Source organism: Eumetopias jubatus, unplaced genomic scaffold (assembly GCF_037043125.1).
Source record: "Eumetopias jubatus isolate StellerSeaLion01/CBP00866 unplaced genomic scaffold, mEumJub1_p1.0 scaffold_6, whole genome shotgun sequence".
NCBI lineage: Eukaryota > Metazoa > Chordata > Mammalia > Carnivora > Otariidae > Eumetopias > Eumetopias jubatus.
The window spans coordinates 29789210-29933388 of record NW_028274812.1 but is presented as its reverse complement, the minus strand read 5'-3'; the positions used below and the strand labels follow the sequence as shown (position 1 = coordinate 29933388).

Below are 144179 nucleotides of genomic sequence, written 5' to 3'. Positions count from 1 at the left end.
CCCTGCTGAGCAGGAAGCCCGATGTGGGACTCGATCCCCGGACTCCAGGATCATGACCTGAGCCAAAGGCAGTCGCTTAACCAACTGAGCCACCCAGGCGCCCTTAGCCATGGTTTAGATTTACTTTTGCATCAAACTCTTCAGCCATGCTACGTGTCTTTCTTTATAAATCAGCCTCGATGATGTGTACTAATAAAAGCCACTTAGTCAAAATCTGTTATTCCGAGTACATGGCTAGGCTCAAAGATCTAAAGTGTCCTTTAGTTCAGACTCCATTAATCAATCAACCAACCAGTCAGATCTCCAAATCTCCCTCCAACTCTAAAATTCAGCCTCCTGGAGAAAATCATGTATCTGTTGAGTTCTATTGAACATGGGACATTTCATATACTGAGAGCTAGAGGGACGTGTAAGACACATTCCTGACCTGTCATTGTGGAGAACTGGCATGAAAATATACACACGTAAATAGCAATTATAACAAGTAAATAATCATGATGGTCAACAAAGAAAATATGTCCCAAGGTAGAATGGACCATAGTTCCTTTGTGAGCCAGGACTTTGGGCAGGCAGCCAGAGAGGCTTTTATAGAGGAAAAGTGTCTTGTGCTGCAGCTGCAGAATTACTAGGATTTGGATAAATTCAGGGATGACGGAAAAAAATGGGCAAGCGCAAACCATGGAGGCAGAAAACACGTTAAAAGTTTCTGGCTAAAAAGAAAAGGAAAAACCATGAAATGCCAGATACTTGAGAAATACCAGGAAGATTAACTTAACCTGAGTAAGACTTTTCAGAATAGAATGAGATAAGGCAGGAAAGGGAAATTGAGACATGATTAGATATTTCGTAAATGCGAGGATAGGGAGTTTGAGCTTGTTCCTGTAAGCAATTGAAAAGCACTGTAGATTTCTGGGAAAGAAAATAAAACGATCAGAAGTGTGTTTTAAGAAGACTCCCCTCGCAGTCAGATGCAGGGTGGAATGATTCTAAGATGTGAGAAGATGCCCTGAATGTGCAAAGAACACAGAGCTGAAGAAGGAGGGTTTTCAAGATCACAGATGTGTACCTACAAGCAGAAAAGGAATCCAGCTCTGTGATAGTTTTCTGTATCAAGGAATACATAATAGCTTAAAATTATTCTGAATATCAAACCCAGGGGATGCCCACTCTATGGTAAGGAAGAAGAAAAGGAGTCACCGCACACCAAAAAAAAAAAAAAAAAAGCCAAAAAGGAGCTACTGTAGAGGGAAAAGGATCCCGACCCAAAGCCTAAGACAAGCAACAGCAATGTTAAGGTTCCGGAAATATCTAGAAGGATAAGAACTGGAAAAGAATTGGTTAAACATGGTTACACATTGTAGATAGAGCATAGATAATGAATGAATTAACTGATGGGTTACTTGTTTAATATTTTTTCATTATTGGGGTTTGGGCAGGAAAGAAGCTTAGAAACTATCTCCCTCTTGAAGCAGTCACAATTTGTGCTACATCCTCCCAAAAAGCTTTCCAATTTCAGGGTTGTGTCCAGTAACCGGAGCTCACTCCCATGCTAGGTGAGCCATCCAGAGATTTGTGTGAACATGTGAGCACTCAGACGCAGGTGTCGGATCTCACTCCCATACCTCCTGATGCCTGTTCTTTTCCCTAAGGCTAGATAACCACAATCATTCCAGATAGTCTATTTCTAGAACACTGAGCACACTGCTCTAGAAATGCCCTAAAAATCAGAGCGCTGAACAAGACAGTAACATCTCCCTGCTTCAGTCCACAGAGCAGAGCCTGCGGTATACTCAGCTGGGGTCTGTGCTGGACTCACGGCTGGGATTCTTTTTATTAGCTCCCGCAAATGAGCAAGGTCACCTTAGTCCTGTACTTGGGCCCTTGACTGTACTAAACCTCCAGCATATGCTGTTATGTTATTCCCTATAAAGTTTTTTTTTTCCCCTTTTAGACAGCATTTCAGCTCAGACCTAGCACTGGATTTGGTACCTGGTAAATATTTAATAAATATTTAATGTTCCAATTTAGAATTTTAAGTTTGGCTGCTTTGCAATTCCACCAATCGCTAACTTTTTTCATTTCTTCCCCTTACATTCTATCTCCCCTTAAAAATCTGAGTTTGTTTAGGGCAACGATTATGTCTTAGTATGCCCATTTCACCAAAACCTGGCACAGCAATTGACGTGAGCTAATGAATTCATTTTTAAAATAGTAGTGCAAATTCTTGATGGATTAGACAGCATATTATAAAATGAATGTTCTATTTCCATTAGAAATATTATCTCAGAGATATATTTTTATGGTGCTACTAAAATGGCAGCAGGTAGATTTTCTTCTTGTTTGTATCACTTATTGAAACTATAACCATACTTAAGAGGCAATTTATTTGTATCTCCATACAATGGAATATGATTCAACAGTTTAAAAAAAAGGACAAACTACAGATATGTGCTGTGCCATGGATGAGCTCCAAAAATACTATGCCTAGTGAAAAAAAGCCAGACAAAAGAGACCACATGTTATGTGATTCTATTTATACAAAATATCCAGAAAAGGCGATGCTATGAAGACAAAAAAATAGATTCATGGTGGCTTGGTGGGGGCGGGGAGGGAGGGGGACAGTGGCGTTAGCAATAAATGTATATACTGGGGTGAAAAAAGATTTTAAAACAGACCCATGGTGCAGGTTGCACAACTTGGTAAATTTACTAAAAAGTAACTTGAAGGGGGTGAATATACCATTTGCAAAATATTCCATGACAGTATTTTTTAAGTCAGTTTAGGTCTCTAAAAGTTTTTCAACATTCTTACAGCTGCATGAAGTTCCAAGCAGACATGAACATCTTTTATGGGCAAGGTGGTTTTTTAATGCAGAGAGCACGGAGGCATTTAAGGAGCACAGTACCCCATAAATAAATCATTAATGGACCCTCTAATTTATCTAGATTGAAATTTCCAAGCAGCATCTGCAACACTATAAAGGTTTTGTCTCCATAAGGCCCAAGTAAAATGTGCTCTGGGTTGGGGGCGCCTGGGTGGCTCAGTCGTTAAGGGTCTGCCTTCAGGTCAGGTCATGATCCCAGAGTCCTGGGATCGAGCCCCGCATCGAGCCCCGCATCGAGCCCCGCATCGGGCTCCGTGCTCAGCGGGAAGCCTGCTTCTCCCTCCCCCAGTCCCCTGGCTTGTGTTCCCTCTCTTGCTGTGTCTCTCTCTATCAAATAAATAAATAAAATCTTTAAAAAAAAATTGCTAGTTAATACAGTGGGTCCCCAGGGCATAGAGACACAGCGTTCTAATTTTGATTAAAGGCAAGTACAACATTTACAAAAACAAGAACACCATTATAAAACTAGATCTCTTATTAGTAGTCCAATGTGACTACTTCTTAGCATAATTCTTACTTGTACTTGTTAGTATGCTTGAAAGACTTTCTCTCTTCCTACTCTGAGTTCCGTTATAAGGACTCCCTTCTGTTATGCTTTGTGTATGTCCTGTCCCTCGGGAGAGACAGACATGCTTCAGGAAGGGAAAACTGGGGAGGAAAAGCCCAAATCATCATGCCACCGACATAAATAAACTTAGGGTGTTCACACTGTTTGGTTGCCTTATTCGTTTTTCACATTACACCACAAACATCTTTCCTTGAATCAGAACTCATGTTTTGTTTTAGCAGTAGCTCCCCCATCTAGAATTCACACCATTTTGCTATTCTGGATGGAGAGGGGTGTGAGGTGCTGGGATCCCCCCACCTCAGGCTGCCCGAGATCAAGGCATAAGACCCCTGAGCCTCTGCGGAACACCGTTGGAAGGGTGAAGATCACAACATCCACATTCGTGGCTGAGTAGCATTTATTTGTGGATGAACAGTGACTTTTCAAACCTATTTCCTCTGTAGGGCATAGAGTTTATGCCCAGTTTTCATTATTTTAAATAAGATTGTAGTAAGCAGCATGTAGCTAAATCATTATGCATATTTAGGATATTTTCTGAAATAAATTCCTAAAAGTGTTACTGCTGGCTCAAATATATGCACCTATGTATACAGATTGAAAAATTACACTCTAAAAACTTTGTGCTGGTGAACTCTTAGCAGCAGACTATGCAAGTGTTTGCTTCCTTAGCCATTGAAGAGTGTCTTTTTTAAAATTCCTCTCAAAAACTAAACTGAACTAAACTAAACTAAAATAAACTAAACTAAAATAAAATAAAATAAAAATCCCTGTCAATTTGAAAGGTGGAGAATTATATTCAATGTTCAAATTCACAACTGTTCAAATACTCATGAGGCTGGATAATTTTTCTATATTTAGTAGCCATGTGTGTTGCTATGTTGTTCTATCTTTAACTCTTGTTTTTGTTGTTTTTTTTTTTTTCTCAAAATCTTTAAGAAGAAAACTTGAGCTCACTTTCTACTCTCCTGGAGCTCAGTCTCAAAGTAGAGTTTGTTTGTTTGTTTGTTTGTTTGTTTTTTAAACATTTTATTTATTTGAGAGAGAGCAGAAGTGAGAGAGATCACGGAGGGAGAGAGAGAAGCAGACTCCTCCCTGAGCAGGGAGCCCGATGCGGGGCTCGATCCCAGGACCCTGGGATCATGACCTGAGCCGAAGGCAGGTATTTAACCGACTGAGCCACCCAGGTGCCCCTTAAAGTAGAGTTTGGAGCCCAAATACCAGCCAGCAAAGCAGACCGCAGGGTCGTAATTCATGTCAGGGACAGTTCTGGATCATTCTCCATCACTTTCAAGCAGTTGACGGACTCCTGAAGCACAATCAGATTTCTTGTACAGATAGCCCTTGGAGATATAATTTCATGGAAAACTTCAAAGAGTTCTCTGTGCCATTTCCGAAGAGAAAGACAAGCTCAGAGGTCTTGGAGGCTGTAATCAGGTAAGTACTCCCTATTAAACCAAGTGTCACTCTTGCAATAGAACTTTGCAAGATACATTTAAATCACAATGAAGTCTTGTGTAAAGTTAAAGAGGGGTCTGGAGAATGTGGCAGCCAGGCTCACCTCTGAGCAGTCCTCAGGATTCCCTTATCACTGACTACTCAATTTCCTTCCCTCCTTCCTTCCTTCCTTCCTTCCTTCCTTCCTTCCCTCCTTCCCGCCTTCCTTCCCCCCTTTCTTTCTGCCTTTAGCCTCCTTGGGAATACCTGTGCAAGGTATTGTGGGATTTCAAAATAAGAAAGTAAGACAATAAGCTCTGTTCCAAAGGTGTGCATAGGACATGCATTCAGAAAATAATTAAAAAATTAGCCCTTTCCTTTTGAAAGAAAAATCTTTCAATGTTTTGATACCTGTACTTTCTACAACCTAGCAAAAAGATACTCAGAAGTGAATTATTAATGTTTAAATTTTTGTGTACACAAAAGTAACAATTGTTTTAAAAACTTAAGCAATATAAAACAAAGAGTAAAAGTGGCCCCGTGCATACACAATAACATGGAAAAAAGACACAGATGCCCCATTCCCCAGAGTAAGAGCATGAGCGTGCCCCTGCAGACATGTTTCCATGTACTCACACATCTGTTAACATATATGTAGCAAAATGCTGCATGAGCCTTCTCCTTTAGTCTTGACATCTCGGCTAAACCTCCAAAGCTAAGGCCAGTCGTCTCAACAAAGCCACACATTGTAAATAGTGTTGAGGAGCTGCCCCAACTCCCTTCAGCCTTGTAGAGTTGGCCAAACTGGTCCTTCTACCCTTGCCCCACCACTCCATCCATCCTCCAGGAGCAGAAGCTCAGGCTCATGGCAGGAGAAAGGTAGTCGTCATCTGGGTCATCAAGCATAAGCCTGGGGAAAGGTCCTTTGGCAGGAACAGGGATATTGGCCTCCAGTCCCCACCCCAATCCATATAAGGGGGGTTCCGTGAGCACCAGTCCTAAGGAAGGAGCTTGTCAACTTGAATGCTTACTCAGCCATGGGACCGCATGAAAAAGCCTGCTCGGAGTCCCTTGGCCTGTGAGCACACAAAGCCGGGAACCTGCTTTTCACCTCTTATCTACTGCTGAGAGGCCACTAAGCCTGCCGGTGATGGCAGAGCGAGGAGGGAGGACAGAGCGGAGCAAGGGGCCCACCACCGTCAGCACAGCAGTGAGATGTGATCTGAGTCCCTGGGGATTAGGAAAATACAGGTGCAAATACTGAAACACCATCGTTTAATGGGTTGGCAAAAAATTTTTTTAAAGATTTTATTTATTTATTTGACAGGGAGAGAGAGACAGAGAGAGAGAGCACAAGCAGGGGGAGAGGCAGAGAGAGAGAGAGAGAGAGAGAGAGCACAAGCAGGGAGAGAGGCAGAGGGAGAAGGAGAAGCAGGCTTCCCACCGAGCCGAGCAAGGAGCCCGATGTAGGGCTCGATCCCAGGACCCCAGGATCATGACCTGAGCTGCAGGCAGACGCTTAACCAGCTGAGCCACCCAGGCGCCCCCCAATTCTTTTTTTAATTCAGAAAATTTTGTGTTGACAACAGTCGGTGGGAAAGGGCATTCTCAGCCATCATATCTAGGACTGCAAATTTAAATATCTTCTTTAGAGAAAAATTAGTAGAATCTATCAAAATCTTAAAGACATGATGCCTTTTCACCTGGTAACTCCACTTCCAGCACTCTATCTCACAAAACAACCACAATATTCTTCCAAGGCTGTTGGGAGACTGAAGATATCCAGACAAGGACTTGCACTAAGGGAATGGCAGTGGGGGTGAAGAGGAGGAGATGGGCATGAGAGATAGCTAATAGGTAAATTTAACAGGATTTAGAGGCTGCCATGGATTGGATTTTTGTCCCTCAGAGAGATATACTGAAGTCCCGAGTACCCATGAATGTGACCTTATTTGGAAATAAAGTCTTCGTAGATGTAGTCAAGTTTAGGTAAGATCACACTAGTTATGGGGAGTCCTAAATCCAGTATGACTGGTGTCTCATAAGAGGAGAAGAGACAGAGGCAGAGGAGAATGTCACGTGATGACGGAGACAGAGGTTGGAGTGTTGCATCTACGAACCAAGAGATGCCAAGATTATCAGAATCTAAGAGGAAGGCATGGAACAGATTCTCCCCTAAGCCTTCAGACAGAACACGGGCCTGGAGACATCTTGATTCTGGACCCCTTCAGATTCTGTAAGAGAATAAATTGCTGTTGGTTTAAGCAACAACGTTTATGGTCATTTAAGGCAGCCCGAGAAGTTAATAGAGGCCAATTGGCGTAAGTGGTCCAGAGGACGGAGGAATCATATGTGACTTAGACGTGTCAGGTTTCAGCCAGTGGGTAGATGCTGGTGCTGTGAACTGAGGCAATGGGTGTAGAACACATACAACAGGAGCAGCTGGGTCGGGGCATGGCATGAGTAACGGGGTCGGTGTTTTCCACGGTAAATCATCGCCTCAGGGTCCACCTACCTGGATATGTCTGGTCAGCATTTAGAAAGAAAAGGCGAGGAGATCAAAAACAGCCTGAAGGTATAGGTGAGCGAGTCTTGAGAAATGTCAAATTTGTTTGAAAAACATCTGTATTCAGAATGGAACCAACATGGGGAGTTCTGGGAACCAGGTCCATTTCCTACCCAGCCTGAAGCTGACTCTCTAGGGCTGATGTGGGTCTGCTCTGGCTCTCTGGGTGTGTGTGGAAGCCAGACAGCCAGCACCCCAGAGTGTGTGGAATGTCCTACGGGAAGAGCAAGTGGCAAGATGGGGGTGAGCCTGCCCTTAATGAGTGGGACAGCACCCACCAGGGTGCTCACACCTCAGAGCCTCCCTTTCTCACTGTGAAGCAGCAATGGGAGATCCATAAAGGAATGTGAGAACTGAAGTAAGCTCAGTCAGTTCAAGCAGTTTATTTTACAGAGAAGGAAAATCAGACACAGAGAAGTTAAGTGATTTATTCAAGGTCACGAACAATTGGGTTTCAGAGCTAGAATTGGAAAGTGCTCTTTTCATTACACATTTCTAAGGTCTCTTTCAGCCTTTAGATCCTATGCTTATAAAAGCAATTTATAAATAGTATGGGGTGATAGAAGTTTCTAAATAGCACCACTCAGCAAACATGGCTATTTAAAGAGAGAACTAATTAGAATTCATCAATCTCACAATTCCAAGGTCCCATGTTAATTTTGTGCAGTGGAGCAAAACCCGTGTGGCAAATCATTTGAACGCAGGAGGTCGGTCAGGTAGATAGCTTCTTCGGTTCTTCGGGAACATTCAAGAATATTGTCAAAATCCTTTCACTACAAACATTTGCATGTTGGATTTTCACCGATGTTCCCTGTCACACAGCAAGTGGTTGGCTGAAAATTTTCCCTAACATGCCCCCACCCTCGCTCAAAAAGGAAAACGTAGCAATAGCAGCCTTGCCCTCAAGTCAATACCTAGAAACTGTGGAAAATAGCAATGGGCTGCTTTGCCAGGTGATGTATTCACCGAAAATGAGCATCCCTCAGGTCAAACTAAAGCAGGCTCCAGGGTCTGAGCTGGACTTTGAATGTGCCTGACAAATGAAGGGGAGGGACTAGAGAGGACATGCCTGAGGGTACATGCACCTGCAACTGCCACCTCCAGCTGTGATCATAGACCAAGGCTCAACTGCTGCGGGAAGCTGCCAGCTGTAGGGCGGGAAGCTTATTCCTGGACAGAGGAAGGCAGTATTCTCCCTCTACCCTCTCCCACTTCTCTTCCTCTCTTCCTCTTTTCTTTCCCTCAGACCATCCAGTGTCCCCCTCCTGTGCCTTTTCTTTGTCTTCATTCTTATTCTTCTCTTTCTGCTCCTCTTTCTATCTCTTTCATAGTTTGCCCTTTATCATACCTCCTTCCCTGAATCCTCAACCCCAGCTCTGGTCTACTACTGGATACATGGAAATGAAGTCACTTTAAATCAATATAAGTCAATCATTTCAATGCCTTAAAAAGACCAGTCCCATGGTAATGAGCGGGGTCTGTCCTTTCCTCCTAAAAGGCTGTAGTGAGTCTAAATGGTCATGAGCTGGCCACCAGGAGATCACCAGCGCAAGGAGACACCAGGTTCCATAAAGGCAGCACCATCTTGATTCCCTGGTTCTGTGAATGTCCAAGTATCAAAATCATCAGAATTTAGTAACAGAAATTCCCAACTCTATTCCCAGTTGAGATGGTAAACTAAGCATTGTAAGGAAGTACCCCTTCTACTTCCAACACATAGAATGGGTAAAAATACCAGAATAAAAAAATATATCAATATCGATATCGATATAGATATATCACAGCCAAATTCAAAAGAAGGAAAATCTTGGGAACAAGACCTTTGAGGACATAGCTGTGAGAAGGTATTGAAGCCAGGTTGTGTGTTGGGAGGAGATATGTCCCAGAGGACTGAAGTTCTAGAGGTGAATCCCCAAGACCCTACTCAGCGGGTGGTTAGAACGAGGCTCCTTACAGACAGCCAAGGGTGAAAAAGCCAAGTGCCTGTTGGGTGCCCAGAACACTCTACCCAAAAGTTTTAAGGTACCTACCAGCATTTCTTCCAATAACCTTTAAAGTTGATCAAGTTTTAACTCCAGTGGACTCTCTCTGAAGGTTTTCATCTAGAGAAATGACAGAACCAGAGGAATCTTGCAACCAAACCTGCTTTAATCCTATTTTTTTACATCTCAGTCTAGAAAATAAGCAGTTGACATAGAAATAGATGATTGGCTTCTAATGCCAAATCTTTGGAATTTGGCCTGAAGTCAGTCATCCTTTTATTTGCCCAAACCCTGTACCAGACATAGGTCATACGTATCCAACAGGCACCCCTTGTTGGTTTTTATGAACATCAATAAGAGCTCCATTGTTGGTAGGACATTTAGAGACTCCCAGCTGGAAACACTGGCTGCTTCATTGGTTAAGGATATGTCTGAGCCCTTCACTGAGGGCTATGAAACATTAATGGAGGAGCACCCCAGAAGGGTGATCCAGCCCCATTTGGATTCTGTAGCATGTATATAAACAGCTGTCCTGGTCATCTTTTTATTCTGACCCTTGCCTTCCATCTGCGAGAGCCACCTCCTGACTACTTACTAACCTAAGAAAGTGGTGGTCTTCACCTCTCACCCAGATCATGGAAATATGGACTTACAAAGGGCTTTTCATTCCCTCACATAATAAGTCTGTCGTCTGTGTAGAATCTTATAAGCTCACAAAAATACTTTCATAGGACAACCCAGTTCCTACGTGATAGGTAATGGGGCCAGGGTTTTTATCCACCAATGAGAAAAAGAGGTTCAGGAGGTTTGGTGACCTATTCAAGGTTACACAGAAGAACTCGGACTTGAGTCCAGCTTTCTGGTCCCTATACCAGGTGCCCAGGTGGCCTTTCCTTCCAAAGACCATGACCTTCCACTCTCCCTGTCTTGATACTGGTTGATGTTAGCTATCTTACACTCTTTTTTTTTTTTAACTGGGGCAAAATACACAAACCATAAAATGTATCATTTTAACCATTTTTAAGTGTACAGTTCAGCAGCATGAACTATATTCACATTGTTGTGCACCATCACCACCATCCACCTCCAGAATTTTTTCCCACCCAAACTGAAATTCTGTCCCCATTAAACAATAATTCCTCATCTCCCCTTCCCCCCAGCCCCTGGCAACCACAAATCTACTTTCTGTCTCTGTAAATTAGACATAGGACCCTCATATAAGTAGAACCGCACACTATTCACCCTTCTGCATCTGGCTTATGTCACTTAGCAGAATGTTTTCAAGGCTTATCCATATTGTTGCATGTATCAGAATTTCAATCATTTTTAAGGCTGAATAATAGTCCATTTTATGTAAACACCACATTTGGTTCACACGTTCATCTGTTGATAGCTCTCTGAACTCTTACTCCCTTCTTTGGGAAAGAGCACTTTGATTTTCCTTTGAGAAATTTCCTCTTCCCATTGGGTAAAGTCTGCAGGAAGCGAAAAGATGCTCTGCACCGGGGGTACCTGGGCAACTCAGCCAAGCATCCCACTCTTGATTTCTGCTCAGGTCATGATCCCAGGGTTGTGAGACTGAGCCCCAGTTTGGCTCCACACTGGGCATGGAGCCTGCTTAAGATTCTCCCTCTCCCTCCCTCTAAAAAAAAAAAAAAAAAAAAAAAAAGATGCTCTGGGCTGGGAACAACTAGCAAGCAGCTGCTCTCTCCTAGAATTGAAACCCAAGCAATATGATAAATAGAATAAAAATGGAATGTTTTTTTTTAAAACATAGCTATCACCAAGCAAAACTAAGTAGTAGTTTTGGCTACATAGAAATGTTTGTTTGTATTTATTCCCAAGCCCTGGCTTCCAGCTTTCCCTCTGATTATGTGACTTACACAACAGCCAACACTAGATTCTGCTGCTAGAAACCAAAGAACCCTAACATTCATCGAAACCAAATGACCGGTACCCCACTTCCACAGCCTCCATTCTGGCTATGGGAGTGAGTTATTTTCCCCTAAAAGAATGTGTTCAGGGTTTATGTTTATATTACTTATTTACATAGATTTGTGTGGACAAGCTACAGATTGTAGGGGGTAGGGAGAAGGAATAACAGGCTAGGGTTTTCTGCTATGTTTTTGCCCAATAGACGAACTTGAGTTTCCTTCAGGAATCGAGTCATCTTCATTTTCACTTATTTTTATGTCAAACCTGGGCCTATTGTGTAAGGATTTGATCGTCAGTATTCAGAGGCATTATAACTCCCTCCAATCTGGTGTCCCCGGATGCCCTGGGGGGCATTGATACGTGTTTACAGAATGATCTCTTTTCATCAGTGCTCTACAATGCCAAATACGACAGTCATGCTCCCGTTTTTGCCTACCAAAAAAACTCCTATTTCTCTCAAAACATCCATTCACTCAATAAATAATTGTTGAACACCTGAAATATACCAGACACTGGGGTTGCTAGGGTCTAGGGATCCAGCAGCTAACAGGACAGACGTACTCTCTGTCCTTGTGAAGTTCACCTTCCCGTGGGAGAGAGACCAGAGGTAATGTACTAATCAAGCAAACCTCTGTAAAATTCTAACTCAGCTAAGCGCTCTGAGAAATTCTGAAGGAGGATGTCACCTAGTCAGGGTTGCAGATAAGGCTTTGGCGGGTGGTGATTGAAATGAGTTTCAGAAGATGCGTAGAAAAAATAGGGGCTGCCTAAGTGGAACAGCAGGGGGCTGAGGGTTTGGGCAGAGGAATAGGCAGCACAGGCAAAAGTTCTACGTTTGGAAACATCCTGGCATCTGTGTCTCAGAAAATGGCAGTTCTTCCATTCTTATTTCACCTAATAGTTTTCACATGGATTTTTTTTTTTAATGCTTTAATGTACCCTATCTAATGTTGAGCTCACAACAGCCGTGTTAGACTGGTTTTGGCTGGGTTCCAGCTTCTGCAGCCCATTTTGTCCATCCACTTCCTTCCTGTCTTCCACGCATGCGCCATCTACTGGAACCTTAGCTGAACAGGCCCAGCCCCGCTGGGAAGAGCATCTTCTGGGCTGAAAAATAAGGGATTAAAGGAGCTTCCGGCTCAAGTCAATGGGGTGGCTCGTTTCACCCTGACCTTGTGTCTCAGTTCTGATAACCAGGTCACTGAGATAAGACTGCAGGCCTGGTGACGGCTCCCCTTCTGGGTAACCTTCCTGCTGCCCCCAGCACTGTCTGGCATGAGGGTTCTGTCTTGTTTTTTCCTACCTCCCTGTTGGGAATCAGAGGCCTTCTTGGGAATTCCAGGAGGGCCTCCCTGTCTATAACATGCCCTGAGGCCACTTCCGGCTCTCCAGAGTTTGGGAACTTGTACTCTGCATTTCCAAAGATAACAGGGGAGCCCAGGTAGGACAGGTGCCTTTCGGCTTCCAGGTGCTTGCAGTGACTTCCCCCTGGTGGTCATTGCCACACCGTGCTCTCACTTCCTAGCCCAGCGGTCCTGGGCATCTGGCCCTTCAGCACCAGCCCCGCTCCTTTTGGGGATATGCAGTGCAGGGTCCTGGCTCTTTCTAGTCTCCTGCAGTTAACCAGGCCATGCCCCAGTCATACCAGACCACAGACTGAACCACAGCCGGGCCACCACCCTGCCCTCTCTAATCCAGAGCTCTTCATACTCCATCCACATCCTATAACTAGTAAATAAAACTAATCTATGTTAACTAGCACTTGTGAACTCTGACTCATATGTAAAAACTAACTTGTGATTAGACAAGGATTTTCTTTTCATTACTTGTGGAGCACTATTATCATCACTATGCATTTCCTTCGCTGGTCAAGAAGCATTTGTAACGACGCCATCTTCAGCCTGATGTCATTCACACTGTCTACAGACCGACGGAGACCGCGAGCCATAAACCAAGAGGCCAGGATCCATGATGATTAGATCAGTGTGTACAAACAGATCCCAAATCGCACGCACACATGTCCCCTCCCTGAGGTAGGGCCAGGATTCCAGTGGGGAAGGTTATAGATGGCTGTAGTTCTTCGCTCAGCACTCAGGGCATGGGTCTTCTGCCTAGGGCTCTCCCATCCCAGGACACTCAAGGTGGCCGGGAGGGAAACAGCATCAAGTCTTCCCAGCACGGAGCAGCCCTGTGGAAGGAAACCCCTAGCTCACAAGGAGCTCGTATTTCCACCCCGTCCCCCATTTTAGCAATCCTTGCTCCCAGAGAGCACGTCAGTGTGTGTTAGCTCATACACAGGGTTGACACTAAGGATGACTAGCCAAGCTGGACTTTTCCCCTGTCCCTGCTCCCTGGCACAACTTGAAGAGGAGAGGAGTGTTTCCTAACATGTCCCCCTTCCCTGCCACCTGACCAGAACAGCCATTTCCTTGAAAACTGCACAGGTTGCAGGGAGGCCAAGCTCCGAAAATGTGCCAGGGAACATTAACTGTCACCCCACCTCGCATGATGTCTCAGAATCTGTAACCTAACACACATCCCCATACTCTTAACACTTCATCTTGCTTAGCAATCTTCCGTGACAGAGATGCCTGCACAGATCGCCAGGGAGCCTATGATAGGAGCTCTGAGGACAGGCTGTTCTGACCATATCTGAGAAATACCTAAGGGTGGGGGAGGTGGAGGGAGGTGAGGTGGGGAATGTTTGATGATGCAGATATATTAAAAAAAAAAAAAAATCCAGAGTTAGCACATTATTAAAACATGCCCCGAAATAAAAAGAAGATGGAGGGAGAAGGCTAAGGAGGAAGAGGAGGCGAGAAAGGAATGCCAATGAGACCAAGCAAGGAGCCCCCTCCTCCGCCCTCCGGGGTGAAGGGTCCACGTGGGCCTTACACTCACCGTGACAGTTGTCACTGCAAGCCCTCAACCTGGTTCCACAGAGTTTAATAATGTTTTCTTTTTAAACGATCAACCCCCACCTGCTCCTCTCTGGTCAGCAGATGTCACCAGGATGGGCAAAGCTCCGGACGCAAACAAACATGGGAGCTGTGGTCCTGGTTCCCCCCACGGAGACCAAATGCAGCCCATGCATGGCATTCGGCCTGGGGAGGACTGGGGGCTGGGGATAGCTAGTCTAAATTCCGGTTTCCCTTTAGCTTAAAGCTGCTTGCCTGTTGTTTCAGCAGTGCCCAGACCTTGGTGAAGGACTCCCTCTGAGCCGCCGAGGGTGCCATGCAGTCTCTCCAAGGCAGCATTTCCATCCACCAGAAGGCACACAGCACGGACAGCCCAGTGTGTCTGCAAAGGCCCGAATAGGATCAAACAGGATTTAGGCACAGTATGCCCCCAAATCTGGCGGGTTCAAATATGTGCAGCATTTCACCACTCAAACAGTGGGCCGTAGCTTTAGAAACATCTGCACTTTGAAATTCCAGGCTGACATTTTTAAGGTAAACCCTGCTGGAGAAATGTAACAGTTTGCCAACGTAGTAGGCTGGAAAGGATTGAAGACATTGTTAAAAGAAAGGAAGTGTTTCTTACAAAACATTTGCTTTCAGGGATGTGATTATTTAATCCAGGAAAGCTACGCTCCGTTAAAATCAAGCCAAGAATACATACCTGAATGGGGAAACTCCATGCTATAAAATAAAAATCTAATAGGGCAACCAAAGGTGAACAGGAGATTAGAAATACCTGGAAGAAGGAAAATAAAGCTGTGAAATTCATCGTGCACCATAGCTCCACCAAAGAGGGTGAGTGATACCAAATTAAACAGAGATTCGGAGGACCAGGATGCATTGCTTCTGTTATCCCCCCTCAATGCACTTGGCATCTTTAACGCACTGGACGCAGCTCGCTCCCAGCAACCTCACGCTCCACAGAGACACAAGATGTATCTGTTTAGAAGCAATTCTCTTTTGTAAGTGCTAGAAAGGTCACCTATGCCTGAAGAATGGAGTCATCCTCCAGAAAAGGGCAACATCATCACAATAATGTTTCATTAAAAGTGCCTCCATGCTCTGGCGCCTGGGTGGCTCAGTTGGTTAAGCGACTGCCTTTGGCTCAGGTCATGATCCTGGAGTCCCAGGATCGAGTCCCACATCGGGGCTCCCTGCTCGGCAGGGAGTCTGCTTCTCCCTCTGACCTTCTTCCCTCTCATGCTCTCTCTCTATCTCATTCTCTCTCTCAAATAAATAAATAAAATCTTTAAAAAAATAAAATAAATTTTTAAAAAAGTGCCTCCATGCTCAAAAATACATTTCCTTCCCTAGATTCCAGTCTGCCTCTTTCCCAGCGGTCAATGGAACTCTGTGCTCTTTCGGACCGACATTTTCCCACGAGGAAAATACCAACACGTGATAATTTCCACCTTGCGTTATATGTTATTTTATTATCCGAGTTTGCGTTATGTAATTTTCCTTCCATTCTTCAGTTGTTCTTCTCTCATGTGCCCTCACTTGGAAGCTCTGGGAAGGGACACGCTAAGAATCTGCTTTTCTTTTGTGCTCCATTGTGTGATCCTACAAATACTACGGGCCTGTGAAATACTCATTGGATAGTCTACGTATCACACATTAAAAATGAAATGCTTTAGGAAATCTTTGCTCTAAGCTATTATTGAGCAGATTCCTTTCAGATTCAATACTTTGAGGAAAATACGAAAAATGTCCATTTCCATTCTACACTCATGACCTGAACTTCCTGTCCACTTTATCATGACAGACTAATAAGAGTTGGTAGAGTCCTGGTGGGTTAGTGCCGTCTTTTTCTATAGACCTTCTTAATAGGATAACCCCACCCACCGGAGAGTTCCTTTTTCATTTCTTCTCTAGAATAAGCCTGGAACCCCAAAGTGGGGAATTTAACCTGGCACTTACATTTATCCCCGTTCATACACTGCTCTGTGAGTACATAGTCTTGAGGATCCTCCTGGGGGTTAGAAACCCCAGTTACCCACAATATCTCATCATTTTTCCTCCAACTGAGCATGTTTTTCTCCCAAAACTTTCTTACTCAAGCACAACATCCAAATACTCACTTAGACTGTCATGGTTATTTTTTTCTTTCTTTAAGAGGTGGGAAACATATGAAATAAAGGGGATCAAGATATGCCACCCTCCTGCCATAGTCACGGGCATGTGTAGATTCAAGGAAGGAAGCATAGACTTTGAGGTGGGCAGGATTCTGAGATGATCCCACTTAGTCAATCAAACATGAACCTAGGTACTGCCGTGAAGGGACTTTGGAGAAGTAATTAAGGTTTCTAATGTGTTGACCTTAAGATAGGGAGATTATGATTATGGTGGACCTGACATAATCACATAAGCTCTTTAAAAGCAGTTTTTTCAGGCTGGTCATAGAGGAGGAAGTCAGAGATCTGAAGCACAAGAAGATTTTGACATGCCATTGTGGCTTGAAGATGAGGGGCATGTGGCCAGGACTGCCAGTGGCCACTAGGAGATGAGAGCCACCAAGAAAAGGGGGACCTCTGTCCTCCAGCTGCAAAGAAGTGAATTTTTCCAAGAACAAAGAAAAAAAAATGGAAACAGAATCCCCCCAGAGTCTCCAGATTAGAAGTCAGCTGGCTGACACCTTGATTTCAGCCTTTCGAGACACTTCCTAGAGACCCCAGTCACACGTGCAGAGCTGTGAGTCAATAAAGGGGTGCTGTTTTAAGCTTCAAAAAAAAAAAAAATACCGCTTTGGTATAATGATTATTTTGGACTGAATGCACTTGAGAAAAAGCAGACACAGGAAGTGTTCTCTGCCCTCCTCCCATCCACCTAAAAGCGGACCATAAATTCCCCTTTTGAAGGTGTCCCCTGCCCTTGCGCATCCCAGGAAGACGAGAGCAACCCTTATCACTGGAAACAGAGACTGGACCTAGGCGAGTCTCCATAAATGAACTTTACTAAATACCCCTCATCTAACATTAGTTTTCTCCGTTTGTTTACCTTCCTATAATTTATCATCCCTAGAAGCCCAAACCCCCTCTCCTGCATTTAGTCTCTTCTTCGCAAGGTATTACCCTTTATTTGAATGGTATATAATTCCCCCAACCCCAAGTCTAACTGCTATTTTGGGTTTTCATTTGGGGGAGCGGGGGAGCCCCCATGCATGTAAAATTAAAAATAAAATCTGTAGGGGCGCCTGGGTGGCTCAGTCGTTAAGCATCTGCCTTCGGCTCAGGTCATGGTCCCAGGGTCCTGGGATCGAGTCCTGCATCGGGCTCCCTGCTCCGCGGGAAGCCTGCTTCTCCCTCTCCCACTCCCCCTGCTTGTGTTCCTGCTCTCACTACGTCTCTCTCTGTCAAATAAATAAATAAAATCTTTAAAAAATAAATAAAATCTGTATGCTTTTTCTCTTGTTAATCTGTCCCTTGTAAGTTTAATTTACAGGCCGCAGGGACAGAACATAAGAAGGTAAAGGAAATACTTTCCTGCCTTACAGAAATAAGATGAAAAACATGTTCACCTAATTTTTGTTTCTTGGGAGTGGATCAAATTCAAAACTTTATACCTGCCATAATAACAGAACTACCACAGGAATAAAGAAAAAAAGGGGGGGGATGGCTTCAGGGTTTTTAAGAACTAAAGGTAGAAGTTGTAGATGACATGTCCAAGCAGTGGCCCCAGAGACTTTTCTGGCCTATCATGTCATCTCCTCATTAAATGGCCAGATCATCCCACTAGAAGGCTTCATTTTATAAGATATGAATTCATTGCTTTAGTGAGTTTAATCCAAAACACACAAGTCAGTACATTTCTGATTTTAAATTCCTATAAGAATGTTCGTTCTTGTTCCTGCCTGACTTTTTTCTTATTAGATTGATTTATTGACACCTACTGTCGCTCTCAAGTTTTCAACTGTGAAGTGTTTTCTACTCTTTCAGATCCCAGGCACACACTTTGGAAAGCATTTAAAAAAGTCTAGAATTTATTCCAGAAGTTATAAGGCAGTGACACAAGCATTGCCTTCCAGTCACACTTGTAGCCTAGATTTCTGAGGAGTGGTGCTCAAGGGGTCACATTAAATGAACTCTGAATACGCTAGAACAGTGGACTGGGCCAGGCCGCACCTGTCTGAATGGTACCTGAGGGCCCCGATTCCATTCCTCACCACCTGGGCCACAGCCCTCAGCCAAGAAACAAGAACCTGGCATCAGATTCTGTGCTGTCTGATGAGCCAGGACACCTGGCTTTTGTACTCTTTCTTTTTTTTTTAATTTTTAAGTTTTTATTTAAATTCCAGTGAACATACAATGTAATAGTAGATTCAGGTGCATATTGTATTTTTGTTTGTGGGATGAACGTGCTACTCAGAAATCAGTAAGACTAGCATGATTATTACCACTTGGCTTCAGCCTCATCATAAACAAGTGTGTTATATCCCCAGGACACAAGACAGTTCAAATTAAGCTTGGTACAGCAAATGTGTATTTACTCTCCACTCTGTCTAAGGCACTGATCTGCCATAGGGATCAAAGAAATCTTGGCATGACTAATATGAGAATCCAATCCCTGATTTCCAGGAGCTGGCACTTTCTGGAGAATGGAAGAGGGTTGGAACTTATTTTCGGAGCACTTTATGTGAAGCATGGAGATGATGTTTATATGGGTTTCAAAATATGTCAATCACTAAAAAAGAAAAAGAAGACTGGGCCACCCAAAACCCTTCAGAGCTTAAAAATTAGATGTTGCTCACTGTGTGATTGACCTCAATCAAAATAGGATGTAAAAAGCTATCTATTGCTGCCAAGATTTAAATCACTTTTCCAAAATGGGTTTGCCAAAACAAAAGGAGGTGTTTTCTACAGCAATGTGCTGAACAATCCCAAGTAATCATGGTATTTTTTTTTTTTTTAGGTCTCTGCAGCTATCTGCCTCTCTGCTTATGATAGCAAAGCATAATGAACAGTCCAAAGGCAAAAATAGCAACACTCACCTTATCATGCCAAGGGATGTCATATTCTTTCTATAAACAATACGGTGCAAAGGTTCAGGAAGAGTGCGAAATCTGACCTGCAGCGATTTTTCCACAACTCATCATTTTGGATAGTTACAAGAAATCAAGAGAAGGGATTTTCTTGCCTAATTATTTCTAACCTTAAGTTCAGGGAGTGAGTCTTTCTCAAGATTAGAAGGCACGAAACACATCCTGAGGAAAGGGTGCAGTACATTTTCTGCAAATACTGTCCAGGCGCGATGAACTGTCTCCCTTTATTTAGGATATCAGAGGAAGGAGCAGAACAGGGGAGGAGGCTCAGTCCGCTCAGCTCAGAGGAGTTGCTTCCAAAAGCACTTTTATGTCGCTGCCGTGAGGACCAGGACGATAGCCATTCCGATGATGGAGCTCAGTCTGACTGCAGACCACAAACAGCCCAAGTCTCAGCCGTTGGCCTCGGGGCCCCAGAGAGTTATAAATAACCCCTCAGAACCACCAGCTTTCTGGTGATTTATTACTACAAACTGAGAGAGTGCCTTTCCCCGAAGACACCGAAAATTAATGCAAAGAGGACACGAGAAATGTGTATTTTGGTGCACTTCACACAGCAGAGAAATAGTTCCAAAACCTCCAGAAGGGATAAATAGGCTGATCGTCAAGTTTTTATCTATGAAAATCTGATTTCTCCTATTTAGGACTTTGTGCACTCCGGGAGCTTATTTCCCAGCGGCAGAGCCTGTGATCTGATATGTGGACACCTTGATGGGATGCCGGCCCAGAGATCGGCTCCCACTCAGACAGGTGGCATGTGGCGCAGCAGAGCCCCCAACAAAAGTGACACAGAATCAGTGACTGCTCCCGCACCCCTCACCCCGCATCCCCTCGCAGGGGCACCACCTGTGCTTGGAGTCCTCTGGAAAAGGGGTTTCCACCCTCTCCCCACCATCCACTACTTCTGAGCTTGAAACATTAAAATAAAGTACTTCTAATTTTACATATAAACTCAAATGGTAATTAAGACCCTTTTCTCCCCTGTATCTTGTCCTCAGTGGATATAGAGGCCAGCTGCTTACTATCTGTGGGAGGGAAGTCCAAAATAGTTACTAGAATTTGCAATTATCTTTCATTGTCCTCAGAATACCCCTCTCTCTCTGATGCTTGTCTATTTCTGTACTTCCAGTTCCCCTCCGAGGGAGTGTTTGCTGTAAGATCTTTGGCAATCCATTTAACCTCTTTGTGCCTCAGTGGCCCATCGGGGAATGCGGAGTTGCACAGGGTAATCTCAGGATCCCTGGCAATGCTACCTTGCTATGATTCAATGACCTCACCGGTCCTTCATATTCCGAGGAGTATTTTTCAGTGCGTTGTTGGAAATCATTGAGTCACACTGGAATGGCAATTACAAGATGAGGTTGGAGTATGATGATACCTCCTGAAAAAAGATCGGCCTGAGGAATGTGGATGAGGAATGCAGTGAGGTGTGGGAAGGGAAAATGCAATCTGAGTGAGGACATGACATATCCTTTGCTAACGAGCAACATTAGGCAAATTCCCAATGCTTGATGAATGGCCGGGTGCAATCAGAAATACGACTCTTCCCAGAAAACGCTGCCTATCATATCTTTGGCAGAAGCCTCAGAATAGTGAGTCTGATGCTTTGCACAAGCCCTGGGGTGAGTCAGCACTGATTGGGGTCCTGACAAGCATGGCAGCCGAGATTGACGACGTGAATACTTGGACATGTTAGGCCAATGACCACGAGGATACATTCCAGAAGGCTTGCTTTAGACACGCATGAACAAAATGTCTTCCTAAAACTACACCCTGAAACCCTCATCAGAAAAGCCTGAAGGGAGGGTCTTGTCCCTGTGACATCCTAGGGGTGGGTCCCCCCACCTTTAATGTAGGTCACAGGCAGCCACAGGCGTCTCCGGGAAAAGGACACAGGCAATTCCCAGCAGATAAGCAAATCCAAAGCAAAAAGGGACTACAGGCTTTGGCATTTTCTTTTAAAAGTCTCAGCTCAGGCTTAGGGGAAATACAGTATGGATGGCCTGAGGCAGGTGAATTATCCTGGACTGCCCCTCACCCTCTATGCACAAGCAATGGGAAGGAGGTTCTCCTGGGGTCTGCCTCTCTGGAACACCCTGCTGAGCAGACTGGCCACACTAAGGGCACCGGAGGAGTCTTCCTCCCTTGACCTGACCTGGGGCAGGTTTCCCAGGTTCTCCGCAATCAGGATGAGCCTCCAGGACACCGGGGGGAATCTCAGATCTCCTAAGGCAACCAGGGCTCAGAGGGTCAGGGGCTTAGAATACCCTGGACAGTGTAGAGCACATTCTTCCTAATTCCCACATGTATAAAAAAGCATCGCTCGCTGGAAGAGCTTTTAAATATATATGCTATTATTTACAAAAGACTGTTCATAACATGTTAAAAAAAATAAACTCTAAGGGTACCTCGTGATTTAAATGAAACTCTCTCCGTTATGCTAAATACCCCTTTGCCTGGCCATAGTTCTACTTCTCAGAAGCAATTTTTTTTTTTTTTTTAGGTCAGAGAGAGAGAGAGAGAGAGAGAGAGAGAGAGAGCACAAGCAGGGGGAGGGGCAGAGGGAGAAGAAGACTCCCCACTGAGCAGGGAGCCCAATGCGGGACTCGATCCCAGCACCCTGGGTAATGACCAGAGCTGAAGGCAGACGCTTAACCGACTGAGCCACCCAGTTGTTCCAGAAGCAACCATTTTTAAACAGTTTTGGTTTGAGGTCTTCTATACCACAGAGCTAATCCGTATGTGTGTGCCTGTGTTTCTGGCCTTATCAACATCAAATAATACATATCCGCTTCCTATGAGGAAAGGTGTGTGCATTTAACATACTTTATACTCTGAGCTCACCTGCATTTCACCTTCCAATTTTTGTTAGTGACATTAACATTCTGAGATCTTGAATGGGTACATGCATCACTTTAAATAATCTGCCTCAATCTTTGCTTCCTGATTCACTGCCTTCTGGCATCATGGACCCACTCCCCGTGCTGTAAGATGAGGAAAGTAGATCCCCGCGGGCTAGCCTCTGGCTCACCCTTTTCCTCTTCCAGACTTGTCAGCTGATTAATATCATCATCCGGGCTTGAACCTCTGTACTGTTCTGTCATTTTAAGTTAGTTTTCTGTACTTTGTAGCTCAACTTTATAAAAACGGAAAGCCAGTGAGAGACATTCATAATATTAAGATTATATAAATACTAATTGCAGAACCAAGTAGCATGGGGATGCCTGGGTGGCTCAGTCACTTAAGCCTCTGCCTTAGGCTCAGGTCTTGATCCCAGGGTCCTGGGATCAAGTCCCACATCAGCCTCCTTGCTCAGCAGGGAGCCTGCTTCTCCCTCTGCCTGCCACTCCCCCAGCTTGTGTGCGCTCTCTCTCTCTCTGGAAAATCAATCAATAATTTTTTTTTCTTAAAAGAACCAAATGGTATGTAAGGCCCATAAAGATAGAAATGTGACTTTATGTCACCAAAAATATCCATCCAAAAAATAATGGAAAAATGCATTCCCTTTATTTACACCCTTTCTCTTTTTCCAAGTCATGTTACACTTCGGTTCGTTTCACCTTATCAACACTTCTGAATAGTTTTAGTTCCCTTTATTCGAATGGAGAGGATAAACATAGGTAGACCTTTTGACAGATTGAAGATCTTCCAGATTGTTACACATTTTATTAATCAGTGTTCATCAATCACCACCTCCTGTCTACTGTGTTCTACTTTGGGCCAACTGCTTTCTAGGTCCATTTGCGGCTAATAATTTGAAATTTCTTTTCATTTTGTTCCTCAGCAGTTCTGCTGTTTGTTGGATTCATTTTTCCTTCTCCTGCGGTACATCCCAAGTCACCCGGGGAAGAGTAAACAGGAAAAACTTCCTGAGTCATTGGCTCATTTTGCCTGGATCCTTGAGTAACAGGCTAGCTGGCTATAAAATTTAGGTTCAAAACAATGTTGCCTGAGAACTTTGCAATCTTGCTCTACTGTCTTCCAAAATCAGTATTATTAATGGAAAATGTATGATGACAACCTTATGCTTGTATTTGTGGTTTTGGGGGGTTGGGGGGCGGAGCTTGCGGGTATCCTGGTAATTCTCTTTGCAAACTTTATGTTAGGAATTTTTAAATTTCAGCAGAATAGTTCCAGGCACATGCTGAGTGTTTTTCATCGGAAAGTTTTTTAGTTCAGAGATATTCATTTTTATCATTTATTTGCTTCTCTACCTCTGTTCTCTCACCTCAGATGAATTACCTTATTATCAGCTTTCTGGATCTATCCTCCATCTCGACTTCTCTCTTATATTTTCCCTTTCTGTCACCCTCTGCACCCTGAGCTACTCTCCCAACTTGACCTTCCAGATTAGTACGTTAGCTGTCAGCCAAACCAATGATACAATTCTTTTGATTTTTCATTTTATGTGGGGAGCCAATGTTTAATTTTCAAGGCCTCTCTCATGCCCCTGGCTCCCTCCTTCTGCATAGCCGCGCACTGTGGTGACTAACGCGCTGGGCGCTCAAATCTCTTGAGACGAATTCAATGTTCAACATCTTCTTTTATCTTTCTCCCGGGTGAGTTGCTCTTTCACCAAATTGTTCATGATCCTTGACTGACCAGTAATAATGTTGAATAAAAAGCGTACTGGTTGATTATTATAGGTAGTCGGCAAAGTTATTTTCTGTGGTTTGGAAGAGCAGTTTCCCTGCACCACCCCTCCCTGGATGGGGGGCTAACCCTACATTTCCGTGTGGGCGGGACAGACACTGGCTTCTTTTGAGGCTGCGTGGACGGCTCAGTGCGCACCCGCCCAGGGAGCGATCGAAGGAGGACTTTCTTTACCTGAGCAGGGAAATGCTTTAGGGGATGTCTCTCCTGGGCGGAGCTGCCTTTCCTTCTACCTTCTCCGAGCTGCAAGTGAGGGTCCTCTAATTCCTTGACACTCCAAGTACAAGCAGGCCCACCCAGACCTACTGGATCTCAATCTGCATGTGAACCAGAGACCTCGCGGACTGCGCAGCACCGCTAAGCACATTCCGAAGGTCTGCTCCCCGAAGTCCCCGAAGTCTCCGCCCCCTCAGCGCCGGCTCTCGCACGAGGCCACCTCGGAGCCGGCACCCCCACGGCGCGGCCAGGAGGAGGGGCTCTACACGCGCTCATCTTCCTCCGCGCAGGCGCCAGGCTGTCCGTCACTGCGATGCACTTTCCCATTTGGGCATGTAGTTCCTACGCGTGAAAGACTATAGCAAACACCCGAGCACCCATCACCCAGCTCAGAAATAAAACTCAACAGATATGATCGTGCATCCCCTCTGAGTGTTTTCCTGAGCAGCCCTGAGTCTGGCAGGCCGGGGACCCAGGGCCTGGCAGCCACCAAGGCGCTCCACTGCCGGACTCTTGTCGTCGCGCCGGCACAGACCCACAGGGCACCCTAAGCTGACGTGGGGCCTGAGACCGTGTGGGACGGCCTGGGAGGGGAAGGTCTTGGAACTAACCACCCCCCCCCCCCCCGGTAGACTAGAACAAACGAAAAAAGGCCCCGTGGGGTGCTAAGACATCAAAGGCACTGGTGTTCACAACTGAGAACTGGGCCGGTGTTGGCGTGATGAAGAACAGCATCTGCTCAAACACGCGTTAATGAGACTGCCTCATGAGCCCGGGAGAAGCTTCTGAAGATCCAAAGAGGCACATACGAGGGAAATGGCATCCAGAATGTCTGTCTGTCAGCAGGAAGCAGTCTCCTCCACAAGACAGGATCCAGAGCCCAGACAAGAAGGGACAGGAGCAGGGCCAGCTCCATGTCCTAGAGAACAGTCTTGGAGGCAGAACACAAGGGGTGGGGGGCGCGAGGCGGGTATTGAGGCACAGGGAGCAAAGACCTTCAGTCAGCAGAATGTGGAATCAAGACGTGGCTTAGGTCTCAGAAATAAGGATGATCTTGGGCTAGACCAGGTACAAGAACAAAGATGTGGGTTCTTAGAGACTAGGAGCTGCTCAAATTCCTCCTACTGACTCTAGGAATTGATCCTAGATTTAACTAATGAAGACTCCGGGGCCTGAGCTGGAGAACAGGGCAGGTGAGAAAAGGAGAGGGGAGGGGAGGGAGAAGCTAAGAACCAGATATGATCCAATACCAGTGCTTGACCTCAAAAGGGCTTATGTTTTTCAGCATTTGTGAACAAGCCAACATATCCGAAAACCTACACAAACGGTGAAGACTATTTTGTCCCCCTTCTGACCCAACCCCTATCCCCATACACCATGCTACAAATAACCCCAGAGCACCGGGAAGACCTCATTCCGTTCCTGGAAATTGTTTTGTGCACCTTCTGTGTGCCAGGCACTGTGCTGGGAATGGAGACTTCGGGGGGGATTAGCACCTGCCTGGGCCTTCAGGCAATTCCTGTCCAGCTGGGCAGTCAGCCATGCAGACAGATGGTTTCAGTTGGTGTAGGAAGGGCTGTGCCCGAAGAGTTCCTGGCTTACATGGATGAGTGGGACAGGGGAGAGGGGGAGAAGGGGAGAGGGAGGGAGGAGATATGGAGAGGAGACCCAACACGATGTGTTCCATGAACCAAAAGTATGTGGCTACTTCTGGAGCATGAACCCAAGGCAAGTGTGAGGTAGTCAGAGATCATGGTTTTGGAGACTGAGAGCCAGCCCTGGGTTCAAATCCTTCCTCTGCCCCATACCATTCATGTGACCTTGAGCATGCTACTTTAATCTCTGTAAACCTTGGTTTTCTCCTCTGATCATTAGGGGATCCAGAAAAAAGCCATGAGAAACACCTTTATTACTTTGCATAAAGTCCATACCCCTAAGAGGATGGGGATAAAGAGCAATAAAGGATAATTCAAGAAGAAGGCGTAGGTCATACCGGCTACCGAAACTGCCTAACATCTATTCTTTTAGGATTAGTGGGTCGTAAGCCTCATGAGAGACAGACGCGAAGAATTGGAATTGATTAGACTCCAGAGTCGAAAGGGATCAAACTATTTCCTCTTCTTGCTTCAAGTTTCCTCCAAAAGTAGTCATTGTTTTAATTTTCTTTGTCCTCGGACAGATTTATTTAGTGGGACCTACCATATAGACCTCCTCTGACAAATTCCATGTTATGTTTATCATTGACATATATATATATACTTAAAAATGAAAAAAATTATTATCTGTAAATTTCCAAGAATTTGATCAAAACGATGAAAAAAACTAGAGCGAAGACACAACAGAGAAGGAACCTGACGATTATTTGGCTTCCTTTTTGTGACTTCCTGCTCAGAAGTCTCTTCTTTGACTTCACAGTGAAAACAGACATCCTCTCTGACAACGAATAAAAGTACAGACTACTGAGGATAGGGTAGAGAAAACCCGTGGAGCCAAGATATGGCTGGATTTTATGCCGGCACATCTGCTCACTGCATTGGACGACTGATCCTCTGCAGCCAGGAATGGACCATAACAGCTTCTCCACCGGCCAAGGTCAGTGTTTAATGGTGATGGTTTTGATTTCCGTGAAAAATTCATAAGAGTCCTTGGCTCCTTCTCGACCTACCCCAGAACTCTTCATCCCCCCAAAAGGCAGGTTGAGCTCTCTGATGAGCCAGCAGTTGGTCCAGACCAAGCCTGACTGCAACTTCTTAGCCACCCGGTGGATACGGCCCACATTGCTGGACCACACTGTGGCTGCCAGTCCGTATTTAATGCTGTTGGCTCTTTGAATCACTTCCTCTTCACTATCGAAGGGGACAACACATGTCACTGGCCCAAATATCTCTTCCTTCATGCAGCAAGATTCATCCTTAATGTCTGTTATCACTGTGGGAAGCATAAAGTATCCTGCTTGATTCCTGCGGGGGAGGTTCAATGTGTCCACCCCCTCACCACACAGAATCTGGGCCCCTTCCATCTGGGCTTTTTTGATGTAACTTCTGACCTGCGTGGGTGAAAACCAGGATTAGCAACATCTTACCATTTGGATTGACACAAAGCAGCAGAAAATTCAATATTTTTTAATCATCTAGGAAATATGTAGAAGGCCATTGCTAAGAAATCTAAAGTTGATTATCTTATTGCTCAGCTGCTAAGCCTGAGGGCAGAAGTGCTCTGACCATCATTTGGGCATCCAGCCCTCATACGGAAGAGGAGAGTAATTTCTTTACTATCTAAGTTCCAGGCACGTAGATAAATGCTTTTCATACATTCTCATTTAATTCTCTCAGAACTCTATTAGCTATGTATTATTATCCCCTATTTGCTGATGATAAAATTGAGCCTCAGAAAGGGTAGATGGTTCACACAATGAATAAACAGGAAAGCTAGAATTCACACTCAGGTATATTCAGTAGTTAAATACACAAAAGAATAGTTTCTCACTTTTGGGGGGACTCTGTCCATTGCAGAACATGGGAAGTTGAATGGTGCATAAGATTTCATGAAAGGCCAAGATGCCCTTCAATAGCTAGGCTTCTAGAACAAATCATTTCTAACTTCTAGTATCATTACTGATTATGTTCTGAAAATATGTCCAGTTAATATAGAATAGCTAACTATAATGGGAAATAAATTATGTAATAAGTAAACCCAATAACTCAGAGACAGTGACAGATGTTTATTAACCATGGTTGTAGAAATGACCTATTATAAAATGATATGTACGTTTATATATGGAAATTTCATTGCAGTCACAATGATACATTATCCTACCCCTCAGGGGTATTATAAGTATAGGAAAAGTAGAAAAGTCATCCCAAAAATTAAAAGTATAGAACAACAGTTAAGCAGTACATCAAAGGCAGGGTAAATTTTGAAGTCATACTTTGGCTCCCTACTTATCAAATATTTATCTGAGCATTCTGCCCCAGGATTAGATAAGTTCTCCATTGTAGAACTATAGTCAATGTAGAGCTATGTGTTTGCCATGTAAAAATAAAAAAGTAATGTTGTTTTATCATTGATTTTGCTCTAGTTTATAGAACACTTAATAAGCCATGAAGTCAAAGACTTCTAAAAAATATATTATTTGGAACAGGTTCGTATTCTGCTCTGTTATACATTTTCCCCCAACATGACCAATGATCTCAAAGTTTTCCCAGAAAAGCCCTTGTCTAGTTTGTGGTTAGAGACTAAATTAGGTCTGGACTTCTCTTTCCCCTATTCTCTTACTCCTCTTGAAACAATCCACTCAGATTAATTAAAAGATGCCAAAGGCAGCATAGCGCGTGAACAGGGGAAGTCGAGGCAGAGATCTCCAGGGGCGCCTGCTGAACACAGGACCAGAACTTTTTTCCGTGATTCAAACATGGAGTGGCTTTAGATTATCTCGTCTATATGGAATCTCATGATTATCTCTTAGAGACTCTTGGATAATAAAATATGAAGGAAAGTATCAGTTTTCAAACTGTGAACTTTTCAAAATTTTTAATACGTAAGCTGACTCACACTAAACTAAATATATTTTCTGGATGATAGAATGATATCTATACTAGCAGCTCAGGAACTGAGATTTTCAGGAAAATATGGAAAAAAGAAAATGTTGTGACTGGTAATATGCCATAAAATGTAATAAATTATTACTACAAAACTTTTTCTGAGAGCAGAGAGCAGTTAGTACTTCGGAGCTTTGCCCATAAAATCTGAGCACAGAGGTCAGATGAGCGGGCGGGGGAGCCCAAGTGTTCAAATCTCAAGAGCCTCCACTTGCTCACTGAGGGATTTTCGATGCTCAGTTTCCCCTCTGAAAAATGGGATTAACATTCCCACCTATTCGCAAGCTTAGATAAAATGTATGTAAAATATTGAGCATAATGCCTGGCTTGCAGTAAGTCTTTTGAATGCCAGTCACCAACTGGTGCTGTTGATGAAGAAGGTGATGGTATAACACACCATCTGACGCTTCCAAGCTGGGAGACTTCAAAGACGCGCCCACCCGACAAAAGAAGATAGCAACCTGCAGAAGTGGACCTTTGCTAACAGCCTGCAGCCTGCCCCATTGGGGAATGCACCCGCGAACGTGCCCTGCGCTCTGCCAGCCTCACTGTAAACACTCAGAATTCCATCTCCGATTTCCTGCATCTTGGGGCAGGCTGGCATCTAGCCCGAGGCTCTAGACAGTCACGTGGAAAAGCATTCGAGGGGGTAAAAAGAAAAACTAAAGCAAAAACAAAAAGCAACCTGTGAAACAGGCAGAGAGCCTTTTCTTCACTCCTTGAGGACAGAGTCACCTGTATCACTGGGAGGCAGGCGCGTCTCTCACCCACGCAGGAGCAAGCTGCGTCTCTCTGAGGTTCTGAGCCCTCTGCCATGACGGAACAGCTTCTACATATTCTAACTGGACTCTTCTGGCTCTGCCTCACCATCTGTCATGACCACCACACAAAAGTAAGATGGACACAAAGACCCCAGACTCTGCAGGGCTAGTTTACTTCAAAGAAGACACAGACAAACTGCAGAGGAGAAGTGGAATACAAAGATGGCCGCCAGGCCTCCCTTGGACACAGCCCCCACAGCTTTTTTGGTGAGAGGCGAGGAAAGATGACTACCAGTGGATCGTGTCCACTCCCTCCTTGATCTCCGAAGCATCACACCAAACTGAAAAGAGTCCCACTGGGAAGGCCACACTTACAGGGCCCTACTAGGCTTCCATTAGCTCTCTCTTTCTCAAGCGCTGAGATACCCAGGGCCTCCCCACAAGAATGGATCTGCAAGCCCCCCATCGTGGGTCCACTTGGTGGGAGACTCAGAGGGGGAAGCTGTGACTCCCTGCATCTGGGCACTCGTGCTCAGGGTGGAGCAGTGAGGATGGCAGATGTCGAGGAACCCTCGGAGCCTCAGCAGGACAGCCCTGGGGCTTCACATGGGGGAGGCAATGTACGCCCACCTGACGGGCACTCTACTCTAGCGGGGAGAGATCCAGTCAGTAGGACCACAAAACAAGAGAGCTGCATGGACCGCAGCACGTTTACATGTGGTGGGGTAATGCGAATACATCTTTAGTGTTCTTCCCTAGAAAAAGGAAATACATTGGCGAATGATAAACTATTTTGAAAATTTTAACTGTGTGTACAAAATCTTTCTCCTTAAAAGCAGTAGAGCCATGGAGATTTCTGAGATGAGTACAGAGTAATTAATTGTACTTTATTTTAATAAGCAAGTGGCTGAAAAATTATTTTCTATAATGATCAAGAAGAAAGTCAAGAGAAGTTGATTGAAAAGTCTGCAGTTTGGCTCATAGTCAGGTGCTACCGTTGGTTTCTTAGTGTGGACAATTGTATTGTGGACATGGAAGATGTTAATAAAAGGGAAAGCTGTGTGAGTGGATATAGAAAGTCTCTGCCTTATCTCTGAGATTTTTCTATAAATCTTAAGTTATTCCAAAATAGAAAGTTTACTTCTATTCTTAGTTATTTGACCGAGATGGAAAACACATGATGGTAAAAATACATGGGAGTTTTAAAAACTTCTGTTTGAAAGATAAATCTGGGATTATGTTTGAATATGGTCAGAAAAAAACCTGCTAACTGTAAGCGTCACCATTTTCAGAGTTATTCATGGCACCTAAGTATACTACATTGAAATGACAGTAAGCAAACAAAGTCCAACCAACATGTTAAATAAACGCTTGTCTTTCCAGCGTAATTTGGTTTCATAAAAGATGGCATCTCTGGGCTAAGATACGTGAGGGAGAGGTTGACACCGGGCCTGAAACCTTGTCAATGTTTCAAGTCTTAAAAAAAAAAATCAAATATCATTTGTGGTTTAGATCTATTAGGATTCTTGGCTTTTTTTTTTTTTAAGATTTTATTTATTTGAGAGAGAGAGAGCATGAGAGGGGGGAAGGTCAAAAGGAGAAGCAGACTCCCCGCTGAGCAGGGAGCCCAGACACAGGACTCGATCCCAGGACCGCAGGATCATGACCTGGGCTGAAGGCGGTCACTTAACCAACTGAGCCACCAGGCGCTCAGGATTCTTGGCTTTTGTACACGCCTACAGGAGTGTTTCACACCCTCTCCTCCCTATTGAACCCTCTGTACCTTCTCCCCTCCTCACCCTGCTTCCTAGTTCACTGAGAAAACAGAATAAATAGACCCCCCAAAAACTGTTAAAGTTAAAATATAGTAAATCTCCCAAATCTGTGCAGTGTCAAAGATTTCTACAAACTAAAGTAAAGGCTCTGTCCCTCACTGGCCAACTGATGGGGGCAGATTTTCCTTGGTGGGTCTCAGTTACCACCGCTAAAAACAAGGTCCTCCAGCTCCAACATTCTATGACTTATCTTAGGAGTCACATCAGGTAATACATTAAGATGACCTTAAAGGCCTAAATTCCACAAACCAGCCAGAGGCCATCAATGGCTTCTCCCACATAGACCACCACTAACCCTACCCACTAAGGACCACATAATCTGGATCATGCCTGTTGGCACATCCAGAATTCCATTTGCTGTAAGCCACAGGCAGAACCCTTTCCACTGGGAACTTTTTTTTTTTTAAGATTTTATTTATTTATTTAAGAGAGAGAATGAGATAGAGAGCATGAGAGGGGGGAGGGTCAGAGGGAGAAGCAGACTCCCCGCTGAGCAGGGAGCCCGATGTGGGACTCGATCCCGGGACTCCAGGATCATGACCTGAGCCGAAGGCAGTCGCTTTACCAACTGAGCCACCCAGGCGCCCTCCACTGGGAACTTTTATCAATGGAAATTCCTGCCACCCTTAGTCCACATCATTCTTATCAGCTGACCCTTATGTTTTGAAATTTGTCTTCCTCACTCTCGATGGGATCTCCATGCTGACTTCTCAAATTCATTCATTCCATGTAGATGCTGCTTTAACCTGGATTACATTTGTGTATTCATATCTAACATTTGCAGACTCTGTATCCAGAGGCCATTTCCTACCAGTCAGAATTTTTTTAAGAGTAGGGTGGTAATTAACAACATTTCAAAGCATGACTGTGTGCTATGCCCTACACTGAGCTTCTCCCCAAACTTCCATCACGGAGATTTACTTACTTTCTCCAAATGAGCTTTACTTATCAGAGCTCCCATGCTGGCTGACGGATCAGAAGGAATGCCAACTTTCCACATTCTGGTAGCTTCTACAAACTTCTCCAAAAATTCACTATAGATGCTCTTCTGGACAAAGATTCTGCTGGTACAGAGGCAGATTTCACCCTGTCAAGAATGACACATGAGGACGACAAGACACACTCCTTCATGGGCAGGTCACCCTGCATTTCTGAGCACCTACCTGCCCGTAGTACAGGTCTCAGCCATGGGAAACACTGATCAACAAAACAAAGTCCCACCACAGGGAACACACATTCTTGTGGGGAAGTCAGACAACAGCACAAGTAGATGTGTTCAATCAATATAATTTCAGGTCATGAGCAAAACGATACAAGAAAATTAAGCAGAGGATGGGAATAGAAATCAATGGAAAAGTGCCACTTTTAGTCCCTTTTAGTAGAGGGAGTTCTGGAAGGCCCTTGTGAAGAGGAGGTATTTGAATTGACACTCGATTGATGGGGAGGGCCTAGCTGAGCTCCAGGCAACGCGGAGGAAGGCAATGCTCAGCAGGCGGGGTAGAGCGGCTTCTTGCAACGGGAGCGTGCTTGCAGTGGTGTGGTGTGTGAGGCAAGGCAAGAAGGCGAGCAGGGCTGAGCCCGGGAGTGGAGACAGAATGAGGGGAAGGAAGGATAGGAAAGGAGGGCAGGAGGTGAGGAGCAAGGCCACACCACGCGGAGTCCCACAGGCTCACAAAGGAGTTTGCATCTTGCTCCCGGTATCATGAAAAGAGCGTGGAAGGCTTTAAGCTGCAGCATGATATGATGAGATTTCCATTGTTAAATGATCGTTCCAGCAGCTGTGTGGAGAATAGAATGGAAGAGAACGAGAGTCGGGTCTACGAGAGTAGAGTTCAGAGAGTATTCCAGAAGTCCAGGTAAGTGGAGGTAGCTTGGACCAGGGCGGGAACAGTGGAGATGAGCAAAGTGATAGGTGTCCACCAACGTCACCAGATTCGTAAAGGGACTTGGGAGCCCAAGGTGCAAGAAAACTGGTATCAATGCTCTCAGAAGTGAGGGATTCCAGGATATATTAGAATAATGGAGCCAACAAGATGGGTTGATGGATTAGTGAGACAGAAGGCTGGGGGGTAAGAACAAGGTTGAGTCCCAAGTTTTTGATGGAGCTGCAGAGCAGATGGTAATGTTCTATCCCCGAAAAGCAAGCCCAAGGGAGAGGAGTGGTATTGCAGGGAAAGGAGAGGGAGGGAAATCAACAGTTCTGCTTTGCACAGGTTAAGTTTCAGATGCCTAACAGACATCCGAATAGAGATACTTTAGGTTTTGAGCAGAGGTGCTAACAGGAGCCTGAGTGAAAAATGATCCTTACTATTGTTTGAATATAGCATGCGATCATTTACAAACCACAGTCTAGACATCTCAAAGCATTATGTATGTATGGTAAGTATATATATCTGTGTAAGTAACAATTTTCACCACATGTATATTTGATCTTCACAACCACCCTAAGGATGGAATATTTCTAATTATTTTGACAGTTGGGCAAAGGTGTATTGTCCAAATTAAATCATCATTGTTTTGAAACAAAAAATTCTCTCTGCAACCCAGGATCACTGTAAGAACCATCTGCATATCTAGCTTGGGAAATCTCCAGACACAAGTGCCCTCTGCCGTGTGGGAAGGGAGGGTGTGGTAAAGAGAGTTGAGGGGTTACCCAGTCAGGTTTTTCCAGCTTACTTGGTGCCAGGAAAGCATAGGTAATGCTAGGATCTCTAGTGGCATGACTTTCAAGGAAATGAGAAAAGGGAAATTATTTATTGCGTGTCAGGCACCGTGCAGGGTGCTTTTCTCATGATAATTCTGTGGTCCAGTAGTTTTCCCAGCTTACAATTAGGAAATGGAGCTTTGAACAAACACAAGCCCAAGGCCACCAGACACAGGAAGTTTCAACTTCAGTCTGAGTGATGTGGAAGTCCGCATTCATTTCTTCTGTGTCCCACAGCGTGTTGAAGTGTGAGTGTGCCCCCAGCCAAAGGAGACTACGTGTGACAGAGATGTTTCAAAGTGGCCCATTATGTTCAACTGAGGAAGAAGTGTTCACTACGTGGGACTCATCTCTCGGTTAAGGAAAAAGAAATGAGCCCCTCTAGTTTGCCTAAAATCTGCTTGTTGTCTTGAATTAGCTAGTTGGGTTCCAGTCCTCTTCCCCACTGACATTCAAAATACCCCCAAGAGGAAGGTTCTCTCAGCAATTTCAAGTCCTGGCACAGTCCCGGTGGCCAAGAAGCTACAGTCCATCTCCACGCTCACAGTGCATTTTCTTTCATGCAAAGTTCACCTGATTCCTCTCAGCTGATTCTCAGTGCACAGCTTGTCCCCACTCCCCATGTTGTCACTATAAGCCACCCAAATGCTTGATTTAATTGTTCATTTTGATACTTGATACTTGTTTATTTTAATGATTAAAATAGCTGTATCATAAAATTATAAATCTATTTTCTAAAATCTAAAATTTAAGTCTATTGATCCAGAAAAGCTCTCTCTCTAGATACAGATGTACCTGTATATAGAGGTATACAGAGAGATACAGAACAAAGCCACTTTCTCTTAAGAATTACTGTGAGAGAAATAATTAAAATTATAATGATCACAAAAATAACCACTGTCAAGAATGATTTTCATTCTACAACTCACAAAATCGTTAATGGAAAGCATCATTATTACTTTCATGATTTCACAGGTAAAGAAATGAAGGTGCAAAAGGTTATGGCAACTTGGGCAAGTTAAATATATATCTCATTTCACTCATCTTTCTTTCTATGGTGGTTCTAACTCTTTAGTTAATTCTTTGTTTGCTGCTAAAATTTTTAAAAAGCAGACCCTTTGGAGAAAATCCTTCAGTATTTGTGCACACCTGCTCTACCTACCCTAAGCCTGATCCTGGGCATTGAAGGTCAAACGCGGCCCCAAAACAGACACAGGTGCCCTTTTTGTGAGGCTTACAGTTTGGTCTACCTGGGTCAGTGTTCCTAACCCTTTGGGATACCAGACCTCGAAGAATCTGCTGAGAACTGCGGCCTCCAGAAAAAACATCTGTCACATAATTTCGGGAGATGCGAAGTTGCCTGTGACTCTATGACATCCATGATTCCAACATCAGAAACGTCCTCTAGACTGGTTTAGGCATTTATTTCTAACTGTGTGCTGCATTTGGGATGTTTTTGGGGGAGCACAAGATTTACTGGAGATAAGACATTTAGACAGCAAGAAGAGAATGGGGGTGACTCTATGAATAAAGGGACGAAAAAGCTTGGAGAAGCAAACAATCAATCATTTTACCCATGGCTGGTACCTGATAAAGCTCAAGAACTGGAGCTTGCCCAACAGAAGCTATGATTCTACAAGAACCACAGGTGGACACTGAGACAAAACAGAGTCAGTGGAATAACACAATGTCACAATCTCCTTTCCCTGAAATAGGGAAAAGAGGGAAACAGATTAACCCACTCACTCCTGGCTTGGCACTTTAATGAAACAGATCCAGCCTAACTGGGTCACAGAGTTTAAAAACAAACAAACAAACTCAAAACAAACCAAACCAATACAGAGGACACACCTGGTTGGCGAAGCTGGACTTGACAGTCGTTGGAATGCACTCCTCCAGGTTGGCGTCCTCAAAGATGATAGCAGGGTTCTTGCCCCCCAGCTCCAGGGACAGCTTCTTGCAGTGGGGAGCACTCAGCTGTGTGATCCGCTCAGCTGTGGGCTGGCTCCCCGTGAAGGAAATGAGGGGTACCTCTGGATGGGACACCAGGGCCTCGCCGACCCTGGGCCCCGTCCCAAACACAATATTTACCACACCTGGTGGGACACCTAGACAGGAAACAGAACAGTCTCCAGGTCTGTATCCAGATAGGATACAGAAACAGTAACAGAAATTACAACAGTAATTCTTCTCAGTATGTTGAGAACTTCGGGTGACATTGAGGTTCTCCTTGAAAGTGCAGTAGCTTGAATGGGGAGGGGGGAGTAGACTTTTATGGCTGTCTCTAGTTTAATAACAAAGACTATAGCACCACCTCCACCTCCAGTGCACCCGAGGTGGGATTTCTCCAGGTGCTTTGGCTTAGAAAAATGAAGAGTGGAACATTCTAATTAATTCATTCCATAATATTAACTAGGCATCAGAGGCTGAGAGCATACAGATATCCTCAGGCAAGTCAAGCCCTGTAAGGTAGGAGAGCCCTGCTCCAAGTTGGCATTCAGGAGTCACAATTCAGTGTGAAAATGTGAAGTGGAGGGAAGAAGAAATTGACTGTCTGGGCCCAGGGAAGGGAGGGAGGGCTCCTCCAGGAAGGTGAGCATTGAGTTAAAGGTCCCTGTGTCCCATGATGTGGACATACACTCTAGGACTGACTTAAAGTGCCAAGTACACCCTAAAACAGGTGCCCCCATCTTTCTAGCATGAGACCCTACTGCCCTACGTTTGCGTGTATTTTTTTATGTGTTTATGGCTTTACTTGTTTATTGCCTAGCCAAAACTGGCAGGTGCACGATCTAAGGGCAAAAATGGTGTCTGTGTTCTGCTCTTCACAGTCCCCCCTGTGCCTTGGCCCTAGTTTGCCAGATAGATTAATAGCAGTCAATGCTCACATTCACTGTAGGCCAATCATTCCTGGAAGCAATTTAGATCTCCCAGCAACTGGATGAGGTAGGTAGGATTAATATCCTCACCTTATCCAAACTGAGGCAAAGTGAAGTCAAATAGCAGCCACTAGGAGGCAAAACCTGGTGTAGATGGTTAACAAATAATTAAGTGAATGAATGAATGAAGGTTTCTTGTACATTATCCAAATCAGAAATGGTCCTTGACTCTGGAAAGCTTTACGTGTCCAGAAAGAAAATCTGTGTGCCATTGTGTTGTGTCCAGGAAGCTCTTGGGGTTTGTCTGGAGGTTAGCTGAGTTTATTCCCCATATTTCTGCAGCCTCAAAGTACAGCAAATGCAGAAAACCTCCAACATGTAAGGTTTTTGAACTACTTTCCCTGCTCCCACTATCTTTCCCTGTCCAGGTTGGACATTCTGTCCTAAATAGAAACATACTCTGTTGGATTAAAACCATCTCTTCCAGAATATGCTTTTCAAGTATAAATAACAAGTTCTCACCGATGATCCATTATCATCCAGAACACCTTCCCATCGAGCCAGAACCTTAGCCTGATCACTTGAGGGGACAAACAAGGCCCCCTTCAGCTGAGCCTTGGAGACAGGTGTGGAGGTCAGTGACTCATGGTGGTATCTGGCAGAGCTTCACCTCCAATGGCCCCGCCTTTACACACATGTGCACACTTCTTAAAATCTAGCTTGGGTCGGTCCTGGATCACAGGTCACTGCCATGGAGGGGAGGTCCAAGGCCAGGCACCATGTGACAGCAGCTGAGCCCTGCGTTGGGGCAAAGAGGAGGCTCAGGAGAGGGGCCCTCACTGTGGTCGATGGCAGAGAAACAAGGACAAGTTTCCCACCATTTGCAGGCTGGGGTCCTGCGTCTCCATCAGAGAGTGGGCATGTGAATATTTGCCGGATATTTTCTGATTGGGGTTTGGGGGCAAGAAAAGGTGGACTATTGGGCTTTATAAATCCTAAAGGCAAAAATGGATCAAATCACTTCTAATGTATACAACAGCATTTTAACAAAGAGTGAAGAAAACTTAGAAACACCACATAGGTATCACCCCGGGAAAATGAGTTCATTTCAGCAGGCCAATTGCCTTCTACACAATGGCATTAACGCTTTATATTTCCTTGAACTTTGGTGTTAATATGTTAAGAGCTACCTACTGGCCATTATTTCTCAGCACCACTTTGCCATTTGATCAAGACAGTACCGAAACTTTTCTAGAGACAACTGCCCTCTGCCCTTCAGATATGCCAGTTATGAGAGAAAGAAGGCACAATGTACATTGGCAAATAACAATTTGGTAAAACTCAGAGTAAATGGCTAACAGACATCACAGGGCATAAAGTCCCTTCACCAGGGACAAGGATGTGGCAGAGTGGCAACAAGCTTCCACTGGGCAAAACAAAACTAGGAAGGGCCAGAAATCTGCTTTCAGTGGACACTCCAGGAATGAGGCATACATATGGTGCCCCCAAGAAGAAATGAATATTCTAGAATTATAAAAGAGGTACTCACTGTATACTTTTTTAAATGATTTTACTGCACAGAAAGGTCATCTGTCAAGTCTGTTTGAATGCTCAGGACTCAAGGATTGGCTCTTTAAATATCCAGAATGCACCAGCAGGTCATGTTAGCTTTCTTTTTCTTACACAATATTAAACATGTCTCGTACAGATTCTCAATCCAAATGGAGAAACTGAGGGCTTAAGACAGGTGCAATTTGAGACTTACACTCTCCGTGGTGGCCAGAGGAAGAAAGTTTAGCAAAGCCAGCAGAGGCAGGGAAGGAGGGAAGAACTGTCTTGGTATAATAAGCTTATTCATTCACAAGAAATAAGATCAATGCTGTGTAAATACATGGAAATGTAAAACTCTTGTGTAGACCAGGTGCTGGGTGTATGGAAGGGGAGAGTGCTTAGGGAAGAGAAATCATCATAGATCAAGGTGTGGTTGACTTCAAGAGAGAGTGGTTCTGGGAACACAGCTCTGTGGCCCCACCCCACCTGCATGGCTGCCCTCCCCAACATAGATCACAGCAGAGCATCAGCCCCACTTCTGTCCACTCCAGGGAATCTATAGTCAACAGACAGGGAGGAAAGGCCTTGTACCTCTGTAGACACTAGGCACTTAATTTTGCAAAGAATGGCATTAGAATGTGATCCCTCATGTAAAGAAGGAATGACACCTGTGGGACATGGGAGAGGTAGGCACATTTCTATCATAACCCTCCAGAAGCCTAGGGCATCCATAAATGTCACCCCAAAGGCTGAAGCTGGGACACCTCATTCCTCTGTACAGTACAAGGGAAATGGGAAGCTAGACTAGGGTCATAAGGCCACGCAGTTCAACCTGCCATCTAAATCCTAGAGTAAAGAACTGGCCCAACTGTCTTGGAAGCCAATATGTATGTTTCTGCTTGGAGAGATAAGGTATCCAGAAGAGGGAGATATGGGTTCTTTCCAACTGCCTACTTTATGGATTGGGTGAGCCCAGTGCTACCTTTTCTGTGGGCTTGAAGGAAGTACAAACAGCAGAGACTGACAGACAGAAAGACAGCCACCCATCATTCCAATCCAGGTTGTGTATGGAGACCTGAGCTGAGGGACCTAATAGCAAGGGGCTTTCTTGTGGGTTGCAAGTTAGGGTCCCCTGACACCCTCCAACCCTGGTGTGGTGTCTGTGCCTATGCTGAGTTATACCTCAGAACGTACCCAGGAACATACCTTGAATAGGGCCATGACACTGTTGACATAAAGAGGACGTGGAGCCATATTGTATCAGCTTCCACACAGTGGCTCCAAATGTGGGGAAAACTGAGGGAGGTATATTCAAATCTCTTGAAAATGGCTATTTCTAACAGGTATCATATAACCATACAAACCAGAGAAGTCCCTAACAGTAGTCTTATTTGCATCAAGATTAACATGTGGTTCAAATATAAGATTTAAATTGACCACTGAAGACAATCCCTGGAGCAGGCTGGTATCTGAGTTGACTGAGTTCTTTAAGCCTGCTGTCACTTCACAGTTGTGCAATGACATCACTGCCTGCCAACCCCCCTGCCGGGGGAACCATTCCTGCAGTGGCACAGACAGGGGTGAAGAGAGGAAGCAGTGTGATCCAGCCCTGTGCATGAAGGGGATTTCTCAGAAAAGAATCAGAGAGAGGAAAACCAAAGATGTCGATGGAATCAATTTTGCTCTGAGCAGATTTCTATCCAAAGCAACTTCTCAAAATGTCAGGACACTGAGGTGGCTGAAGCCCACAAAATGTGCAACCCCAAAGCCAATCCTGTGCCTCTCCAGACCCACCGCTTATTACCTGCTCTCTCCAGGAGTTTGCACATCATCCACGCAGTCACCGACGTCAGCTCGCTGGGCTTGGCTATCACAGTATTGCCAGCAGCAATGGCCGGTGCCACCTTCCAGGTCAGCAAGTAGAGTGGCAAATTCCAGGGGCTGATCAGACCGGCTACAAGAGAAGAACAGAAACACTGCCAAAAATGGCAGGCCCCTCAAACTAGACTGGCCAAACTGGGTTTATTAACGTGGAACTCCTTCACCCTGCATAAAGCTTTGGCTTACTTGTAGCCAACTTCAGGGAAATAACTCTAAAATGTATTACAAGCAACTGTGCCTTTGAAAACTATAAATCAATACAATTTACTCTTTTCTTGACGATGTACCAGTTGTATTTATGAACAAGGGCAATGTAAGCTCCAGGGCCAAGAGGCTGTCACCTGTTACTAAACAGTTTCCAAATGTGATGAGTTTTGAGATTTATAGACTGAGCTTCACATTTTTTTAAACTTCTCTCTCCTTCTTCATCATCAAATTGTCTAGCTACTATTTCTTTTTTAAGTTTTTCCATCACTGTTTCTAACCTGTTGTGAATTAAGACATAAAATCTCAAGCTTTTTAGAATTATTGGTAAAATAAGAGCAAATGGGCTCTGAGTCTGTCCTGTAGAAGCCTTCCGATTAGTAAAGCCAGTGAATTTTGATGCACAGACTATGAGATCCATTTTGGTTAGCCAGGGGACTTTTTAATAAAAAATTCTCTCTAGATTCTCACCTATTTCATGACCAGATAGGATTGCTAAATAAGTAACAGAACCAGCAACTAGAATGTGTCCCCATGCAATATCCTGAAACCAACCAGGTTTCCAACCATAAAACATGCCAAAAAAAAAAAAAATCTACCTTTTGAATTTGTAAATGTATTAATCTTATTTTATACTCCTCCCTTAAAATCTAGCTGTGAAAGTAAACATATATTCTATATGATTATATTTCTCGTTAGAAAATCGTTTCTTTAGAGGATAACAATATTTTTTCAGCATTATGTATCACCATACTTCTAAGAGGGAGGTTTGAGCTTTTCCTAATTCCTTCAAAATATGATTTCCAAAGGGTTCAAATAACCAAAGTGGTAATATGTTCCATTTCCGTTCCTTTTAATCTATTTATCCTGTCATAAAATGTAACTAATCAATACTGGTATTTAGTGGTTGGAGGAACAGTGACCTCTAGTGGGTATTTTGAGTCATTGCTCATGTTTACATGTCCCCCAAAAGAAAGCGGAAGCCTCTAATTCAGAGCTCCCTACACTTACTAATTTATTTAATTCACACTAAAATATATAAATATAAAATTAAACTATGCTCCCGGTTTTCAGATTAGAATCCTGAAGCACACAAATATTATGAAAGTGGCCCTGCACATATCCAAAATCCATGCTCTTAACTACAAGACTCTCTGGAAATAATTTTTTTTTTTAATTGTGGGGGGTGGGGGAATCTTCGTATGTGAATCTCCTCCCAGCATTATTCTTTTCCTGGTAATTTCCCGAGAACAATGTTCTAGGAATAAGCAGGTAATGTAACACAAGGAAAATAAACCAGAAATAGATTTTTGAGGCCCATTAATTTTCGGTTAAAGTAGAAGTCCGCTCTTTCCTTTCTCTTGATCTGTTCCTTTGGATGAGCTCTACAGAACTGAGGGAGCATCCCTACGCACCCCCGCGGACCAGGCTTTCCCTGAGCAGCACCTACCGATCCCCACAGGGGCCCGCACTGTGTAGTGCAGACAGCCCATGTGGTCCATCTGCGTGCACTCGGACGTGTGGTGCAGGATGGAGGAGGCGAAGAAACGGAAGTTCTGCACAGACCGGGGAATGTCCATGGTTCTTGCCAGTGTTATGGTTTTCCCTGTAAGAAGTCAACAAGAGAAAGCACGGTCGGCATACTTCACCAGGGACAGTGGAGACACGATCACGCATGTATCCCAGCTCACGCTCACGGAGCCTTGGTTCTTTCCAGCCTGAGACTTCATCCCCTGACGACACAGACAGCTGATCCGTGGTTTCATAGAACCATGAAATAATTAGGTGTGACATTATCAGATAAAAGCGAGTAAAATAATCTATGCTTTGTAGACTGAACAATTCAGGGCTATCATGAATCCACCAGATGCTACCACTCTGCTCACATCAGCTCTTTCAATTCAAAATCACCAAGCTTTGTACATGCTACAAAGGGGTTGGAGTAATGGGTGTTAAGACAGCTGTATCTGCACGACACAATAAAACCACTTTGACGAATGTATACAATAAAACCACTTTGACAAACAGATGATGTATATTAAATGTCTCCCCAACACATGATGGAGTCCTTAGGATAGGCACGTGGCAGAACGGCTGAGGGGACCCCGATAATGCTGTGTGGCACTTGCTTACTCACCATGTGCCCCATGCACGCCCTACCTAGCTCCTGGATTGAACAAAAGGAGAAACATAGCTTTTCTGGACTGTTCCTTAGTTGTCTTTGGTGATTCAGGGGGACTCCCAGTGTCAGCAGCACCAACAGGAAACATCTTCATAAGGGTTTGGACTCAGGCTGCTTCCTAACTTTAAGCTGATGTATAGCATGTATATGACTTTAAAAGATCTCGGGTTTTCCTAACAGATATTACTGCAAGGATTTATGGACATTTACTCCATTACCCATGCCTCTTGGAAGGAGATAAAAATTAGGAAGTTGTGTGAGGAGTGCAGTACTCACATATCCAATTCTTTCTAAATAACGTGACTGTAACGGCTCTTCAGTTACTTTTGCTTTGAAATGATCTGCCTAGAATTGGTGGAGAATTGCACGATCGGCCCTCTTCTTCCTCTCTCCCTACATCCACGCCCTTTGCCAAAAACCTTGGCAGTGTCTTCCACCAAATGGACAAAGTGTATTTATGTCCTTGCCCCTGGAACTTGGACTCAGCTGTGACCTGCTTGGACCATCAGGGGCGGGAGTCGGCCAGATGCAAGCCTCCTGGGTGATTTTTCTTTCCAATTCCACCTCTGCCATGAGAAGCTCAGGTGCGGTATAGCCTGATGGGCCCGGGTTGGGGGCTAATATGGAGGAAGTACCGGGAGTCCCAGCCATTGTGGTTAAGAGGCAAGAGGTCTGCAAGAGGTCACCTGACCAGCGGGAAGGAGGGTATGCCTTGCCGCCACTGCACTTTGCACTGAGCCCCGCACTCACCTTGGTCCCTGGATTCCGCCTGCGCCAATTCCTCCAGGGACTGCTCTAGCAGATCGGCCAGCCGGTGCAGCACCTGCGAGCGCTCCTGCGGGCTCCGGGCCGACCAGCCGGGGAAGGCTGCTCTGGCTGCCTCCACCGCGGCGTCAATCTTTGAGGAGCAAGAGGAAGAGGGTCACCTTAAGACTATTGCTCCTGGGGTGCCTGGGTGGCTCAGTCATTGAAAGTCTGCTTTCAGCTCAGGTCATGATCCCAGGGTCCTGGATCAAGCCCCGCATCGGGCTCCCTGCTGGGCGGGAAGCCTGCTTCTCCCTCTCCCGCTCCTCCTGCTTGTGTTCCCTCTCTCGCTGTGTCTCTCTCTGTCAAATAAATAAAATCTTAAAAAAAAAAAAAAAAAAAGACTATTGCTCCTAAGGTTGGATGAATCCAGAATCCACAGGTCCACCCACACTTAATTTTTTTCTGACTGGTTTCAAATATTCAATACTTCCTCCTGCCGAGTTACCTGCAAAATCAGCGAATCAGGGGCCACACAGAAACAAAGAAGAATTCTCCATTTCAACCAGGGTATTCAGATGCGGCCATCAGAAAGAAGCTATTTGAATTTTAATAGACGCACATTTTCAAGCATGTCAAAATACAAAAATTTTTTTGAATAGCCTGAGAGCTCACTTCATGTAGATATATAGAATCTCTCAGCTTTTAATCCAAATCCAACATATCTGATAAAATCTATATTTTTTTAAGATTTTATTTATTTATTTGGAGAGAGAGAGAGAGAGAGTGAGAGCAGGAACACAAGCAGGGGGAGTGGGAGAGGGAGAAGCAGGCTTCCTGCGGAGCAGGGAGCCTGATGCGGGGCTCGATCCCAGGGTCCTGGGATCATGACCCGAGCTGAAGGCAGACGCTTAACGACTGAGCCACCCAGGTGCCCCAAGTCTAAAATTTTGTTTGAAATCATATCCTCATGGGCGCCTGGGTGGCTCAGATGGTTAAGCGTCTGCCTTCGGCTCAGGTCATGATCCCGGGGTCCTGGGATCGAGTCCCGCATCGGGCTCCCTGCTCCTTGGGAGCCTGCTTCTCCCTCTGCTTCTCTCTCTCTCTCTCTCTCCCCCTCTGTCTCTCATGAAAAAATAAATAAAATCTTAAAAAAAAAGAAATCATATCCTCAGATTGTCATTTACACTCAGAATGACTAATCATAATAGTCATTGACTAATTTTTATATATAAAGGAATATGCTAAACACACAAATTATGTCATTGAACCTGTTTTAAAATTCTGTACCATGACTATTGCTATGCCCATTTTGCGGACGAGGAAACTGAGGCACGGAGAAGTCAAGTAACCTGGCAGAGGTCACACAGCTAGTAAGTGGCAGCATCAGGATTCAAGCCCGGCTTTCTGTGGCTCCAAGACCACAGCTGGCCTGCTACGGCAGAGCCACAGTCCCCGTGCCCTGCCTGGCTCTGCCCAGTGACAGAGGCCTCTGTGGGGATGGAGGGCATCTGTGTCCGAACAGATAGCTTGCAGACCTGGTTTTGGAGCAAATCCAAAAGGAAACAATATATGGAAAGGTTCAAGCAAAGCCAATTCCTGCAAGACAAAATGAGTCTTCGCATCTTCAGCAAAGTCAAAGCAACATCTTTCCCAGAGATAACAAATCCCTAGCCTGTGTCTCAGCCCTCTCCCCTCTCACACGCATGACAAGACTTTATGATCACTCACAGCTTTCTCCCCCTGCCCCCCCCACCCAGGCCCACCCTCAGAATCCTTTTCCACAGGCTTTAGGCAACCACGGGCATCTTTCTTGCCATCACAGGACTTGATAATTCAGCCACCTCTCCCCCAAAATCTGATCCACACTCCTCCTCTGTTTTCTTTATAAACAGAGTCACTTCCAGCTAAGCTGAATAAAGGATGAAATGATTCTCATCTTAATTATAAATTTCTGGAAAAGTGGTGTTTTCGGTTGGAAAGCCGAATCTCTACTGTGGACCCACAGACAGGCTGAAGGAGGATCGTGGGCTGTGGTATTCTCCACCAAAAGTTGCAGCCTCCCTGAGGCCTGGCTGCCAGACAAGAGGAGGGCTCCTTCCTCCTGTGCTCAGAGTAAAATCTCATCTTCCTGAGGTTGTCGATGTAAAATCTAAGCTTTTTGCTATGCAGAAAACTCAAGTCCAGTCATTCTAAGTTGGCTTATGTCTGTGTAATATAGAATACGTATTAATGTATGTGAGCAAAAGCTAATACCTAGAAAGCTTTTACTATATGCCAAACACTAAGGGCTTCAGATCTATTAGTCTGTTTCAGCCTCAGAACCACCCTAGAAGACAGGTATTACTGTTATTCCCATTTTATAGGTAAGGAGACTGAGGCACAAGGAAGTTCAGCTCTAAGTCAAGACAGTAGATACTAAGGGATGCAGCTGGTCTTTGAAGACAGGCAATATGACTCCAGTCTGTGCTTACAGACTGCAAAGCTACCATGTAAATGCCACCACAAATGTGTGTGTGTGTGTGTGTGTGGCCACTGATCTAGGCATCAGAGATGAGAATGTTAGCTCACTGTCGTCTGTGGAAAAGGATGATGAGAGAGTCTTATGTGTAGGTTGCTATGACTCACATTGGGGGTAATTTGTGTTAGACAGCTTAGTGAACACAGAGCACAGAGCAAAACCTGTTAGCAGCATCAGCAACACTTTCTGTACGAGACTTTCTGCAAAATTGGGCATGCAGCTTGTATGTTGACAATATTTTTCAAGCCAGCAAAAACTGGGACTTCCGGGATCAGAGAGCATATTTGCAATTTAAATTGCTGGGAAATCCAAAATATTTATTTCTCTACTAGCAGATGCAGCCATACCAAATTCTATCTTCTGAAAAGGCATGAACCATTAGCCGCAGAAAATATTTCAACTAAATTTGTCATATTTGTCACTTTTTACTGCACTTTGGAAAACACTTCGAGACCAGGAGGATTGGATAACACAAAGCTGGATTTCCCCACAACTGTCCCAGGTCATTTGAAACAAAATTGTGGGTTACAGTTTAACCAACAGATTAGCCAATGTCTGCAAATTTTTGTCCACAAGTCTAAAGGTTTTTTTAATGCAAGACAGGTTTAAAATATAGTTAACAAAAGAGAAATAATACCTTAGTATATATGAAGGCTTATTTACGTATACTTATTTGTATATGAAGGCTACAGTTATCTTTTAAATAATCTAGTTCTTTGTGCCTTAAAAAATAAAATCCATTAGGCATTAGATGAGCGTACATACATCAGCCACATTCATCACCCCATCATCACACATTTACATTGTCAATGCAATAACTGATAACTAATCAAATATATCTCCAACATTTTATAGAACTTCTCAAATAAAATTCTAATGTTTGTGCCATTAAGCACTTTAAGTAAGAAAAAGGATGGTCTTAAATTTCATTGCAAAAATATATGGGAATTTGATTTTGCATTTCATCATTCAAATGATCAGTTTTACTTCACTAGATATTTTAAAGACATAAGGCATTTTTAGAGGATAATATAAAATAAATCCCTGGGTTTTTCACGTTTGCTCGTTTTGGTGGAGTAACAAGTTTTTTGTTTTTTGTTTTTTTTTTTTAGAAATCCATGAATATAGTAGCATAGTTAGGCAGCACTTGGCAAAGAAAAGGAAACAGAAACAAACACTGATTGTTCTTAACAAATAATACTTTTTACTAGACCCCTAATAAGGAATGGCTGAGAAATGCAGCTGTGTGTTAAGTTGCCTGATTAATTGCTTGCTTCTGCACAAAGTCATGGGCTTTGTTCCAGGCATAGGTATCCCCTTTTGAAAGTTCACAGGAGGTGACTTCACTTTTATATTAGCACCTGTTTTCGCTAACCACAAGAAATACGAAGAGGATTTTCACTTCTGTGAAAAAAAGCCGTTTCCAGACTTAGTATTTCTTTCCCAAATGCAAAGTGGCATAACGTGAACTTTCTGAAAATGGGGGATACTCTTCACTTTAGGCCATTTCAAAAGATGTCCTAAGAACGCTCTCCTTTGGATAGCCGGGGAATCCTGCATCCTAAAAGTCCCATTACAAAGCAAACCTTCCCAGAACTCAAATCTTCCTCCTGCCAGCGTTTAACAATTCTACACCTTTTCCCCAACTCCCTTTGCTCCTAGAAAAGTAAGTGACATGAAATCCATCAACACAGGAAGTACATTTCCGTCTTCCCTAGGTGAATATACTCACCTTTTCTCTAGTTTTTTTTTTAAGATTTATTTATTTATTTGAGAGAAAGAGAGAGGGGGGGAGGCACTGAGGGGAAGGGAGAAAGAGCCTTTAAGCAGACTCCGCACGGAGCACAAGCCCAGTGCGGGGCTTGATCCCTCGCCCCTGAGATCAGCAGGACCTGAGCGAAACCAAGGAATGCTCAACGGGCTGCCCCAGCCAGGCACACCACTCACCTCTTCTTTTCCACTGTTTGGCACTCTGCAGTACACATCCCCCGTAGACGGATCATAAGAATCGATATAGGAGTTACAAGGTACAAACTTTCCATTAATGAAGTTTTCCAGTGTCAGAAGTGCCTTTGTTCCAGCCATGGTGGAGGCAACTTCTGCCTTTCTCCCTTCGGTTCTCCCCGCACAGTTCCCTACCCGGAGTGAGCCCCGTCCTCACCTCCAGCCCCAAAGTCCTCATTTGCCAATCAGTGAAACTGGGAGGTGGCCTGACACTAAGGACTATGTTCCAGTCTCCAAACTCTGAGCAAAGAGTATTCAGAAATATTTCACAGACTTCCAGTACATTATGAGAAAGGGATAATAATATGGTAAGCTAACATTGGCTTGTGTCCATGGCCCTTTGAAATGTCAGAAGGCACCTATGTGTCTCCTTTTATTGGGTTCACACTATAAACTGTTTGTTGCTCAAACATGGAGGGCCAGACCCTGAAGCAAGTCCTTGACATGAATTTACTCATTTATTCCACACAACAATTCTATATAAAGTGAATGTCATTAAATCCCCTGTATAATACAAGGAACTGAGCCTCAAAAAAGTTAATTTGTCCAAAATCGCAGTTAGTAAGGAATGAACTTTAATCCGTTTATCTCCAAATCATGTGATTTCCCTCAACACATCACAGCCCTCACCCCACAGAGGTGACTGAAGACAGACTCCCTCTTTCCATCTCCCATCTGTTTCTCCTTACCGTGGCTGCCTTCTCTGTGAACAGTCCCTCCATCCCGAAACTAGCAGCTCACATCTTCCCAGCTGTGCCCCTCCAGTAAGGACACAAACCACATCTATGCACAGATATAGGAAACACACAGGGATTCGTAGCCACGATGCATGTGAGCATTTCTATAAACTGGTAAGGGAAATGGACAATCCAATTGAAAAAAAAAATAAGCAAAGGCTATAAAAAAAGCAATTCATAGCAAAAGAGATGCAATTGGCTAATGAAGGCGTGAGAGGTACTCCGCCTCATTGTTAATCAAGGGAACGTGAAATACAAAGAGGTGCCCTGATTCCCCAGTCAAACTAGAAAACATTTTAAAAGATCTCTACTCTCCGCTCTGTGTGCAGTTGTGGAAAAGCAGGTGCTCTCCTACTCCCCTGACAGGAGGCTTCACAGAACCCTGCTTAGGGCAGTCTGACCGTGTCAGCATTTTAAATGTGCCCACGTTGAGGCTAGTAATTCCTCTTCTCAGAATCTCTCCCACTGGATTTCTTGCTCCAGTGCAAGTAGGTAAGTCACAAGGCATCGTTTTTTTATGGTATTTTCAAAATTGGAAACAAGAGAAATGCATACCATCTGACAATTATTATAATGAGTCGTGACACCCAGAATAAGGAATGTTATTTAGCCATTGGAAGGATGTACTGTTAAGTGCAAAAGAAAGCTAGTGGGTAATATACACAATAGGATCTCCTTGGATGCCTGCTTGAGGGGGATGGAAGGGGGGAAACAAGGGTTTCTTCCTCTTTTTACTCCATGTGGTTTTAAATTTCTTGAATACTGTATGGTGACCCTATATCAATATGTAACTTTTGTAGTTAAAATTTAGTCAAATGTGAGATACCGATATTCTAAATTCATTGGTCATCTGGGACATTTGCTGGTTGCCCACGTCCTCAGGCCCTCCCTGCTCCCTCCTTAATTGGTGTCTCTCTAAAGAATCTCCAAAATTCTTGCAGATTGCCAATGCAAAGCAAGAGACTCTCTGTTCCCTGAGCAATGAAGCTTCAGGCCTCTCTGAAAATCTAAAACTGACCTACAATGGCCTGCTGAACAAAGGACCAACCCCCCTGGTCTTTTCTCCTTTGCAGCTCAAAGCCTCTGCAGAAACTTTGGCATTAGAACTCATTTTATTTAACGGGGCCAAATTCTTGAGGCTCCTTCTCCCTACCCAGTAAGAAGCAGGGAAGAAGTTTAAAGACGAAAATTTTTTTTCTCAGCCTAAATTTCTTAACCTTTCCTTTTCCAGGTGACTTTTCTTTTTCCTTTCTCTTGTGCTAGTGATTTGGGGTCATTTGGATGTGCTTCTGTTAAATACCTGGTTACACATAAATAAAAAGATACATACATGGACAAATACAACACTGCACACAGCCAAGGGTCTGTTCCAGAACACAGAAACAATGCATGTTTCAAAGTCTAATACGAGGAAATGGCAAAATTGGGTTAGAAGGCTGAGAGAGGGGCGGGTCCAGCTGAGGGACCCAGGCAACAGTAACGTCTAATAACAGGGAAGAGAGGCCGCCATGTCTGAGACGGGGCGGGCATACAAAGGAGCGGTGGGTAACAGCAGCTCCGGCGGGCCTGTGGGGTTGCTGCTACTGGCAGGGCGGGGAAGGGGTGGGGGGCTGCTGCAGGAGGAGCTATCCGCTGTGGCTGCAGAGATGCTGATAGGGACTGGAAACAGAAGGTAGCATCTCCCCCCACCTCCCCAGGCTCTTCCTAGTGCCTCCCATTGGCAGAAAGCCCACCGACAAGAGATGTGAGCAATACAGTTTGCAGACCCCAGCCCTGGCCCCACAGGACAAAGTAGCGGGCCACCTAGAGCAGAGAGACCTCGGGGAAATATCCAGCCCAGACAGACTTTCCCTAGCTTGTGTCCCTGGTTCTCTCACTCTCAGCTTCTAGTGTCTTCTTTGCTCCTTCTGAATCTCCCAGAAGCCCACTCTTATCCCAAGCACCCATGCTCAAAGATAAGCATCACCCTCTCTTTCCCTCACCCACTTTGCTGAGATTTCTCTCACCCAAGCTATTGAGAAAGAAAATCTGATTAATGTGACAGAAGCAACTGAGACTAATGCGGGTTGATTAATCAGATTTCTTTGTCTTTTTGTACAGTTCATAATAATCCAAAAGATTCCAAGTAGAGGAGTCCCTAAGGGAGAGCTTTTTAAAGAAAGGGACTTTCTAAGGACAACATGGCAGTGGAGTTCTCTGCCTCATAATAGCAGAGTAGTGTGAGAAACTGGACCCAGTACTTCTAAAAAGTGCTTCATGCTTCTCAAAACTTCCCCACATAGAAATAGGCCCAGCCTCTGAGCTGACATGGGTATTAGTCATAGTTGCATCTTTGTGCCACTTGCCATTCAAGCTTGACCTGGTCCATTTTGGCGTAATGCAATGGCCCTTCACCTTCCTTCTCCCTCTGTCCTACCAGGCCTTTTCTGTCCATACTGCAACCATTGACCCCCGCATGCAGGTCAACCACAGATCTGACTCTGGAACCAGAGCTCAGTTGAAGTGGGAGACACTTCCTGAGGACGTAGCATCCAGCCTCACTTTGACTTGAGCCCTAACCTGCCTTCATGCCCTTCCCTCGAAACATGGGACCAGTCATCTCTTGCCTTGTTTCCCTTAAGGAGACATAAAATCCTATATCCAGGCCTCAGAATAGAGACCCTACTCCCTTGTGGTTCCACCTGCCTCACTGTACCTCTGGATGAGTTCTCTGGACCGGTCCACCTGCTCTCTAGGGCGTGTTCCGCTGAGCGCTGATCTATTCTTGTCATGCCCCTGGAGTAGCATTCAAGTGTGTTTCCATTAGCAGCAACCACCTCTACCCCCACCACACATACACCCCAGTGGATGGATTAGTGCCAGGTCCTACGGAGTGAGAGTTGAGGACTCAAGACTGTAAGCTCAACTGGGTGCCTGGGTGGCTCAGATGGTTAAGCGTCTGCCTTCGGCTCAGGTCATGATCCCAGGGTCCTGGGATCGAGTCCCGCAATCGGGCTCCCTGCTTCTTGGGAGCCTGCTTCTCCCTCTGCTTCTCTCTCTCTCTCTCTCTCCCCCCACCTCTGTCGCTCATGAATAAATAAATAAAATCTTTAAAAAAAAAAGACTGTAAGCTCAACTGACAAAAATTATAAACATGATAAACGGAGCATACTCATATTCTGAAGAACTAATAGTTCTGGAATATTTTGGAAGATGATAGGGTGTTTTCACCTCATTGACAAAAATTATTCCTTTTGGAAAGGGTAGGCATTCGCTGATTTAGAGAGCTCTCATGTGTTTTTGGAGCTCTGAACTACCCAGGGGGCTGCGGTACCAGGAAGCACAGGGTGTGTGTCACGTGAGCACCTGCCATATGCCAGAAGCCACAGCCAAACATAGAGGCACTTGATGCCAGGAGAAGTCACCTTCAACTCAGGGAGACAGCGCGCTAAACAAGCCCAGTGTAGTAGCCTGTGGGCACCCCAGGGGTGTGCACTACACTCAGCAGAAACCCAAGAAAGGGAATGGAGAGCTCCGCCCAAGTTCACTGAAGGAATCAGAGGATGGAACTTGGGAGATGGATAAGGAAGGATGGGGAAGTTACCAGGCAGACAAGGAGTGGGTAATTCCAGGCAGAGGGAATACCTCTTCAGGACCCCACCTCCCTTCTGTCTCCACAAGAACCTTGACCAGCAGACTATCTCCTATCTGACCCTTTGTCCTTCTCCACCCTCCTGGTCCTGCAGCCTTTCAATGAGCCCATCTGTCCACTATAATATCGGATCATGTGACCAGTGTGGAGGAAAGCAGAAGCCTGGCAGTGAAGGCATGTACCTTCTCCAACAGGAGAACATTGCTCTGACAATCACAAATTAAACCCAGTTAATGGGGTGCCGAATCGATATTAGGAAGGCCACAAGCTATTTTGTGTCCCCACATATAGGTATAATTTAATTGACCTATTTATGTTGTTTTACACTATTATTTCTACCTATTTAAGTGATTTCTGTGTGAGAAAAAGTTGCTTCGGAGAGCTAGAAGCTGGCCTGGCCCTCACAGGCAGGCCATGGTGTTCTTCTATCAAACATTAACAATTCCTAAGTCTCTGACATCAGACCAGGTCGCGCTCCGTGATCCCGATGAAGTGGGATCCTATAATCACACCTGAACGAAAACCCAAGTACTGCGTAAACCTTAAAAATGATGAAACTACCCCCTCTTGTGGCTAACTTGGGTGACTGCCACCGCTCTGCCTTGTTCCACTGCCCCTACCTCTTAGATAAACGTGGGTCCCCCAAGCTGCAGAATTACTCCCTGACAGCACCCAATCCGGAAGAAACCCTTGCTCACTTGAGCCCTCCTCAAAATTACTTCCCTCCACATGCCAAATCCTTTAACAAGCTCTCCTTACACCATCTTACTGAGCACCTAGTCCTCTGTGGTGTGTGGTCTCTCTTGCTGCAGCAAGCATCAATAGAAATATGTGCCCTGGTGGTCTTTGATGACATCCACAAATGATGGGCACCGACATATGCTTGCTGCAGAATATTCTACCATGACTTCCCTAATCTTAAAGTTTTGAACTACTTCCATGATCTGAGCATTTTACATCCTGCCTCCCCACTTCCTTACCCCTCTCCCACAAGGACATCTTACCCTCACCTGTGAACAACACACAGCTGAATAATGAATTCATGGGTTGCAATCCCTCTTACTTAAAGTTTTATATATTTAGCTCCTGCGTCCCTGTGTCTTTTAAAATTCAGTGTTGCAGGGAAGCCTGGGTGGCTCAGTCAGTGAGCATCTGCCTTCAGCTCAGGTCATGATCCCAGGGTCCTGGGAGCGAGTCCCGCATCGGACTCCTTGCTCAGCGGGAAGTCTGCTTCTCCCTCTGCCTGCCACTCCGCCCCCCTCCCCGGATAAATGAGTAAATAAAATCTATAAATAATAAAGAAAATAAAATTTAGTGCTGCAGAAAAGACTGGGGTTCACTTTTTGTTTCTTTGAAGATGACTTTTTTGGGAACTTTGTTTTGTTCCCAAGATTTGTTTTAATCTTAGAATGTAAAAGCTTTAACAGAAAAAATGTCATTGTAACCCCTTTGTAATGTTTCGCATAAAAACGTTATACTCTCTTCATGTGCAATCTTGGAGTCTGTTTATCATCTTCATCTATCTGTACTCTAGGAGTGGAGTCCAAGGACAACTTCCAGATCATCAATTCACTGTCTGCAATTAGTATCTATTTTTACAGGCTTCGGTGAGCATTTGGATGCTGCTATTATGATTTGGGTTCCCGTGCCATCTCATCTAACCTATCCTGATTGTCTTCTCAACCCAGCCAATCTCCTACATCTCACAGATACCATGCGCAGTTAAAGAAAACTTCTGTTACCTACAGTGCACAGGAAAGGTTTTTGCCTCCACGTGCTCAGAACCCTACGTGTACTTCCAATTTTTCCATAGGCCTGTTACCATGTTTCATAGTCATCTTTAGAAGAATTCTATGTAAGCCCGGTGTCGGTGAGCAAGAATGCATCAAGTTCCCTTGGTCATCTCACAGTCCACATGGGTGCTGCTAGAATCCCTGGCAGCCAGTTGATTTCTTGCCTCGATTCTGAAATGCAAGCACATCTGAATCCCGAGGCTCACAAGGCTTGCCCCAGCTCAAGAAAGATTGCAAAGTGGGGCTGTAGTTTCACAGACAAGAGGAGAGACAGAAGCAGTGCTAAAGTTTGCTTCCCTAAGTTTTCTTTTTCCGTCACTATATAAACAGCCCCTGCACACACAGCATTAGAATAGAAATAAAAACTGGTAATTTTCGGACAATGCAGGCATCAGGAAATTAAAATCATTCATATCGGTACCACCAGCATTAATTTTTTCATTCATTGAACAATCGTATGTGCTAGAGACTAATACCAATAATGAAATAATAAACACAAAAGGTCTCCTTCCTCATGGAGCCTACATTTCAGTAGGAGAAAATAGTGAATTGTACAAATAAATGTGAAATTGCAGGCCTGAAAGTGGTCCAGGGAGAGGAACAGGGTCCTCTGAAAGCACACAGTAACCCATCCTCTGTGACTGCGAGCAGAGCCCAGGGGTTCCCTGGGAAAGCAAGGAAAAACTGGTACACAAGAGCTGAGCCTCACGCTTCACCTCCTGTTCCAATTAATCCTTATCATGCAGTTATGTGCCTCTTCTCATCCTCAGTGTTTTCTAAAATCTTGAATAGCGTTTGCATTTTCAAAGAACCAGACTGTAAATTATTCAGCCATTCTACTTCTTCTAAGACCTCTGATACAGAAGGGCTTTCAACAGCTCAAACAAGGGTTACCATTGGGCTCACCTTGCCACTTGGACCCATCCCTCATGTCAGGGGGACGCTGCTGGCTTGTGTGAGCTCTGGTCCTACTGCGAAGCTTCTCATTCGTGTGCCTCTTCTTCCTGGAGGCGGGTGGCTTCTTAAGAATGGTTCTCACTCTTGGTGGGATTTTAAATGTTGCTAGTTTGGAGGTCTTTAAAAGCTGCCCTCTTGGATGATTTTGCCAAAGCAAAACCTGCCTCCCCTCTTCCCCCACTAATTTCTAAATGGGCAGGAGGGAGACTGTGACTTACAGGCTGAATTACTTTGACTCAAGAGAATTTTTTATAGAAGTAAAATTTCACTTCACTAATGGCTCTCCCTCCTCATCTAGACTCTTCTGCGTTGTCCTTAGGGCACATTCTTGCTGGATGCTTTCATATCGTTAATTGTCCTTCGTAGTTTATGGTACTGAGAACCCACCCCCACCCTGCGCTGGGCTGTCAGCCCAATGAAGCTCCCTTCTGTGCCTAAGAACATGGCAAGCTCATGTTGAGGAAGGAAGAAATGTTTTTCCATTAATATATCTCTGTGGATATTTTAGAGGAAAACTAGAAAGTGACGACCCAGTAATTTTTATTGGGTCTTCTTTTGAAAGGGGTGTGTGTGTGTGTGTGTGTGTGTGTGTGTTTCAGCTGTATAATCTTGATGAACTCCTATAGATCAGGAATGTGCTAGGGACATTCAAATAATTTTGTATTTTAACATCATTTTTTAAAAGCTACTAGTATTTTTTTTGAAAAATCTTGTTACACTATAAAATAAAAAGATCACAGAGGGGCCCAAATACTGTCATAAATAATGAACATGTGGAAAAAAACACCAACAAGAAAAAACATGGATCTATGTTTTCTAAGCCCAGTTACTCTAGAGGCAACTGAGCAGTAGAGACTTACAAAGACTTGAAATCAGAGAACAGAGCCACTCGTGTGAACAAACAGTAAAACCACACATAGGAAGAAGAAACACGTAAGTATGGGCAGCAAAGTAACCCCAAATGGAGGTACTATTATTAGTACGGGTAGAAGATTCAAGGGGAGGACTTCCACCAAAGCCAACCTTGGGCATGCCTGCGGTATGTCTTGTCCCTTAGCCCCAATCTTTCCTACTGCCAGCACACCTGTCTCACAGGTGGTCCCCTTAATGTCACCACCCCCTTCAGCAACAACCAGTTGTAAACATAATGTAAATAAAAAGACTGCACTTTATCACAATTTAAGGAAGAAATAAACTCATTTCTACTACTGCTACTACCATTTGTTTTATGCTATATATATATTTTTTAATTTTATTTATTTATTTGACAGAGAGAGAGAGACAGCAAGAGAGGGAACACAAGCAGGGGGAGTGGGAGAGGGAGAAGCAGGCTTCCCGCAGAGCAGGGAGCCCGATGCGGGGCTCGATGCGGGGCTCGATCCCAGGACCCTGGGATCATGACCTGAGCCGAAGGCAGCTGCTTAACGACTGAGCCACCCAGGGGGCCCTATTCTTATTTAAAGTTAATTCTATCATGACCTTGTATACACGATGGAGGTTTCTTGTTCTTGCCCCCAGCCCTACCAGGTCTCAATCCATTTCCCCTTCCTAAAAACACCCTGAATTTCCTTCCCAGCAATCTCAGCTATGTGCTGTGGGCGATTCACTTCACACTCAACTACAAGGATGCCCCAAGCAAAGAAATTAAACTCAATTATAGTCAATAAGATGTTTCTAAAACTTCTGGAAAACACATGTTCTTTAAACCTGCCCTTGACCCTTGATGAAGGCTCTGAAGATCTAGGTGTGGAACTGCAGGGGGTTCTGTATGGAGTCTGAGGGGCAAAACCAACACCGGGGAAGGCAAAGTATAGATGAGTCTTTGCTCACACTGTGAGCTGCTCAATCTAGGCAGAGTCAAAGCAAGTCTACTGCTAGTCTTTTTTTTGCTTAAGTTACTTCAAGTTTTGTCAGACTTACCGGTTAAATTCCTGATTAACATAATACATAAATATAACACTTTCTTACCTTAGCAAGTTTACTCTTAAGTAACAACTACTCAAATACTTTTCAGTAAAGAAATGTATTATATGGGTGTGTCCATTTGGTGATCATTCACCAAGCAGCACATTTACGCTCTGTGTGTTTTAGCATATGGATATATATTGTTCCACAGAATAATAAAAGAAATGCTGTTGTATATGGTAAGTCATCAACATACAAATCACACCATTCCCCAACAAAAAAAGCTTATCATACAGTCTATCAGATCAGAGTCCCAGACTCAGCTGAGCACGAATTCTACTCTAAAGCAACTTGTACTCAGGAGGCAGCTCAACAAATACCTGTTAACTAAGTATACCTTGGAGTTTGCTGTTGAAACTTCAAAGAAAAACATGACTTTTACTCACAGGGGACTTGCAGTCTATAAGGTATGCAAGATGAAGTCATTCCATATGTAACAGGAGGAGTGCCTGAGTGGCTCAGTCGGTTAAACGTCCGACTCTTGACTTCAACTCAGGTTATCGTCTCAGGCTGATGAGATTGAGCCCTGTGCTGGGCTCCATGCTGGCTATGGAGTCTGCTTAAGATTCCCTCTCCCTCTGCCCTTCCCCTCCTCTAAATAAATAAATAAGAGAATAAGAGAAATAAAATTATGATTAGAAATGGAGGAGATGGGGGCGCCTGGATGGCTCAGTTGTTAAGCGTCTGCCCTCGGCTTAGGTCATGATGCCAGGGTCCTGGGATCAAGCCCCACATCGGGCTCCCTGCTCCGCAGGAAGCCTGCTTCTCCCTCTCCCATTCCCCCTGCTTGTGTTCCTGCTCTCGCTGTCTCTCTGTCAAATAAATAAATAAAAAATCTTAAAAAAAAAAAGAAATGGAGGAGGTGAAATTTGATCTGCTACTAGGGGAAAAACAAAACAAAACAAGAATTCATGTGAAAGAACCGAGAAACTTAGGTGAAACAGATCCCATAAAATCCCCAAGTCATTCTTAGCAATGGTGGTAGAGAACCTCATAAACAGAATCTAAGAAACAAAACACAGGCCGCTATTATGCTCAAACTAAGGCATTTTATTAGCTGGCTTTACACCTTAAATAATATCTTGGTTACCAAACGGACAGTTTCCACTAATTCCAAATTAAGCTTTCAAAAGTTCATTTGCTGGAGGAAGAATATTCTTATGCTCAACACAAAATACCTTTCCTATAACCTTCAGGAAATCTTTTCTTAGTTAACTAAAAAAAAAAAAAAAAAATTGCTCAGGTTGAATATTAACTGCCTCAACAACCCAATTTAGTTACTTTTCCTTAAAATGTGTGCAGTAGAGTTGAACACTGTAAACATTTTGTGGTTTGGCTGGAAGTAGAGTTTATTTCATGATGACTGAATGTCTTCTAATACATATTTCTGATAGTTTCCATAAACCTCAGCAAAGTCAATCCATTCACTAACATTTCAAAGGGAAAGCCGGTTTTTTAAGTGAAAGTGTAATATTAGCCTTTCTTTGCCATTTGGCAACTTGAAATTTTTGCAGGGGTGATGATTAATACTTCTTTGCAGCTGATTATATCATTTTAAGTTTCTCTCTCATTTAAAAAAATAACCAATTGCACATTGTTCCTTTAACTGAACAACTGGATTCTTTAAAAACAGAGGTTAGCTATTTCATTGCGTTTGGAAACATGGTAGAAATTCTGGCTCATCATTCTTTTATCTGTAAAAGAAAAAAAAGAAAAGGTGCTATAATTTAAAGTCACATTTTAAAAAAAACAAAAGGAAAATGGCAGCAATATAATCATTATATCAAGATGAAACTTTTTTTTCCTGCTACTTTTCCCCTTCCCCAGTCATGCTATTTCTGAGATTTAGTACAATCTCTCCATTATTTTCCACAAGAAACTGTATCTTATTTCTAGAATGCTCTTTCAGAAAGAATGCCTTGGCAGACTGTACATTAGGTAACAACCACAGAATGCCAATTACTGTGCCAAGTGCTTTGTGAGAGCCTTTCACTTCACAACTGTGGGAGGTAGGTTCTATTACCCTGTTTTTAAAGGCAAATGAACTGAAGGAGAAATGTACTTGTGCTGCTAGGAATCAGTAGGCAGCTGAGCACCACAGCCTTTTGGCAGGATGCATGCATAACTGAATTTTGATGCAACATAAAGCTCTACGTTCAAAGTAGACATCCCATTAAATGAATTGAATAATTTGTATGCAGAAAACAATCATATGAAGTATTCATTAAAAATAGAATATTTCTAAGATTGATATTAATAGTGATTATGTGGAAGAACATTTAAATTACTGAAGTTTGCTGGTTTGCCTCTGGCTATTTTCGCCAAAACTCAACTGCACCTTACATTATACAACAGGTCCTTTTCAGAAACATTAGTTGAACTTTCTGAGTGGATCATTTCAAATGCATGGAGAACCAGTTATTAAAAAAAAAAAAAAAAAGTAATGTGGGCTCTTCTAGTAAATGGAATCACCTCCCCCAATTCCTTTGACTCTTAAAGACTGTGTTCGCATAATGTAAGGATTGCTTACTTACAAACCTATTTTTCAACGAACTTACTTTAATTCTGAGAAACATTTTTCGTGGCGAGGACCGTTCAGAAGTCTCACTATGAAAAGTTCTAAAACCAAATATTTTCTTGCCATCATTTAAAAGAAATGTTAATATAAATTTTAAAATCTTGTTCGAGTACTGTAACTGTGTTCCCCTTAAGGCACAAGCCCTCAGGAATTATTCTTACAAAGCAGTAAAGACAAGACACATGGACACACAAGCAACACCCTTCACAGTACCTCCGTGACCACGCCCCCCGCGATCGTGGATCCGCTGTAGCGCAGCATGAACCTCCCCAGCTCTTTAAAGTCTCTGTACAGCTCCAGAGCCACTGGGCGCTGTGTCTGCAGCTCCACCAAGGCACTCTGGCCTTTAGTCAACAGCCTAGCAAAACAAAAGGTGGATGGGGAACAGGGATAGCCCATACAGGTGAATAAACGCAGTAAGAGACTGAAAAATAAATACTTCACATTCGATCAACAAATCAACCTTCAAAAACTTAAAAAGAAAAAAAAAAAGTCTTTTTAAAATGAAAATATATGCCTTTGTATTTTTCTGGGTTAGCTGAAAGAAATGAGAGGAATGATTCTAGATAGAAGAAATAGTAACTGGTTCATTTTATATATATGTATGTATATATGTATTTTTTAAACCAGTCTTCCAAATACAACTCTTAAAGGACCTTATAACCTAAAATGCTCAAGGAACCTCCAACAAAGCCTTCCCTTTCTTCCTCATGCAGTTGAGAGGTTCAATTAATAAGGAAAGTAAAGAATTTTCATTTTAAAAGAGGGCTACAATGTAAAATTCTAACTGGTGGATTATGTGTTAGAAGTTATCTAGGACAATCTCCTAGTGCCAAAAGACTACTCTAAATTTCTCTCTTTCCCTCCCTCCTCTCTCTCACACACAGGAATAGTGATTCTCTAACAGGGGTTCAGAATAAAATCACTTAAGATTTTTCCACAATATGATGTTTGTAGGAAATGAAGGTGGGGGTGGGGGGAACGGGGTACATGAGCCTGACTGTAAGCAGTTCATACAAATACATACACCAAAATCCTAGTGCATGCACTCATCTAAACTTACTGAAAGACTAGAACCCAAAAGGGGGCACTTTGATAGGTTCTCTAATTTAATTTTGATGTGCTCCAGAAGGATAGAAGATAGCAATTATAGACTCTCCTTCTGAAAAATTAGTTCAGGGACAGACAGATTAGAATAAGCCAAACAAGTTTCTAAAAAAGTATTCCAAAATTTCCAACTACTGGTTTTGGACAATTTCAGTCCAAAGTCCCACTCCTAAGAAAGGAGAGCATCTAATATATTCATTATTTGCACTTAATTTTGTTTTTAGAAAGCCGGATTCCATTCCACATAAAGCAATTGAGTCTACAGTATACCTGAAGTGGAAATGAAGGAGAGAGACCAAATGGTGTTGGTGTAAAATAAGAGAAAAGCTACAAATAAGGGGCCAGGGAAAATTAATATGAGAATATATTAAAACCTAGCATCACTGAGCAAAGGACTTTGTAGCAGAAGCAGGGAGGGGAAAATTCAAGATTAGATATGATGAGTCAATTCTAGATTGAGAATTCTCCAAATCACTTGTGCGGGTCCAATAACCTGGCTCCTGCCAAAAATAATATAATGCATGTGAACCAACGGACTAGGTTAAAATCCTGACTGCCCCTTGCTAGCTCTGTGAACCTGAACATGTTATATAACCTCTCTACACCTCAGTTTCCTTATCTGAAAAATGGGGAAAATAGTATGTGTTTCATAGGGTTGCTGAGAACATAAATCATGTGAAAGCGGTGTAGGAAACAGTGGTCCTCAAGAAATGTTAGCCATTAGTTATAGTTCTCAGAACATGATGCCACGCCACACTCATGCCAGAAGCTAAAGACTCAGGTTAAAAATGAAGAACTATCAGTGACTACACTGAAAAATGCACAGAACTGTTGAGTCACTATGCTGCACACCTGAAATTAATAGAACACTGTATGTCAACCATAGTTCACTAAGTTCTTAAAACTTATCTTAAAAAATAAAATAAAAAGAACTATTAAAGAACTATCTTTCAGAGAGACATTAAGTAGCCCTTTCTTCCTAACTAATGGAGAAACAGGCATGGGTTCAGAGAAGTGTGAAGACCCTCTCTCCTACTCGCAGCGGACCTATTAATCCACTAACCACCTCTGCCCTCTTACACAGGCGCAAATGAGGAGGAACACCCAAAGACTGAAAAAAGGGGATTTTGGGTGGGATTCCCCATAGGACTGAAGTGAGGAAAACCCCAAAGCTGAAGCAGCCAAGCCAAACTGTGGTCAGCCTTTATTGAAGTAAGGTAAGAAACTTAAGTTTCTCAGGAAGTAGCACTTCCTTCTGAAAAATCCCAACCTTGTCCCAACCAAAGGAAACTGTCCACATTTAGGCCTGGATATTAATGGTAATCAGAGGGAAACAACATGGTGGTGATCACCTCAGCTTAAAGCTCCAAGTGGATTCTGAGCAGAAAGAAAATAATTTCTAGAAGCTACACAGTACTATGTAATTCACTCTCTTCCTGGAGTGTTCTTAGCATAAAGAATGATTCTCATTAAGGGGGTGACAAGATAGTTAAGAGGATCACTCAGCTGGAATGTGGAACTAGTGGCTAGGCATAATTCAAATTCATTCTTTAAAATGTAGAACTGATTTTTTTTAAGTGCCCTTTATTTTTACATCATCAGCATCTAGGGCTTGATATATATATATATATGTATATTTATACTTCCATTTTTATACACAGTTCACACCTGACTGCCACCACCCGCAACAGAAATTGTATCTAGCATTCACACCTAGACAGGAGCTTCAACCATGTGTTTTGTGTTTCTTTTAATCTAGTTTTTGAAAAGAAAAAGAAAGATTTCTGGCCCAAGTAAAAATAGACTTTACTTATCACAAACAAATATTACAAAAATGAATTATCAGTAAATAAAAAATCTGCTAAATTGCTTGTGTTCACTATTTGTGCATTTTACTCACTTTGGCTTCTTCTTTGTGACTTCACCTGTGCTTTTGTTTAAGACACTAATCAGTCGTTTAATAACGGCAGGTTCACTGACAGTCTGGTAGTGTAACAGCACCTAAAACAAAAAACTGCCACGTCAAAAAATACTTTACCATACATCTGTGGCCTTTTATTTTGACAGTCACATTTCATCACATTTTTACAGCCGGCACTCCTGCCTGGACCTTCCAGGGTCTCCAGCTGCTTCCTCTAAGTCCCACACTCTCATCAGGGTGTTCTCTATTTTACTAAGGGAAAAAGGTCACGGAGCCAGTTCAAGTTTCTCCTACACCACCTTACTGTGTGAACCTTAGTAGATCACACAACCTTCCTTACAGGACTGTGAAGAGAACTGAACAGGATCAGAGACAGTGCCCGGGAGAAGGGATGCTCAAGAGATGCGAATTGCTCTATCATAAAAATGAGGGAAGGTGGATCATGTCATATTCAGCAGTACTTAATGTATTCATTGTTGGATAATGAGAATAAGAGATTCTGTGAGAGTGTAGACAGGCTTTGAAGCCAGGCCTGACTCTACACTTTCCAGATGTATGGTTTGGGGCAAGTCCTTGAAAAGCCCTTTACCCTCAACACCTCCAGCCTCAGGTTCCTTACCACTGAGGAAAATCAGATGATGTTATTTTGAAGTGGTGCCTAGCACAAGGTAAATATTTAGTTAATTGATGACCGTAGATATTCGCCATTACTGTTCATGTTTTATGTGTAAGGAAGTTTCGTATCAAAAAAGCTAAGTAAGGGGCACCTGGGTGGCTCAGTTGTTAAGCATCTGCCTTCGGCTCAGGTCATGATCCCAGGGCCCTAGGATCGAACCCCGCATCCAGCTCCCTGCTCGGTGGGGAGCCTGCTTCTCCCTCTCCCACTCCCCCTGCTTGTGTACTCTCTCTGTCAAATAAATAAATAAAACCTTAAAAAAAAAAAAGTCTAAGTAACTTAATGTGGCCATGGTGACATATTTCAGAGGTGAATTTTATGCTGAGGTCAACTGGAATCTGAGTCAGACTGGCTATTCTCATGCAAATAATAAGCACTGAGTGCAACATGTCTACGGTAGGGTATAGTGGGAAGACCAAATACTAAGGAAGTGGCAAAGCTAAAGTTTCACTCGTTTGAAATACCATTTTATGCTGTTTGCTTGAAGAATAACACTAACACCTCTACTATGAAATTTCCTGGCTGAAACAGTTTGTACATTCAGAAAATAGAAATACCAGGGGATTTGTGGATGCACAATCCTGGACTCTGTAACTTTCTAAAAACCAAGTCTTTCAATCGGCACTTGGTTAATTCTGTCTACTTCGCTCTCCAGAACAATGCTGTCCTCAGTCCAGGACCATCCTCTCTTACCCGAGTTAAAATGCAGGCTCCTTCCTGACCTCTCTGCCACCACTCTTGTCCCCTCCCACCCATTCTTCCTATGTCTACCAGATTGATTTTCTAAAAGACAGATTTAATGGTATATCCTTGCTTTTTTAAAACCACAGAGTCTTTAATTCCACTACAAGGCACCAAGGCTCTTCTCAACCTGTCACTTACTTCTCCAGCCTCATCTCTCCCCATCCCTCTCGCATTCTCTGCTCCAGACACACAGAGCTTCCACTCCCTACATGAACCAAGTCCTTTCTAACCTTTAGGCTTTTACACATCTTATGCTTCTGGCCAGAACACATCAGCTGCATTTGGTTAATTCTTACTCATCCTACTCTACCTCTCTTAGAGTAAAGCATCACTTCTTACAAGAAGCCTGAACCCCCAGTCTGAGCTAGATCCCTTCCTCTGTGTTCCATAATCCCACACCATAACATCTCACCTTTATTGTAACTGCTGGTTTTTTTTTTAAGATTTTTATTTATTTATTTGAGAGAGAGAATGAGAGATAAAGAGCACGAGAGAGAAGAGGGTCAGAGGGAGAAGCAGACTCCCTGCTGAGCAGGGAGCCCGATGATGTGGGACTCGATCCCGGGACTCCAGGATCATGACCTGAGCCGAAGGCAGTCGCTTAACCAACTGAGCCACCCAGGCGCCCCGTAACTGCTGTTTTAAGTGTCTGCCATCCCATGTAAATATAAGCTCTGTAAGACTAAGAACTATGTACACCGTGCCAGATACTTAATCAGCGCTCAGTAAGTACTTGTGAAATAAATAAAAGAATGGAGGAATAAGAACACCTAAAACATATGGAGGAAATCAGTCAGGTGGTGTTGTTTTTTTAAGGCACAACTGAACCTCCATTACTCTGCAAAGGCAAATTAGTTTTTGGTTTTTGGTTTTTGGGTTTTGTTTTTTGTTTTTGGTTTGTATTGTTTTTGTTGTTTTTATCAATGGCATTTAACCATTATAAACTGGAAACATTCCAGAAAAGTCTAACGACCAACTCTTAGGGGAAAAAAACCTTCCATAATGCATGGTAAAGTCACATTTGTGCGTCCAAAGGATTCAGGGGTCAAATACAGACCAATGTATAACATAAATGTAGGTCTACAGATCTAAGAAACATTTCTTTTGCAACAAACAGGTAAATAAGCAGAAGTCCATTACTTGGCTCGGGTGTGACTAAGAAATTGGTACTGGTCTCCCATCCACGGCTTTCCAAATTTGAAAGAATAGAGGCACATGAACCTAGTTAGGTTTCCTACCCTATTTGTGAGCTATGTGTAGGTTCCATCCAATGAAGTGGATGAAGAACGGGTTGTGCCAGTATGGAGTAAGTTTTATTTGTTTTTTATCTCCACAACATCTTACAGGTAGTAGCTCAAAAACAAAAAACAAAAAACCCTTGTGGAACACACGTGTGAAAAAAATCTACATGCAAATTAAGTGGAAAGTAATTATATATTAACATTTAATTCATATTATATATAACCAAAGTCACCTATAATTCAAAGCAGTCTACAGCATAATGGAAAAGGAAAAGAAAGTACTCAATTTCAAAGTGGAAAGTACTGAGTATGAGTCCTGGCTTAATCACTTCTTGTCCAGATAGTCACCACCCCCAAGTCTCCTATTCCTCATCCTTAAGTGCAGACAACACTAATGCAAGTGCACAATCTTATCTGCAATTCCAAAAGTCAAAAGATTGGAAACCTAAGTTTTTCCTAATTCTGCTATAAACCTATTTAAGTAGTAAAACAGCACTTGAAGTAAGGCAATTTACAGTCCTTAGTTTTTTCACTTAGCATTAATATTAATAGGCTGTGGTACAGAATGATTAGTATGTTTGATTACAGGGTGTTGCCCCACTCTCTATCAGGGGTTTTACGTAACATACATGCACCACATCACCTTTCTATTATCTGAATATTTCTGCATTCTGAAACACACCAGCTTGAAGAGTTTCAGATAAGGGTTGGGACTCTACTTCATATGCAGTTGTGAAAATAAAATTATAAACTATAATGAGCCTCATAATGTTAGGTGGCAAAATAAGCCAAATTATTATTTTCCTTACACCTCCAGGTAACACTTATTATAAAATTATTAATGCATATAAGGTCAATTAGTTTGCAACAAGGATGCCAAGACCACTCAAAAGAGAAAGGACAGTCTTTACAACAAATGGTGCTGGGAAAACTGGATATCCACATGCAAAAGAATGAAGATGAAGGCTTACTTTACCCATGTACAAAAAATTAACTCAAAATGGATCAAAGATCCAAACAAAAGAACTAAAACTATGAAACTCATAGAAGAAAATAGAGGGGGAAGTGTCCTTGATGTGGAATCTGGTAATGATGAGAGGACCTCATCAAAATTAAAAACTTCTGTACATCAAACAGCACTATTAAAAGATCAAGAAGACAACCCACAGAATGAAGAAAATATCTGCAAATCATGTATCCGACAAGGGATTAATACCCAGAATATATAAAGAAGTGAAAAGATGCTCAACATCACTAGCTATTAGGGAAGTGCAAATCAAAAGCACAATGAGATACCATTTCACGCCGAGTTTGCCTATTATAAACACACAACAAAAATCACCCCCCCCAACACTAACAAGTGTTGATGAGGAAGTGGAGAAATCAGAACTGCTGTGCAGTGCTGGCAGGAACACAAACTGGTGCAGCTACTCTAGAAAACAGTTTGGTGGTTCCACAAAAAGTTCAACACGGAATGACCATATGATCCAACAATTCCACTCCTAGGTATACACCCAAAAGAATGGAACTTGGGGGCTCCAATAGATACTTGTATGCCAATGTTCAACGGCCCAAAGATGGAAACAATCCAAACGTCCACCAACAGATGAATGGATAAACAGGTGGTGTACACATACAAAGGAACAGCATTCAACCTTAAAAAGAAATGAAATTCTGATACATGCTACAACACTGATGAACTCTGACAACATTACGTTATGCTAAGTGAAGTAAGTAGGACCCAAAAGGACAAAATTGTATGATTCCACTTATAGGAAGCACCTGGAATATGCAAACTCATAGAGAAAACAGAATAGTGGTTACCAGGGGAAAAGGGGAAGGGGTAATAGGGAGCTATTGTTTAATGGGTACAGAGCTCCAGTAGGGGATCAGGAAAAAGCTCTGGAGATGGATGGTGTTGATGGCCCCACAATGTGAGTGTACTTAATGCCACTGACCTGGACACTTAAGAATCATTAAAATAGTAAATTTTATGTCACAAAATATTTTACCACAATAAAAAAATGCAGGAATGTAAAGTCTAACCCATTCTTCTATTTTTTCCTTCTTAAATCGAGTTTACCATATAAACCAAGAGACACATATTTCTGTAGACACTACATATTTCTGTAGTGTCAAGATATTAGTCCCTGGGGCGCCTGGGTGGCTCAGTCATTAAGCGTCTGCCTTTGGCTCCGGTCATGACCCCAGGGTCCTGGGATCGAGCCCCACATCGGGCTCCCTGCTCAGCAGGAAGCCTGCTTCTCCTTCTCCCTGTCCCCCTGCCTGTGTTCCCTCTCTCACTGTCTCTCTCTCTGTCAAATAAATAAATAAAATCTTAAAAAAAAAATAGTCCCTAAATAGTAATTTTTAATTGCTTAGGGAGGCTTTTCTTGGTTTAAAAACAAAACAAACAAAAACTGAAGGTTTCGTCCCACAACAGGTAAACGACAAAACACAACTGTTTTTTCTGAAACAAATTTCATCCGGGTCTTCGTGAATCAATATACGCGGGTGGAATTGCATAAAAAGCAGCACTGACAAACTTTCAATTCATACGTATTTCTAAGAAACTACAGTAGACAGGAAGACAGTATTACTATTGAAAGTAACTACTGACCTCTTGACCTCTCTGCATCTCCAATGGCAAAAAAATTATTGCTGCATGAGTAAAAACACGCAGTAACCAACCTCTCCAGCTTCTCCGCACTGGACATACTGCTTTCTAAGAACGAGGGCCGTTCATTCATAGCAAATTAGCTGTAGTTTCTTGCTTATCAAACATGAATTCTAGATATTTAAAAATTAAATATTTTCAACTATAACCATTTTTTTGGGGAGAGAAACTTTCACTCCTTTTTTAGCATGTGGGGGAAATGGAATATGAATTATAAAACTAAAATACTTCAACAGTATCTTATAATTTTTATCTGATTAAATTTACATAGAAATAATTATAAAGGATTATAATCAAAGCACATGGTTATCTCAAATAAAGGTGTATAAGTATAAAATGAATTTAAATGAGCTAAATAAATTTATTCCCAACCTCTAAAACACTATCACTAACTAAATTAAGTTTAAAGGTCAATTACTATTATTTTCTTATTTTTTATTGCAATAACGCATCAAATGATGAAAACAACCTGTCTGTATTTTCAAAGGCAAGCTATTTACTTCCACTGAGAAACATTTTTTGTCGTGCAAATTTGTACTATATAGGCTGATCAAGAAAAGAAAAGCCTAATGGGGAAAACGTCATCTGTTAAGCGGCAAAAACAAAGTATTAAACTATAAGCAGAGTATGGCCCCCAAACATCTGAAAAAAAATTACACATAAGAGAAGGAATTCATGCAATTCACAAGTAGTATGTCTTCTGGCTAAGTAACATTACAGTATAAAATCCCCCTCCTTCCCATAAATGTGTATGTTCAAATGATGCTGGGAAATAATAATCTACCAAACTAACCTCACAGCTTGCAGGGTTTGAATGTATTGCTTCAGCCCAATTAAAGTTAATTCTATGGCAAGCATCCCTAGAATATACTCATAAATACCAAACATGCACACGTAAAAAATCATTAAAATGTAAAGTGTAGAGATAGTTATGTATTACGTAATTATAGAATATTCTTATCTTTTGTTTCCAAAGTTTTATATGATAATGTATCACTTTTATGATAGGAAAGCACTATAAATAAGCATATTAAAGCAAGAACAGAAAGACACAATCTGAGATTAGTCAGATAACCTCTAAAACACAATAAAAAAAATCTACCATTTTGCCTAGATGAGTTTGACTACTACCATTAGTTTGTATCCTATTGATTATAATAGTTCTTCTTAATGCCTCTTTGAAAAAATCCCCAGGCTCAATGACCAAAATAAAAAAATAAAAATGACTTTCAAAGTCCAATGTCATGTTTTTCTGGATTAGAATATTAAGATTTCTTTTTATTATGTTATGTTAATCACCATACATGACATCATTAGTTTTTGATGTAGTGTTCCATGATTCATTGTTTGCATATAACACCCAGTGCTCCATGCAGAACATGCCCTCTTTAATACCCATCACCAGGCTAACCCATCCCCCACCCCCCTCCCCTCTAGAACCCTTAGTTTGTTTCTCAGAGTCCACAGTCTCTCATGGTTTGAGTCTCCCCCTCCGATTTCACCCCCTTCATTTTTCCCTTCCTGCTATCTTCTTTTTTTTTTTAACATATAATGTATTATTTGTTTCAGAGGTACAGGTCTATGATTCAACAGTCTTATACAATTCACAGCACTCACCATAGCACATACCCTCCCCAATGTCCATCACCCAACCACCCCATTCCTCCCACCCCCCACCACTCCAGCAACCCTCAGTTTTTTTCCTGAGATTAAGAATTCTTCAAATCAGTGAGATCAGAATATTAAGATGTTAGTTGAAAATAACTACAGCATTCTCACTTGTAAAGTAAGTTACTACTTTTTAGGATGAAGTTACTTTGAAGTTTACTTTGAAGTGACAATAACAAACATTTCAAAACTTACAGGAAATCCTTTAGTGATAGGAATTTCAATATTAAAGATGAGGATTCGTGCTCTGAAACGAGTGCAAGCTTTAATGGGTTCTTTGGGGCCACAAAATATGCAGCCAACACTGCAACAAAACAAAACAAAAGAGAGAGAGAGAGAAGGTAGTTGGAGGAAAGATAAACATATATTCAATTAGCAGTACCTCCAAAACCGTTTACAAAGAAACAATCAAGTAAATTGGGGAGTTTTTCTAAATACTCCCTTTTGGGTTAAAGCATAGCTTTATACCACTATTAACCTTACACCATTTTTATACATTACAGCTTTCATTCAAAGGACATGTCAAGTACATGTGCTGATATGTATTAATTTCAGTTTTAAATAGGTTTTGCTTCTACAAGTGCCTATTTTTGGCCAAATAAAATTCGAAATTATATTCATTCTTTCAGTTTAGCGAGTGAATAGCAAAATCTATGTTTTGAGGTCCTATATCCAAAACAATGGTCGCTTAAACTCATTTTCTCACTCACTTGATCTTGATGATATCCATCCCAACCAACGTAAGACTAACATGATCACCTGCTGCCGCCCAGTCGACGGGTTCATCGTGCAGAGTGATTCCTGGAAATGAGTAAGAACCAAAGCATACAGTGAAACACCTCAATATCAAACCATAACAACCAAGAGAGTTTGGCTGATTTATGCCTCATCAGTCACTACTCATCATTTTCAATATGAATGGATTGAGAATGAGAAGTGTAACTGTGAGCGTTGAGGAAAACACACTTCCTCTAGACTTGACTCTTCTAGAACACCACCCTAAACATAAAGTGACTACAATTGTCCAAAAAAGGCCCATTTCAGCTTAATTAATCAAAATTTTAAAACTCATTTATACAACCAGTATATTCATTAAATACACCCCATTCAAATAGTTCACTTATATTAACAGCTGCAAGCATAACAATGCAGTTCAAATGACTTGATAACACAAAACATGGGACTAAGGAAGGTGTCCAGTAGTATTTTATTCTCTTGAATTTTGTTTTTAAACAACCACCTAAACAGTCACCTGAATTCTGTGAGTAACCCTTAGGGCATCAGTGCTCAGTCAGATGGTGTTCTTCACATGCCCCTTCCCTATTCCTGGCTCAAAAGAAATGCTTCCCAGAGAGATGAACAATGATAACTAATTACATGAAAAGTGTAGGAAATTTAACTTAAAAAATGGTCCCAGGTGTTGCTATATACCTTTATTACCTAGGGATAATCCTGGAGAACAATTACAAAGGGCATTACTCAGCTCCCTTATTCAAAAGCTTTTAAAAGGTATCTCATATTTTCTGATATTTTCTGATTCTAAGGGGCAATTAACGGGGTAAGTTCCTTTCCACTAGAACTTTGACGAAGACAGTACATAGGCCAACCACTGTGAAATAGTTCTGGATTGAAATGTTTTTAGTAAATTATAACTCATCCATATCTTTCTCAAAGTACTTTTCCCATGTAGCATACTCTTAAGAAACTTTTTATTTTTTTGAAGATTTTATTTATTTATTTGACAGAGAGAGACACAGCGAGAGAGGAAACACAAGCAGGGGGAGTGGGAGAGGGAGAAGCAGGCTTCCTGCTGAGCAGGTAGCCTGATGTGGGGCTCGATCCCAAGACCCTGAGACCATGACCTGAGCCGAAGGCAGAAGCCTAACAACTGACCCACCCAGGTGCCCCACTCTTAGGAAATTCTCAAACAAGTTTGTTTTAGACTTTTTATGAGTTCAAGGACAACTTTAAGAGCTCTGAGACAACCTACAGTTCTTTTTCAAATTTTATGTATGTACACATCTGCATTAATCTAAAAGGGGCCATAACCTTCACCAAAGCATCAGAGAGGTTCTTGACTCCAAAAAATATAACAATTATGATATTAAGAAATGTTTGTTAAATTTTCAACTAATTAAATTTAGTTTTAAAATGTAAACTTAAAGTGACCATATCTGATTTTTGCTCTGAAATGTGGAACATTGTCTGAAGACAGGGCCTAGCTACTTACATACAACAGAGATTGCCTTTAGCTTAAGATTCTCAAGAGCTTTCATACTAGAAGTTCAATTGCAATATAAAATTTTTTAGAGGCAATCTATCATCTGATTTTCTCCCTCCAAACATGTTACACTGTCCTATATATGATATTCATCTTCTTAAGGACCTTCTTCATTGGACAGACATCACACAAAGAAGTTCTTTTATAACAATCCATGAACGTGATATGTTAATAAAATGAAAACTTAATTTTCAATTTCCATTTGTTGGTAGCAGATTTAGTTACTTCTCTCTTTTAGGATACTACTGGTTAGTGACAGAATTGTTGAGATAGAAAGGTGCACTGAAAAATCAAGTAAATCAAGCAAAAGCAAGAGTTAGAAATTGAGGACTGAGAACCTCCAAGATGGGTTACAAGAGTGGCTGTCAAGGAGTTGGGTATGATCTCAGGTGCTTCTGATACAGCTTCCCCTTAAGATTAAAGATAAATGGTTAGAGTTTTTCTGGTGGGGAAAGGACAGGACGGAGAGACGAAAAGAATGTAGTACTTCCAGAGGTAAATTATGATCTTGGAGGTTACAAAACAGCCAATCTGTAAGGTCCATGATAATTTTAGGATCATGGTTTTAATTCATGTCTACTGATTATTTTAAAAATTCCTATTCTCAAGAAAGCTCATTAACATACAAATAAATTAGGATTTCAAAAGTGTTGTAGCTCTTGATCACTTTAAAAAACAAAAGCAGAGATCTGAACTTGCAAACAACAGGTCAATGGAAAATGATTCTTTTATGAAAAGCACATTACTGGGGCGCCCGGGTGCCTCAGTCAGCTGAGCATCTGACTCTTGGTTTCGACTCAGGTCGTGATCTCACAGTTGTGAGATCAAGCCTCCTGTGGGGCTATGCACTCAGTGAGGAGTCTGCTTGAGATTCTCTCTCCCTCTGCCCCTCCTCCTGCTCATGCTCTCGTGCTCTAAAATAAATCTTAAAAAAACAAAAACAAACAAACACGGGCATTGCTTTTTATCTAAACAGAATTTTCATAATCCCTAGGCCGGCAAGAAAGAAAAAAAGTTAAAATGGAAGTAACTTTGGCTTTCATTCCCTTATTCATCTTTAAATTTAGTTTAAACTGTTACCTAAACAGATATTCATTAATTTCTTATAATCTTTAAGAAATCAGCTTTTAAAGTAAGCAAATTAATTCAAACAAAATGTACATTCAAACTTATAAACCAGTCAGGTACAAATCTGGATATAAACTATAAATAAGAGTAACAGAGGAGGGGCACCTGGGTGGCTCAGTCGGGTAAGCACCTGACTCGGTTTCAGCTCAGATTGTGATCTCAGGGTCGTGAGATCGTGAGATCGAGACCTGCACTGGGCTCCATGCTCAGCAGGGAGTCAGCTTGGGATTCTCTTTCCCTTTCCCTCTGCCACTCCCACTCATTCTCTCTCTCTCTCTCTCAAAATAATATTTAAAAAACAAAAAGAGTTACAGAGGAAAAGTACCGACATCTAAAACTTTTTTATATTCTCAGTATACTTTAGCTTAGAACTGTTACAAATTATTACTCTATAGTATAAAACAGATCATCAATTTTATGTTGAAGTTGGAGGCTTAGTTGGAAGCTAGATTAAGATAAGTACAGAATTATAAACTTTTAAGCAGAATTAGGAAAGGGTAACACATACACTTGCAAGGTCAAAGGATTCGAAGAGAGAAACAGTCATTGGTCATTATGAAAGGCCATATATTCCAGGTGGGAAAGCAGTAATTGTGGCACATTAGCTCAATTTCTCTTTTCAACATTAGGATTCTCTGCATTTGCATCTTATTTTCTTAGGTCTTTGTGCAAAAAACTTTTTTGGTATAAACACGATCAAAGCTGTTAACTTATAGTAATTCTGAAATACACATTTCAAAACAACACAGTAGAGCAAGCAGTCTGCTTTGTTGTTGACTGTTTAGTGCCAAGATGGGGCCAGATTTAATTTCTGCTACTGCATACTATTTTAAATGTATCTGTCAGGTGTCTATACATCTGGTTAAATCCTAACCAAGCTTTTAGAATCAGTGTCAGAAAAAATAAAAAGAAGAAATGCTACCACAGTTAGAATGTTCTATGTACATTTATATACACACAGTCACAACAGAAAAAAATCGTTTAATGTTTTCACATTTTTATCTTCAACAGTTAGTATCACTTTGACAGTCAGTTACAATTTCACTAAGAGGTTATTTACTCAGGAGTTAATAACTAAACTACTTTTAAAAATCTGCTGTCTCAACTTAAAGGATTTTAGCAAAAGAATCTTGCAGAGGAATACCTTTTGCAGTACAAGTTTCATTAGGAGGCATTGCTAGTAGTCGGTCACCAGTCTGGATATAACCAGCTTCAATTTTACCAGTTACACAAAATCCAGATCCTTGATCTGCAAAACATGCCCAAGTCTTACAATTCATATAGCAATGTTATCTGAGGATCACTGCTGTCAGCTACAATTAGTTCCCCAGGAGTTACATAAAACTAGTAGTGCAATGCACATTAAGCAGTGATCATTTCACAATTTTTAACATATCTACTAAACATAGCGTACTGCATTCCACTCTAGTCTTTCTTATAACAATATTCATGTTATAAAAACTGAAATTTATTCCTTTTTCAAATATTTACTGAGTGCTTACTAAGTACCAAGTCATGTGTTAACCTCTAGGGATAAAAAGATGAAACGTAAGCCCCTACCCGTAAAGGGGTTCACTCCAGTGAAGAGAAAGACAAAAACAATTATACTGTCCAGAGACAAATATTATTTAGAGTGTACAATGAAAATAGAAAAAGGTACACCAAAGAATCCATGATGAGGGGAAATGACTACACTTTAGCTGGGCACTCAGAAGGAGAAAGAACAGGGGTTTACCAGGCACTTGTGTATATGTGTAGTGGGAAGAAGGAAAACACTGCTGACCCAGGATACTGTTTGTGCAAAGGCGCAGAGTCATAACTGCATGTGAGATGTGCTAAGACCAATGTGTCATTTATATGACATGTTTATGGGACCACATGGAGTAAGGAGGAAAAGGCAAGACATGAGGGCAACAGGGTTAGGAAGGGACAAATGATAAAGGGGCCTCATAAATCATGGTCAGAGTGGGAATTTCATCCTCAGTTAAAGAATAGGAAACCAGTAAAGAATACTGAACAGAGAAGTGACATGATGGTATTTCTGTGTCAGAGAGGAGGGGAGGTGGACTGAAATGCACACACTGCAGACAGGAAGTAAACTCAAGAATTTGGGAATAAAGTAGATATTTGGGTGATAAGGTAGATGACAGATAATGGCAAAAAGGGAGAAGTCTAAGATGATGGTGCATTAAATGTGAGATAGGAAATTAAGGAACAAGAGCCGTTTAGGCTTGGTGAATGTGAAGTGTCTACAAGACATACAGGTGGGAGGAGATGCATTCCAGGGGACACCAATCACATCAAATTCCATGAGAATGGGACCCCGGGAGCACACTCCCTGTGGAGATGTCCAGCAGTAGTTAGCACATGTATCCAGAGAGTGAGAACAGGCCTGAGCTGGAGATACAGATTTGGGAAGCATCAAGACACAGGAGGTAGATGAGCCATGGATGTCTGTCTGAAAACAGCATGCAGACTGAGAAAAAGACTGAAGCAACAGAACACCAGTTAGGAGACAGAAAAAGAGGAGCCCGCAAAGAAGACAGAGAAGTCAGAGAAATAGGATAGTAGTAGAAGGTGGGTCACAGAAACCAAGGGAGAAAAGTTTCAAGGTGGATATGGCTACCAGTCTCAGAAGCAATGCCAAATTCAAGTAAGGTGGAAGTAAGACAGAACTGAAAAATGTGTATTGACTTTGGCAACCAAAGGGTCATCTGAGGTTACCAAATTTGAGGTTACCAAATGACCCTTTGGTTGCCAAAGTCAATGCTGACGGGGAGGAGTGTAAGCAGAAGCCAGGAAGCAGCCGAGGAGAGAGAGAACAGAAGGTGAAAAAGCAGAGTCAGCAAATACTGTTAATCAAAGCATTATTTTTGTATTTTAAATAGGTAACAGGCATTTTAAAAAGCATTACCATATTTCTTCTACTACTAGAATTGGGAAGCTAATAATAGTGATGATTCATTTCAATTTCACTGAATGATTTTTTGGGAAGCATCTTCATTCATCCATTTATTAAGCATTTATTAAGCATGTACTACGTGCCAGGCACTGAGCTAGGTCCTGCAGATAAAGACATAGAAGAGACAGTACTCGCCCTTAAGGACTTCACAATCTTAAGTTAAATAAAAGGTACAGAAACAATTATAATGCCACACAAACAATGCAATGACAGAGGATACAGAGAACACAGAGGGGCACCACAGGATATGTGCATGGGTGAGCCCATCAGGTGCCAATTTATTGCTGCTCAGTTCTGAACCCACTCTGCACTGCTTGCTCAATGATAATGTTGATTTGGGAGACCACTGACATCTATACTGTACTGATTATTCCAACATATATGTTATACCCTTTTATTTATTAAGATCTTCATTCCATTTCCATTTTATAGTTTTTTAAAGAGGGTCTTGTACACATTAAATTGGATGTACCCTTAGGGATTTAATACAACACCTTCTCCAGCACGGCCTCCTAAGTTTTTCTTTCTTTGCATACAGTTTGCCCTCCGGTACCAGACAGAGTTTCCTTTCATCTTACAGTCACTCTTTTATCATATTCATATTTCTTTATATTAAACTTTCTTTTTACCAATGTATGGTATCTATCTCTCGATTGGACCCAAACTGCTACAGATGGGTAGGAGATGGACAAGTGAAGAAAAAGAAGAACAGAATACTGGGTAGCTGGAGTGGCAACAAAGATTCCATGTGGTTAAGAAATAGTTAACAATCCAGTCTGGCTGAAGGATACAGAAACTAAAGAGATTCGATGAGAGGAAAAAACACAGGAAGCTAGGAAGAGAAAGGATGAGGGGCTCCACACCTGGAGGAGGAGTATGAGCTGGGGAAATGACATAAACTGACGAGTTCCCTGGGCAGGGGAGCTAAAGAACTAGAACTATGCACTTCAAGATTACTTTGGCAACGATCCTTACACTGGCACATGAAGACAGTGTAATAATTTTGTCTAAGAAAAGAGGTCAGGAGAAAATGAAAAGCAAGGGCCAGAATGAAGCAGCACCGAAGAAGGAGCACTTACCTTTGAAAACATCAGACACACATAATCTAAAAGGCTTATCAATAGATCTCTGAGGAGGCTTGAAGGAATCTGGAAAAAATGGCAAAAAAAAAAAACCCACAAGGTTTAATTTAAAAGTAATTTTTGACTCAGGTCCAATCGGCCCATTATAGTCCCAACTCTCCTAGAAAATAATTTTCTTTTGTAATTACTAATAGCAAATTGACTCTCATTCCTACAACACTTGGTAGTTTATAAAATGTTTTCATACACGCCATCTCATTTAAGATCAATAGTCTGTGGGTTAGGTAGGACAGGCATGAGCCTCATTAATTAAATAAAGAAAATTGAGTATTATTTTAAATACTGTAGGTGATTTCAAAACTACTACAGTAGCTCTTCTGATTATAAATCCTATGCTTTTTCACACACATCACTGTCTCCCATCAAGCTTACAATGCATCAAAATTAGTATGGCAGTATACTTACCAATTTGTTCTAATAAACATAATCCTTTATACCATTTTGTGAGTTCACTTGACTGAGATCTTGTGATTAGATTTTCACCACTGAGACCACTTGTAGGGATAAAAGCTACATCACTTTCCTATTAAAAAGGATTGAATATATGAAAATTAATACAACGCTGCTTTCAACAAGTCAAAAGTCTCACTATTACCAGGCTGCACCAAGTTTGCAAATGCAACAATGTACTTTTTTAAAAGCAGTAGAAATCATAAAACCAACAGTTTTCAACTGTTTTGATTTTGCGGGAAACTTACAAATTTGTTCCCAAAACACTCAAGCATTTTTACCTGGTAACATAGACATATTTCGTTTACATTTTGCTACAGAAATTCCCCTCCACTAGTTTTCACTGTAGTGGAAGTGTAGTTTCCATTCCTCTACAACCTCCCTAAGCTTACCCACCTAATTTAATAGCTGCAGAAAAGTCTTTTATTTTTGTTAAATCCAAGCCAATTTATAAAATATGCAATTTTCTTATGGTGAAATAACCCAACGAACCTAAGATATACATGCTACCAGGCAGAAATAAAAACAAACAAAATTAAACATACTTAAGACAAGAACACCAAAGTGTTAGGTTTTTCTCCCATATCAGTAAGATGAGACTAAAGATAACTAAATAAATTTAAAATTATCTTACCTTAAAACCTGCTTGCTTAAGAAAGTGCCCAAGCTTTCCAGTAATCTCTTGAAACCTTTCTTGTTGCCAATTAACCTGATAAAGATTCAATTTTTAAAACTATGCTTCAGACCATGCTATATATAAAATTTAAATTTCTGCAATAAAATATAAAAAAATCAAGACTATAAAATATAAATATAAAATCTATTCAATATGAAATCTATTAAAATTTAACTGGGAAAATGAACCCTTACTATTAATATGATCTAAAAATAACTTTTCCTACAACAGAAAGCCTAGAAACAAACTCCAATACATATATATATAGAACTTTTTGTATATGCTATAAGTGATTTCAAATGTAAGGAGACAGAGTAAGTAATTTATTAAACTGCGCTCGGACCAAATACTGTAAATAAAATAAAATTATTGAAACACACCCCCCAAGCCAAATAAACTAAAAATGTGTATGTGATATGAACTCTGCATGCTGTAGTATTCAGGGCTAAGTTTAACAATGTGTAACTTACTTGGAAATTCTTGTCAAAATAAGATGAATTAATGGATGGACACAGGGTAGACAGACAAAGATGCAATCAAGTATGTAGGAGAATCTTAAGTAGTGGGTATAATATGGTATTTATTGTAAAATTCTTTCTATTATTCTTTTCTTTTTTCTATTCTCTGTATTTGAATTTTTTCATACTAAAATACTAGGGAAAAATAAAAGATAGGTGTAATAATGATACTGTAAAAGAACTATGTAGAAAAATGTAGGTGAATAAGTATCTGATCTCAGGGTAAGCAAACACCTAAGCATAAAAAAAAATCAAAAGGAAATATTTATAAATTTGAATATATGTCAAAAACACACAAAATGAAAAGTAAAATGGGGCGCCTGGGTGGCTCAGTCGGTTAAGCGACTGCCTTTGGCTCAGGTCATGATCCTGGAGTCCCGGGATCGAGTCCCACATCGGACTCCCTGCTCAGCAGGGAGTCTGCTTCTCCCTCTGACCCTCTTCCCTCTCGTGCTCTCTATCTCTCATTCTCTCTCTCTCTCAAATAAGTAAATAAAATCTTTAAAAAAAAAAATTTATAAAAAAAGAAAAGTAAAATGAAAAGTAAACAAATTGGGAAAAATACATAAGATAAAGGATTAATATCTTTACTAAGTAAATTATACTTAAAAATTGGTAAGAAGTTCTGAAAATGAGCAAATTATATAAATAATTCCAAAATTAAAAATATAAATGATTAATAAATATACAAAGTATATTTAAATATTATTAAGATTTGTTGGAGAGTAAGTTAACAAAAAAGAAACATGTTTTGCATATCAAATTGGAAAATAATCATTTAATAACAGCAGTATCGATTAAGTGTTCGGGAAAGTGCATATACTCTATGTGCTCAGAGTAAATAACTAGAACTTTTCTTGAAGGCATTTTGATCATATCTATAGCAAGTCTTAAAAATGCAAATGCCCTTAGGCCCAGAAATTTCCAAAGAATAAGCTATTTCTAAATACACACACACATATCCCTGGAAATATTCACAAATAGGGGATTATTTGAATAAGTTACATATATCTTTAAAACAGACTAGAAAAAAGCTGTAAAAACAACCTGTTCATACAAAAGCCAATTACTTGGAAACATGCACAAGATTATCATTTTTTAAAAAAGGAGATAACAAAACAAATTATAACACATCGTTATGAAGAAAAATATTTTCACCTATAAAAATAAACAGGATGGATACACAAAAGGAAAAGTTAAAAGATTTTGGGGGAAAAAGGGGAGTTGGAAATATAGGTTATTTCAGGTTTCTTTACACTAAATCAAATTGTGTATTATTTTATAACTAAAAACAATTTTAAGATTTTTTTTTTTAATTTAAATCCAATTAGCCAACATATAGTACATCATTAGTTTTTGGGTAAGATTTTTAAAATTAATGTTGAAAGTGAGAGAAGACATCTTTTTTGCTTAAAAATTACTTGTATCTCATTTATTTAATATGAGGATCATGAATTAATTCTTTTAAATATGGCCACCAGACTAATAAGATGTACACTAGTCACCTATGAGGTCATCGATACAGCAGGATAACATCTTAACATCTGAAATGAAATGAACACTCGTTCGCCTTCAAATACCTGATCCATCTTATTGACCGCAACCGCAAGCTGTGTGACTCCAAGAGAACGAACCAAGAGGCCATGTTCCCGTGTTTGTCCCCCAGTCTCAAATCCAGCTTCAAACTCTCCCCTGCTGGCGTCTACAACTAAAATGGCTACATCCGCCTAAGGAAGAAGAAGTAATCAAAACTAGGAATAACATCACAGCATTTTAATTCAAAGAAAAGATTAGTCTATTAATTGTGGTCAGATTTTAAAGGCAGACTCTAACCTGAACACCAAACCCCAAAGCAAATCAAAGACCTACACAGATGGGTTAAATTTAAATATAAAAAAAATACCAGCACATGGCCAAAAATAATGACATAAAGAATAAAAAAAATTCCCATATTTGATTACATAACAAAGTATCTAGGCAAAAGAGGAAACACATAAACACGGTTTAAACATAAGTAAACAGGGACAGATATTTGTAAAAGTTATACTCTTAATATGAATTTTACTAAAACAGGGAAAAAAGACACAGCTCTGTAGAAAAATAAAGGGTACAAGCAAACAAAATGCTAAAGAAATACAAATGGCCGAGAACCATTAAAAAATTCAAATTCACTAGAAATCAAAAAAAAAAAAAAGGGCATTAAAAGCACATGAATATATTCTTTCCTTCTCCCACTTTTAGAAATCACATAAGCCAGACTTAAAAGACAGAATGATTTACTACAGGCAAGCGTGTAGTGAGACCAGCATTCTTCCGCACCCTGTTTAAGGGAGGAAGCTTTCTGGAGGGCATTTTCACAGTAAGTAACAAGAGCCTTAAAATTATACTTGTATTTTGCTTCCCATCACTTCCACTTCCTGGAATTTATCCTAGAGAATTATAAATCAACAAAGATGTTTACCAGAGTACTATTTATAATGAAGAAAAACTGAATAAACGAGTTATCCAAAAAGAGCACGTTCACCCTTTACGGCAGAGAAAAAGAATCTTGACTTAACAAGGGTTCCTAACCTTTCTGGAGCATTTTGAGAATCAGGTGAAACACATTTTTCCTCTCACACTCCATTTACACACAAAAAAAGGGAGGAAAAAAGCTAACCTTAGCCTTAGGTTCTTTTCCTCTTTAGCCTTATTAACACTAGTTTTACAGGTTCCCACTATTCTTTTATGTTGATTTTTTTTTTAATTTTATTTATTTATTTGTTTGAAAGAGAAAGCAAGCAGAAGCAGTGGGAAGCGGCAGGCAGAGGGAGAAGCAGGCTTCCCGCTGAGCAAGGAGCCCGAAGTGGGACTCGATCCCATGACCCCGAGATCATGACCTGAGACGAAAGGCAGACACTTAACTGCTAACCAACTGAACCACCCATGCGCTCCTGTGTCGATACTTCTTTATGTGACTCCACTTGCATCATGTGGATGCAGTCTTCGAAAATTTGTAGAGAATGGTTTGTGCACTTTCATCCTCATCAACTATTTCTGTCGATGCACTGTGAGGACGTTCTTGAAAGGAGCACTCTTGCATTTTTCCCCCTTTGAGGTTTTTGCCTTGCAGGCCTACCTGTTCTTACAAAAATTTTTTTTTCTCTAATCCAGGATGTAATAATGAACTCCAGCAGTCCCCTCCTGAGCGAGCTAGCTCAGACTGGTACTGGATAATCGCTCTCTGGAGAGTCCTCTTACATTCCATCCACAGGAAGCACTCTGGGCCTTTGGTCTGAACAGAGTCCACAATAGCTTTCCTCTTCGTTGTTTCCTCAATGACATTTTAAGTTTGTGCTATCCAGTCTTTAAAGAATTTCACATACATTGCCATATAATCTTTACCATAATGAGAAATAAAATGGTCATAAAGTAAGTAAAGAATTTATCAGATACTTTGCTCTGAACAGAACTTTACATTAGAAGTATCAACCACATACTTTGGTGGGGCAATTTACACTGATTTCTGTTCTTTTTTCCTTTTATTCTTACCCAAATATTCCTGCCTTTCTTCTCGTCTTAAGAGTTCAGCATTCATTTCCAATTCTTCCTGACTTGAAACACTGAACCCTAACTTCTTCAACGAGATCCAGTTCTTTGAACAAGAATTCTTGGTTAAGAGCACAAATTGGAGCAATCCATTTGAAAACTGACTCTGTTTCACTCATGTGCACTCACTAACAGGCCTTACACCTCACCTCAGGCAAACTGCTTAATCTTGCTGGGTATCATTTTACTTGTATGTAAGTGCTGAATCACTAAATTGTACACCTGAAACTAATATTACACTGTATGTTGACTAGAATTTAAATAAAAACTTTAAAAAGAAAAAGAATGCACTTGGTTGTGAGAAGCACAGGGTGTTTTATGGAAGTGTGGAATGACAATATTGTACACCTGAAAATAGTATTACACTATATCCTAATTAACTGGAATTTAAATGAAAACTTAAAAAAAGAAAAAAATTTGCTCACTTCACAGAAACAATGAAAAGTGTAGTTTATATAAAGCACCCAGCCCTGACCTTCCAAATCCTAGACTCAATAACTGTAAATCTCCTTCTAATCAGGTTTTGCTGATAACTGTCAAATTATATTTATTTTCTTAGGTTAAAATCTGAAATTCATTGGGATGCCTGGGTGGCTCAGTCGGTTAAGCATCTGCTTTTGGCTCAGGTCATGATCCCAGGGTCCTGGGGTCGAGTTCCGCACAGGGCTCCCTGCTCAGCGGAGAGCCTGCTTCTCCCTCTCCCTCTGCTGCTCCCCGTTTGTGCTCTCTCCCTCTGTCAAATAAACAAAATCTAAAAAAAAAAAAATTTTTTTTTGAAATTCATTGAATTGACATTAAGATTTCGAAGGCAATAAGTACTCTTCCTAATTCTCTTTCCTATTACCATCTCCAAAAAATTCCGGGGCAATTTCTCTATTTTTTCATGCAGCAGCTTGTCTTTGGGAGCTCAAATGCCTACAATGCCTACACATTTTTAAGGAAGCCTTTTCAGCACTACAAAGAGATCTTTCCTTGTCACATATACTGTGTATATCCTTCTTGCAGTACATTTGTGTTAGCCTTTCGTCTTTACACGTTTTACCTTCCTACATGATCTCCTTGAGGAGAAGCAGCATACCCCACATTTTTCTTTGCATCCCTAAAAGCCTACCCCAGTATTTTGCAGGTTAAGTTCCCTAATATGTTGAGCCCATTTCTTCATTTGTCATATAAGAGAATTCAGTAAGATAATTTCTGAAATCCTTTCCTATGCTAATTCCATTAGGAGTTTGGAAAAAATGATCTTTATGATTATTCTGGATTCTAAGATTCTAGGATTCAAAGACATTTTACTATAACTGCTTGATGTTTGCCTCTCCCATTAAACTACCAAAATGTGCTTCTTAGTTCGTATCCCTACACTGCCTACCATAGCGCGTGGTACACAGCAGACATTCAGCAAGTATTCATCGAATGAAAACACAGACACACACACAAACACACACACACACACACACAATGAAACAAAGGGAAAAATATATTGTATCCTTTGGTAAATGCAATGAGAAGTACACTAATTTAAAAAAGGGATGGGGCACCTGGATGGCTCAGTTGGTAGAACATGCAACTCTTGGTCTCGGGGTTGTGGGTTCGAGCCCCACCGTGGGTGGAGAGATTACTTAAAAATAAAATCTTTAAAAAAAGTAAAATAAAACAGGGATAATATGCACCTTCATTATAAGGATTAAACTAAGTGTATACAAAACACCTCATACAGTGTCTAGTCCATATCTGGTACTCAGTCAAGAGTGTAATTATTTTTCAGTCTTCAATATCTTGTTCAGTCCATGGACCTTAAATTAATATTCTGAAATTATGTATCAACTTCCTAAAATAGAATATTTTCTCATTTATCTTCAAATATATTCTAATTTATTTATATAACATCCTTTTTAGGTTGACGAATGCTCATATTAACATGCCCTTTAAATAGATGTTAAGAACTCAGAAAATGGCCAATTGCTTAAGTCACACTTATTGCCAAATTACACAGGCAAACTTTTGAACTCTTCACATTTTCCAATAATCATCTTTTATTAAAAAAAAAAATCCATGTCCTCTATGTGCAGTGCTATTTTTATTGTTTAATTACTTAAAGTTATTATCTTTGATTTTTTTCCATATCCTTAAGAATCATGTAATTCTACAAGTTGCAACTATTTTTTAATCCTACAAAGAAAGTAAATAAACCACAGGGGCAAAACTCCCAAGCTTTACTGTTTCTGCATAAATCAGTGCTTTTAAAAGATACAGGCCTTTAATATAAATACAGCAAAAAGGCAGATATTGAAATATTCACTCCAACTTATTAATTAATATAATATAAAGCTATATCTCATCCAGTACTTTACCATTATTTTTACTATAAGAAATTCATAGCTTTTATACATTTGCTTCTATATAATTATTAGAAAAACTTTTATATGGTACCAATAAGATCATAAAAATACAATCTTTATTTTTTCAAAATTTTTCAAAAGTTAAAATTTTTAATTTCAAAATATTTTAAAAGTTATAATCCTAGAATTATAAGCTCAGCATCAGGAAATTGTATGTACAATCAGTGTAGTATAATTCAGGAAATATCTGGTACCTGGGCTGCTCCTGTAATCATATTTGGAATGAAATCCTTATGGCCCGGAGCATCCATTAATGTAATAACTTTGGTTGCGGTCTCAAACTTTGTCATACCAACGTCCATTGTTACTCCCCTTAAAGAAAACATAAAATGGTTAGAACGCACTATAGAAATCATCAGTGCTATGGACTAAATTACTTAATAATATAAGCTAAATGACAGTCTAAATTCTTAAGAAATAATGGGAATTTTATTACACTGTCTATTATTTTGACAAATTAAGCTATCAATTGGGGCTAGAATCTCTGCTGTAACAAAATTTCACGTGTATGGCTTTAAAATAAGGCTGTGGATACAACAAGAGCTTAATCAAAATGCTGGATATTTCCCATTTCTCTTTTTTTTTCCTTTGGTAAAAGGCTAGGTAGACTGTGAGCAAACAAAGATATATGGGGACACCTGGAGGAGGAAACAGTAAATACTGCACATGAGACGGTAACGTGGAGCATGACCACTATCGGGAGGAAATTTTCCTCATCTTCATATGTAGATGCTTCACTAATTATAAAAATAAACATAAAACTTTCATTTGCAAGGTAGGTCAGTATGTTACACATTTAGAAAAAAAAGAAATATCAAAGGAGAAAGCAAATTTTTTAAAAACTGCAAGAGATAAACAGTAGTTTGTTTCCCATCCTGTTTTGTCCTTCTTAGAGACCAACACAGGCCTCTTCTTAGCCACAAAAATGTAGGTTCAGCTTGTAAGAAAGCCCAGGGAGAGTCTACAAAGGTACTGAGTCTTTCCAGACATCAGGAAAAGGAAATCGGGTGGGCAATAAACTGGGTAATCATTCATCCTGATTTGCCCCAAACAGTCCAAAATAAGGAATGAGCACTCCCTTTTACTATCAAGTGTTCTGACAATGATAATAATTTCTGTGTCTCCCCTAGCAGAGCGAGCAGTAACTGTGGGTCTGGTTGATCAAGTCATTCTAGCTTAAACAATGGGCCATTTGATTTGGTGAAAATGATGCTTAATTCTCTCTAATAATCTTCAAATAATTGCCTAGAATACTGGTGAACCAAGACTTATTCTGAGCTCCTCCCTAAGATTGCTTTGACCAGAATACACCCTTGAGCCAGCTCTGGTCTGCATTTGTAACCCTAAGGATATATAAATGTCACTCATTTTACTAATTTCTGTTCAACATCTGAGAATAGATGATTTATAAATATTTAACGTGGTGGGATAACACACTGTATTTTTGAAATGCTATTAAGGAATATACAGTGGTGAGTTAAAACTCTCATTATGTATCTAGAAGCATCTGCTATCTACAGAACCAAGGAATATTCTAAAACTGCATCATGCTGAGCAACAGAAAACTACAAGCAGCAAAAATATAACAGCCAACCAGTAGATGTATTATCAAAAATAAAAAATAAAAATAAAAACCCCACTAAAATTATTGACTATTCTAGGAATTAATTAGCTCACTTGCCAGCTCCATGCACATATTAAGTAAATTCAAACAAGTTATTCTAACTTAAATTTTACTGTTCTCAATCTCTTTACCTACTTAGCAGATGACACAAATATAACTAAAGAGCCATATATTTTAAAAATCTGCTTGGTAAGCTGGTAGATGGAAATGATTTAGTCTTCTAACACTGACATCATACAAAAATTCCACTGTTTTCCAATATTCATTTTCCAAAAATTTGCAACCAACTAATTTTCCTTACGAGGTTGGAAAACAAGCTTATGATGTGATATAGAATAAAAAAGACCACCTACAAGAAAAAAAAAAAACAACCCACCATGATATAAAATTCTGTTTATCAGAAGAGCTAAGGAATATTGTGACCCTTTATTGAGAACTACCTTATATATTATAATGCAGACTATTCAAGACTCCGCAAGAAAATAAATACACACTTTTTTTAAAGTATGAAAATCCAAATATATTCTCTAATCATACTCAGAAGGAAGATAGGGAACATGGGATAATTTCTTGGTTGATTTAGGACTTTCAGAGGACTTCAGAGTCCTTAGTCATTATTTTGACACAGTTGATATACCTGCCATTTCACTTAGTAGCTGTCCCCATCCTTTCCTGACAAAGGTGCCATTGGCTCCCCCCGCCTGGACAGTTCTGACATGATACATACCACCACTCTAAAAAGACCTCAAAAGAAATACTTTGGGGGCGCCTGGGTGGCTCAGTCGTTGGGCATCTGCCTTCGGCTCAGGTCATGGTCCCAGGGTCCTGGGATCGAGCCCCGCATCGGGCTCCCTGCTCTGCAGGAGGCCTGCTTCTCCCTCCCCCACTCCCCCTGCTTGTGTTCCCTCTCTCGCTGTGTCTCTCTGTCAAATAAATGAATAAAATCTTTAAAAAAAGAAATCAAGTCAATCTGACATATACTTAGGGAAGGGACAACTGAAACTTCTCCCACAGAATAAGTAACTAAGGTTTTTTACTGCCTTTTTCTGTGTGCGGTTTTTGTTTGTTTGTTTATAAACATTCTTTTCAACTATTCTCATAGAATTTGGAAGAGTAGAAAATGTATATAGACATAATGGAAACTATAATAAAAATATTTCCCTGATAATTAAAAGCTTTTCTCTAAAAGAAGTTTCTAAAATATTTCATGGCATGTTTCATACATATTCAACACATACTACATACTTATTTAAAAGATTATATATCATTTCAAACTGAAAATTTTGAAATATAGTGACTACCTTTCCCTTTCTTCGCCAGTCTCATCCAAGACCCATGCATATGCAAACGAAGCTTTGCCAGCCTTTTTAGACTCTTGTTCATACTTATGCATAGTTCTTTTGTTTACATTACCCAGAAGATAAAGCATATGGCCCATCAGAGTACTTTTCCCAGCATCAACATGACCTAAGGAAAATTGATTCAGGATTAATACTCAGTACATTTTCAGACGCTGTTCACATTGAGGCATTGCATGAATATGTAATCCAATAGTTCATGTCAGTGTTTAGAGTAATAAATACCAATGTTTATCAAATGATAGTTAAAGTAAATGGAGAAAAAACTGTGTCTCTTTAGAGAGGGGGACATTTCCTTGACTTTTGGACATTCAAACTGTCAATAAGACATGGCATTTTGGAAACATTCACAAAATGAAAATGCCACAAGCAAGTCTAATGACCTCGTTGGTAACTTGGCATTATTTCCCCCCAGGGTGACCAGAAAGCATTATGATGTGATGCCTCCTTGCTTGTGTCCATTTACACCCAGACAGAAACTCAGAGCGGGAACGAGCGTCCGTGCTGCCACCAGGAAGCGGCCAGGCTAAGGCAGAGGTGACCAGGCACTCAGAGGAGCAAAACACATTACCAATGACCACCAAGTTGAGGAGCTGCTTCCCGCCCTGCCGCTTCTCCAGTTCCGCTTTGACATCTATTTGCTGCCTCAGCTTGCCAGACTTTTTCACCGGCGTTGGTGCTGAACTCTGCTCTTCTGATGTTTGAATGGTGTGGGATGGAAGAACTGATTTAGAAACAGTGTCAAGAACATCAGAAGCAGCAATGCCGGTTCCTTCACTAAGATGTCCTTTTGGAGGTGTGTGGAAACTGTGACCATTTTCTTCAGTTACTCTACAGAAAACAGAGATAGGAAAAAAAGTGTTTAAACCAACTCAACTGACATCCTATAAGGTCAGAAGGGCAGAGGAGTTGTCTCTTCTTATTCCTTACACTTGCAGACCAAAATGATCTCTGCTAAGTGGCTAGTCTATTAAGGTGGAAATGACAAGTTAGCTAGACCCAAACCACACAAATACAGACAGACGTGGAGGATCCCAGGAGAAAAACAGTCCAGCAAACAGTAAGATAAGAAAAAAATATCCTGTAAAATAACAGAATTAGGGCCATAGCCTTAGCCATACAGTCCTATCAAAACAGATGGCATAATGGAGATATTTTGTAAAACCTGGCTCTAAATGTCTTCCTAAAGATAAAGTAGTATTTTAAAAAAATAGTTTCATCCCTAACTCATTCTTCCAACAGGACAGAGACTTAACAATCTTTTTTGCTCAAACACTATCCTTAAGGGAGGTAACTCTGTCTACATTTTCTTAATACTTTCAGCAAAGAAATTTTTAATTCATTAATTCAACTAATACTTGATTTTCTAAAAACTACAACTTCTACTAGGCATTGATGCTGAGAAGAAAAGATGGAGATGAGAAATTTACCTACTAATCCCAAAAGCTTACAATCCAGTGAGGGACTCAAATATATAAAGTAGAAACCAGGCCATCTAGCATAACTTACTTGCTCTTTGATAATGATGATGCCTCCAAAAGTAAACACTGACCGTAGTTCATTAGCTCTTTGACTGTTATCTACAGAAACCGTATCAGTGCTATCTATCCCATGGACAGCTAGCAGCGATGTGATCTAATCAACCAGCCTACAACAGACTTTACATTCCTTTCAGTGACATAAATAAATAGAAACAGGCCAAAGAACAGGTCAAATTGCAAGTTATTAAGAATGAAACCAATCCTATTCAATTCAATTTGGAACTGGCAAAGAATTACATACAAAAAGCAGTTTCTGTGAGAATAGTACATTATTTTCTTCTTGTCCACTGCACAAAAAACAGAATCATTTTTCCCTCTCGGGGCACTTTTATGTGCTGAACACTGACCCTTCATCCTAGCCCTCAGGAAAGAGTCCCATTAGTTATATTTGCAACTGCATTAAAAACCTCATACCCACTCCCCTTTTCTCTTGCTTTTGTAAATCTCTACTAACAATTTTGGTGTTCTTTGTTAACACCACGTAGGCAGATTGGCTTCATCTAGATCCACAGGGAAAAAAATTTAAGTATGTGGAAAACCGTCCAGTTCTTTTAAAGGATTCCAACAGGTTAAATTAAGTGAAATCTTAAGACTATAATTTGCAAACATTTGAATGACCACAGCTAGTTCTAAAACCAAAACACGACAACTCTGCATTTAGACAAGTTGAAAAAACCCCTACAAATTTTAACAAAAGTGTTCAACCAAAATAACTAGACATGGGCTATGGTTCTGCTCCAACCTGGGAGAAATCACAATTTCTGGTTTCAAATCTCTGTTTTTAGTTACAGAAGCTTTTCTTCAAAGGAAAGCTTATGTTAACTCCAGTACAGAGAAGAGATCCAAGCAGAATGGCTATGGCTGACAGCAGGTAGGGCCCAGAAGCTCAGCTGGCCCAGCAGTTCAAGGGCTTCACAAAGCATGGGTCTGACTTGATCGTTTCATTTACAACTCATTAAAATGAAAGGTTTGCTTTTCTCTTGGTTTCATGAAAACATTCAAATAAATTCTAGGTAAAATACAAATTAGTTCACTAAATTATACAGTGTTAGAAAGAAGTGACCAAATTAGAAAAGCATCCCAGGTTAAGTTTGTGCTTATTAAAAACTTCTACATATTATGAGGTAAAATTCAGTATTTTAAGGTTTTGAAAAATCTCTGAGACCTAAAAAGACTGTTAACTACTAACTGATATGAAAAAAAGAGTAAAGTGGTTGAATTTTTTTCAAGTGCTTTCTGATACAATTTTGTAAACTTATCTATTATTATAAAATGACTACTCTGGTGTTTTTCCTAAACCATCTTTCCAAAAGTAGGAATATTTCTACATGAATCTACAGGCTTAACTTTTCTTCTTCATTTATTTAAATGAGGCTGGGAAACTAATTTAAATTTAAGAGTTTTCTATGCAAGGTTCTAACCATTTATACTTTTTCTAGAGAGGTATTTACCATCTTTAATATTAGTGAAGAAAAAGTTTGCTGTTTTAGTTTCTTCTAAGCAATGCATCACCCCTTTTTCATGAGCTGCCATTGGGAATCACACTATGTAGGTATTCATGATGCTGAAATCTTGACTCAGAAGTGTTTCATTAATCAAATCAGAACAACAGCCTAAGTATTATCCTCAGTATAAACTTGTTAAAAATCCTATATAAGTATTTGACACAAATATAGCTTGGTCCTTCAGCAATATTATGCATTTCTGAGTATCCTGATCTGTACCTACAGACCTCTCATGTTCTGATTTCTCTCCTAGAGCTGTAACAAAATATTGATTCACAGACTGTTTTATCACCTTTACATTTTCCCAAGTTGGTTGGTTTAAGATTTTATTTATGTATTTGACAGAGAGAGCTAGAGAGCACAAGCAGAGTAAACAACAGAAGGAGCGGGAGAGGGTGCCTGGGTGGCTCAGTTGGTTAAGCGACTGCCTTCAGCTCAGGTCATGATTCTGGAGTCCCAGGATCGAGTCCCGCAACAGGCTCCCTGCTCAGCAGGGAGTCTGCTTCTCCCTCTGACCCTCCCCCCCTTGTGCTCTCTCTCTTTCATTCTCTCTCTCTCAAATAAATAAAATCTTTTAAAAAGAAAAAAGAAGGAGCAAGAAGCAGACTCCCTGCTGAGCAGGGAGCCCCATGACTCATCCCAGGACCCTGAGATCATGACCTGAGCCGAAGACAGACGCTTAACCAACTGAGCGACCCAGGCGCCCCTCCAAGTTTATTTTTAAAATAAAATGTATTTCCCCAAGGACTCTGATCAATAAATAAACTATTCTATGAGAAGAAATATGATGATGAACATTAATGGTCCCTGTCCTCATGAAGCATATAGTCTTGTAAGGTTCTGAAAGGCTTGCAGTACACTTGTGAAATACAACAGAGTTAGGTTGTCAAGAATTATTTACTTGTACTTATTGTTTTTTTCTTGATCATTTATTATCCATTATTTTTTATTATTCCCACAGATAACTATGCACTTACATCTAATATACGTTAATTTGGGCTTATTTGCCCTAAAATTTCCAAAACCTTTTGCAGTAAGATTATAAAATTCTTAGAATAAGGTATTGCACATTCTATTTATTTTTTTCCCTATCAATGGAAATAATCCCATTTTAGGATTAAATGGTTCCCAAGACATAAGAATAATAAATTTATGATTCTGACTAACCCAACCCCAGCTCAGAGAGAAAAGACATATATTAAGCTTTTGGTAATGAAATGAGGACTCAAAATTATTGTAATGGGATACAGTTACCCAAATTAAAATGTCATTCATTTTAATTCATTAAATGTCACTCATTAAAATTTCATTCATCCAATCATTCAACATACACTGAACACTTACTCTGTCCTGGATATGGAGTTCCTTCCTTCACTGAATTGGAATCTAAATAAAGTATTGCTTTTATAAAATAAAAAAAATTGAACTAAGTGATCATGAAGATTCTTCACAACCAAGACTCATGAAGCTTCCATTAATTTAGAGAGAACAATGTTGTAAGGGAGAAAAAAATAAGGCTGCTTAGTTTTTATTTCTTAAAATTTAAAAAAATCCTCTATTTTTTGTTTATATTTGATAACAGTGATTCTTATCTATCTAAATGACAGACAAAATATATGTAATTTATAAGTAATGGATTTAAGTTAACTGTGCTGTTAAAAGCCTCAAGCAACTAACTTCCCTTGCCTACAAAAACTCTTGGGAGGATCCTCCAGATTATGTTAAGAACAAATGAGTGCTACTAATGTAACATCTATAATTTCTCACCAGATGTGAAATTCTAGGTATGTTTCATTTTGTATTTTGTGCCTTTGTTCTAGTGATCCATTTAATTCAACCCGAAAATCTAAAAGAGTTTAAAGATTACAGTTACTGGGCGCCTGGGTGGCTCAGTTGTTAAGCATCTGCCTTCAGCTCAGATCATGATCCCAAACTCCTGGAATCCAGCCCCACAGTGGGCTCCCTGCTCAGCCGGGAAGCCTGCTTCGCCCCGCCCCCTCACTCCCCCTGCTTGTGTTCCCTCTCTCACTGTCTCTCTCTCTGTCAAATAAATAAATAAAAGCTTAAAAAAAAAGTAAAGATCACAGTTAGAAAAAAAATTTTTAATTAATAATTACATGATTCACCAACCACATTTAATTCCCACACTGCTTACCTACACCATCTAGTGGTAGAAGGATTCCCTAGCTCAGAGTGCTAGAATTCACAAAATAGAGGGTTTTTGCTAAAAATTATTTAATTAACATGAGGAAACTGACAGTGTATCAGATTAAGTAACATGCATATTTAGTATCAAGCCTAATTTCCCATCCCCTTTTCTTTGTACCATGTCACTCTGAGGACCCATGATACTTCAACCTTAATGACACATCCTGCAAAATTTATTAAAATAGATTTTCTTTCTTATAGTCAAGTGGAAGACAACACCAATTTCCAAAAAAAAAAAAAAAAAAAAGATGGGGAGCGCTTAAGAACTTACCCAGGCACTTCGAATCCCATAGTTTGCTTCTTTCCAGACACAGTCATTTTAGCAACTTTTGGCACAATTTCAGATTCACTTCGAGATGACTGCAAGTCTACTGATTTTCCTAATTAGAGAGTAAAATGTAAAAGCCTAATTAATTAAGGCTGATTTCTAAAAAATTTGTTACACATTATATATTACATAAATATATAACATGATAAATAAGTTTTATAGAATTTATATCTTTATATTCTTTTCTCTAAAAAAATTTAGTGAAAATTAAAATGCTGAAATTCTTTTGTCACCCTATATTCTGGGAAATCCCCTACTATTGGGACTCTGCTATGCTTAACCTCCACCAAATCTCTTCCTAATTTTGAACTGACTCTTAAGTTTCAGTATTAAGGGGTCACGAGGTGGTTTCTGCACTGAGCCTTGCTCTGACAGAATACCTAGGCCCTAGGTCCCTGTCTCCTACCACGCCCTTTCACACTACTAAAATTGTTTGGTCAGTTAACAGATGGCTAAGCTATTTTTAATCCCGTGATACCTATAAACTGATGAGCAAGTTAAGAGGCTGCTGAATTGTGCTGGACACTATATATTTTACTTGTGCACAATACTAGGCTTAGTAAGATATTTGATACCTAACAAGAATACGGGGGAAGAGGTTAATACAAAAAGAGTGAATTAAGAACAAGATCAATTATGAGGGGCCCCTGGGTGGCTCAGTCGTTAAGCATCTGCCTTCGGCTCAGGTCATGATCCCAGGGTCCTGGGATCGAGCCCCGCAGCGGGCTCCCTGCTCAGCGGGAAGCCTGCTTCCCCCCACCCCACTGCCCCGGCTTATGTTCCCTCTCTTGCTGTGTGTCTCTCTCTGTCAAATAAATAAAATCTTAAAAAAAAAGAACAAGATCAATTATGAGCTAGATCAAAGACTTTTATGCATTTGATCCTTTAAAAAATATACCTGTGATTCATGGAATTCTTTAGAATGTATCTTTATAATTTTCAGTAATATTACCATCAGGATTGGGTCCACTTAAAACTGGAAACTGCACATTACACTGGTAAATATATATACATAAATTACATTTTAAATTGGAAAAGATAAATTAATGCATATAATGCATACAAAATGTTTACTATTTACCTTCTATATATATATATGGAAATATACATAAATTACTTTTTAAATTAGAAAAGATAAATTAATGTATATAATGCATACAAAATGTTTACTATTTACCTTCTATATATATGGAAATATACATAAATTACTTTTTAAATTAGAAAAGATAAATTAATGTATATAATGCATACAAAATGTTTACTATTTGCCTTCTTTATGCCAAGCACTATGCTGGAAATATAATGGTGAACAAAAGCAGACATAATCTCTGTGCTTAGAGAGCTTACATCTAATGGAGAAAGTGCACTAACTGACCAAAAATAAAACTGTTATTAGTGTCAAAATGTGTATATGGTGTCATAAGGTTTGGTGATAGGGCACACAAATTAGAGAGCTTCCTCAGGGAAGTTAAGAGTTGAGCAATGATGCAAAAATGAGTAGGAATGACCTACAAAGAAAGGAAGAGTACTGTGAACAGAGAGAGTAGTTTGCACAGCGACTGTATTGTGGGAGGCAGCATGGGACCTCAGAGGAAGTAAAAGCAGAAGGGAAAGGGAACGTAGCTCACTAACTGAGGCTGAAGCTGGGGCAGTGGTCAGGCCATGCCACACAGATCCTAACACTTGTTCTAACAAAATCGGAAGCCACCAAAACGATATAAGCAAGTGACAGGAAGAAGAAAGAGAGAGGGAAGAAGACAGAGTCAAGCTCAAGGAGAGGTGTGAGCTGGAGCATCCATCTGTGATTCACCAGCACATAATTAGTAGTTGAAGACACAGACCTAAGTGAGATCACAGAGGGAGTGAATATGGAGTAAGAAGAGAAGTAGTCCTAGGACAGGGCCTTAAAAGAAATCCAGCCTTTAATCACAAGACAGAGGACACTGAGGCTGCAAAAGGGTGACTGGGGAGGGCGGGCGGGGGTGCCAAGGAAACCAGGGGAAGAGTGTTTGATGGAGCTGGCACCATCCGAGTCTGGGGAAACATTCACTAGTAACATGATCGCTTCAAATAAAGGTCATTGGTAGAGTTAGTAAGAGCCATCTGACAGAAGTGAGAGAAGGAAAAGCAAGAATGGGTTAAAAAAAAAAAAAATGAAGATGAGAAAACAGAGGCAGTACCTGGCCACAATCTCTTATTTGAAATTCCAAAACCTGAAAGCTCTGGAAAATTAAGGTTTTTGTTTTAATTTGGAAGCAAAACCTGACCTGGACTGACATGAAGGCTATTTGTAGCCCTTATTTATCCCACTTAGAGTGAAAAACCATACATTTCAAGGTCAGAAATCATCATATGATGACCACAGGGTGCTGCCCCCCATCTCACTGAGGCTGTCATACCATAGGTAGTACGTACATGGTAATGCTTTCCTAAATCTCAAAACTTCTGATTTCTGAGTTAAATATGGTCCCAAGGGCTTTAGATGAGAGATTACAGATATGTGCAAATGACTCACTTAAAAAGTTTGGGAGGGCTATGGCAGAATGGTAGGAAAAGAGTCAGCTGATAGGGTAGAACTGAGAGGGACTGGTTGAAAAATTGGGAAGAGAAAAGATCACATTAGATATTTTAGAATTCCTGAAGGCAGAAAGGGATGGGATGTGAAGCACAGGCCGAGTCTAAACTAAGATAGGCGAAGGGCTCTTTTGACTGTAATAGGAAGTAGGTTTGTGTGTTGAGGAGGTGGAAGATGAAAATTCCTAATGGTTAGCTTCTATTTTCAACATAACAAGGAGCCAGTTACCTGGTGAGACTGAGGGTGAACAAGGAAAGTAAAAAGACCGGTGAAGCAAATAGTTTTCAATAATCGTTGCACAAAGGGTAATTGCTGGACAGTACTGAAGGCTCACTTAAGATCTATGATAACACCTGAAACTAATGTAACATTTGGGTCAACTAAAATAAAAACATCTTTTAAAAAGATCTATAATAAATTTATAAGGGAATCAATCTGCCTTTCTTTGTGACCAGATCTCATCCAGCAATTTAGGAACAGGCACAGAGAAGACATTAAGTGCTTTATTCAGGGTTACCCAACAGGTACAAGGAGAAAGCAGAGAAATAAGGCAGTTAAAGGTATTGGCAAAATGGGAGGAAAAGTTATTGAGATTTTCTTTTTTCCCGATATGGACCTCAGTTTTCCTAAAGTAGGTATAATTATACCTACTCTGCATGGTTGTTATGAAGGCAAAAGAGCATGTAAGCACCTAACAGGACAGCATGCGAGAGTGCCCACAGCAGGGCCAGATTGGCTTTCTAGAATGCAGATCTCTAAACATTAGGAAGTGGCTGGTATTAAGTGCAAGTAATAGAGAGTAAATTGAGGTTATTGTCCAAGGAAGAGATCGAAGATAACTTGCAAAAGCAATAGAGATCATCTCATGTCTTCAAAATGTAAACTCTTAGGGGTTAATTATTAATCACGAATCCGAAGTGGGATTGAACAAATAAAATGACAAAGGAAGAGTACTAATGCACTGGGATAAAGTGAAGAGGTCCACAGGTCAAGAAAAGTGGTCGTGGTCAGAACAGGACTGTGAATTCGCAATCCTGGAGGACGGGAATTAGAGTGAATTGTTGAGGAGGCGAAGGTCACTGGAAATCAAGTGGTCAAGGAACTCAAAGTCCAGGTGTAGCATTTGTTGGTGTTTTCCTACATCGATGCACAAGGAAACTATGATCAAGAGCGGAGGGTGAGAAGAAAACTGTAAGCCAGCTGCCAGTATTCAATGAATAAAGAAGAGGACATGAGGTTGCTCAGTAGATGATAGCAGTGAGAGGACTAATGAACCGATGATTTTGGCAAAAGACGGGAATTTCAAAGAAGCAAAACTTCAGGAAAAAAAAAAAGGATGGAGGAATAATGGGATGGAAAAGGCAGAGAACAAAGTTGACATTCCAGACCCTGAGGTTTGAGAGAATATAAGTGAAGTAAGGCAATAAGTGGAAACACCACTCAGAAAACAGATTGAGAATTACAGAGGGGTTTGATTTTTATGAAAAAAGCAGTTCCAGAGTTATAGCAAAAGTAGAGAGGAGTCAGAGATGAGAGAGGGATAAAAAAGGAGGACACACAGCACTGCTGATAATGGTGACGGTGGCGGTGGTGGTGGCGTGTATAGGGAGGGAGGACATCCTAAGACAAGGAAAAGAGGAGTGGTGGATTTTGGCCCCTGTCAAAATAATAGGGGAAAAAACCCATAAAGCACAGAAATGTCTCAATCCAGGCTAGCCAGGACTAATTCTCACTTCCTACACATTTAGTACATTGAAAAACTATAATTTTGACTTAAAAAAAATTAAATTAAAATGACAAAGAAGGTCTTAAAAGTACAAAAATCACAATATCCTGTATTTCTGGGGATACAATAAATAATATATTCTCTTCATTTCTAGTGATTCTTATCTATAAGACATCAAACACAAGATGCAGAATTTCAAAAATTCAGTTAAGTGAAAGTCTTTTTTCTCTCAGAGTAAAATAAGTCTAGTATTATAGATCTGAGTATCACCCATTGAAGCAGTAGTTCTGAAATCTTTTTATTTAGGTCACACACACCCCCTTTGAAAAAGCTCACAAAAACAATGGGACACGCTTGCCAGAAAAATGCACCATACACACAAAATTTTGCATGCTATTTCAAGGGGTTCAATAATTCCAACTCTAGAACCCTCCCTTTGAGAGGTAAACTTGACTTGGGCTATTTTGGAAATATGTTAATTTCAATTTGGTGTTATCCACAAAGAAAAAAAGATACATTCAGTAAATTTTCCACTGAGCTGTTGTCAACAGCAATGTGATACACTTCCACTTATCCAACCACATTACAAAGTTCCTCTCATAATCACCATCACACTGATGCCAGGCAAAATCTACAAATAGGTCAGAAGTGAACTAATAACTAAAATAACCAGTCACGGATCACTAAGAGATACGTATGAGTATTTGAATCCTCCCATCACATAAAAATATGAAATGTTTACTGTGTTCTCCAATCTTCCCCCAACCAACTAGAAATTCATTCACTGCATAACCACCTCAAAAAACTGAGCATTAAATTTTCAGGAAGCCCCAAAAAATGTCAGTATGGAATGAATACCTGCACAGAAAAAAGGCGGGGATTCCAGTTCCTGCTCTGCCACTAGTTAGCTACTACCTCCCTCACAGCTTAAGCAGTTCCCTTAATTTCGCTAGCTTCAGTTTTCTCATCTACAAATCTTCCTCAACCTACAGTGGGGTCAAGTCCTAATAAAGCCATCATAAGCTGAAAATATCATAAGCTGAAAATGCACTTAATACACCTAACCTACAGAACTTCACAGCTTAGCCTAGCCTACTTTATTTTTTTTTTAAGATTTTGTTTATTTATTTGACAGAGAGAGACACAGCGAGAGAGCGAGAGAGAGAGAGAGAGAGAGAGAACACAAGCAGGGGGAGTGGCAGAGGGAGAAGCAGGCCTCCCACTGAGAAGGGAGCCCGATGCGGGGCTCGATCCCAGGATCCTGGGATCATGACCTGAGCCAAAGGCAGACGCCTAACGACTGAGCCACCCAGGCGCCCTACTAGCCTACTTTAAATATGCTCAGAACATTTACATTGGCCTACAGTTGGGAAAACTCATCTAATGCAAAGCCTACTTTTTAGTAAAGTGTTGAATACTGTACTGAAAATGAAAAGCAGAATGGCTGCGTGGGTACAGAATGGCTGTAAGCATATTGGCTGTTGACCCCCGTGATCAGGTGACTGACTGGAAGCTGAGCTCACAGCCACTGCCCAGCATCATGAGGGAAGATCGCATCACATTATCATCTGTGTAAAGATCAAAATTCAAAAATTCAAGGTATAGTTTCTACTGAATGCGTATCACACCAGCACCACTGTAAAGTCAAAACATCTAAGAAGAACCATTTTAAGTGGGGGACCACCTGTTACAATGAAATAAATGATTTCTAGTCCAGTATATGTCTCTGACTCCCAAACCACTAAAATGATTTTCAAATCAAATAGCCCATTAGGAGGTAAAAGTAAAATGTGCCATTCCAAAGGAAAATAATCAATGTCCTCCCTCAAGTCATGTATCATGTAAAACCCAGTCACAAAAAGATACGCATTCTGAAGATTCACATATTAGTGACTAGTGTTTAGTCTCTAGGAGGACGGAGAGAATCGATCATCATTTTGATTTTTCATTTGGATGGAAAAAAACTTATCCAGTTGATGAAGCCTAACCTGCTTATTTTATAGACCAAAAAATGACACAAGGAAATTAAGTGACTTCACAGTAAGTGGCAAGACCTGCCCTTAATCATCTCACCCTACCTGTCCAATTCATCATTCTCATACTCCAGTTATCTCTAAAGCAAAGCCGCCTTTTGTCCCTGTAGTTATTCCTTGGGCTGCTTCCTCCGGGGCTCCACTGCTTCCTTTCCCGACTGAGATCTACAGAGCAGTGTCTAAGTTTTCTCTTAAATACAAAATTATCTAGGCCCCTTGTCCTGAAGATCTTTTTCAATGTGTATGCCTTTGTAAAGGATACAAAGCTCAATTTCCCCAGCACCACACAATTTTCATACTCTTCCTGAATTTACTGAAAACTTAAGCTTGCATATCCACAAGATCTACCTGCCTCTGATTTACTCCTTTGGTCTTAAAGCACACTCAATATTAAACGACCAGCTCTTGGGAGGGTAGAAACTGTCTTATACATATGTTCACATAGTCCACAACACATGACAAGTGTTCTGCCCACAACAAACATTCAATAGAGTTTAATGATTAACCCCTAAGAGTTTACATTTTGAAGACATGAGATGATCTCTATTGCTTTTGCAAGTTATCTTCAATCTCTTCTTTGGACAATAACCTCAATTTACTCTCTATTACTTGCACTTAATACCAGCCACTTCCTAATGTTTAGAGATCTGCATTCTAGAAAGCCAATCTGGCCCTGCTATGGGCACTCTTGCATGCTCTCCTGTTAGGTGCTTACATGCTCTTTTGCCTTCATAACAACCATGCAGAGTAGGTATAATTATATCCACTTTACTTTAGGAAAACTGAGGTCCGTATCAGTTGATCTGACAAAGGCTATACAACCTATACAATCGCACGGTGGCTATTCTCAAAGGGCTTATATACTACCCTGAGAGTTAATTATAAAAGTGGTAGAGATGAGTTAAAGAAACAATAAGCAAGAGAATTCAAAGTATGCACCTTATTAGGAAAGTCTCAACAAATGAAATTTGACATGACCCTGAAAAAGAGGAGGCAAAACTAATTTGAGAAAAAGTCTATTTAAGGGTCAACCAGGCAAAAAAATCTGAAAAAAATTGGGCTTTGTCATAGACCAACAGTAACACAAAAGTGTACTTTACCTTTAGATTGAGCCCAGGTTTTTGGTTTTTTGGGGTTTTTTTGTTGTTGTTGTTGTTTTTAATTTGCTTAAGTGTCATGCAAGTTTCAAGAGTACATAACAACAACAAAAAGAATGAGCCAGTAGTACAAAATCCAAAGGAACTACTTTGGGAAGAAACAAGCCAGGTTGATGCTGAAGTTCATCTGGAAGAGTAAATGTGAGAGAATGACCAATAAAATTTTTAAATCAAGAATAATAATAAGGGAACTTGAACTACCAGGTATCAAGACCTTCTCCTATAAAGCTGGAGTAAATTAAAATGGGGCATAAGAATAGCTTGATGAATGAGAACAGAGCATCTGCAAATGGACCAATAGGAATATATTTATATTTTTTATACATAAGAATAGCATTTGAGTATATAGAAAAATATATAATATATGGAGAGTTACAAACAGAAATTCAGAATATACAAAGTAATACTTCAAATCAGTGGGAAAAGGATGGGTTATTCCAAGTTGTTGGGAATATTGGCCATTCATTTGAAAGAAATGTTCTATCATATGTCTATGGTGTATTATATATAAATTCTTTGTTGATCAAAGATATGAATATAAAGAAGAAAAATAGAAAAACATATTTATAGGGGCACCTAGGTGGCTCAGTCAGTTTAAGCGTCTATCTTCAGGTCAGATTATGATCCCACCGTCCTGGGATAGAGACCCACAACCACAACAGGCTCCCTGCTCAGCAGGAAGCCTGTTTCTCCCTTTCACTCTGCCCCTCCCCCCTGCTTGTGTGCTCTCTCTCTCTCTCTCTCTAATAAATAAAATCTTTTAAAAATGTATTTCCTGGGGCGCCTGGGTGGCTCAGTCGTTAAGCATCTGCCTTTGGCTCAGGTCGTGATCCCGGGTTCCTGGGATCCAGCCCCGCATTGGGCTCCCTACTCAGCAGGAGGCCTGCTTCTCCCTCTCCCACTCCCCCTGCTCGTGTTCCCTCTCTCGCTGTGTCTTTCTCTGTCAAATAAATAAAATCTTTAAAAAAATAAAATAAAAAAATAAAAATAAATAAAAATGTATTTCCTTTAAAAATATTTATAACGTTTAAGTAAGACTAAGTTTTATATAAAAATTTTAAAATTTCTCCATGATTAAAGATACCACAAGGAAACATAAAGTATGTAGGGAAATATATACAAGGGGTTAAGATATATAATAAAAGAGCTCCTACAAACCAACAAGAGAAAACAATTCAGAAAGAAAAAAGTGAACAGGGGCGCCTGGGTGGCGGTAAGCGTTTGCCTTCAGCTCAGGTCATGATCCCAGGGTCCTGGGATCGAGCCCCGCATCGGGCTCCCTTTCAGCGGGAAGCCTGCTTCTCCTTCTCCCACTCCCCCTGCTTGTGTTCCCTGTCTCGCCGTGTCTCTCTGTGTCAAATAAATAAAATCTTAAAAAAAATTAAAAAAAAAACAACTATTAAAAAAAATAAAAGAAAAAATAAAAGAAAAAAGTGAACAATAAAAGAACCAGGTCAAGATATACAAGTCAAAGAAAGGTATAGCAGAGGAAAGGGGAGACCCGAACGGGAGGGGGACTGAGGGAGATGACTAAAAAGAGGAGGTGCTGGAAGAGGGAGGACACGGGGAGAGAGCAGAAGAAAAAGCAGAAATATTTCTACTTTTTTATTAGCATCTAGAGTTTCCAAGGAAAAGAGGAAGAGTGTTATCTGACACTGTTGGCAAGAGCACAGCCTGGTGTACTTTTGGCAGAGAAAATGTGATAAAATAAAAAATTTTACTATGTACATTATACTTCTGGTAGTGTGTTCTACAGAAATATATTAACAGGACTGTGCAACAGTGTATGAACAAGATTGTTCACTGTGGTGCTGTCTGTAATGGCAAAGAAAGGTGGGTGTAATCAATAAGGGAATGGTTAAACAAATTACAATACATCTAAATAATTCAGATATAAACTGTAAACCTATACTCATGAAAAGGAAACCATGACACATTAAGTGGAAAAAGTAACTGCAATATTAAATAGCAAAGATGCTATATCACTATATTCTTGGCAATTAAAACGTCCACAAGAATGGAAGTGAACTTTTAAAAGTGATTATGTCTAGAGAGTGATATTAAAAAGGAAATAACTTTCATTTCCAAAATTTATATACTTCTGTGATACAACTATATTATTTTATAATTAAAAATGTTTAAGGGAAGGGGCACCTGGGTGGCTCAGTTGGTTAAGCATCTAATTTCAGCTCAGATCACGATCTCAGAGTCCCGGGATCCAGCCTGCGTAGGGCTCCGTACTCAGCAAGGAGCCTGCTGCCCCACCCCCAGTTTGTGTGCTCTCTCTCTCTAATAAATCTTTTTTTTTTAAATGAAGTGAAAAGCATACAAATTAAAACAAATACTTCAAAACACTAAAAACCTCTTTCTACAGTATTCTTCAGAGACGCTCTTGATTTTTCTTAGAAGTTAATAAAAGTAAAATCCTCCTTGACAGTAACACGTAGAATCAGCATACCACAACCCAAACTCTTTCCATCAATGATCCTGAAGGCCACACTACTGAAAAATCCGTGTTTGGAAACAAAGTGCAAAGTTCATCCAGTCAGCCATTCAATGGCAACTATATAGTCAGAATGCACTAGGAAGCTGAAAGAAATGCTCTCAACAGTTTTGCCTTTTGTGTTAGGCAATCCCCTTGTTTCGACTCTGAAGCTCCTTGACTGAAGCTCCTGCAAATTTTGTATTTCTCTACTTCTGCAACCTAAGTATTTGATACTTTGTATATCATTTATACCTGTTTGCTGGTGGCTGAACTGAACAAACAATCATTTCCTGGCAGCTCTTTCTATGCTGACAAATTTCTAAAGGAGGAAGGGTGAAAACTAAAAGGGGATTATCAATGTGACTTCTCTGAATGGTATCATGGTAAAAATCTACCCAGCATGCCTCAGGTGCTCTAGAGCAGGATTTCCCAGCCGTGGTACTCCTGATAGTTGGGGCAGGAAATTTCTCTGCTGGGAGAGCTGACGCCCCCGCCACAGGATGTTTAGCAGCATCCCCAAAGTGGCTACGGACATAGCCAAGTGTCCCCTTGTGGTCCAAAATCACCCCCCGTTGAGTACTGCTCAATAGTTATTAGAAAAAGCATTAAATACATACTTTATACCCCACAAGCACCATCTCAAATGCATAGATCATCTCCTAACTCATCCTCTTGCCCAGAAAATGATCAACTGCTTTAATCTGTCCAATCAAGCTTGAAACCCCACAGTTGTTGATTTCTGATTCCCCCTTTTCTCAAAACCTCTATATACAATTAATACTAACTCTATTTACTTTTTCCTCATCAACATTTCTCAAATTTCTCATTTTCTTTCCTTTCCCATCTACGTAGGTCAGGCCCTTAGGATCTCATGGCCGATTTACCTTTCAAGACTCATCTCTTCCCTACTACTCCCGTAAGCGGACTCGAATTTTCTGGCACAAAATCACTCTTGTTTTCTCACATCCATGGACATGGCCCAAGCTATTTCCATGTTCATGCAAATGCCATTATTTTCATGAAAATTATTAATACAAGGAAGCCAAGCCTTCTTGATAATGCAGGAATCACAGAAGCCAACTTTAGCACTGATGATCAAAGACTCTCAGATTCATCCTACAAAGATTTACTGACAGCCTATGAGGTAGAAACACCGGTGTCCTCTGTGTAACTGGCAAGAGAATAAAGTACCTGTAGATACATTTGCACACTTTCATGTTCCCACAAGAGAACCAACCCCCATAACCACTCCATGTCAAAATCCTCCAATTTACCACTCAGAGTTTGGTAAAGTAGGTAAGACATGGACTCTGCTGCAAGTAACAATGTGACTTCCAGGGCGTTATTTAACTTCTTTCTGTGCCTAGGTTCCTTACCTACAAAATAACAATAATAGAATCTACCTGATAGGGATGTTACGAGATTTAAATAAGGCAATACACGTGAAGTGCTTAGAGCAACGCCTGACATATATTAAGTATTCAGTGCTGCATAGTAATGCCAGAAAGCAGCATAGTCTGTGAGTCTCTGATATCACCAAAATATCAACTTCATTTTCCTCATCTGATATCAGGGAATCCACGGACACATATTACTCTAGCAATCACAAATTAATGAATGATGGGGAGAAGAAACATGCCAACTGTGTGACACTGTGCTAGGTACTAGGATAAACAGATGAAATAATAATAATGACCTAATTCGTATCCTCAAGAAACAGAAGTCTAGGGTGCCTGGGTGGCTCAGTTGGTTAAGCGACTGCCTTCAGCTCAGGTCATGATCCTGGAGTCCCGGGATTGAGTCCCGCATCGGGCTCCCTGCTCAGCGGGGAGCCTACTTCTCCCTCTGACCCTCCCCCCTCTCATGTACTCTCTCTAATAAATAAATAAATCTTAAAAAAAAAAAAAGAAACAGAAGTCTACTAGAGGTAACACACATATTACCATGTGAACTGCGACAATGCAGGTACAATGAGTGTATAGGAAAGGTGCTGTCCCACCCACACTGAAAGAATTAGGCAAGGTTTCCTTTAAAATATTCCTAGTGAATCTTGGGAGGACAAAATAAGGAAAAGGGGATTGGGAGATACGACACAATGCCTGAAACAATATGACTGCTGGTAGATCGGCATGGCTGGGACACAGGAAAAGAGGTTAAGTGGGTAAGACGTAAGAAAAGCAGGAAACACATTTAGGGCTATGTATAGCATTTAGGAATTTAACTTGATTTTGAAATATAAGAAGACCCACTAAAAGTATTGGAGTAAAATATCAGAGCTTTTAAAAAACCTACTCTGAATGGACTTGGAAGCTACCTCAGCAAAGTGAGCGTGTCGCCTTTCATGAGAACCCGCGTGTTGTGAGGGTCTGCCGCAGAAACGAGATCGTTTGGAAAGCGTCGCAATAAGATGCACACGTTGTGCCGCCGCTGTGGCTCGAAGGCCTACCACCTTCAGAAGTCCACATGTGGCAAATGCGGCTATCCTGCCAAGCGCCAGAGAAAGTATAACTGGAGTGCCAAGGCTAAAAGACGAAACACCACTGGGACCAGTCGAATGAGGCACCTAAAAATTGTATACCGCAGATTCAGACATGGATTCCGTGAAGGAACAACACCTAAGCCCAAGAGGGCAGCTGTTGCAGCATCCAGTTCATCTTAAGGATTTCAACGATTAGTCACACAATAAATGTTCTGGTTTAAAAAAAAAAAATTATTATTCAACCCTTAACACAATTGATTAATCCTATTATTTAACCCTTCTGAAAGATGATTCCAAAATAAGCTAAGCATTGCTAAGAAAAGAGACTCAAAATAGGGTCCGGGGATATTGAGGAAGCCAGGCCTGTGTATGTCTCCTGCTTCAACTCTCAGAACAAAGAGAACTTTTGACTTTTGTCAATTGCAGCTAACCTCCTGCTAGAACACAGCCTTCTACTTTGGACTAAAATAGAGATAATGTAGTATCTGCTAGCTAAACAGCCAGTCTTGTATTAGTCAGTTTAACCCTGCCAGCCCCAATCATAATTGTTTCTAAACAACTTTTGTAACTTTGTGGTTTTTGCCTCTATAAACTTACACTCCCCAGTGGCAAATTCAGAGCAAGCATTTGATTTCAGCTAACTCTGGGTCTCCAGGATTGCCATCCCTAAAACCTCAAATAAATGTTTTTGGCCGCTTTAAAAAAAAAAAAAAAACCTACTTTGACCACAGCATGGAAAATGGATTGTGAAGGCAAGACTGGAGAGAGAACAGAAGACTTGTACCAATACGTGTAAGAAATTCTATGCACTGACCAAGATCAGAATGATGGAGACAATGAAAGGGATATCTAAACTATTACAGGGTAAAATCAGAACTACTTGATGCCTGAATGTATGTAGGCAGGTGAGACAAGTAACAGTTCCCAAATTTTCCAGCAAGGAAGAAAGAGCAGATGGTTATGTCATCACCAAACAGAAAACACATTCCCGAAAACTAAGAGAAATCTGCTATCAGGGTCTTGCGTCTCTTGATTGGTCCTTTCATCAAGTCAAAATTACAACAGTCCATAGAGAAACTGCTTCCTCCTAAATAGACGGAGATTGCCACCAAATTATTTTTTTAAACACTGCTTAGATACTATCTCTAGTCTTTAGAGTTTTGCAAGTTAAATTATAACATGTTCTTGGCCCTGGTGACACAAAGATGAGTAACAGTCTCTGTTTTCAGGTAACTTTCATTCTAAATGTGATGGACACGTAGACAGACAAGACTGAAAGAAAATACAAACAAGGACATTAAAGATAATTTTGCAGGAGACAAGTGCTATGACTACAGTTGAGCAAGGACCATAGCACAGGGAGTGAGTAAGAGGAAACAGGCAGGAGAGGAAAATACATCCATACATCGTGATGATGAATTAAGTGTCAGGGAGGCAAAAAATCGAGATCTTAATCCCTAGGACTCTAAATTAGATATGAATATAGAACACATTGTGTCTGAGATTCTTTCAAGGCAAAGAGAAATTGGGTAGAAACCTGGATAAACACAGGAAGCAACTTACAACCTGGGAACGGATGAGGTAGCTTACAGAAAGGGAAGGCTGAGAAGGCAGGCAGGCAGGCAATGGAGGAACTCAGACTAGTAAAGGGGCAGGCAGAAAATAAGCATTCACATTTCTTGTAGAATGCTTACATGGAATCTAGATTCATGGAGTCAGGTAATTTTGTGGGCTGTATTTTTAGAAGTCATGTGGTCCAGTCCCTCATTTTACAGACGAAAAATTTAAGTAGATTTCTAAAGATCACATGCCTAATTAATGGAAATTTTGCTTCTTTTCTCCGGGGTGCTTTCTGTTTCTGGATGCACCTCCTCCAAACTTCATGAGCTTGATTTTCCCAACATTATTGAACCAGGTTTATTTTGAAGTTAAATGTATACAAAAACTGCTCAATCAAGTGTCTCTATAAACTGTTAACGCTTTGTCAAGATCATGATTTTGTGATTTTAGTGAGGTTAATCATTAGTATCTTCTCAGATGCTTCAGGTAAGTTGTTAAAATCAGTAATTCTGATTTCCTTTAATGTTTGCATTTCAAAATCCCCAAAGAATCTATTTGGTTAGAGCCTAGTAGTTAAATCATTCCCTGCTTACCAAAGAAGTTTCTGTTTGATACAATTTTAAATTCCAGTGGGAAACTGGAAGGGTAGGCTAGTCTTCCCCTAATAACAAACACATACATACTAATTCCTTAACCTTTTGCTGATGCTGATTTTAGGAGGGGAAAGTGACATTTAGGCTCTAAAGCATACATCATAGCATAAGGCTATCAATTTTAGGTCATACATGATACTCCCAAATTCTTAGCAATGATAACTCCAGACCAAAATGATATGACTTGAAGTCAAAAACCTTTACTGTATATTCTCATATAGCATATGTTGTTTTCTGACTATACTGTAAAATATCAATATAAAGTATGTGCCTTACCTCTCCAACAACCTGAGCTCCAGAAGAGTACTTTTTGATGTTTTCCACAACATCCAGTCCAGTGCCTGGTACATACATACTAGGCACTCAAATATTTAATAAGATTACATAATTTTATAGATGGAAAAAAGTAACATATTCTCTAAGCCAATGATTCTCAGCTTGGGAGGAGAAGGTGGATGGAAAGAACAAGACCATCCTTGCCCCTCTTCCTTTGAAAATCCTTGTCACTGGAAGATACTGATGCTGACAAAGTGTTGTATCTCTCAGATGTCCTGAGACAGAAAAATAACTGAGAATAATTTATCTGGTACAAAAATAATTTTATAAATGAAGAAGTGAGGTTTGTTAAGTTAAGCAATTTGACCAGCCCAGATTAACATTCTTTGCAAATTATAACCACCTACCTCTTGTTGACTGGTTTCAGGTTCATAACTAAAAAGATGTTTGAAGATCTGCCTCAAGTTAGGAAATTAGTTCAGATGACATTTTAAGGTTCCTGCTCTCATAATCCTATTTTTAAAAATAACTAGTTAGCCTATTCAGTGAAAATCTCTCCCCATATAATTCTCTAAATAATATCAACTGTAAAAGTTTTTAACATTTTAATACTATCAGGCATATCAAATAGGGACTAGTTAATGAAAACTGTTATCTAGGAAATAATACTCTTAAACCCAATTAAAAATAACCAAGGTGTGTTTGGTTTTTCCCCATGTAAAATCCATAACTAAAGATGGGAAATATTACAAGGGACATGTTCAAAATGTAAGCTTGTTACCTGATAGCATTAAGTAATTTCAAATTTGAATAGTACCTATAAAGATGTAAAACTATTTTTTGTTTTAAAATAAAAATGCTTTTCACGATTTTTTAATCAATGTTTTTCAAGTATTCTCTGAATCAAACTGGGATATAAACATTGATTCTACATTTAAAACTGTGTGCACAGACAGGGGCTCCTGGATGGCTCAGTCGTTAAGCATCTGCCTTCAGCTTAGGTCATGATCCCAGGGGCATCAGGCTCCCTGCTCGGCAGGAAACCTGCTTCTCCCTCTCCCACTTCTCCTGCTTGTGTTCCCTCTCTCGCTGTCTCTCTCTCTCTCTCTCTGTCAAATAAATAAATAAATAAATAATCTTTAAAAAAAAATGTGCACAGATATAAAACATAAAGAAGGAAAATATATGATACAAAATTGTGTGTATAATAATTGTATATATAAACCTTAATAAGATAAAGAATAAATATGCCTAGGAAAAAATTGAAAAAAAATATGGCAAAACACAGAAGTATTGTCTTTGTGTAAGAAAATCATGAGTGATTTCTCCCCTTTTTCTAATTAAGGATATACCACTTTGATATTGAGAAAAATAGGAGGTGAATAGGTGATCTGAAAGATTTCAAAAGGAGAAATTCTTTGTATTTAGAAGGTTAAGAAAGAAACATTCAAAATAAATCTGTAACAGACTCTTAATGTAAGAAAAATTTACAATTTAAAGTCATTCGGATCAAAACACCTTGAGTTTAAAAAACATTTAAGATTACTTAGAAAGAAAAGGGTGTTGGGTGGGGGGGAGTTCCAGGTAAGTATACTTTTTGCTATCAGTCATTATTGTTCCTAAAAATGTTTCAAATACACCAGTACATATAGGTACGTACACTCACACACGAAAATAAGATTTTTCAAAAATTTCAAAGAAACCAGTGTTAAATTTTCAATGAAAAGCAACTACTTCAGATACGAAATCATTTCAGTGAATCTGACTACATATTTAAATTCTAGTTACCAGATGTACATTCAAAAAGTACATCAACTAGGTTACAGAGAATAAACCACTTCCTTCAGTATTACAGCTGCACTGTGATTTATTCAGTATGAATTGTTTTTACACTTTAAAATAGCTTTTATATAGCAAAATTTGCCTCATCAAATCCACCATGCACCACCACCTGCTATCAAATGGAAGAAAAAGTTTTACCCCAAAATATTCATTGGGATCAGATTTCAACATAAATATTGCTGAGCCAGCAATCTTTAGAAATTAAAACACTTTAGATGAATAGATTTCAATCTGTATATTACTTTAGATTATATACCTTCAAGTAGCATCCACAAAATTTAAAATCTAATATATGTAATGAATTTAAATTATGGAATTTATGGAATTAACCATTCCATAGCAATAAAATTCTTGCTACTTCAAGAGTTAAGGAATAAAGACAATACTACATTACTAATAATTTTCCTTTTAACAAAGCCATTTACATTTTGGTAATATTGCTGTGATAAAAATTTTGTTAGACCAGAATTAGGAACAAAGCCTTTTTATTTTATAGAATAAAACTGTATATTTCAAAAAAAAAAATATATATATATATATATCCCTAACCATTCTTTCCTAGACCTCTCACTTATTCTAAACTCTCCCTGAGAAACCTCATCTATATTCCTATCCCTGGGACTATCTACCCTTGAGACTCTCCCTCACAAATCTTCTTAATACTTCGAAGTACGTCTTAAATTTAGGCATGAATGTATATTTGAGAAACACTTTTTCAACAATGCAGAATAACTAAATTTAATGAGTTCCTACTATGTGCCAAGACATGCTATAATGGCTTAATATATGACTTCATTTAACATCGTAACTACCCTAAAAAATAAGAACTATTATTATCCTAATTTTGCAAATGAGAAATTTATGACATACAAGGTTAAGTAATTTGCTGAAGGCATACAGCTAATAAGTGGTTCAAATGGAATATAAATCCAAGCAATCTACACAAGTACCTGTGCTCTTCTCCAAATTACTGTGGAAACTAAGAGTGAGAATCAACTTTCAGTCATAAAATCAGAAAAACACTAAACTTTTGGACAGAGGCAAAGTCTCATAGTACGGATATGAGCTGAAATAAGGAAAAAAAGTTTACAAGAACCTTGCTGAAAACTTCAAGAAAGAGGTCCAACTTAAAAAGAGATGGTAAGTAAAAATTAAACAGTATTAATCAAATTTAAAAGGTATTAAATTTCATTAATATTCTCATTAACTAGGTGTTGTTCACACTGTTTTATTTTAATGACTGTAAAATACACACATATGCACACATACCCCAGCCTACATAGGTTCAACTTAATCCTTATTTCCACCTAGTCTTCAATTTCTTTCCTAAATTCTACCTTTGGGATCTTCCAAGAACATGGTATTAAAGACAGGAAGAGGCTACTGCACTGAATAATCCTAAAACAAAAAATGAAGTTTTAAAAGGATATACAAAAGGTCATATACTAACTGCTGACATCATCGTGAATTCATATGTGGGACCAAGAATCATTCCCAAATGATTTAAGAAGACCTGGTAATATCGAACATTACCCATATCCAGAAATAACTCCCTGATAACAAATGTAATGAATTTTAAAGCAATTAGTAAAAGGAAGAAGATAAGAGAAACCACACTATTTTAACAGACTATTATATGGCAGAAGCTGGATTAAATAAATCTTAATACATTTGAAGTAGATAACATTATGGCCATTTTAAAGAAAGCCTCAGAAAAATCCAGTCAACCAAAGTCATGCAGATAACAAATGACAGAGCTAGTTTGCAAAACAATACCGATCTAATCTGAGAGCTACTAACCCCTCCTACTATACCACACACTACTGATCAGAGCATTAAAAGCTGATGCATTGAAAATCTGGAAGAAAATAGTTTGACCCTTCTTTACACACCACACAAAAATAAATTTTAGAAGAATTACAAGTCAAACATAAAAAAATTCATATAATTCTCTCAAAAGAAAATTTAGAATGTTTATAACCTAGAGTTTTTTGAGGGGGGATGGTTTAAATCCAAGACTGGAACCTACTAAGTTAAAAAGACAGATAGAGTGACATAAAGTTTTTAAATTTTTCTATAGAAAAAGAGATGATAAAGAAAATAAAGACTGGGAAAATTATTTACAATGCATAGGACTAAAAAAATTTCTCTCTCAGACACTGGACTTAGCCACATATTTATGGATATGTCTCCTTAGGCAAGGGAAACAAAAACAAAAATAAACTATTAGGACTACACCAAAGTAACAGTGAAGGAAACCATAAACAAAATGAAAAAGAAATCTACTGAATGGGAGAAGATATTTGCAAATGATGATATCCAATAAGGGGTTAATATCCAAAACATATAAAGAACTCACATAACACCAAAAAACAATCTGATTAAAAAACAGGCAGAAGACCTGAATAGACATTTTTCCAAAGAAGACATGCAAATGGCCAACAGACACATGAAAAGATGCTCAACATCACTCATGATCAGGGAAGTGCAAATCAAAACCACAACGAGGCATCACTTCACACCTGTCAGAATGGCTAGTATCCAAAAGATAAGACATATCAAGCGTTGGCAAGGATGTGGAGAAAAGGGAACCCTTGTGCAGTTGTTGGGAATGCAAACTGGTGCAACCACTGTGGGGAACAGTATGGAGGCTCCTCAAAAAATAAAAAATAGAAATACCATATGATACAGTAATTCCACTACTCGGTATTTACTCAAAGAAAACAAACACATTAATTTGAAAAGATTTAGCACCACGCTGTTTATTGCAACATTATTTACAATAGCCAAGATACAAAAACAACCCAAGTGTCCATCAATCAATGAATGGATAAAGATGTGATACACACACACACACACACACACACACACACACACACACACACACACAGAGGAATATTACTCAACCATAATAAATGAATGAAATCTTGCTATTTGCAACAACATGGATAGACCTAGAGAAAGTTATGCTAAGTGAACTAAGTCAGAGAAAAGATAAATACCACATGATTTCACTTATATGTGGAATCTAAAAAACAAATGAATAAAAAAAAACCTCTCAGATACAAAGGTTGCCAGAGGGGAGGTGGGTGGCGAAGAAAGGTGAAGGAAATTAAGAGGTACAAACTTCCAGTTGTAAAATAAACAGTGATGGAGATGAAAAGGACAGCACAGGGAATAAAGTCAATAATAATGTCAGATGGTGACAGATGTTGATTACACTTATCGTAGTGAGCACTGAGTAATGTATAGAATTGTTGACTCATTATGTTGTACACTTGAAACTAATACAACACTGTATGCCAACTGTACTTCAGTAATTTTTTCAAAAATTAGTATCTGTAATTTAAGACTTCAAATTAATAAGGAAAAGACAACCTAATTAAAAATGGGCAAAGGATACAATTAGCAATCCACAGAACAAGTTCAAATGGCAAATGAATATATGAACATACTTGACTTCATTAATGATCATAGAAATGCAAAATAAAGGAACAATGAATACATTAACTTCTCACTTGTCGGACTGTCCAAAATCAAGAAAAGTACTAATACCTACTGCTGGAAAAGGGATGAACCATAATAACTTTAATAAAGCAATGGCCATACCTATTTAAAGCAAACAATACACCTTTCAACATAGCAATCCTGCTACAGGAGATCTATCTCATAACATCAAAAGCCCTGGTTTGTAAGGATATGTTTGCAGATGTTCTACAAACAGCGCTGTTCACAGAAACAAAAATTGGAAATAAAATGAATGTCCTTCAATACGGCAAATTTTTAAATTGTAGCATAGCCACATCACGGAATAACATAAAATCACCAAAAGAGTAAGTTGGAAATATCCTAGCTGACAATGTATTATAAGGAAAATGAAATTATAGTATTTTAATAGAACATTAATGAAAAATCCCTGTATGTGTGTGTGTTTTTACATATTATGTGAAAATAAATACATAGAAGAATCTCTATCAAGCTGTTAAAAATGGCTAAGTAGAGAGAAAAGCCAAAGTGGCTTATATGAAAACATCATGAAGGACGAAAAAAAAGCCCAAAAAGACAGCAGCTGGAGGGCACTTGTAATGAGCACTGGGTGCTATATGCAACTGATGAATCACTGAACTTACCACTGAAACTAATGATACACTATGTTAATTGATTTAAAAAAAAAAAGTCAGAAGTCATTTAAGCATCCTAATGCATTAGACTTTAATATAATCACCTTTTAGTTGCACTCGTTCCTTAGTTGGTAGTGAAAGAGCACCTCATTTCTTTGAACTAAGGCAGTCAGCACTTGGTGAGCATTTTCTATGTGCCATACACTGTGCCAACAGCACATCATGGACTATTTTACTTATCAGAGAAACTTCTAAGGTACTGTTTTCTCAAGAATAAGTGGTATTTTATACAATGCTAACCTATGTAACAGCGTGCACAATGCAACACAGATAAAATTTTCAGGAACACATAGGTGACCATCATCACAGCAAGCCTCCCAAAAATGGCATAAGAAAGTCACCATCTTTGACTCTTATCCACTCTATTAATGAAAGAAAGCTTTAATACAAATATATAATCCATCAGTGAAATATAATTATCCTTTATAAAATAACATTAGAAATGTTATGATGATTAAAAATTAAATGTAAGAAGTAAATTAGTACAACCTTTCTAAAGGGTAACTTCATAATATGTAGCAAAAGCATTAAAAATGCCCATAACTTTTTAACCAGCTACTCTATCCACTACTACTCTATAAATATCTTTTATAACAGAATTGATAAAACACACAAATATACAAAATGTTTGCTGAAGCACTTTCTGTAATAATAAATTGAAAACCTTATGTTCCTAGAGTAAGTGATTAAATAACAGAATACTATGAAAACCTAAATTTGCTGGCATACAAAAAAAAAAAAGTCTATGGATGGTTGCTAGAGGCAGGGGGAGGGGAAAATGAAGAGTACAGAGTTTCAGTTTTGCAAGATGAAAAAGTTCTGGAAATTGGTTTCAAAATACTGTGAATATACTTAACATTACTGAATTGTACACTTAAAAATGGTTAACCTGGTTGCCTCCATACCCTGGCTATTGTGGATAAGGCTGCAATAAACATGGGAGTGCATAAAAAAAAATGGTTAATATGGTAAACTTTATGTTATGTGTATTTTCCCCCAATTAAAAATAAAATTGAACAAATTTTTTAAAAATTGAACAAAAATTTTAACATATATAGAGCATATGATTCAGTTAAAATGTGTTTAAAAAGTGATGTGTGGTCTCATTAAAAAAAAAGAAATTACAGTAGAGAAACTAATATTCTCTACATACAGCAACAGGTACACAATGTGCAAAACAGAGAAGGACATTGGTATTAGAAGCATCTTACTCGGAATGTTGGTTTCACCATGTACTAGTTTTGTGGCCTAGAGCAAGATGTTTAGTTATTTCTGAGGTTCAGATCCTCCAGGTGTAAAACTAGGATAAAAATAATCTCTACATGGGGCACCTGGGTGGCTCAGTGGTTTGAGCATCTACCTTCGGCTCAGGTCATGATCCCAGGGTCCTGGGATCCTGCCCTGTGCCAGGCTTCCTGCTCAGTAGAGAGTCTGCTTCTCCCTCTCCCTCTGCCCCCCACCATGTGCTCTCTCTCTCTCTCAGATAAATAAAATCTAAAAAAAAAAAAAAATTCCTACTCTATATAATTATTGTTAACATTAAAGGAGACAACAGAGATAAAAAGTACAATATTCGGCATATAAGTGTTCATTAATATTGTCTACTGTTATTGCTTAAATGCATCAATATGCTAATAACTCAATTCTGGATAATGGGGGGTCCTGGGATTGAGTCCCACATCTGGCTCCTTCCTCAGCGGGGAGCCTGCTTCTCCCTCTCCCTGCTACTCCACCTGCATGTGCACACTCTCTCTCTCTGTCAAATAAATAAATACTCTAAAAAAAAAAAAAAAGATTTTAAATCAAACAGAATTGGTGCTCAAGAAATGGAAGACCACAAAGTGATTTAAAATTAAGTAAATGAGAAAAAGGCTTCACTTCTTAGGACTGCTCGTTTGCAAGGATTTGGAAATTGATACCAATTCTCTATACATGAATGCCACGTCTCTTAGTTAAGTCATACTGCCAGAAAAAATACTTGAAAGTAATTTTTGAACACCTCACTGATGATAAAGCTGATTTCCTTAACAAGGGATTTAATTTTATCCTTAAGGTACTTATCAACAAACTCCAAACAAGGTTAAATTATTATAATATAAAACTTTGTTGCAAGTACCATATAACCATGAAAAAAGCACTGGAGTTCAAAAGAACTCAGTTTGAGTTACAATTTGGCTCTCAATACTCATGTGAAATTAAGTCAAATTATTTATTTTATTTAGGCCTCAGTTTCTTCCACCTAACTCACAGATTCTCCTGATGACCAAGAGAATACCAGAACTACTATAAAGCTTCACGGGAAAGTCTGTGACCTAGATCTATGTCTCCAAAGGCTACCACACGCTTTTCTGACAAAAAGTGAACATGAAAATTAGATACTGGCTAAAATGAATTTTGTCTTTTGCTTCCACTCTACTCCTTGCTGAAGTACTTAGCAATGCTTAGTATGTACATACATTAAGCACTCAAAAACATACTAAAAGAATTGCTTAGGAATGACACATGAAAGTATACACCTGTAATCAGATTATTATTTCTATGGTTTAAAAAAAAAGTAATTAGGCCTAAGAGAAAACTCCGTATTTAGCATTCATGCAATTCTTACATGGTACTGGCTCTATCAAGAAGAAGATAAGCTGTTTTGAGAGTCTAGAGCAAATCATTTTTAAATTAAGCAATTAGTGTTTAAGTTTTTCCAGTGTAGGTGTACATACAAAGAGAATCTTAAGACCTATCTGAAAACATTCTGAACCAGATGAGGTTCTCAGTGAAATAAACCACTTCCTTTCAAAAGCCCACATAATTTTAAAGCAGAAAGTCAATTAATTCTGAAGTTTTCTGTACAAGTGTAAGATTCTTCTAATTGCTTGAATAAAATTACTTAGTGATAAACTAGTGAAAAAGTTTTTCAAAGGAAAAGATATTTTAAAGGGACATCAAAAATACTGTAGTTTAAATTAAATATGCCTATTTTAAACTCCTTACAACAAAGGATTAAAGTAAAATGAATATGCCTATTTTAAACTCCTTACAACAAAGGATTAAAGTAAAATGATTTACGCACATTACTAAAAGTTCATATAAAAGTGTTCATAACATCTCATACTAACAAGTCTTCTTTGTAATACAGACTTTTCAAATTAAAACTGGGATTTGTTTTCAGGACAAGGATAAAATACTCACAATATGCTCTACCCGAGAAGGAAGAGGCGGCTGCATCTCCTAAAAATCTAATGTCACTTTCTCTTCCATTTAGTCAGGTAATGTTGAAAAGACAAATACAGCACAATGAAGAAGCAGAAAAAAACGATCCTGTGCAGGTGCGTTTACAACTCTGCTTTTATCTTTTTTTAATTCCTTGTACCTTCTCTAGTGAACAACCTACTATTAAGACTCAAGAATACGAAAATCACTGAGTATAGTTATAAATAATATTTTACAGACATTCAAACAGGAGAATACAGATACACTATAACGAAGACTGTTTAATAGAGTATTAATACTATAAAACTAGCAAAGCAATGCTAGAAAATACAACCTTACTATGTAAAATTAGAGTTTATTTTCCCAATGAAGGGAAAACAAGATGAAATTCAAAGGGAAAGGAAAATGAATATAGATTTCTAAACAGTATGGGCAAGCCAATATTACTTAAGACAAACTGTACCAAAAACAGTAGCTCAACTGTAAAGTACACTATTGAAATATATTTATCCAAAGCCTCCAACACTTTTAAACAATCAGTTCTTTGAATGAACTAATTAATTTAAATAATTACTGCCCACTTTATTTGTAAGGCAATGGCAATATCAATTTTAAGAACTGTAAAAACTGTTAAATTTAAATTACATATGATTCCTTTACCAGATCTGTAGACCAACTATTTTTCTTAATGCTTACTTTTTTTTAGGCCAACTAGTTTTCTTAAAAAAACAAATCGAATGTTAGAAAAAGCCTCAACAGCCATTAAAGAGTTAAACCTCACCTCACACAATAATATCCATTGTGTGAAAAGCTATTTTTCTTCCAAGTTGACTAATTATACAGTTCTAAAGATAAATATTAAGATTTTTCTGCCAAGAACTTTCCTTTCAAACAATACTATATGTATTTCAATTTGGATGTTTTTGTAACAACAACAAAAAAAAGAGTCTGTGTTACTCAGTTTTAGAGAGTTTTCTCTCTTGGTAGATTTAAGGCAGCAAGGAAAACACCATCAGAAAACTAAAAGATTGTCCCAGGATTTTACTCCCTAAATATATGCTCTTTTAGCAGTCCACTCATGTTACTGTATAACAAAATTAGACAATAACCCATTTGAAGGTCATTTATATTTGCTATTGGTGATTTTCCATATTACACATGTTAACAAAATGAACTCAAATGTTATCCAAATTAAGGAGACACATCAACATTTAATGCATTATTTTAGACATCAGAGTTTTAATTCATTACACCATAATAAAAGGCTAATTTTCACACAAGTATTAAGTTCTCATTCCAAAATTCTAAAAGTACAAAAACTTAAAAAATTCTCTAAATGAGAAACAGATTTCCTTCTATGCTGTTCAGCGGTATGTCATGATCAAGTCAAGTCGATATGGATAGTGGAATAATTATACCTAAGCATTTAAATCTTTGATACAATGTCTGCCTTATTCATGAGTCTCTCAAATCAGTCTAGTTTTACAGTTGAAAAGGGAGTGTTTAATTTGATCAAGTGCTTTAAGGAAATAATATCTAGTTTCTATCCCATTTTTCTCCCAAAACATAAACACACACACACACACACACACACACACACACACACACACACACACCTACATAGGGTGGGGGGGGAGGGGTTAGGAGAGAGAAACAGAACACTAAGGATAAAAGAGAAGATGATAAAAACACCAGGAGAAAAAGTTAGAAAGCAAGCCTGCAGAACTCAGAAATACGGGGTGGGGGGGGAATACTAGAGAAATAAAGGCCACACTAAAAGCAGCAGAATCAGACTAGCTAGCAACATACAACACTAGAAAACGGTACAGCAATGTCTGCAAAGCCCTCCACAAAAGAAAGAGGGACCCAAAACCATTATTTGTCAATCTGTCATGCAAATATAGGCCACATAATCACTTTCATATATTCAAAAATTTGGGAAGTTATTTCACACATGAATATTTTGCAAGGAGGGGAAGGTGATCTGTCAAACCAGATGTCAAAGTCAAATTATACAAATAGAAGTCCAATCATGAGAAATCTATTTTAAAATAACTACGATTGGTTTGAAACTAAGGAAGTTTTGAATACAGAATAAAATAAAAATGCTATAAATCCTGGCAATAAATAACATGACTAAAAATATAGGACAAAAAGAGAGAGAGGGCAAGTATGAGAAAGGGTAACTTTGCTGAGCTCAACTTTTAAATCCAGGACTCCTTAAATAATAATTTAAGGTTAATAATTCAGTTAGTAGAAGTTTAAACATATTATAAAAGGTATAAATAAGAACTTAAAATATAAACAAAAATTAAGAGAAACAGAGTGGAGGTGAAGTATAAATTAATTTCTTCATCTTTCATAATGAAATCAACACCTACCTTTCAGGGCTGGCAAATTTAAAAAGTTGAAGTATGTTACTATGTCACAAAGATAGTACAAATCTCCAAGTTATCAAAGAGTATACACCAAATCAAAATACAGACCACACATCACAGAAAGCATTCTATCTATCCTATCATTCCCATAAATGAGAAAAACTCTATTACAACAGTCTCTGACAAACGCAATTATACACATCTACAGGAGGCACAACTAAACCAAACTGATTCAAAACACTGAAAGCAAAAGTATGAACAAACAGAACTTAGAGAAAGCAGCAATCATGACATTAAGCAAATTGAATTTAAGTCAAAAAGCATAAAACAAATCATAGAGGAACTTTACATTAATGAAAACTTCGAATCCACAGGAAGATCATGTATCTATCTATCAAAAGGCATAGGGTAACACCTGTAAGTAGTAAGATGAAATAAAATGCCAGGGTCTTATTATATTTTAACTTACCTCTCTCAGCTTATAACCACCAATTAAGAAAACAGAATTTAAGTAAGAATACTGAACCCTGTAACAATTTTAAAAGCAACTAACAAGGGGCACCTGGGTAGCTCAGTCAGTTAAGCCTCTGTCTTTGGCTCAGGTCATGATCACAGGGTCTCAGGATGGAGCCCCACGTAGGCTCCCTGCTCAGTGAGGAGTCTGCTTCTCCCTCTTTTTCTCCCTCTGCCCCTCCCTGCCATTCCTGCTCACATTCTCTCAAATAAATAAAATCTTTTAAAAAATAAATAAAATAAAAAGTAACAAAAAAAAGTAACAGAAATGCATCATATTTTGTATTCTTCAGACAGAATTCATACTCTTGATAAATGCCTATGAAACCATTCTACAACTACATTGGGCCTCAAAGAAAAACCTCAATATACTTCAATAAGTAAAGGGCACAGACCACATTCTCTGGTAAAAGTACAATGAAACCAGTAATCATTACAAAAACAAATACAAAACTCCCACAAGCTGGAAATTTTAAGATTCTTTCAGGTTCTTGGCTTAAAAAGGAAATCAAAATCAAAACTGTGAATTATCCAGAAACAGTAACTCTAAAAGAACCCAGAAAATAACAATGATTCTAAAGGAATCCATGAGCCACAGCAAATGCAGTATCCCTAGGAAAACTATAACTTCAGAGACCTAAGTAAATGAGACAGAATGTGAACAATGCATATCTACTACAAGGTAGTGGGGGAGGAACAAGGAAACGGTGGAGCTAGGACTCCGATCTAACAATTTATTTCTTATAATAGAGATCTGAAACTAAATGATGGGTCCACAAGTGATTGCTACATTATTTTCTGAATTTTTCTGTCTTTGCAATCTCATAAATTAAAATTAACTTTTAAGGTAAAGAATTAAAAATGCATTTAAGTTAAATGTTAAGTTCCACTCACAAAGGTAGAAAAAAATGGAAAACAGATTTGGTAATAAACAAACTCACAATTTAATGAAATAAATACCAGCACAGTTAATTATTAATCTAGGAGCCAATCTTCAGGGAAAAAAACAAAGGTAATTAAAAAAAAGAGAGAGAGAAAAAAAAAAAAAACAGGCAGAGAGGAAGAGTAAAGTAGAGGGGAGAAATACCGATTGGAGTGCCTGCCTGCCTGTATGCAACTCTTGATTTCGGGGACCTAAGTTTGAGCCCCATGTGGGTTGTAGAGATTACTTAAATAAATAAAACTACCAAAAATGACTAAATAAAATAAGAATAGAGATTTAACTGCATATTAGAATCTAAAAAAAAAAAAATAAGACAATGTTTGCTATAATGCTAAACAAATATATTTGTCAACCTGGATGAAGATGGTTTTCTAAGAAAAACAAAACATTCAAACTGACCGTAGAATATTGAGAAAGATAAATCCTATGATGAAAGGAATAATTTCAATGCTCTTTGCAACTCTATAAAACCATCACAAAGAGAAACCAAAACCCAAACACATACATATACCCATACAATACACACACAACTGCAAATTAAATTTATGAATAGATGGAATAATCTTGAATAAAATATTAGCAAATAAAATCCATCATATTAAAAGTACAATCTACCATGACCAACTAGGATCATTCCAATATTACAAGTCTACTAGAAAATCTTAAAGCTTGATGTTTAATAATGTAATGTCAAAAGCCTTTTGCCATCTATAAAGACAGTATATTTTCTCCACAAAGCTTCTGGTAACATTAACTATCTCAGTAACAATTATAACTGGATTTTTTTCAGAAAATTTGACAAGCTGTTTCCAAGTGAGATAATCAAATGAGCTAACTCACTGAAACTATGAAAAAGGAAAGAAGAAACAAGATAGCCTACAAAACATAATCAAAATTGTGTAATAATTGCTACACTAATTAAAATTTGATACTGGCATAAAACAAGACAAAGAAATGGAATGGCAGAGTCCCAAAATAGAGAAGAACTTAGTGCATGTCAAAGATGGCAGTTCAAATAAGGTTAAGAAAGAAAAGGGATATGTAATGCAACAAAAGACACCATTACAAATCCAGCTGTTGGAAAGACAAAAGATGCTGGTGAAGAAACTGGATTCCTGTCTTACTCCCTAATGGCAGCTGAATCAAAGATTCAAAGATGTTTAAAAAAAAAGAAGAAGAATCTGTCAAATGTATTAGAAAAAATGAATAATGTTTTAAAAAATTATCTTGTAGTGGAACAGAACTTTCAAACAAAAACCTTTAAGATCGATTCATTTGAATGTATTAAAATTCTGTTATAAAAACGACAAGCTGGGAATCAGAAAGAGTATTTTCCATGCATATAACAAAGGACTAATTTCTTTAACATTTAAATACATGTGTATGTATGCATGTGTGTATACAATACATGCATTGTATGTATACACACACACACACACAAAAAGTCATTATGAAAGATAATAAGCAGAAAAATGGGCAAAGATTAAGAGTACAGTTCCAAGAAAAAGAAATACAGATTTAAATATACAATAAAGCAGTTACCTTTACTCTATTAAAGACATATAAATAAAAAAATATTTTCTAATTATCAGGTTGATATAATACCAAAAAGAGTAATAACCGTATCTGAGAATCTGAAGAGAAACACTGACAAACTTGTGAGAAGGAAATCGGTACAACCTCTATTAAAGACAATTAGGTAGTATCTATCAAAAATGTAAAGTATATATTTTTTGGCTTAGAAATTCAACTTCTAAAATCATGGGATGTTCATTTTGGAGTCATTAGCAATAGCATCTGAAAACACTTAACACTGAGTATCAAGACAAGGGCTGTTTAATGTACAACCCTATTATGGAATTCTACACCAGCTTTTGAAAAGAATGAGATTGATCTCTATATAAATGGTAAGGAAAGATCTGCAAAATGCTTTGGTAAATGATACAGTTATAGAAATGTTATGTATCTTCCCATTTGTCTAAAGATACATATGTAGGTCCATATAAGTGATATGCAAGTAAAGTTTCTAGAAGAGTAATAAAAAAGAAGTGACTTTTTTTACAGATTTATTTACAGTTTCCTGTAGGGAGCAAGAACGTGGGACTGTATTAAGAGTGACACTCCCTTTCTACTTTAAACCCTTTCCTATATTTATGAGCCAGACATATTCTAAGCTGAGGAGATAGCAATGAACACATAAAATCCCTGCACCCATAGCAGTTGCATGGGGGACATGGGGATCAGTAGGGAGACAGATAGTAAAACAATAACTGTGTACACATACACACACAATGTGAGATGATACTGAAGTGCTGTGAGGAACAATAAAGCAGGGTCACAAGGGAAAGGGACTATCTGCATTGGGGAGGGAGGTTGTAATTTTACATGGAATGGTAATAAAAGGAACACAGTGAACCTGGATGCATATAAAGGTTCCCCTCCCCAGGATTGGGAGTAAAGTGATATATAAACTACAACCTGAAGTATGATTAGCCAGGGGGAAAAAAGGGGGCGGTGGCAGGGGCAAAGAACTATATAGAAGCAGAAAAAACTCAGGTGGGTTTGTTCTTGGGTGGGTTGGGGGGAGGGCTACACATGAACAGAACCCAGTTCCTAAAAGGTCTTATAACAATTTAAAACATTTATACAGAGGACAGAAAATTAGAGCTAAATTTGGAAAAGTTACTCTGGCTGTAATGTGTAACATGTTTTGGTCGAAATTACCCAAGAAGTAAAGAAACCAGACAAATGTTTGAGTAATTCTGCCCCAAACTAACGGCCTTTAAAAGGTAAAGTAGCAGGGCGCCTGGGTGGCTCAGTCGTTAAGTGTCTGCCTTCGGCTCAGGTCATGATCCCAGGGTGCAGGGACCGAGTCCCGCATCAGGCTCCCTGCTCAGCATGAAGCCTGCTTCTCCCTCTGCCTGCCACTCCCCCTGCTTGTGCTCTCCCTCTGTGTGTGTGTGTGTGTGTGTGTGTCAAATAAATAAATAAAATCTTAAAAAAAAAAAAGTAGCAAAAAGGATGGTGAATAGTGGGTCAAAAAATGTACAATCCATCCTTATTACTCACAGTTTCTATATTTGCAAATTCACCTATATTCACTAAAATTTATTAGTAACCCCAAAATCACTATGTGTAGCACTTTTGCAATCACGCCCAGACAAGTGCAGGGAAGCAAAAACTTTGAACCCCCCAATATGCACAGTCCCAGCTGAGGTCAAAAGGTGGTAAGATACTCTGCCTTCTTATTTCAGCTCTCACACCATAAATAACACCCTTTTCTATCTAGTGTCACATTTTTCACATTATGATTTTAGTTGGTTATTTTGTTGTTTAAAATGGTCCCCATGAGCATGGTATGTTAAGTCCCCCAAGGTAAACATATATAAAATTCTACCTTTTGTAAAGCAAGAATTCTAAGTGACAAATATTTTAGAAGAAATTCTTTACAACCAGGTAGTTTCTTTTTTTTTTTTTAATTTGTTTACAGGAACATAAAAGCAGGTACCTTCAGCATAAATTATTGAAATTCCGTTCTGAAGGATCAAGCTTATCTAAAAAATCTCTATGGATAAACTGTGATGTTTTCTTATTTAAGAGAATCTCAGAATTATCATTTATTTCAATGTAGCTTTTACAAAAATGTATATATACACTCAAAATGACAAGTCTTTTACACCCTAAAAATTAAAAATACAATGTACAACTGCATACACTGAGCCTTATATAATTTTAAAAGAAAACTAGTAAAGAAATTACTATCAACCCTTCCCTGTCTGGTCAACATTCTCTTTGTTTATATAAGTAACAAAAAAATGTTTAGGCTACTACAAAAATTACTCTATAACCAATATACACTTGTAGGAACACAAAACAAAAAATTTGTTGAGACATAGTTCTTCCTCAACGTGTAACTGTGTACTTTTATTTGTAATGGTCCACATATAAATTCAGGGTCAATTTAAAAGGTAAATAATCACATAAGAACTCATTACTTTTAACTGTGTTTATCTTAACAGTGTTTCCTTTCACATACAAAGAAAAGCGCTGTACTAGTTTTATCTCTGGTGTGACAATCAGTTGCATGACCTGCCACTTGAATACTAAACATAAACTATAACACACTGGGAATATTTATTACTACTTGTATGAGAAGAAAAAAGGCAAAGAAAAGTTCAAGAAAGAAGGATTCAAAGCCGAAAAGAGGTTAGAATGCCAATTATTAAACTCGAAATAGGAGAAAGGTAAAACAAAAAAGAAAGAAAAGTTAAGCAAAGTGTTATGTACACAAGTGAAACCCTAGTTCTTGGCAATTAATGGAAAGAAGAACCATAACCAAAAGAGCCAAACAAAGACTTTAGAATGCAAAAGGACAAAACATCCATGAGCCATTTAAATCATTTAGATCATTTAAAGACCAAAAAAAAGTGAGCAAAAATAGTAATTTTAAGTGTCTTTTGCATTTTGTATCACTTAGAATATAATTACAGTATCATTTACATTCCTAAAGAAAAATATTAATGCACGTGATCATAATGCAAATAAAAATGGCTTTGCATCACAAAACTGATATTGGAATTATAAAATAAACCAAAACTCTTAGCATACCTGAGCTACCAAGACAGCAGTCAGTCTACAACCAGCAGTTGGTGCAGAATATGCACTTAGTGCAAGCAATCATTGTCACTGGGAATGGTATCCACAAACAGGCACTGATCTCTTTATCAATGGCCAAAAGCCAAGGGTGGAAGGGGCAAGGGGTCTTCCTGGTTCCACTCTCTGAATCTCAGAGACTGTGACACTTCCTTAGTCAACAAGGCCATATCATGCATGTGCCTGACGGACCAGTAGCCATGACAAGGGAAAGAGGGAGACCTATTTAAAAATTGTTGCCTTCCCTATCATTCTGCAACATAGTTTTTCCCCCTAAATAATCTTGTAAGTGATAGTTACAATCCTAATCAGTCAATAAAAGGAGACCTAGTTCACTCTACAAGATCTTCTATATGGCTTAAAAGTATTGTATTTCCGCTTGAAAATCTGTTGTAAAAGAAGGTAAAATAATAGTACCACTGTTCAATTTCAGTGTGGGTTAAGTAAGCATTATTTGTGGATTCATGTGCAAAGTGGACCACATGCATAACACTTAATCTATCTGGAATTACTGTCAGTTCCAAACAGACTCATAGAATACAACTCAATTCTAAGTGGGAGACTACCCATATATAAATCTAGTTGATGAGTCATATACTAATTTTATAAAATTACTAAAATGTTTCATCAAGGTTTAAGAGGAGGAAAACAAAATCAGCAGTTGGGATAATCCAAACTTTAAAATCGGCCATAAAACATAATGTGATTTATATGATCCCCTAAGCATCAGCATGATGTGCACTGAAATACGCAATTAAAAACAAAACCTGAAGACATCATGAAAAAGTGGTCAAGAACAATGAAGACATAATTCTGGCTTAAGTTTTCCCACCAAAACACTGGATATAAAAACATTACACACAGCTAAAAATATTGGAATGTCATTCTGAAAATCAACTGAAACAAGAAATACAAAAAAAAAAAAAAATTATCAAAAGCATAGTGAAGTAGCTGCCAGAGAAAAATATTTCTTTACTGGGAAAAGTCCAGCTCTATTTCATTTTCATTAAGAAATAACATTTTAGACACTATTTTTTCCTGCAAGAAATATTAATAATACACTATCAGCAAACTCTTATGTAAAAGACTATAATTCATAATTCATAATTTTCCTTGGTATTCCTGATTACTAGAAACTATGAAGTGTAAATTCACATTGGTCAGATGTTTTTCTTAGCATTAGTAATTCCTCTCATACTACTGATTTCTTCCTCTAAGGCAGTGGTTCTCAAGTAAAAGTAACACATCAAAATCACCTAGGGATTATTTTGAAAATACACATTCCCAAACGCCATCCCTCAGAGACTGACCATGTCTAGAGTGAAGCCACAGTATCTGTGTTTTGAAAAAATTCCCCCAGCGATTCTGATTGTTAGCTAAGGACCACTGCTTTAAAGTATGAATTACATACTTGTTCTAGCAATTAGAAGAGCTTTTATTTGGTCTACCACTGCTGAAACTTTGTCAGTGGAGTATACACAGCTGTCAGTATCAAAGAGGAAAACTCAACATTTCATTATTTACAGTAAAAAAAAAAAAAGGGTAAGAGATCTGATAAAACTATCTGTTCAGAAACATGCAACCATACTTGAAAACCCTTTCTATGTATTTATTTTAAAGTGTGCATTTAGGACAAATGGTTTTGAAAATGTATAAAAATAACTTATGTATTAATCCAACTTCAGTATATACATGGTCCCTTAAAGGATTTTCATTTTATTATCATCAAAAAATGTATTTCAACAACCTCCACAGTATTCTTAAAAGTCAGGAATTTTTAAATTTTTTAATAGAAAAATAATGAATGGGAATGATATCACTAATATTTTAAAATATAATTACATCTCACCTATGCTATGCCACGTATCATAAGAAAAATCTTTTATCACTGAACTTTAGTAATCCCAAGTGGCATTTTCATTTAAGAACGAAGCACAAAAATACTTTATAAAAGAAAATGTCTCATTGTAAAAACTTATAAAGTTGAATGCTTCAAACAAAAATATCTGAGCGGTTTGATTTCACAATATCAAGTTTCCAAATACACTTTGTAAACATACACCCATTTTAGGCTATCAACTTAAATAAAGCCAGTTATCACTAAAAGATATAGTAAAAAAAAAAAAAAAAATTTTTTTTCAGTGCAAAAATCATTATCAACTAAAGCTATCAACTGACTTAAGACAATTTTAATATAAAAATCACAACTTGAATCCCATAATATAAGGTAATTCTATAAAGACTTTAAATTAATTTAAAACAAAAGCTCTACAACAGTTATCAAGTTTTCCTTTTGTTACTATTCTCTAGTGAAAGCTTTCTTTTGATTAGCTTTTACAATGTCATCAGGAGATGCTGATTTGAAGTCAAATGGTGTTATTGCTATAAGAGGACTTATTTCTTTGTCCTTTATGTCTTGAACTTGTCTACTATAAAGAAAAGTCTTATACAGGTCAAGGGTGCGTCGCTTGCAGCTTTTCAGTGGGTAACGAAGACACAGTGTTGAAGCAAAAGCTGAAGGTCTAGCAGCAAGGGCCTTGGTCCAAGAGAGAGAAAAAGGTGGTTTCCTAGTCAAAGAGCCTTTATTGGTTTTCTTACTATCCTTAGCAGAATTGAAGCTTTTCCCTAACCTTGAACTTAAAACTTTTGTTTCTGATGTTGGAGCAACTGATTGGTCTACTGCATGTTTTGGAACAAAATCAGGGGTTTTTATAAGGACACTAAGATCAATATTTGAATCTATTCCAGGTGACCTCATTTCAGATAAACTGAGCTTAAAAGAATCCTTAATCTGAGAGTCGTCTATATCAATTGTTTCTGCAATCAAATCAGAAAGTGACAAATTCTCAAGGTCTCTTGTAGGAGAAGCTTTACAAAATGCCAAAGATGACAGAGATCCTGTTAATTCTGATATTCCAGTCGAAGATGGATACCGATTTGCTAGCTGTGACAAGGGAAAGGATCCCAAACTTAAATCTGTGAAACTGGAAGATGACTGGTTACAAAGATCAGATAAAGTAAAGCACTGGCTCGGATTGTTTTCTTTGTGCTCCTGCAATAGTTCAGCTAGGGATGGACTTTCACACTGAGAAAACTGCAAAGTGTCACTTTTTAAAATGTAATTCTTGGCACTTTGTTCAACTGAAGAAACACTTCCAACATCAGTCATTTTACTAGCATTTAAATTATCATGAGCCGTATTTTCCAATGAGCTAGTTAAGAGCGAAGGATCATTTAAATTTCCTATGCTGTTTTCTACTGGAATGTTTTGCAAATCAGGTAGCAAATTATTTTGAGTACATAAAGAGTTATTAGGTGTTATGTTCTTTATCATTAAGGATTTTAAATCTGGTATTTCTTTGAATGAAGAATCATCTTTGGAAACACATTCAGATTCATGAGGTCTTAACATATCAGCACCTAGATTCTTTGAAAATAGACTTTCCAGACTATCTGTGGTTGATAATCTGACTGATGGCTGACTTTTACAAGAATCTCTTGGCATATCATCAATTAGGTCAGCTAGTGACAGCTCTTTTGTTAACTTACATGATTCTAGTTTCTTTTCACTTTTAGGTCTGTCAGGTTTCTCTTTTTTATGGAGTAAATAGTGACTTGGTACAACTGAGGAATTAGGATATAATCCAGATTTTGCTACTGGGCCAGAAAAATCAAAGGATTTGCTACTACGATCCAAGTGGTTTGTGGATTGAGGACAAGAGCTTTGAACATTATCAGCTGAAACTTCAGAGGAAGATAATAAGACTCCTTACCTTACAAAAGCCATTAATTTTCAGATGAATAGGTTGACATATGCAGAAGACAGTCACAGCAACCAAAAGGAAACATGAAATGAGGCATTTAATTACTAAATGTTTCTTTTGATTATAACATGAATAAAGTGATCAAAGATTTGATCAGTATTTAATAAAAAGTGAACACTCTATAAAAACAATAATAAAGGAATTTTACCTTCCTTTAACCATCTAAAGTGACCTTCTTACTTTGTTCACTGATATATACAAATATAAGTACCAAGTTAGTCAGTATTCTAATTTTCACAAATTTTATAATGTGAGGATTTAACATATTTAAAGTATCATCAGAATTGTCAAATTCAAAATGTCTAAAAGGCCAATGAAATGAACTAGGTTCATCTTCTCCTATATTTTTAATGTATTAAAAACAAGCAAACAAATAACATTCTGTAATTTCTGGAAAAAAACTATTAATAAAGATAAAATATTATAGATTTCATTTTCATATGGTCATTTCATATAGATTCATTAAAAATGCCTCCCCATCAAAATACTTTTAAAATTTAAATAGAAAATAAAAAACCACCCTTATTTCATGGTAACAGACTGCATACAACTTTGTTATGGTAAAAAGGTAGGCCTCAGGATACAGGAAATATCAACCCAGTTAATAAATAACCATGCTCCTACTGGCAGATACCATACCAATTATTATAAAGATACCTCAATTCCCTTCTTATGCCAATTAAATTCGAAAAATAACCCCAAATTCTATAAATTTAAAATTAAAGATCTGGCTTTGAAATGCAAGAACAGTATAATTATGATACTTATAATATTTAAATAAAACTAATACATTTACAAATGCTATAAACATAAAGGTTATTTTTGTAATTAATTGTCTGGCTATTAATTTCCATCTCCTGAGCCATCAGAGTTAAAAAAAATAACAATCAAACAACTTTCTAAGCTACTGACAAGAAGCAACAAGTGTCTTGTCTTGTTTTTATCTGATTTTATTTCCCCCATATCTTGATAGTTAAAAAAGAAGCAGGGAAATAATAAAAAAACAAGCTTTAACAGAGGGAAGAAAACAAAGCACTCAGCTTAAAAATTCACAAATGGGAAAATCAACTGATGATCATCAGGATTACTGTAACATGCACAACTTTCTGCCCATTTTTCTAAACGGCTAAAGCAAATCAAAGCCTCTTTTAAAGCATTAACTGTAAAACAACTAAAAGAGAACAAGTAAAGGCATACCTTTTGCTATCTTCCCTGTAGATATTGCTCCCTCACTCTTGACCTTCCAATTTTGCATTTTATCTTGTTCCAGAATCACTGCCAAAGCCTTCTGCACATCAAACTTGTTCTTCAGAACTGCTTCAATCAAAGTGTCATCTGGCACAGCATCTCCAAGTACCTCTCTCATGTGATCAAGGCATGAATGAAGACGAGCTAGAACAGAAAATAATTAAAAGTCTTAAATGATGCCATGAAAGAACCCTCAATCTTCAAAACAAAACAAAAAAAAGATCTGAAACTATATTAGATGTCCAACTCTCCTCTTTCCCTGGCAAAAATTATTTGTAATGATTATATTTTTATCCACAATATACCTATCTTTCCCTATTAGAGCTCATGAAACAATAAACAATAAATACTGCTAAAAGAAAACAAATTACTGAAGTTTCTCTCTTAAGGAAATGAAGATCTCAGTCAAAAATTCCAGTTACTAAATAAGAGCCACACAACCAATTTTTCAACCACAGAGTTAACCATACACTCCTCGCAAAATATACTTAATAAAATGTAAATTTCCCTTGAAGATACAAGGGACATTTGTACCATTCTTCCCCAGAGTCACTATTAGGATCAATCACAATAAACCTGATCAATTCTGGTATATTGATCATCAATCATTTTCACACATGAAGCACAGATAAACTACTTTTTACTATACCTTGATCAATTCCACTCAGCTGATGGTTCAAAAGAGAATTGGAGGACTCTCTCAGATCTTCGTAATCGTATTCTTCTAGAGGCTCAACAAGTGAAGGTTTGTCGCGCCGCGAGTAAATAAACTGAGCAGCTAGAACAGAAAATGATGGAAGAATGCTGTAGCACAGCCACTTCCCAATAAGTCTTTTTTTTTTCCAACAAAGTTAAAATAGAAATTAAAGATTCTGACCTACCACCTATGGCCATTTACCCACATTCTACAATAATGGATAATAACAAAAACAAACGAAGACAAAACATACCATACCCCACGCAGATGTCCTTAGTAACTATTCAATGGCCTCCTGCAATCATTCTCCTTCTTTCTTCCTATCTCCGACACCTCCACCAAGCTGACTTTCGCCACAGTTTCCAAATACTACCTTTCCTAACACCTCATCCCTGCCTACTACTCCATGTTCCATGCAAAATGTTCTCTTCTTTGGAACAAATATTTCAAACCACATACCAAACTTGCTTATTTGCATAATTAAGAAAGTACTAAAAACAAGTTAATTTTCACTTTCCGAGAATTGCTAATTTTGCCTGAACCCAACAGTTGACCAAAATCATAGGCCTTAACTTTTGAACAACTCCTGCTTTCAGTCAAACACTCTCTACACTATATGCTGGTGTCACATACCTAACTGACTTTCAGGTTGTGCCATTCTACAGCCGTGTCATCACTCAATATATAGCTGGTATTGTAGATTTCATTAAAAAGAGGAAAGAAAATATATGCCTGAGTATCATAAATAAAATACAAGTGAGCAAAGGAGAAAATCATCACACGCGCCCAAAGTGCTGACTCTTCCATGTCAGCTGGGTGCCCACTGAACTCAGTTCCTAGAGACTGTGCTCAATTGTGAAGAAATAAAATTAAAGAATAAGAAAGATAGAAATTTTAATACAGTATTCTACAGGCAAGGTGTTACTAGGGATTTTATATTATTGAGCTTTCTGGAAGAGCACATTAACACTCAAGTCTACTGCTTAGTGTTCCTACATTTAACTTTTGTTCATGTTTTCAAGAAGGCACTATCTGTGAAAGAAAGGGAAACTACATCCAAAGTTTATGGCTACTACATATAAATAATATACAAATAGACATTAGATAATACTATGGCTTACATAGAAGGCTGTAGCATAAGGGCTTTCTATACACAGAACAAATCAACGATGGCCTTACAGAGGAATAGGAAAGGCAAAGAAGAAAAACATAATGATGTATTTTAAAAGCCAAAAGGGGGTGCCTCGGTGGCTCAGTCGTTAAGCGTCTGCCTTTGGCTCAGGTCACTTCCCCACATCGGGGTCCCTGCTCAGAGGGAAGCCTGCTTCGCCCTCTCCCACTCCCCTTGCTCGTGTTCGCTCTCTCGCTGTGTCTCTCTGTCAAATAAATAAAATCTTTAAATAAATAAATAAATAAATAAATAAATAAAAGCCAAAAAAGTAGTATAGATAACAAGTGCCACAGGAGCACAGAAGATTAAGTAATCACTGAAGATTGACACAGTTCTAAAAAATGAGGTAAGAGTATCAGAAAAACTGAGGAAGAGGTAGAAGACATCTTGGACAAGGAGAACAAATAAGAGAGCAACAGAACAGCTGAGAGAATTCAATCTATTCAGTTATAAGGCATGCTACCTCAACAAAACCTATTCACACCAAATGGTAAAGAGGAGAATGATGAGGGTGTAACATTCAAGTGCTTTGGTTTATTTTTCCCCCAACACTTCAATGTTCAGTATCATCACCTGATAGCAGCAGGTACAAAGTAACACCCACCACTGTAACTATAATGGTACTGCAATGCCAGAGAGACCCACAGCCTTCCTCTTGGCTCAGTTCGGAGGACTTGTGTCTTGCTTTGTGCATGCTTACTGCTTGGCTCTCCAAGATCTGTGATCATTTGCCTTTGCAACATTAGTCATTAGTTCAACTCTTTCTCACATTTCTATTAAGTTTTTTACCTTTTTTTAAACTTTTTTAAATCTCCTATATTTACTGGAATATTTCTTTATCAGGAAGTTAATGTATCTTTTCAAACGTGCAAGCATTTTTATTAAGATTACTGTTTTTGCTAGTACTTTACAGGCTGACTGATCTGTCATGATCCCATTTTTTCCCAGATGTTGTTATTTTCAGCATACAGTTTTGAAGACCATAAGGTTTTTCAAGAATACACATTATTATGCTGTATATATTTCTATTTAGCCCCCTCTAGTACAAGGAGAATAGAACACTATTATAAATTCAGCATGGCTAAACAGAAGAGACTCTCTAAGATGACCACTATTTTCATGTTAAAATCTCAGAATGAGGATGTGTCTTACAATCAAATGGCATCTCAACATTATGTAATACTTAGACTGACAGGAGATTTACTTTAAGTGGTACATAAAGTTACAATATGCCTTACATTCTGTGGCATCTTAGATTTAATAAAATGTGGTAGTACTAAAAAAAAGTAAACTGGGTCACTTTGTGCCTGGTGATTTACAAATTATTTTCCTAGCTATAATAAACTACTCAGTTTAGCCTAAAAGTAACAAATATACTTTCCCCAACTTCCTCTGATAGCTTTCACCTGTGAGAAAAACCCCAAGAATAATCAAAAATTAAGTGAGGAAAAAATCAGATTATTTCCCTCAACAATTTTCACTTAGGAAATCTGGACAGGAAGAAAAAGTTGTCAATATCCAGGCTACAACTCAACCTCAGAGGAGCTATTTTTTTTCCAGGGGGAGTGGAGGGTTCCTTACCCCCGATCCACACACAAATCCAACTCAGAAACCTATACTTTGGCCACTGTTTTGGAAGCAGTGTTGGCTAGATTTGCTGGCAAGTGGGGAGGGAAGGAGGGTAGACTAATTCCCCAGGGAAAATAACTACTAGTGGGGAAAAACAGTCCAAATCTTTGAAGTTGAAATGAAAGCCCAAAAGGCAAGAAAAACAATAAAAGAGTAAGAAAAAAAGCAATGGAGAGGAAAGGATAAATATAAAATGCTCTTCGTTTCTAAATTAAATCACAAACTTTGATGGGAATGCTTTTTGAAAAACTGGGACACCCATGGTGACTTTTAAAACTTAAGGCAGTTTAACAAATAAAAGTTCAAAGAATTTAAAACCTGACCCCTACAACTGCTCCAAATTGTTTCCTTAACACCTTAAAATAAAAATCATGTAAGAGGCACTCATTAATGACACAGCTGTCTGGGCTTCTTGCTCTGGAGGTTCTGATTCAGTGATGCTGGAAATGGGGCAGTGAATCTGTATTTTTAAAATGTCTCCCAGCTGACTGATATCATCAGTGAAGATTAGGAAACACTGGCCAACAAGTCCCCCCGTAGTCCACTCTGCACAATCATCAATTCCCTTCAGGAAATACAGCCCCCTCACTCAAAATCCTTCAAAAAGCTGACATGACACACCTACAATTAAAAACTGCCTTCCACAGATTGCCTACTTCCTTTCCCAGTCCTCTCTCCTGCTGCAACTACATTAATCATGTGAGTGTTCTCAAATAAGCCTCACATAGAGGCCACTGCTCAAGCACTATTTTCTTCCTCTGAAGAAAGCCATTCCTCCTCCCAAATTTACCAGTTCAATCTCCCCTCCTTCCAGAAGCCTTCCCAGACTCCTTCATGCGGAATTATGGCTTCACCCACCAGATTCACCCACAAACCACTGTGGCACGTTTAAGAGGACTTTTAACATGCTACCTATCTAGAATCGGGTTTTTCTTAGACGTTAACTGATGGCTCAATAAAGATTTTGAGTTGGAATGGACTAAATAAGGATCACTACTGTTTAAGTAACCACTGGAGGCCTTTTGACTGAGGTGGCTCCAGTGCCTTGATGACAAATGGAACACGAAGCCAGAGTCATTTACTATAAATGCCTCAGGAACAACCAATCACAAAAGCCAACCAGGCTTTCCCAAATAATGCAACCCTTAAGCTACAGCCAATCAAATAATTTCTTTGCTTTGTTTCCATCTTCCCTATAAAAACCTTGCCCCTAGCTCTGTTCCAGTAGAGCACGCCTAACCACTTCCAGTTTGGAGTTACCTGATTCAAATTGATGTTTGCTCAAATAAATTCTTAAAAATTTCAATATGCTTCAGTTTATCTTTTAACACTTCTAATTTCAGTAGGCAAAACAAAACCCATAACTGTTCAAACAAAGTTATATATATAGGTTATTTTTGCCATCTCCAATTCCTTGCCATATGTTCAATATTCAATATCAAAAGTCAATCTTTCCAAAGGAAAAAAAGCTGTAACATTTAGAAATTACCTTTCCATCACGGAAACTGTGTTTAGTAGAGTTCAAAAAAATACAAGTGCTGATTAATTTTTTAAAAATTCCAATAACTGATAAAATCACTCAATTATCAGAATTCATTAAGACCATGAATATGATCATCTCTTCAATGACACTGGCTGTTTAAAAACAGAGGATCCTTCTAAAACTATTCATTTTTTTACTGAAAATCACTTGGAAAATATACTACTAAAGAGGAAAAGTTTCTGATCTAATATCACTATGTTTTGAAAAATTAAAAAATCCAAAACCACGTTTTTTGTTAAAAATACAGTCTGTCACAGAAAAAACTCAAAACCATTTAACTGTATCTCCTGCTTCAATAATGTCATTGATGGGGCGCCTGGGTGGCTCAGTCATTGAGCGTCTGCCTTCGCTTCGGCTCAGGTCACGATCCCAGGGTCCTGGGATCCAGCCCCACATCGGGCTCCCTGCTCCGCGGGAAGCCTGCTTCTCCTTCTCCCGCTCCCCCTGCTTGTGTTCCCTCTCTCACTGTGTCTCTCTCTGTCAAATAATCGACTTCCCGGAGTGTACAAAAGTAACTCAAAGAGCAAAACTGTCCTAAATATGAACCACACACGACACACATGAAGAGCTATGAGAGACACAAGAATAAACTGACCTCAAGAAAGCCAGACCATGAGTGCAAATCTCAGAAAAACACGCTCAGAATGTCTGACTTGGTGTAGGTGTACCATCAGTTCCCAACACAAAACTAAGCATGATTTATCCAGATAAGCCTAGATAAATCAATGTGTTTACCTGCAAGATTAAGATGTCTTTCAGTAGTTCCTCCCTCTGTAAAGGTTCCCACCCTTGTGCAACTTCTAAATCCTGTAGACCTTAACTCCTATAATTATCTCTTGAATCTACCTCCAAATCTAATGCTACCACCTTTGTCCTAAACAAATGATTCTCAAAGCAAGCATCAACATACCATGGAGTGCTTGTTAAAACAGTAGCTGTGCACCACTCTTGAGTTTCTGACTGGAACGGGGCCAAGAATGACTCTTCTAATAAATTCTCAAGTGATGTTAATGGCACATGGACCACATTTTGAGAACACTGTCGTCAAATATCCCCATCTCTAGATTAGCATAATAACCTCCAAACTAATCTATAAATATCCACTCATGCACCACCTTCAATCCAGTCTCTACTATGTAGAAGGGATTTTTTAAAAATTCCAATCTAATTATCACACCCACATCATCTCATTTCATGAGCATGTCATACTCTCTATTCCACTTACAATATGAGTGATGAAGTTAATGCTACCAGCTATCACTGTATCACCTCGTCAACCGTGACAGCATTATTACAGGAGCCCACAAGGGTTAACCCATTAAGTTTTTTTTAACACTGCAAATGGCGGGGCACCTGGGTGGCTCAGTTGGTTACACGACTGCCTTCGGCTCAGGTCATGATCCTGGAGTCCCGGGATCGAGTCCCACATCGGGCTCCCTGCTCAGCAGGGAGTCTGCTTCTCCCTCTGACCCTCCCCCTCTCATGTGCTCTCTCTCTCTCTCTCATTCTCTCTTTCAAATAAATAAATAAATCTTTAAAAAAAAAAAAACTGCAAATGGCAAGTGTCTGGGAGGTTCCATGGACAAAATGAAATTTCTTTTATTCCCAATCCCTACAAAATGTGGCCTTGTACCCCTGCATAGGGAGCTCTAAAGGAATGCTGATGAAGCCATCTCTCAGCTTCAAACCCAGCCTTCTTTATTCTGCTTTGTGATGCTGGGGTTGCAGTCTCTAGGAAGTTCATTTCTTCGACAGCTGACTCCCTTTTAGGATCAGCCAACAGAGGAGATGCTAAAGGGAGACTGAAGGCCAGTGGAGGAAAACATACGCTCCTTTCCTTTTTGCTTCTTGTGCAGCCCCCTCTGCCCCAGCAACACTGCATGCTGCAGTAACAGTAATTAGTACCAGTGAGCAGTTGGCCCAAAACTCCCAGAACCAGCTTCCATGTGTCCCCACCCACATCCCTCAGACACCACACCATGACCAGAAAATTCCCTCTTCAAAAGACTGAATCCCAGCTTCACAGGGTCCTTTTGCAGACACCAGTACTAGCCATGCAGTGTTCCCCTCCTCGGAGGGCTGAGTCCCCATTCCATAGTCCTTCCTCTGAATTTCAGAGGCAAAGCAGAACCCTCTTCTCACAGGTCTAAGCCCCAACTCCAAGAAGGACCTCTACAAGCTTCTAAAAGGTTGGGCCTGACCTCACCCATTTGCTCCTCTAGAACTAGGTAAATCCTTCCTGAAGTCACCACCTCCTTGATATTTTGCTTGCCTTTCTTGCATTTTTTTGTTCTTTAAAACCTGGTTAACAATTTCTTGTATTAAATTCTCTCTGACAAAATAACTGGTGCAATTTCTATCTCCTAACAGGATCGTGACTGGTAAAAGTGTAACACTAGACCAAGAGAGGAAAGGCCTTGATTAGTAAGGCTAAATGAGAAAAGTACAAATAAAGAGCTAGATGCACTTCAGAGGAACAAGCAACAGGATAAGAGATGGCAGAAAGAGGAGAGGTGCTAGGACACCTTGTGGAATATCTATGCTTTATAAAGAAAAAGGAATTCTACAAAGTCAGAAGGCACATATTTGGTCTTCAGAGACTAAAAGTGTGATTAAAGTAGGCACAGGGGTACAGGACAGCTCCGTAGACTATATGGTATTAAAAACAAGGTGGATTTTGATACAAACGTTAATTGTATTAAGCCTTTAAACTCGTAGAAAATGAGTTTTGTGAATTACATTTATGTTGTACATAACTGTACTTAATTTTACCCTTTTGTGGCACAGTAAAATTCAGCAGGGCATTTTAACCAACTAGTTATAGAGTAGGCTGAAATTTGAAGACAAATATATTGTTAGGGAAATTAGGAGAAAAGGTCTGGTCAAAGACTATGTCTTTACTGAAAATCAGAACATATGAATGTTTCATGTTTTCTTTATATGGTGGCAAAGAAGAACTCTTTCAGTGGGTAAGACAGGAGATGCAGCTCTGATGTGGAGTCCTTACAGGAATGTGAACTCTAAATCACTCTGGCTCCGGGAGGACTGACCTATATATATTTGGTTTACTTAACAAACTGTTTAATGGTAGATAAACTGAAGTACTGTATGAAGGGAAGTTTATGCATAACACCTCAATGCTTCTAAGATTTAAGAGATTCCTGAGTATATAAAATTAATTGTTACCAGCCTTCAGAAGTTCTAGATTTTTATTACTGACTAAATTACCATTTCAGTACAATTCAGATTAATTGCAAGTTACAAAAAATATTGGAAAAAACATAGTTTTCAAAGTTTTCTTCAAATGTTTAAAACTTAGATTCTATTCATGGGTAAAGAAATGTTTTATACACCTTTAAAAGTTAAAGACATCATATTTTTAAATGTTACATAATATTATACTCTTATGGAACACTCTAATCCTAGAATGACAATAATACTTACTTAACATTTTTTAACACCCAAATAATGGAAATCAAATTATTTTTTAAAAGTCACCTGTTGATGGCGAAATACAATAATCATCCTCTACAGACTGGCCATAGAGATCATCATCTTCAAAATCTAAAATAAAAACACAAGAGATAAATTTTTCAAAAGTTTTATATTCTTAGTTATTAACAAGGAAGCATCTGAATTCTCTCCAAACTAAACTCTCCCTCAAAATTAAAGGAGCTTAGAATGTCTACTCTTCCAAAAAATTCTAAAAATTTTACCTATAAAGTAAATACTTTCTATATTCAGAGACATACATAATAGTTCTTCAGTTTTTAAACTAATTGGGTTTTATTAAAAATTTTCCAAGTTTTCACTGCATGTGATCAAAAAATAATAGTACCAGAGACCACAAACCTGAATCGTCTCTCCAGTGTTAAAATATGAAATAAGTCATCCATTCATTTTTTTCACCAAGTGCCCTTCTATGACCAAAGCATTTATTTCCCATAAAATTGACTAACACAGGGTATACAGACCATGAAAACAGTCTTTCTTCATGTTGAGCTAGTTAATTTCTATAAAAACCATCTTATCCTAAATTCCCTTATGCTCTCAGTTCATGCTAATTAGACTTTTTTTCCTACTGACTAAAATAAGCACTTTGCCCAGATTTTCCTAAGGTTGTTTTTTTTTCCTCAAGGTTCCAGCTAAAACGTCACCTATTTGCATACATCCTCCCTGACCACTCTGGTAAAGCAGCAAGCCCCGCTGCCGCTTTCACTCTCTCGCACACTCCTCCAATTGATTGTCTTCAAAGCACTATATCTGTTTCATTCCATGAAACTATAAGCTCCTTCAGGGAAAGGCTTTGTCTTAGCCAACTACCAGGCACATGATTGGAAGTAAATTAGCTTTCCTTTTATTATAAATTAATGAATCAAACAATTTAAAACTAAAACCCACAAAAAAAAGGTAAATATTGGGCGCCTGGGTGGCTCAGTCAGTTAAGCATCTGCCTTTGGCTCAGGTCATGAGCCTGGAGTCCCAGGATCCAGTCCCACACTGGGCTCCCTGCTTGACAGGAGTCCTCTGCTTCTCCCTCTGCTCCTCACCCCGCTCATGCTCTTGCTCTCTCAAATAAATTAAGAAAAAAAAAATTTTTTTAAAGATAAATATATTTACATAAATGCATTTATTCATTTGATAAACAGATTATGCCAAGGACTATTAGGCGTATCTGAGGGATATCAGTGAGTGACAGGTACATTCCCAGATCTCTATGAACCTAAAATCTAATAGGAAACACAGACACAAAAGCAGGCAATTGCAAAATTATATGACAAATGTTTTGAGACGTGAGACATATAGAGTGAATTGGGATCACACATATGAACAACAAAAACAGAACTGGGAGTGGGGTGGCTAGGGAAAGATCCCCCGGAATATAATATTTAAACAAATTCCAAAGGATAGTTAGCTAGTTTCTTAGGGTATTCATATAGCAGAAGCAGCATGTTTCAAGGGTTTAAACCAAATATTTACAGCAAAGAAAAATTAGATAAATGCTACTATTGGATAAAAATATGTAACAGTCTGGGGCGCCTGGGCAGCTCAGTCAGTTAAGTGTCTGCCTTCAGCACAGGTCATGATCCCAGGGTCCTGTGACTAAGCCCCACATTGGGCTCCCTGCTCAGCAGAGAGCCTGCTTCTCCCTCCCTCTCTGCTGTTCCCCCTGCTCGTGCGCGCTCTCTCTCTGTCAAATAATAAAATCTTTTAAAAAATATGTAACAGTCAATAAATTATTAGATCACAATCCCAAGTAAACAATCTATTAGCAAATAAATGAGCCATTTACAAAATATTATTTTTAGATATGAATGACCAACATTTTTACTAGGTCAGTTTTTCAACTGAAATTGACCCTAACAGTGCCACAATATAAAAAGATGAAGAGAATTCTTCCCTGGTATTTTTGTAAAGTGGTTCTTTTCCTCAACAAAATTCTGTAATATTTACTGCACAAAAAGCATTGTTTCACCTACTGGAGTAAATGTAACAATAGAGTAAATATAACAATAAGGTATGGACTATGCCCTCCTGGCACTTTTAAATTAATAGCTAATTTAGCATTAGCTAAAGGCCGTCATTTAAGTACTATCCAGATTACAGAGAACAAAGTGAAAGTTAAATAGAGGAACCAATAGGTTTAAAGCACACACTCTCTCTAATAACGTCATATTACTTTTGAGAATTTTCAAATTATTATTTGAAAATAATACAAAGAGGAAACTTTGAGAAAAAAAGAGAAATAAACTGAATCCTTAAAATGAGTAGAACTTTTATAAGCAGGAAATGGGGATGAACCTCCTATGCTATAGGAACAGATTGTTTATGATGTCATCAATTGTTCCAAAGAAACATGAAAAAGGACAACCTGAACTGGGGTTGCCCAGGTGAGATAATATTTAGCACTCACTCCCACAGGCCAAACATCTCTCCTCCAGGAAGACTTTCCTTCACATAGAAATCCTGCTTAAACTCCTCCAACCCACCCTGAATAAGGTGATCTCACTTACATAGCTCCCACAGCACCTTGGGAGTACTTTTTGTAGCATGTTATACTCAAATCATCTGTTACTTGTATATTTCCCCCTTTAGATTCCCTCAAGCATCTTATTATTAGTCCCCAAGGCTTAGAGCAGTACTCTAAGCACTCAATTAATGAAGAATAAGCACTCAATTAATGTTGGTTGAAGAAATTATAAATACTTATTTAAGAAATGAGTAAGTTGTCTGTTCATATTTTTTATATCATAACCTCAAAAATATCTCTCAGGCTAAAGTCATCTCTCAGGTAGCAGTGATTACATCCACTGCAACACTTAAAACGGCCTCCAATCTAAAGTGAACACCAGGAACCTAACATGTGACAGGCTGACTAGGTGACAGTCTCCAAATGTAGCACAGGGTGTTAGCTACAGTGTGGTTAGGGCAATACTGATGTTCTAGAATTATCGTCCAGCAGTGCCAATAACAGCCACCAACATATTAAGCACACTTACATGATCTGCACTTTAAAAAGTAATAGGTCTTTACTCCTTTTTTGCACTCCTTCATATTTATTATTTTAGTTGGCATGATTATCCACTGCATAGAGATAGGCGCCTACCCTAAACTAATTCTAACTCCTTTTAAACTCCTAGAGAACATATGCACATTTTTTATTTCATTTTTTTTAAATCAAGAAGTATGTTCCGGAGCCCCCTTGTTTCTAGTATTGTTTTTTTTTTCTCCCATTCCAAAATACATTTAAATTCAGCATTATCAGCCAAGAACTGAGTATACACCTCAAGATCATCTGATCCACTTATTCACTGGGCCTTTTATCTCTTTTTTTATCATCTCCTAAGTTTCCAATTTAAATTGAAACTCATAGAAAATAAGTTATCTGCTCAAGCCAGGTTCTGTACTAAGTATGTATAAACAAACACAAATAATTTACCACGTATATCTAAGTTACAGTAGAACAGTTGAATGTCAGTATGAAGTCAATCTGTCTTTTACAAATAAGCACAGTTTCATGGGCATTTTTGGAAGGGGGGTCGGAAGACACTACCTAGAAGTAGACAACTGTCTACCCGACCTGGGAGGAGACAATGGGAGGAAGAGATGATAATGCTTACGTGCACAAATATCACCATATCCCAACCTTCCCAAATGTCCTTCCCATACGACGGCGTGCAGCAACCTCCCCCTCCCCAAATAAAATTAATCCCAGAGGGCAGAAATCACGACTTAAAACAATGCCATTCGCTGGCACTCACATATATTGTTATTTTCTCCAACTGAGGCTACTGTGAATTCCAGCCTGGCACCACTAACGAGAAACACAGATCGAACTGGATGCCAACGGGCTGCGATCCCAGCTGGAACCGCGAAAATGACGTCCCGGCACGACCCTGCCACCTACCTTCATCGTAGTTATAGCCTCGGACATTCCGATGCCGGGCCATGGCGACGGAGAGGGCGTTCGCCACAGCCCCTTACAAAACACACGATTTAGATGCTGATAAAGCGCTAACTGCAGCCTGGACAACACATAGGCGCCATCTTGACTTCCGGCAGGCCTCTTCGCTGAGCGCCTGCGCACGCGCGACGTCTTATCTGCGCATTGAAAGACGGCAACGTCTCAGGGTCACCCGCCTCCCTGGGGCGCATGCGCAGACATGCGCACGGAAGCTGACTTTTAGCATAGCCCCGCCCACAGACAGGTTGATTGACAGAGGGCTCAAAGGGGCGGGATCCCAGTGTCTAGTTTGTGGGTTTGTACCAAAAACTTGGAGCCTGAGTCCTTGACCTACCTCGGCGTTCCAGGTTATTTCCCAAATCTGGTTTGAGATAATGAAGCTGACTATGTGCTCAAGAGAAGCAGGAAACTTATGTAACTTTCATCTTTGAGGCCTAGATA

At 39.5% G+C, this 144179-nt stretch overlaps 3 protein-coding genes across 8 annotated transcripts; 1 reads left to right on the top strand and 2 right to left on the bottom strand.

Moving 5' to 3' along the window:
• Nucleotides 1–26829: 26829 nt before the first annotated feature.
• ALDH8A1 (aldehyde dehydrogenase 8 family member A1) lies at nt 26830–48181 on the bottom strand. 3 transcript variants are annotated; one of them, XM_028125372.2, is made up of 7 exons: nt 48044–48181; nt 43582–43729; nt 42100–42255; nt 40369–40518; nt 35986–36242; nt 32356–32517; nt 26830–27282 (listed from the first exon to the last, which is right to left on the bottom strand). In XM_028125372.2, the coding sequence occupies exons 1-7, from the start codon at nt 48179–48181 to the stop codon at nt 26830–26832; spliced, it is 1464 nt and encodes a 487-aa protein (XP_027981173.1). The 3 variants fall into 3 exon arrangements, with proteins under 3 accessions (XP_027981173.1, XP_027981175.1, XP_027981174.1); XM_028125374.2 differs by lacking the exon at nt 32356–32517; XM_028125373.1 differs by lacking the exon at nt 40369–40518.
• A 10031-nt stretch (nt 48182–58212) lies between these two features.
• On the bottom strand, nt 58213–143862 carry HBS1L (HBS1 like translational GTPase). 4 transcript variants are annotated; one of them, XM_028125317.2, is made up of 18 exons: nt 143682–143853; nt 139772–139837; nt 131883–132011; nt 131183–131377; nt 93447–93555; nt 88493–88752; nt 87865–88030; nt 85134–85251; nt 80533–80679; nt 78393–78467; nt 77714–77831; nt 77246–77314; nt 74349–74453; nt 70506–70596; nt 69991–70099; nt 62769–62869; nt 59975–60119; nt 58213–58877 (listed from the first exon to the last, which is right to left on the bottom strand). In XM_028125317.2, the coding sequence occupies exons 1-18, from the start codon at nt 143722–143724 to the stop codon at nt 58866–58868; spliced, it is 2058 nt and encodes a 685-aa protein (XP_027981118.1). In that variant the 5' UTR covers nt 143725–143853; the 3' UTR covers nt 58213–58865. The 4 variants fall into 4 exon arrangements, with proteins under 4 accessions (XP_027981118.1, XP_027981119.1, XP_087879995.1 ...); XM_028125318.2 differs by lacking the exon at nt 74349–74453; XM_088023869.1 differs by lacking the exons at nt 131183–131377; nt 131883–132011; nt 139772–139837; nt 143682–143853 and adding an exon at nt 129711–129769.
• Nucleotides 105869–106183, top strand: LOC114225642 (large ribosomal subunit protein eL37-like). The gene has a single exon (XM_088024247.1). It carries the CDS (start codon nt 105887–105889, stop codon nt 106136–106138), a length of 252 nt encoding a protein of 83 aa, XP_087880373.1. The 5' UTR covers nt 105869–105886; the 3' UTR covers nt 106139–106183.
• Nucleotides 143863–144179: the final 317 nt, after the last annotated feature.

Bases quoted from the DNA above. Each gene is read 5' to 3' on its own strand.
- ALDH8A1 (XM_028125372.2), bottom strand. From the start codon at position 48,181: ATGGCTGGAACAAAGGCACTTCTGACACTGGAAAACTTCATTAATGGA. The intron at 42,256-43,581 runs GTGAGTGCGGGG...GACTTCTTACAG, and splicing joins GGCGGAATCCAGGGACCAAG to GGAAAACCATAACACTGGCA. The intron at 40,519-42,099 runs GTAGGTGCTGCT...CTTCTCTTGTAG, and splicing joins GCGGGCCCCTGTGGGGATCG to CCGGTCTGATCAGCCCCTGG.
- LOC114225642 (XM_088024247.1), top strand. From the start codon at position 105,887: ATGCACACGTTGTGCCGCCGCTGTGGCTCGAAGGCCTACCACCTTCAG.
- HBS1L (XM_028125317.2), bottom strand. From the start codon at position 143,724: ATGGCCCGGCATCGGAATGTCCGAGGCTATAACTACGATGAAG. The intron at 78,468-80,532 runs GTATTTGAAGGC...AATCTTTATCAG, and splicing joins CGGTCAATAAGATGGATCAG to GTTAATTGGCAACAAGAAAG. The intron at 62,870-69,990 runs GTAAGTTTTGAA...TTTTTGTTTTAG, and splicing joins CTATCACTAAAGGATTTCCT to GTGCTGTTACACTACCAGAC.